The following is a 144,179-nucleotide window of genomic DNA, read 5'->3' as shown; positions in this document are numbered from 1 at the left end:
CTCTCTCTCTCTCTCTAAAGTTTGAACCAAAGCCATAAAGATTTTGAAATCTGAGAAATATATGGTGCCGTGACTTAATCATACAAAAAGATATCCCATCCATCAAACACCTAGGGAATGCCAAACCCATACAGATCATTGATCATTTTCTGGAGATTATCCATAAACTCAGAAGCCTTAGTCACTGCTTCATATGCTTTTTGGATTTCTTCATTGTGTTTAGCTCTCATCTTTGTAATCTCCTGCATCTTGCCTTGGTTCCTCATCTGCGATAGCTCTTCATCAGAACCTCAGTCACACTCGAAAGTTTGCGACAGTTTTTGTCTGATAGTACTCAGATGTGTTGGACGGTTTGTATATTTGCCTTTCCTCTCATGGTAATATAATTTTCTCTGCTTTGTTGGAAAAATATATCTATATATATATGTGGTGCCAAGGGGAGTTGGTGCAACTCCTTCTCTCTACTTGGAATAGAGAGAAGGCGATGAGTGTGGGCAAATTGTGCAACAAATAGAGAAAGGAGGTGCCTAATACACACTTATTTCTTCCCCATCAAGAGAGAGAAGAAGCTTCACAAAAAGAGACCAATCCTTTGTATCCATTCTCTCTAGCATGGGAATGCATGCAACACAGAGCATTGAACTGCACTCCCATAACGGCCGCTCATGGAGCACTCAAACAAAATGACGTCCGTTCTTTTTTACGTGTTCACAACAAGAATTTTTGTTTATTCCCCTTTTCTTTTTTCTTTCAAAAATCGTACCATCTACTCCCTCCTTCATTGACGCTTCTTTTAGAAAGTCGAAAAGTGTTCCATACCCTCACTCATTATGCATTGATTGTAACAATAGCTTCGTAATTGTAGATGACAAATTATTGTAGAAATTTTTAATAGAAAGAGGTGCAAGTTTATCGATGTTAGAGTAACGAGACAAAGTAAAAAGTATTGTGATCACAATCAATACTTGTTGTTTTGCCCAATTAAAGGAGCATCTATACTATTATAATGGGGGGAGGGATTCATCTGGCCAACCTCAAGCTGTGTAGCTTGCAACCCATAACACTCAGCTCGCTCAGAGAAGGAGAAACACGTTGCGTGAAGAGAGAGAGGTGACTAAAGGTCGTCGGCAATACTTGTAACCTTGAATTTTGGCGGTACTCTTGATACTCACTTTGTTGGTGAGTATTAGCTTTGCTTTTGTGAGACTAATGAATCAAAATTCAAATTACTTTGGATTCGAAAGGAGACCCCATTGAGAAAGTTAAGTAAACCTTTCTGAAGAGTCCAAATCATTCAACCAATGAATTCAAAAGTTCAAAACGTTAGCATGACACTACATCAATAAGTTTACACTTAAATTCACTAAAACCACTAATTCAATGTGAGAACCGGCTCTTAAGAGAAAAATTCAGAGAAAAGCCCATCAACTTTACTGATAATCTAACACATTTTTGTCGTTCGTTTGGCATCTCTTCTCATTTGGGAGAGAGAGAGATCAGGAAGAGGAAACTAGAATAATTTTTTTATCAACCAGTGTGGTGTATCGATTATCCCAATTCCCTACAGAGTACTAGGTCTTGAGTTCAAATCTCATTGGATAGATTTTTGAGGCCCGTTCTTCGTACTACATTAAAAGTTGTTCTCTCTCTCTCTCTCTCTCTCTCTCTCTCTCTCACACACACACACACACACACACACACACTCTTATAAGCCCAATTTCACCTCTTTACCTCAAACTTATATTTTTGGTCAAGTTTACAATTTCTACCTAAATCTATCGAGCAGCCCTCATGCTCCCAATGTTGAACCTATTATAAATTTCCCTTGTCAAATGTGTGTGTGTGTGTGTTTGTTCTAGATCGTGTGTTGAATAGACATCCACCCATAAAAGCATATACATACAAATTGATGATATACCGCAACGAGTATTTTGGGGCGGCACCTTAGCAATGTACGGTTAATTTGTAACAAAGCTAAGAGAGAGAGAGAGAGAGAGAGAGAGAGAGAGAGAGAGAGGTAAGTTACTTAGATCCCATAACCAACTTCACTCACAAAGCAATGGTAAGCCATGAAACTCTAGAGATTTTGGAACAAATCTCTAATTAAATTTATAGAAGCTGTAGCAATAAACATACAAAGAACAAAGATTTTGGAGCTCACGTTGACAGTGACATTCTAAAAGAGTCAAATGAAAGGAAAGTCAAGTCATCTACGGTTATGAAATGAAAAAGATCCATTGAAAATTTCAATTATTTCATTCTGTCTCTCCAATCTCACTAAAATAAAAAGTTACACGTTTTGTGTCCATATTCTCTTCTCCTTTATTTTCTTTATTTATTTTTCTTCTCTTTTAATTTTTCTTTAATGTTTTCTTTTTTTTAAAGTGTCCTCTCTCTCCCTCTCTCTCTCTCTCTTTCACTCACAATGTCGTATACATCCTTCTCAGCTAATACTATTACAAATTAGGTGCTTTGTCATTGTCTATTGCTACGTGTGCTATAAACTAGCGCATTGTTTTTGTTGTTGTTGAGAGAATCTTTGAATTAGGAATACCTTTTAATTTTTTTTGAAGCCATTAGGAATACCTTCTAATTTCATAATCTAAAGCCTTGAAATAAAAAGACTTATTGAGCTTCTATGCTGGACTCAGGAGGTTGAGGAGAAGTGATGGTCTAAGGGCTCGCGGTGATCTGAGAGGTTCGTGATGTTGTGAGTGTTATCTCACACCTACTGTGGAGGTCTCGCTTCCCCTATTGCGCTCAGCTCATTAAGGCGGGGGTTCTACAATGCTTTTTAGGTTTTTGTGGGGGCTCGTTTGGGGCATGTCCTCCTACACTCACAGCTCCGGATATTGTCGTGCTCTAGGTGCGTGACTGGATACGACACTCTCTGTTATCTTCTTTGTGTGGATTGTGTCTGGTGCCCTGCCCAAAGCAATCAATGCTTTCATGTTCAACGCGCATATTAAATATCTATAAAGCGTTTGTGGGTTTAGGCCTTTAGCCTTGGCATTTTCAGCGCGCATATTGTATCTATATTGATTGTCTTTGAGTTTAAGACTTTAGCCTTGGACCAAAGCTCAATCGCCTACATCAGACGTTCAGGGTGTCATCTTCGGAGTTGTCAGCATCTTCTTTGCGTTTTGCATCGTCAACATTTGTTGACATCTTCATCGCGTTTTTCATATTTAGCGCGCAGCTTTTATTCAGGGCTTTTTTAAGCGGCAGCCTCAAGCTTCGTTTCCATTGGCTTTTGGGTCCGCTTCCCAGAGGAGCTCCCCATGGTGACAAGCTTTGCTTGGAGCTAGTATGATGGCTGACGTGTCTAAGCCGTCGTATGTTGAGGCGGTGGCCGAAAATTGGGGTTCGACCAAAGATAGACAACTTGAGACCATGCAGTCCAGACCTAAGGAAGGTGCAATTGAAAGCGAAAAGGTTATACATGAGGGCCACCTCAAGAGACCTGCAGAAGGTGTGAGGGGTGGTGAAGCTCACCACATCCCAACAATTGGGGAGAAGGCCTCCCAAGCCTTAAAAAAATTCAGCAGCAAGTGGTGGAAGTGGATAATGCATGCACAGTGTCGGTCCAAAAGCAGTTGGCGGCAGTGGCCAGTTCGTCATTAGTATTTGGCTTTATGGGCACAATACCATCACAGATAGAGCTCATCAGATGGATCTCAAGGCCGATGCTTATTAACCACGATGGAACAATTGAGTACATCCAATATCTGACCAAAGGCTTCTTCACTATTAGGTTCAATGATCCCGAGGTGATTGACAAGATCCATGCCAAAAGCCCGTTGTACCTCAACCGCTCCACATTGTGTGTATTACCATGGAACTCGGCCTTTGAATCGCGTGAAGCCTTCAAGGATCTGTGCCAAGTGTGGGTGGATTTTGTCAACTTTCCAGTCTGGTTGTGGGACAACCCTCGGAGACCTTGCTAGCACCTTGGGTATCCCTTTGTTCGTACCTACGCACAGGAAGCTAGGGACATCGACAAAAAAAGTGTGCATTTGCTAGGATACTTGCAAACCTCCTCCTAAAAGCATGGTAATCAATGTAGTGGCAGGCCTGAAAGTGATATCGCTTAGGTTTGATACTCTTTTTGGAGAATGTTACAAGTGCAATGGGTTTGGTCACTTTGCCAGAGACTGCCACTTGGATGTCTCTAGGGAGGGCAAAGAGAAAGTTGCTCTCCGGGTAGAGTCATTTGACTGATAAAGATGTGCAGTTGCTATGGTAAAAATATGTTCTTGACTATAGGCCATAATATGTTTGATACACCCGGGAAGCAAACTAACTGGTGTTTCTTACTGTAGGAAAAGTTATTCTGGACTCCGTCTTTTGTAAAATAACACTTAACTTTTATAGACCCACATTAGAAAAAATAGTAGAGACTACCCGATATTGAGTAATCTCTCACCTGTAAAATCAGCACTTGAAAAACTTATCCTAGTGGATAGTTGTATGTCATGAGCCTACTGTAAGGTTTGTGAAATATATGTAAATTGCAGTGGATTTTCATCCAAGGCTAGATAATACAAAGTGGACCAGACACCGACTATGGGAAGAGACTTTTATTTTGTTACCATGGGATGTGGTGGATAAGTATGGCCTGTCCTTGCTTTTTTACATTAAAAATATCTTTACATTTTTTTGGCATTGTATCTCTCTATAAGGGTTATTTTTGGTACTCTCTGCATTAAAAGGTCGTGCCTCCTGCTGCACGTTACCGCATATACTGGGGGGTATCTGCATCCGAATAGGGGAGCAGATGTAGCACGATATGACCTGTAAGCTCCGGATCTTGAGCTATGGGTAATTCCTGAGGATTTTCCCTAACTGGCGACCTCGATTTGAGGTGACTTATACAACCTGGTGTCACGTCGTCTGCAGATAGGTGTCAACATGTATAAATGACTCATTAGGTGAGTTCTATAACTCACTTAGCAAACAAGAGCAATAAGGGTAATGGGGTGCTCGAGTCTGACAAGATGGCCATCCATAAAGATACCCTACTTAAGCATTCAACCGTTGAACCAAGTAGCAACAGCCAAGCCTCACCAAGCTTACATTTTGCTACATTCCCTAGTATCAAACCTCCCATAAAGTCGCATCAAAAAATTGTATTGCCCACGCCCCCTGGGCGATGGACAAAGGATGGCAGCAGGTATCAGTCATCAAGTGCATGTGAGTGAAAACATTGGCACAGAGCAACTTCCACCGCAAGGAGAATCCCCAGAATCATCAAGAAGCCTAAAGCCCCCATCAATCTAGCCAACGTCCTTGAGGTGCTTCAGGATGGGAACCTGAAGGGTTTTCTTACCTCAAAGATGTCCGCCTCTCAAGTAAATGGAGTAGAAAAAGACAATGTTGGGGAGGCGACAATGCATGGTTCTTCAAACGTGGAGGAGTTTATCCCACTATCCTCATGATGGAAGAATTACATATTCGGTTGTGGAATGTGAAATGCATAAAGTCTGTGAAGAAAAGCACTTTTTTCTGGGAGGAAGTTAGAAAATCAGTTACGAACTATTGGCTTTTTCATGAACACCACCTTGACGCTTCTTGCTCTAGGAAGCAGGTGGTAGGTAGGAAGTTGGTGTTCTATGGAGATGGCCCTTCGGGGTTTAGTGTATAGAGAATTGGAGTTGCAAGTTGTGCTCAATCACGCCACAGGTAGAGTCCTTGGGGTAAGGACAAAGTGGGCAGGCCAGTCCCTCGCCATCATCAACGTCTATGCTCCCTGTGATTCCAAGGGGAAATCCAAAATGTGGGTGGACCTCAGGGAACAAACTATTGAAAGTGAATGGTGCATCATGGGAGACTTCAACATGGTTGAAGCTCGCAAGGACAAGATGGGATCCGCTAGTATCTGGATGGCTCTGAAAAATCCAAATGGTACTATACGAGAAATGGGCGCTGCTCGATCTGTGGAATGCAGATCCATGGAGTAGCTCTCCTGCCATGACATACATGAGCCTTCAATATTCCAACACGGCATCCCGGTTGGACAGATGCTACAAATCCCATCATTTGACTTGCTTTCCTCATCTACGATACTAAGTGTTGATACCTCCAAAAGCATGCCCGACCACTTTCCTCTTAAGCTATACATAGCTAGGGCCAGTAAAGACGCATGTTCCCTGGAGGGGAAGAAGAAAAAGTTAGTATCAGGTAACCATCTCTTTAAGGACCCCCTCTTTAGGTCATTAGCAAAGATGGCCCTGTACAAATTAAGGCAAGATGTGAAGGCACCTGACCCTAGAGCCTAGCCCTCTCTGGTGTGTAGAATCCAATCTGCAATAAAACATGCAAGGCCCAAAGTAAAAAATGTTAGGAAATATGAGGTAGCTAAATAGATATTTGAGTAGATTACTTAATAGAGAGAGATAGATTTCACACACAAGAGATTATAGAGTAGAGAGAGAGAGAGAGAGATCACACATGATATACGTGGTTCACCCAATGTGGGCTACGTCCACGGGAAAGCAGCCACTCAATGGCTTTAGTACTTCAAAACAAGAAGTAGTTTACAAAGGGATTATACCCTTACTGGAGCTCCCGCCTTGCTTCACTCTCACCACCTCACACTCACCTTGTTGCATCAACTTCACACTATATAATGTGTGTAGAAATGTCCTCCTTTTATAGGCCAAAAGGGCTACCCTCTCTCATGAGAGGCAGCCATGTGTAGCCGCCCTTGTGTAGATAAGTTCAAATCGGACCCTCCAATCCGCCCATGTGTGGCCGCCCTTGAGAAGACAAGTCCGCTTTTGAATTCGGCCACCAGCCACCGGCCATTGACTTCCGACCACCGACCACCGGCCATTGACTTCCGACCACCGGCCACCGGCCATTGACTACCGGCCACCAGCCAACCAGCCAACTGACCGGTCGTTTTTCGACCACTTTTCGGCCATCCTCCGGCCATAATATTCCGGCGAAGGGAAAAAAAAGCGTGATTTTTGGCCGTGAAAATTTTGGTTTTCGACGAGTGATTTTTATTTCCTGCGAGTGATTTTCCTTCACGCACGATGGCTTCTCCTCATAATGGGGGCCTTACAAATGTGCACTTTTACCACATAAAATTACAAGGGGTAAATCAGGCTCCATACTTAACAAAAAAGGCTCAAGAGGACGCTAACAGAGAGCTGAAGGAAGAGGTGGAAGAACTAGCCAAAAAAAAGCAAGAAGGAAGAATTATTCAGGAAGAGCACAAAAGATGGCTAGAGGCCAAAGCAAGGCTCGCTAAGCTAAGGAGATTAACAAGAGTCGACTACTTGCCAAAGAGCTTGCCCTCAAACCTAAGCCCGCTAACTAGGAACATTTCTTCAAAGCTCTCAAAGTCACAAGAACGGACACTATCATTGCAATTACTAATGAGAGGGGGAATGTTGTAAGAGACCAGAATGCTATGGCCAAGCTCATGCTCGACCATCTTAGTCAAATTATTGGCCAACCAGATGACTGTGCTCAGGTAATCAGGGAGACTCGAGCCATGCTGCTTAGTACAGTCAATTGTGACCTACTACCTACTGAAGCAAAAGCATTGGAGAGGCCTATCGACGTCGATGCATGCTAGACTGCCTTATAGGCTATGGGGAAAGAAAAGTCCAATGGGTGGGATGGGATGACTGCCAAATTTATCTTAGAGTTCTGGAGGATATCAAAATCCCGATAGTGCAACTAGCCAATAGGGCATTGCTCAAGGGGCATTTGGATGCCAGCCTGAAAGGAGGGTTGATCAAACCTATTCCCAAGTTGGTTTGATGCTCTTTGTTGAATCATTGGCGGCCTATCTCTAGGATGACAATTGCGTACAAGATCATTGCTAAAGTGATTTCTCTGAGGTTGGCGCCGACCTTGAATAGAATCATCACACCCCACCAACATGGATTCATAAAAGGCAGGTCAATCTATGACAACATCTTGGCTGCCATGGTTGGTATTGAATACGCTCTTTCACCAAGCAAGAATGTATCCTCCTCCAGCTTGATCTGGATAAGGCTTATGATAAAATCTCATGGGCTTACATTGAGGCAGTCATGAAGGCTTTGGGCTTTGGACCTAGAATGTGTGTGATTTTTTGAACATTGGGGGAAGGAAGTTACTTTGAGCTCCTCTTCAACAACAAGATAGTGGGAGGGTTTGAGGTCAAGCGATCGATCACGCAAGGCTGCCCCCTAGCCCCGTTGCTTTTTGCTATTGGCTCTCATGCGCTTGTGGCTGCTCTTGAGGATAGTGTGGCAAAAGGGTAAATTCAAGGTCTATCACTGCTTGAAGGAAAGCAACTATTGGCAAAGCTATTTGCAAATGACTCTTTGCTTTTCCTCAAAGTTGATTCAAGGACGCTACACTAGACCCCTTCAGATTTTCCAACTTTTTTCCACAACCTCCGGATCTATGTGCAGTATTGAGAAATCAAGACTGATATCTCTCAAAAGGCGACACTTCGATGCCGTGGGATGGTCCAGAGAGGTCATAGGCAAGGGCATTTTATTCATGCACCTTGGTGCTCCACTTGGAGTGGGCATTATAGATAAGCAAAGATTTGACTCGATCTTGGCTAAAGTCAACAACAAAATGAGAAGATGGAAGTTTGTGCTCCTCCCCTTCCATAGTAGAACCACGGTGATCAATGCTTTCATGATGCCGTACATTTCATTTGTATCATTAGGAAAGAAATGGACTCATTTTTGGGCCTTTTAGCTCTAGTGAGAGAATGCTCCTTAGCCAATAGGAAGAATACTAATGTTAGAAAGAAAAAGCCTTTTTTCTCATTTTGAAAATTTCCATAAAAACCATTTTGATGAAATTGTCACTATCACCAAAAAAGTAAGGTGCTTGATAGTGACATCTTGCACAAGCCCCGAACGCCTTTTTATGACTCGTTGTTGCTATCCTATAAAGTGAAGTACTTGTATGTGTGTATCTCGCACAAGCATCAATCACCTTTTTATGAAGTACTCACAATTCAAATTCAAACGGATCGTATTTGATAATGATTGATAGGTACTAATTAAGACTACGAAGGGGTCAAAACCAAGAAAATAGAGGCCCTTGAGGAGTCTCTAGGGCCTCTATTTTCTTGGTTATGACCTAATGAGACCCTAGGCTTATGATATAGTTTTTTTAAGCCTTGAGATGCATCCGAAACGTCCAAAAACCCCCTCAAGAGCCTCTATTCGCTTGATTCTGACCTCATGAGGCCCTAAGCTTAAAAGTGCTATATCTTGAGCTAGAGACGTCAGATTTCAGTGTTTTGAAGTGCTATCTTGAGGCCTTTGGACATTTTGAATGTATCCGTGGTATTATTTTTGTATTTTGAAAACATCTCTTATGTGTGTTCTCTCATCGTACATCACATCACTCATTAAGATTCACAGACATGGATTTCTGTGTACACTTAAGTTGGGCTCTCAAAAAGCATTTTATACGAGCATGCATTTAACTGATCGAGCTAACTTTTACATATGTACTATGAGAAATAGAATTCCAAATAACTACTTCTATATTTTTCAGAATTACCTCACTATGTTGAGTTGGCGTTTCTTACAGGGCCAAAAATTGAGTCCAAGTTTCTCCTAATGCACCGTTGCTTAAAATGAGCAAATCCAATTGAAAAATTTTCTTGAATCCTATCAAGCGGTTTTTATGGAAAAGAAACATGAAGGCCATAACCCCTTACCAGTGGGGAAGATGGGAATGGGTTGCAAGACCTAAGAATAGTATCGGGATTACTGACCCTATGATACATGCAAAAGCTTTGTGTGCCAAACTTGTGGTTTCTCTGACAAACCAGAAACAAGAGTGGGCTATTATGGCATGGGAAATGATGGACAACGCAAAGCTTGGCTCAAGAGGGAGCATATGGAAGATGGCCACTATGCCAGACAAGATTCTGACACCTTGTTGGACATTCATCAAGCTTGGTAGCTACACATGGGAACTAGCACGGATGTGTAACAGAGTAGCCTTGACTCTACAATGGGGAGAGAAGTTCACGTACTTCAAGGATTCCTCCCGCAATTGGTCCCCATGGCTTTCCAAACTTGAAAGGGGCTCCTTAGACCCTTTTTGGAGGAATGTTGCACGGCAGGTGAGCAATAAAGGAATCCATAAGCTGTCGCATCTCTAGGATGACAGAAGTTGTTGGTGGAAGGATGGGGAGCTCATGGTGATGGAACATAAATTGGGGATCTACATAAGGCTTCTCGTTAGTAGACTCTTGGAAGTTTTGGCATCTACATGTCCTTCTGTATGTGGATCAGAAATAAATTGGAGAGCCGAAAGACAAAGTGTTCTCGCTTCCCAAGTCACAAAATACTTACAATGTGCTGGTGTAAAACCAATCTGATTGGTTTGCTCCACTCAACAAAATCTAGAAGAAAAACTAGGCAGAAGAACGCTGGCAAAAAAGAGTTGATATCATTTGGGAGAATAAAGGGTAGACTACATAAATGTATTCATTTGAAAGGTGCTTTGGGGAGCTTTGCCCACTGGGGTCTAGGTGCAAGCTAGAGGTCTGAGCTCAGGCACTTGATCAGGCTGCAAGTCAATCTTGGAAGACCCCCTCCATCTGTTTGGCAGGTCCCTACTTCACCGGGACTAGCCGCCAGAGTGTGCAAGTGGGTAAGAAGGACTTGGAAGATCACCTTTTTTACGAATGACCTGATCTTGGGAGGGCGTGGTATCCAAAGCCAGGCAGGTATGATAGGCACTCAAATGATCTAAGTTGCATTATATGTTATACGGGATATGTATAATACATCATATACGGGGCATTTTATATGACCTCCTATTATACGGGCGTATTATACGATGCCAGAGTCGGCAAAAATGGACAACCGTTTTTTTTCCTGGTTTTTTTATTGAAAGAGACATAAAAAAAAACTTTGTGCAAAGTTTTTTTGATCGAAGAATACACTGATAAAAAAAAGTATATATAGCGAGAGCACGCCTTTTTGACACTAGTATTCATCACAAAAGGTATTCTATGTCACTATCAGAGGGGAAAAAAATAGAATTCAAGTATCATTGAAATTTAGAATAGTTTTAAATTTTTTTTTAAAATCAATTTAAATTTGTAAAAAATTTTGATAGATTCTTTTTTAGGTTCAAAGTGTGTAAGCTTTGTTGTGTAGAGCTCAAACTCTCACTCATATAAGGTGTTTATTTTTTAGGAGTGACACTTACTATTACGTGCTCAGTTTACTGATATGTGGAAGTGAATTACTGATATAATTCTCAGAGGTTTACGTTGTGTGCAGAGTGTACTCTCACATTAGGTAATTAGTCCGCAACTTATAATAGAATAGATGTCAATTTTATTTAGGTAGGTTCAATTTTGACATGCAAATATTTTCTCACCTCAAAGTGAACATAGGTAGAAACTTTTTTGTCTTGTGTAGAGCCATCACACTATGCTCTTACTGGAATTAAAATTTAAGAATCTCATGTCCATTTACATTGATATTAAATTATCTTTATTTGGATTGTTATGTCTATCATACTGTGTGATCGTACACGTGCAACAATTGCAGATAGATAAGCTCTCAAAGATCTACCGTGGAGTGTGAAAATTATGTTCGCACTTCGATAGATATGACACTCGTCAAGGTTTGCAATTAATCCTCATGTTACAATGAGAATCAATTGCAAGATTTGATTAATATTATCGATTATTGTAATGTGTGAAAGCCGTAAGTTTGCACTTTAGATAAATTGATATAGTGCAACGTGATGATGTGAGATTTATTTATATTGTTTTAAATAAGAGATTAAGATTATCATAAAGTGTGAAAGTCAAAAGCTTGTACTTTAGATGAATCGAATGTAGTGCAATGTGAGCATTGTGATTGAAATGTTTTGTTTGAAGTGATGAAGTTATTTTGCGCTTGAAAGGATAATTTGATTGACATGAATTTATACATGAAGAACAATAAGACTATCATTCCTTTTGTTAATTGAAAATTGATGATGTACCGTGAGTCTAATTGAAAATGTGGATAGATTTTGATCACTATATTGATCGATAGAGCATTGCTTGTGTAGTTTGTTTTTGCTGTGAATTGTTTTTTACCTCAAAATTGATAGTTGGATTTGTTGATTCTAGCAGACTCAATGCATATGTTAGCATGGTGAAAGGATATGAGTGGAGTTACGTCCACGAGCTACATGCCAGAAAGAATACATCTCGATTGAAATGCAAGACTTGCGGCCACAAGTTCAGTGGTAATGCGACCAGAATCAAAGAGCATTTGTTTAAAGTCCTTGGTAATGTGTCGGGGTGTATGGCTCCGCCAAGAGATATTCATGCTAGATTACCAAAGTACGCTCGCATAGTAGAGAAAATTCTTGCAACTAAAAAGAAAAGTGCTACTGCCAAACAAGTTGCAACGGATGTTGAAATGGTTGTTCTCAATGAGAGGATGTTTCTACGAAAGTAAATGATCCCACTTCCCAGTCTACTCATCTTCATGGACATGATTCAATGTCAGCAACAGAAGATCCTAGCTCAACTAAAATTAGTAAAGCATCGTCCAATGGACAAACAATGTGTGACGCATTAGATAAGCAATGGTTGCTTGAGTTACACTTGAAATGGATGCAAGCTCTTGTGGCGTGCGGTATTCCATCAATGATATGCGCACTGTAATGGAATTGGCCTATTAACTTGAGAGTAGCGGTAATTAATGAGAATACTTTTGAGATATTACTTTGTGAGCATAGCAGGTGAACATAATTGAGGATAGGAACATAAACATATACCAATTAGTTAACTTGGCATGAACAATACTTTTTCAAGAGAGAGAATTTAGAGAACATGACAACAGTTGAGGACCGGATTTATGTGGAGCCGGTCCCCCCTCCAAGTGGCATTTGTATTATGATTTATCCCATTAAGAGAGACTTGTTACAATACAATCTTTGTGTTCCTTGTGACCTAGGTGATACAATGAATATGGAAATCTTCATGCATCACAAGCATAACATAAACTTTGAAGAAAGCTTTAACTATCCCAAGCCTCAATCCCAAGACCTCAAACACCTTTGAGGGTGCAGAGAGCTAGCAGGGAATGAGGGTAGGGAAGAGGAAGAAGAAACATTTCATAGGAGAAAGAATTATCTCCTCACTTATCATAACTCTTCTTGCTAACATACATAATAGCATAATAATGAAGAAGGAGAAGATGGCAAGCTTAAGCATTGAAGCATGGCTCCTCACTTATCATAAATCTTCTTGCTAACATACATAATAGCATAATAATGAAGAAGGAGAAGATGGAAAGCTTAAGCATTGAAGCATGGCTCTTGGTTCGATTTGCACTCCATAGCCAAGAGTGTTGGTGTAGGCTCTGAACCTCTACTTGCTTGGAGAAGGAGAGGGATCTCTTGCACTTTGCACAATGCACAATGAGATTGGGTGTGAGTGTGTATGAGACAGTATACCCCCTAAGGAACCCCCTATATTTCTTTGGTCGACCCCCCCTTGTAGCTCATGCTTGAAGCTCATTGGACCCCTTCGAGCCTAGCCAATCACAAGCAGGAGGCATTACAAGAAACAAGGGTGGCCTTGGGACAAGTGTCCCCCTTTCCCCTTTGAGAGAGAGGACTTGATAAATGTAAAGACAATTAAATAAATCTCCTAAATTATCATTGGACCCCTTGGGTGGCCAACCAATAGGCTTCAGGCACATCATGAGGGAAACGTGGAACTTGACAAGTGTCCCTTATGCTTTCTTTGTACCAAGAAGGCCTTGTGTAACTGTGTGGGTGTTCTCTCTCATCCCCCCTCATGTAGGGCTCGCCCCCTCCTTGTAGGGATTATATCTTTGACTTTTAACACCTAAAGCCTCTCAAGCTTAGGCCTAGTTCCCACCACAATCTTGGCCCTTAAGCACTTCAATCTTGGGATGGGTTCTCACCTCAAGTACATCCCTAACATCTCAAGCATGTCAAGCACCTCAAGCATCTCAATCATCAAGCACCTCAAGCATCTCAAGCACCTCAATCATCAACCACCTCAAGCACCTTAAGCATGGACCGGGTTCCCATCTCAAGCTCATCCCTAGCTTACCTAAGGTCAAAGAACTTTTACACTCATTATTGGAGGTCTTCAATGAAGCTAACCCTACGGTCTTATGCTCCATTGGTTAGCTTTGCTCTTTGATATACCATCTCTCATTTGGGCCCCTTTACCATTGGCTCCGTGTTGAGATAGATCTATAAGCACATTTCTTTAGGTTGAGAAAAACCTCATTCTCCCTCAATGCTTGAAAAATCAATTGGAGATGTTGCTTATGTTCCTCCAAAGACTTGGAGTAGATGATGATATAATCAAAGAACACTCCAGTGAGTTTACGATAAGGTCTAAAAATTTTCTCCATCAGACGATTGAGAGTAGCTGGTGCATTAGTCAAGCCAAAAGGAATGACTAGATATTCATAAAAACCAAACATTGTGTGAAACTCGGTCTTTAGGATATCTTTATCCTATCCTTATTTGATGATAGCCACTTTTAAGGTCAATCCTACTGAAGTAGGTAGAGCCTTGTAGCTTATCAAACAGATCTTCTACCCAAGGCACAGGAAATCTATTTTTTATAGTTATATGATTTAGTGCTCAATAGTCCACACACATACGGTATGTACCATCTTTCTTTTGCACCAAAAGGACTGGAAAAAAAAAGGGAGAGGAACTAGGCCTCACCATCCCTTTGTCTACCCATTGTTGTACTTGCCTCATGATCTCCTCTTGTTGAGCTTGAGAGACTCAATAAGGAGGCTTGTTAGGCGGTGAGCTTCCTGGAAGGAGCTCAATACGATGGTCATCATCCCCTCGTTTTGGAGGTAAGTCCATAGGGATATCATCGATGAACACATCTTGGAATCCTTTTAGAAAATTAGACAAGTCTAACTCTTCTTCATTCCTACCATTTACATTTGATGAAACATTAGGATCTTTTAGAGACTCTTTGACAAAAATCATGTACGTAGAAACTGAGCTCTTCATTGACTTATCAAAAGCAGGAGGATTTACAAGTGGACTAGTGCGACCACGCTCACTAGCATCTATATACATGTTCTTTCCCCTGTAGGTGAAGTAGATTCTCCTTTCATGGAACTTCATATTGGCAACCATGCAATCAAACCATGGTGCCCCTAGGATAGCATCCTCATGTTGGAGAGGAGAGATGAATAAGTCTTCTTTGTCGACATAGCTTTGGACATGAAGCCTCAACTTCCCAATCAAGGGAGTAACGGAGGCTTGTTGTCCCTTGAAAGATGTGTCAGTCATTACCATATCTCCCATCTCATAAGCTTGAGTACCCGACTTGGTGGCCAACTCCGTTTGATATGAAGTTGTGAGTAGAGCCAGGGTCAAACAAGATGAAGGCATCATGCTGTCTTACCTTTTCCCAAGCACAGGAAAGTGATGATCCTTTGCAATGAGCATCCTCTTTTGGAGCTTCGATGGTGGACGCCCTAGGAATCTCACTGCTAGCATTCTTTTTGGGGCAATAACGATATCCAGGTCCTTCATACCCACACTTGAAACACTTATGGTTCTTGCGAAAAGCTTCAAGCTCTTCAGGAGAGAGTTTGTTTTTGCCTTTGTAAACTCCCGCTCCTTGGACCGATTGTTGTTGTTGTTGTTGTTGGAAGTGCCTTGGGAAGAATTTTGGACCGATTGTTGTTGTTGTTGTTGTTGTTGTTGTTGTTGTTGTTGTTGTTGTTGTTGGAAGTGCCTTGGGAAGAATTTTGAACATTGGTTTTCCCCTTTGCATCATTTTTGTCTTTTTTTTCTATGGGCTTGACATTCTGTCTATCCCCTTGATGGAAATTGATGCGTGAAGCAACCATGGTGTGATGGATTACTTCGCTAATAGTACCAGGCCGTTGAGAGTTGATGTAAAAGGCCATCTCTTCAGGTAATCCCGCACAAAATTGTTGCCTTTGCTCCGTAAAGTCTATCTTTTGAAAGACAGTAGCCTTGAGATGTAAATCCCAAAACTTGTCTACATACTTGTGGATAGACTCATGAGAGAGAAGCTTCAAGCTGCACCATCTGGTAAGCACTTTGTCCTTTGCATCACTTGCAAGGAATTACTTCATGATGGAAACTCGTAGAGTTTTCCATGTCTTTGGGGCTTCACCTTTTCCCACCATTGACGAGCTGATGTTTGGAAGTGCATAGCTACATGGCGTAGTTTGGAGGACTCCGTGAAGCCCTTGTCTCCAAAGGCCGCATCAAATTGCTAGATGAAGGCCAACACTTTGTTGGTAACACCAGAGGTGCCATCATAGGTGAGAAAAGAGATAATCTTTCCTCCCTCCTTGAACTTCTTTAGCTTTTGTCTTTGGATGCAAGCACTCAAGAAACTTTAACAACTTCAGATACACGTTTCCTTTGACCCCAAATAGCAACCTCCAACTGCTTCTAGAAAAATTCAAAGTGCTCAAGAAAATTAGAAAAGTCTTTACTCACTACCTGGCATATCACCTTCAACTTAGCACCGGCTTCTTCAGAAGAGATCGGTTGCCAAAATTGCTTCAGAAACTGCATTTGTAGCTCTTGCCATGAGCTTCAATCACCATCACCTAGACCATTGAACCATGTCTTTGCTCGTCCTTGCAGCAATAATGGTACCATCTGTAAATTTTCCGCATGTGTCAATCTATGCATCGACACATCATCCACAATTCAAAATCTGATGCCCAATATTCAATACCTATGAAAAGAGGGCCAATGCTTGGCTTTTCCATCTCAATTATTTTGCAACTGCACTCTTTACTTTGACCATTTGCCAATCGTTTGGTGGCTTCAAACTCTGCTTTCAGCTTCTACCAAGGAGAATCAGTATACTCCTCAGTGGGGGCACCACTGATGGAAAGGGGGAAGGGGGAACACACCGCGGAACACACCCAGTACACACAATGTTTTCCTCTCTATAGCCTAGGGATTCTGATGCACCCCTATCCACACAAAATCATACATACACACACACACACACACACACACACACACACACACACACACACTTTTCTCAAACGAGCTCGCAACTATAGCCAAATCAATGGGCACACACTCGTGTGGATCACAATCTACCACACACCCATAAACACATCAAACTCTTATTTTTCTTGCACACAATCACCTCTCTCCCTCTCTCTCTCTCTCTCTCTCTCTCTCTCTCTCTCTCAATCTCTCTCTCTCTCTCTCTCTCTCTCTCTCTCTCTCTGCGCATCACACCCTTGGGGGGGACTTGCCTACACACACCCGAAAACACCGTGCAACAAAGTAGAAGAGAAGAAAGGGGAGGGGGAACAACACCAAAAGAAACACAATCAAAGCTTGCTTCTTCTTCAATTTATGGGCTATAGTGGAGCATACAATAACCAAATCTTTGTCGTTTTGTATTCTGTCTGCAACCCTCCAATAGATTAATATACCAACGAACAATCTCAATAGAATATGAAAGCACTTAGATTCCCTGATTACAAAAAATATTGACATCCAGTTAGAAGAAAACACAACATTCAACGACGTTGATGATGAAATCCAATATGCCATGAGAGAATTCCATGAAACTATACAAGATACACCCAAAATCCTTGTATCTGTTGTAAACAATTGTACTTCTCCAAACCAACTTAGCACAACTTGTGTATACGAAATACGAACAATTGAGCATGAAAACTCATCCATTTTTAACCATGATAATACGTTAAAAAACCAGCTTTGCAACAGCCATATATATTACTACAAAAAAAACAAGTTCTCAAAATTTACATCTCCTTCATTTATTCAAATGAACAAAACCATTCCATCAGTCAACATTCTTAATGAACTCGAAGAACGTTTATTTGCACCAAGAAACACATTCCCATAAATCCATCAATATTTACAATACGGTCAATTTTTATTGTGAGGAAGTATAATCAATCTCTTCCTTTTCAAAATGACGAGGAGAAGAACTGTGCGTTGATCTTTTCCTCTTCGAAGGAGTGGGCGATCGTCTAGACCGCCGTCTTTGTGGAGCCACATCTTCAGAGGAACTTAAACATTCATTGCTTTTTGGCTCTTTGGATTCCTCCCCTTGTATGGGAGAGAGTCTTCTTTTGGGGGTCTCTTCAAGAGGCCTCCTAAGCTCTCTCTCCTCTTGGAGACGAAGAAAAATTCCATAAGCACGAAGTTATTGAGTAACTTCGGCTTGCAAAGCAGGGTTGCCCATAGCTTGCCGCAACCTAGTAATGAGATAATTGACAAACATGGGGGCATCATCATTAGCACATTCATGTGCAAAATCAAAGCTATCAATGTTCATTCTAATCTCTTGATTATTGTCACCCATGTTAACAAAATTTATGTATGTACTTAGTGTATGCTTTGTCAATTCAAAACTTTAGTTGCCACTCCTCTTAACCTTTGAAAATTGTCTCTTAAGTATCTACACCCACGGCTCAAAGTGGTTAATTATAGAGAGTAGTGGAGTAGGTCTAACATAGCAGAGTTGCCGAGGGCTAGCTCCTTTTGAACTTCTTATGGCTCAATAATGGTAAAGCCATAGGCAAGTCTAAAAAGATTGCATTCTTAAGTCCAAAGCTCCCAAGGTGTGCACCATATCCCACATAGTGTCCTCAACAAAATCGATAATAGATCCCAGTTCCACTTACCCTAATATAATTAAAAACAAAAACCATTTATAGGCTAATCAAGGACCTCTCTTCTTAAACAAGAAAAGAGAAATCAAATGCTCTATTACCAATGTAATGGAATTGGCCTATTAACTTGAGAGTAGAGGAAATTAATGAGAATACTTTTGAGAAATTACTTTGTGAGCATAGCGGGTGAACATAATTGAAGATAGCAACATAGACATAGAAAATAGTTAACTTGGCATGAATAATAATTTTGCAAGAGAGAGAATTTAGAGAACATGACAACATTTGAGGACCTAATTTATGTGGAGCCGGTTACCCCTCCAATTAGGGATTTGTATTATGATTTCTCCCATTAAGAGATACTTGTTACAATAAAATCTTTGTGTTCCTTGTAACCTAGGTGATGCAATTAAGATGGAAAGCTTCATGCATCACAAGCATAACATAAACTTTGAAGAAAGCTTTAACTATCCCAAGCCTCAGTCCCAAGACCTCAAACACCTTTGAAGGTAGAGAGAGCTAGCAGGGAATCAGGGTAGGAAAGAGGATGAAGAAACATTTCATAGGAGAAAGAATTAGCTCCTCACTTATCATAATTATTCTTGCTAGGATACATAATAGCATAGTAATGAAGAAGGATAAGATGGCAAGCTTAAGCTTTGATGCATGGATCTTGGTTGGATTTGCACTCCATAGCCAAGTGTTGGTGTAGGCTCTGAACCTCTACTTGCTTGGAGAAGGAGAGGGAGCTCTTGCACTTTGCACAATGCACAATGAGAGTGTGTGTGAGTGTTTGTGGGAGAGTATACCCCCTAAGAAACCTCCTAGCTTGCTTTGGTCTACCCCGCCTTGTAGCTCATGCTTGAAGCTCATTGGACCCCTCCAGGCCTAGCCAATCACAAGCAGGAGGCATTACAAGCAACAAGGGTAGCCTTGGGACAAGTATCCCCCTTTCCCTTTTAAGAGAGAGGACTTGATAAAAGCAAAGATAATTAATTAAATATGCTAAATTATCATTGGACCCCTTGGGTGGCCAAGCAATAGGCTTCAGGCACACCATGAGGGCAACATGAAGAGGAACTTGACAAGTGTCCCTTTTTCTTTCTTTGTACCAAGTAGGCCTTGTGTGAGTGTTTGGGTGTTCTCTCTCATCCCCCCTCATGTAGGGCTCGCCCCCTCCTTGTAGGGATTAGATCTTTGACTTTCAACACCTCAAGACCCTCAAGTTTAGGACCAGTTCCCACCACAAGCTTGGCCCTTAAGCACTTCAAGCTTCGGCTGGGTTCTCACCTCAAGTACAACCCTAACATATCAAGCATGTCAAGCAATCAAGCATATCAATCATCAAGCACCTCAAGCACCTCAAGCATCTCAAGCACCTCAATCATCAATCACCTCAAGCACCTTAGTCATCAAGCACCTTAAGCATGGGTCGGGTTCCTACCTCGAGCTCAACCCTAGCTTACCTAAGGTCAAAGGAATTTTACACTCATTATTGGTTGTCTCCAATGAAGCTAACCCTAAGGTCTAATGCTCCATTGTTTAGTCTTTCTCTTTGATAGACCATCTCTCACTTGGGCCCATTTACCATTGGCCCCGTGCTGAGATAGATCTATAAGCGAATGTCTCTATCTTAACCGTTGTTCCCATTTAATTGCCCACATTAAGTGATCAGTTTAATATAAGAGTCATTTGGGTTGGTTAGATATTAAATTTTATGGCATTACCTCTCTCTTCGAATCATAGTCGTCCTCGATCATGGAGTATAAGAGATAAAGCCTTAGTCATTAGTCAATCTTACTTAGCGAGTAGAGGATCCCTTTTTACCCTACAACATCTTTCCAAGATGGATGACTAATCCATTTGGTGCTTTGGAGACATAGCTACCGCAAGCATGTCTTATCTTTATTCCATTTCATTCTCCCAAAGTAGAGTGACAAATTCTACTTGGTGTTTGAGAGACGTCGTCATCACAACCATGATTCTAAGCATGCATACTATTTAAATTTGTGCACAATTAAAAAGAGAACTAGTCTTATAAGACAAAAACATGGGTCACTAAAAAGAAATTTGTACATTTTCTTACTCTAATGTAGCATTGTAAGCATTGACAAGGTTCATACTATCCTTAAGCTATATTCCTTAAATCCATCTAGCATCTTCAAAAGGATAATTTTTGAACTTAATAAGATACCGTCAGATAATCTTACCATGTCATAATACCTTGTCTTCATGCCAAAGGATAGCTTATGGGTTGTAGCACCTCTTCTTGGTCTTCAACTTCGAGAGGGTCTTCAATAATTGGTTCACTTGGTGGCTCTCCTTTGTAGGGCTTGAGTAGGCTCACATGAAAAGCATTGTGTATGAGCTAATGGTTGGGCAACTTGAGTTGGTAAGTTGTCTCATTGATGGGCTTCAAGATTTGGAGAGGACCATATAATAAAATAAGCCAAGCGTGCGAAACTTTCTAAGGAAATAGAGCGGAAAAATTAGGGAAGAGGGATAAATGTACAATTTGACTGAAGAGATTGCATTTGACATGGCCAACGAGTTTCGACCATTACTGGTCTCATCAGGGCAAAAAATACAATCTCTTTTTGCTAGCTTAGCATAATACTTTTGATGGCCCATAGGATTTCTGCCCGTCATTTGCCTTAATCGAGCCTTAGGAAACTTGAGTAAGACCCAATTATTTTCTTTGAACGTTAAGGCCCTTCTGTGTTTGTCGGCAACAGCTTTTTGCCTTTGTTGAGAGATGGATATAGCCTCCTTAATCTTTTGAAAAGATTTTTGTAGGTCACGGCTATACTCATCGGCGCAGCGAAGATCTTCCCATGTACTTTGAGTAGCAAGGGACTTTTAGGTCTTTCCTCAATGATCTCAAAAGGTGCTTTTCCCGTAGAAGTATGTATAGTATTATTGTAGGCATACTCTACAAGAGGTAAGTAATTTTTCCATTGTGAGCGTTGATCTACTTTGGTAACATAAGTCTTGAGTAGCTTAAGTACCATAAGATTGGCTATCTCACTGTTTGTGGGTTATAGGCCGAAGAGAAATTCAATCTTGTTCCTAGATTTTCAAAGAGACCTTTCCAGAAAGTACTGGTCATTCTAGGATCTCTATCCGACACGATGGATGTTGGTAATCATGGTGTTTGAAAATCTATGATATGAACAAAGTTGCCATTTGGTGTGCCTTAATAGTCTTTTTGATAGGAATAAAGTGTGCTTGTTTGCTAAACATGTCCACTATTGTCCATATTTCTATATTCCCATGGATAGACTTGGGTAATTCAAGATGAAATCACTACAACACAACATGGAGATATCGACGCACGTATATCGACGAAATTAGCGGACGTCGCTATACGCGTCGATATACACGTCTCAATGTACGTCGATATACGCGTGGAAAGGCTTTACTTTCCACGCGTATATCGACGCCTATAGCGATGCGTATATCGACGCAAAAAAAAATTGGGGGAAAAAAACGAAACCCGCGAGCAGGAGGGGCCATTTTTGCCTGCGCTCTGCTCAAATCTTGGTCTCCACCTGCTGCGCAGGTATTATGCCCCCCCAACCTCTCTCTCTCTCTCTCTCTCTCTCTCTCTCTCTCTCTCTCTCTCTCTCTCTCTACATCGTGTGTGTGTGTGTAGGAAAGAGAGAGAGAGAGAGAGAGAGAGAGAGAGAGAGAGAGAGAGAGAGAGAGAGAGAGAGCGGTGTGTGTGTGTGCGTAGGAAAGAGAGAGAGAGAGAGAGAGAGAGTGGTGTGTGTGTCTGTGTGTATAGGAAAGAGAGAGAGAGAGAGAGAGGTGTTTGTGTGTGTAGGAAAGAGAGAGAGAGAGAGAGAGAGAGAGAGAGAGGTGTGTGTGTGTGTGTGTGAAAGAGAGAGAGAGAGAGAGAGAGGTGTGTGTGTGTGTGTGTGTGTAGGAAATAGAGCGAGAGAGAGAGAGAGAAGTGTGTGTGTGTGTGTGTGTGTAGGAAAGAGAGAGAGAGAGAGAGAGAGAGAGAGAGAGAGAATCAATGTATGCTTAGGAAATTAAAATTAAAGAAAAATAATTAAAGAGAGAAATGAAATGAAATGTTATATTAACGTCTTCGAAAGGCCAAAGTGACCTATGAGACATGAGACAAGAAAGTTACAATGTGATGGATCTGATACAAAGTCAGAGTAAGAAGATGACAAAATAAAATATTATGGAATCCTAAACTGTTGGGTATGGACTAAACGGTTAAACCAGCTAGTTGGGATAGGTAGATCATAGGAGATCCAGCAGCTGTCGCTGGCGGATCTCATCAATCTCCTCCATGGTCAGTAGTCTGACCGGGCGTTATGCATGTCGAGCCAAAGTGACCTAGCTAGATCCTCTGATGCAGCCTCTGTCGATGTTGTGTAGTCCTCTGCAGCCGTGGACCTCTAGATCTCCCTAGCTCAGTCGCTCGTTCGATCAGTAGAGAGATAGCGAAGTAGAGAGCGAGAGAGAGAGAGAGAGAGAGAGAGAGAGAGAGAGAGAGATAGAGAAAGAGAGTTATATATATATATATATAGATAGATAGATAGATAGATAGAGAGAGAGAGAGAGAGGTAGGGAAGTGAAGAGCGAGACAGAGAGAGAGATAGGAAAATAAGGAAATAGAGAGAGAAAGAGAGATAGCGAGAGCGAGAGCGAGAGAGAGAGAGAGAGAGAGAGAGAGAGAGAGAGAGAGAGAGAGAGAGAGAGAGAGAGAAAGAGAGATAGCGAGAGTGAGATCGAGAGAGAAAGAGAGATCGAGATCGCTTTTTTGAGCAAGAACCATGCAAGGCTTCTGAATCTTTCTCAAGTTGCTCATCCATCTCCACATTATCTTCTGGCTTGGACATGGAGGCCCCGTCCAATTTACAATAAGGTAGAAAACTTTCATTGGGCTGAGAACTTCCATGGCTTGTGCTATTATCAAGTGTGGCATTGGAAAGCTTTCTCTGACAGGCTACCTCGGAATGGAGGCAGGTGGGTTCGTAGACAGAGAAGAAACTATGGAACTAAAAGAGGCAAAGGGGTTTTGTCTGCTACATGCATTGCCATGTACACCTGGGAGTGCACGTATGTGTCTACCCATATAGGATTTGACCAATAAAGACGAGATTTTGACCCGGTGGTCCTGATCTCCGTACACCTCTGGACCGAGGTGTACGGAGATTGGGCAAGACTAGAGAATGCGAGGTAGTTTACATTGTGAGGAGTATATATATATATATATATATATATATATATATATATAACATTCATAATCATTGTAGATGGAAACGTCATCAACTAACATGGAGGAAAAGATTACATGCTCATGCACGCTTTGCAAGTATCAAATCCTACGCAAGAGTAGGATATGTAATGAGCATGTGCACAAGTACGGAGAGTTTGCTAGAGAAATCATACAGAATCTGCGATACGACTCCTACGGAACGGGCATTGATTTCCGCGACATAGCACCTACATCTGAGAGAGAGAGAGAGAGAGAGAGAGAGAGAGAGAGAGAGAGAGAGAGAGAGAGAGAGAGAGAGAGAGAGAGAGAGAGAGAGAGAGAGAGAGAAAAGATTATGCATGAAGGTCCGACCAATATAGAGCCACGGATGGAAGCAGAAAAGGGCTTACAGACAGAAGATGACGGCATGGAGGAGATGTTGGATTCCTTCTTCCAGACAAGCGAGGAGAACGCGAACGAAGCAGTACCAGAAGCCGTGCGCCTATCTCCTGAAGACATGTTGAGGAAGTTGGCACGTCAACCAATCTATGAAGGCGCCAAAATATCTGTGCTTTATACTTGTCTGGCGTTTTTGAATCTTCAGTCAGTGTACGGGTGGTCAGATGCAAGCGTCACTGCTTTGTTTAGGTACATAATTTACAAAAGAGATTTTCTGATTACAACGGTGATGTGCTCGGAGAGATTTTTAATTTAATGTGGCTTAAACAGGTTATTGCGGGAGCAACTTCTCCCGGATGGCAATGAAATGCCCCCCTCTAGGCCAGACGCAAAGCAACTTCTGACCTCAGTTCGCTTGGACTACAACAAGATTCATGCATGTCCAAATGATTGCATTCTTTTTCGCAATGAATTCACAGATTGTCTGTCGTGTCCTAAGTGCGAAGCAATGCGCTACAAACAAGATGCAGTTGGCGAGACAGTGCCAGCTAAAGTGTTGCGGCATTTCCCTATTATTCCTAGGATAAAAAGCATGTTTCTTTGTGGTTCCATTGCAAAGTTGATGCGGTGGCATTCTACGAATAGATCCACTGACGCAACATTTAGGGTGCCCGCTGATTCGAAGGCTTGGAGGCACATTGAAGATACCTAGCCACATTTTAAGAGTGAACCACGCAATTTGCGTTTGGGCATGGCAATGGATGGAGTCAATCCATTTGGCTTGAGAAGCTCGTCATGGAGCACTTGGCCTGTGTGCCTTATCAATTACAACCTGCCGCCGTGGCTTGCTATAAAGAAGGGTCATTTGATTTTAAGCTTGATTGTACCTGGTAAGTTCAAGGCAAAAAACATGGATGTTTATCTTGCAATTTATTCTTCCAATTGCGATCAAGGGGTGTTTAACGGAGGAAGTGCGGACCTGCATATACAAGATTTCAGAGCTAGTGCGGTGGATCTCTTCCAAGGAGATACGGGAGGAATCTATTGCAGTCGCAAGGGCTAACTCCATTGAGGCAGTTTGCATGATTGAGAAGTATCTACCCACGAGCTGCCTAACTATCCAAATGCACTTGCTCGTCCATGTAGTAGATGAGGTTGCAGTGGCAGGTACAGTCCACAGCCGTTGGATGTTCTTTCTAGAGCGGTTCATGAAAACACTTAAGGGTTTTGTTCGCCAAAAAGCGCATCCAGAGGAGAGCATGGCAGAAGGATGGCTGGTGCAAGAGTCTCTTGTATTGACGACCGAATTTCTATCCGTTTCTGACCCAGAAATGCCTCGAGTGTGGAGCGATGAGGAGGATGCAAGACTCATGGGAGAGGAACCGCAAGGGCAAGGGGTGCCGAAGAAAATGAACCTGACCATGCGAGAAAAGATCATGAAGTTCTGTATACTAAATTCAGCGCCGATGCAAAAATGTCTTGAAAGGTACGAAGAAGAGAAAGAGAGACGCAATCTAGAGCGACAGGATTTCAGGCGAAGTCGAACGACTAGAGGCTTACCCTTGCTAGACTATCTCGCTCCTCTACATGGCACTGTGGTCGCATGGAAAGCATTTCAGAACACAACAAATTGACAGCAGAAGAAACACGTTTGGCAGTGGGGTAATGGTTAGTTTCATGCAAAAGAGCAGGGCCAGTGCTAGAGACACGAATGAGAGCACTAGCAACCTGGATTACTGTGGTCTGGTGTCAGATATCCTGAAAGTAAGCTTCAGGCAGTTTGAGATGTTTTTGTTGGATGTGAAGTGGTTCAAGGTGATTACTTCTGGTCGCAATGCCACGGTACGGAGAGATGGAAACAAGCTTGTGCAAATAGATTCTACAAAGACTTAGACAGATGCGAGTGACACATTTGCTCTCCCCGAACATTGCGAGCAAGTGGTCTTTGTACCGGACCCTCGAGAGAGACAATGGTGGTTTGTGGTTCAGGTTGCTCCAAGAAATAAACAAGTATTTGAAGGGCAAGATCTCCTGGAGGAAAGTCAGTCAGACGACATCCATACTACTGTGACAGGGGCAAGATCTCCTGGAGGAAAGTCAGTCAGACGACATCCATACTACGTCTCCGATGGCAGAGGCTTCTCAGATGGCAGAGGCTACAGATCAGGGAGGATGAGCGAACAGCGGCCACGCAGTTCAGACAGTAGCGTGAGGCCACGCAGGTACGATAGATGACTAGGGGGACATCTCATCTTGGCAGCGGAGGCTTCGACACCTTTCGCTATGAGTTTGTGAGTTTCTAATCCAATCTTAACTATGGCGTTTTTTAAAACGCGATGAATCATGTATTCTTATTACTTTGATTTTTGTATAAACACAGAATCTTGCGATGCATCGAGCTCCATCACGCGAGGAGGAGTCAGATGGATATCGCAGAGGTATCTATGAAGTACTGCATGATCTTGAAGCTTCAGGAGAGCCTGTAGACTGGGAGGCCTTACAGTCTCGTTGATCGCTTGAGATGAGACGTTAATATGTGTGAGTTGATTTAATTAAGTCAGTATATGTGAAGTAATATCAATACTAATTTTGTGAGTTGTCCTATGTGCAGGTTGCGACGCCTAGTCATTAGTGGACCAGATTTCATCTATATGCTTTGTGAGACACAGACACGCTTCTGTGTCTCTTTTTTGTACAAACAGTTAGTGTTCAAACAGTTATTGTTTCCCTTATGGTTATGATTATTGTCATTGTCATTGTATAGACAGTTATTGTTTCTCTTTCTGGTTATGCTTATGGTTATTGTTAATTTTGTTTATGGTTATGGTAATCTGCATTATGGTTTTGATCAAAGTGGTTATAGCCGGTTATGGTTTTAAGTTATGGTTATGCTTTTAAGTTATGGTTATGGTTCGTTATGGTTATGCTTTTAAGTTATGGCTATGCTTTTCGGTTGGTACGGTTGTCTTTTATTGGCCTTAAATCTCATGTGAGATCCTACATGGATAGCATGTAGGAGGCGTATACATGATATGGTTTTTGTTGAAAAGTTTATGTAAAAACAAAGGGAACTCTGCCGAAATTTCTGCGCGCGGGAGCATGGTTGATATTTTGGTGCTGCTCGCTTTCTTGGGCAGAGGGCAGGAAGTCTGGCTGTGGCTGTGTCCATCTTTTAACTGGGCACGGGCCAGGCTACCTGCCCTCTGCCCAAGAAAAAAAATTTCTGCTATGGTCGTCGCTATGCCCGTCGCTATGAGCGTCGCTAATAGCGACTGGTTTCACCGCGACGCGTATAGCGACCGGCAGCGTCGATATATGCGTCGATAACACCTGTTTTTGTTGTAGTGAATCCATGCATATACTCTCTCATGGTGAATTTGGGATAGGCAATCGCTGGAGTAATCCAGGTTGCTTCCCTCTATATTACTTGGTCTTTTGGCATACTACACATTTTGAAACATACTCTTGTATGTTCACTTTCATGGTAGGCAAATAGAAATACATCTCTACTTCTCAAAGAGTAGGTTGAATACCTCTATGTCCCACATAGGGAGGAGCATGGGATTCATACATAACTTTCTCACAAAGGGAATGGGTAACACATAGCCTGTTTCCGTGGAGAAGATAACCATCCTGCAAGGTGAATGGTTCCTCTTTCCCCAAAGCAAGGGCTGACATTATGTCTCTAAAGTCAAGGTCAGTAGCATACTCATCTATCATAGAGGATCGATCATTGTGAGTAGCTATAGATACCGCATTAATTTTGGTCATCGTGAAAATGCATCGGCCACTTGATTGTGCTTACAAGCAATGTGAGCAATATGGAAATTAAATTGCGAAAGAAAATTTTCCCACCTCATTTGTTTGTCGGAAAGCTTTGTTTGCGTCATGAAATACTTGAGACTTTGGTGGTCGGTTCGAGGATAAATGGAGTCCCCAATAGGTAGTGCTTCCATGTGTCTTGGGCATGTAGAACAGCTAAAAGCCCTTTCTCATAAATTCCCAAGACTCGTTCATCCATATTGAGCTTTCGGCTCTCATATGCTATGGCATGCCCTTCTTGAAGCAAAACTGCTCCAAGTCAATCACCACAAGCATCACATTGGACCTCAAAGGGCTTTGAGAGATCCGAAAGCATGAGGACTGATTGGGAGGTAAGCTTCTCCTTCAGCTTATCAAAAGCATTTTTCTTCTTAGCAGTCCATACATACTTAACGTTCTTCTTAGTTAAGTCATGTAGCGGTCCTGCTATTTGAGAGAATTTTGCTATGAAGCGTCTATAGTATGCGCACATACCAATAAATCTTCTTAGCTCATGTAGATTCCTTGGATTAGGCCTGGGGATTCACCATGGAAAACATATCACACCACGTAGGCGCAGGGAGGGGGGTTTTTAACAAGTTACATAAGCGTATAAGTTAGGGCAAGACCCCCAATAATTTATCTCCCAATCTTAACAATAAGGGAAGGGGGTATCATATTTAGGGGGGGGGGGGGGGGGGGGGGGGGACTGATCAGGGTTGATTACTTGTATCGATTGGTCATCGGTGTGCATTAGAACTCGAATGAATTTTGGGGAAGTATCAGGTGTCGTGCATTAAATTTTGCATCAAGCCGATCATAGATAAGGATTGATTCGGAGCAGGTCAAGGGTTGATTTATACCAGCTTTGGATGGGTCAAAATTGGACAAGTAGAAAGAGTGCAGGTTCTGTCTATCCCCTTAATGGAAATTGATGTGTGAAGCAACCATGGTGTGATGGATTACTTCGCTAATAGTACCAGACCATTGAGAGTTGATGTATTCGGCCATCTCTTCAGGTAATCCCGCACAAAATTGCTACCTTTTCTCCGCAAAGTCTATCTTTTGAAAGACAGTGGCCTTGAGATGTAAATCCCAAAACTTGTCTACATACTTGTGGATAGACTCATGAGAGAGAAGCTTCAAGCTGCACCATCCGGTAAGCACTTTGTCCTTTGCATCACTTGCAAGGAATTGCTTCATGATGGAAACTCGTAGAGTTTTCCATGTCTTTGGGGCTTCACCTTTGCCCACCATTGACGAGTTGATTTTTGGAAGTGCATAGCGACATGCTGTAGTTTGGAGGATTCCGTGAAGCCCTCGTCTCCAAAGGCCGCATCAAATTGTTGGATGAAGGCCAACACTTTGTCGGTAACACCAAAGGTGCCATCATAGGTGAGAAAAGAGATAATCTTTCCTCCCTCCTTGAACTTCTTTAGCTTTTGTGACCTTCGCCATGCAAGGTATGATTTGTGATGTCCTCCCCTCCTGTATTCTCTAGGAGAATAGCCATAGCTTTCATCAGAAGAGGAGGAAGGTGAAGAAGAAGGAGAAGAGAGTGACCTCTTCCTACCCTTTTTCTTCCTTTTTTTCCTCTCTTCCTTTTTAGAATGACGAGGAGAAGAATTGTGTGTTGATCTTTTCCTCTTGGGAGGAGTGGGCGATCGTCTAGACCGCCATCTGGAACCACATCTTCAGAGGAACTTAAACTTTCATTGAAATCCATGGATATACTCTCCCATGAGGAATTTGGGATAAGCAATTGCTGGAGTAATCTGGTTGCTTCCTTCTATCATACTTGGTATTTTGGCATACTACACACTTTGAAACATACTCTTGTATGTCCACTTTCATGGTAGGCCAATAGAAATACATCTCTACTCCTCGAAGAGTAGATTGAATACCTCACGAAGGGGCATAGGTAACACATAGCGAGGAGCATGGGATTCATACATAACTTTCTCACGAAGGGAATAGGTAACACATAGCCTATTTTCGTGCAGAAGATAACCATCCTGCAAGGTGAATGGTTCCTCTTTCTTCCCCAACGCAAGGGCTGACATTATGTCTCTAAAGTCAGGGTCCGTAGCATACTCATCTATCATAGAGGATAGATCATTGTGAGTAGCTATAGATACCGCATAAACTTTTGGTCATCATGAAAGTGCATCGGCCACTTGATTGTGCTTACCAGCAACGTGAGAAATATGGAAATTAAATTGCAAAAGAAAATTTTCCCACCTCATTTGTTTCTCGGAAAGCTTGGTTTGCATCATGAAATACTTGAGACTTTTGTGGTCGGTTCGTAGGATAAATGGAGTCCCCAATAGGTAGTGCTTCCATGTGTCTAGGGCATGTAGAACATCTAAAAGCTCTTTCTCATAAATGCCCAAGACTTGTTCATCCGTATTGAGCCTTCGGCTCTCATATGCTATGCCATGCCCTTCTTGAAGCAAAACTGCTCCAAGGCAATCACCACAAGCATCACATTGGACCTTAAAGGTCTTTGAGAGATCCGGAAGCATGAGGACTGATTGGGAGGTAAAGCTTCTCCTTGAGCTTATCAAAAGAATTTTGCTCCTTAGCAGTCCATACATACTTAACGTTCTTCTTAGTTAATTCATGTAGTGGTCCTGCTATTTGAGAGAATTTTGCTATGAAGCGTCTATAGTATGCGCACATACCAATAAATCTTCTTAGCTCATGTAGATATCTTGCATTAGGCCATGCTTTTATCACCTCTAACTTTGATGGATCCATATGGATGCCATCTTGAGAGATAATATGACCTAACTATTAAATCTCTTGAAGGAAAAATTCATTTTTCTTTAGATTGAGAGAAAGCTTATTCTCCCTCAATGCTTGAAATCACTTCGAGATGTTGCTTATGTTCCTCCAAAGACGTGGAGTAGATGATGATATCATCAAAGAACACTCCAGTGAATTTACGATAAGGTCTAAAAATTTTCTTCATTAGACGATTGAACGTAGCTGGTGCATTAGTCAAGCCAAAGGAATGACTAGATATTTAAAAAAACCAAACCTTGTGCGAAATGGGATCTTTAGGATATCTTCATCCACTATCCTTATTTGATGATAGCCACTTTTAAGGTCAATCCTACTGAAGTAGGTAGAGCTTTGTATCTTATCAAAACAGACCTTCTACCTGAGGCAGGGAAAATCTATTTTTTATAATGATATGATTTAGTGCTTGATAGTCCACACACATACGGTATGTACCATCTTTCTTTTGCACCAAAAGGACTGGGGAACAAAGGGAGAGGAACTAGGCATCTCCATCCCTTTGTCTACCAATTGTTGTACTTGCCTCATGATCTCCTCTTTTTGAGCTTGAGAGACTCGATTAGGAGGCTTGTTAGGCGGTGAGCTTCCTAGAAGGAGCTCAATACGATGGTCATCAACCCCTCATTTTGGAGGTAAGTCCATAGGGATCTCATAGATGAACACATCTTGGAACCCTTTTAGAAAATTAAACAAGTCTAACTCTTCTTGATTCCTACCATTTACATTTGATGAAACATTAGGATCTTGTAGAGACTCTTTGAAAAAAATCATGTACACAGAAACTGAGCTCTTCATTAACTTATCAAAACCAGGAGGATTTACAAGTGGAATAGTGTGACCACGCTCACTAGCATCTATATACATGTTCTTTCCCCTGTAGGTGAAGTAGATTCTCCTTTCAAGGAACCTCATATTGGCAGCCATGCGATCCAACCATGGCGCCCCTAGGATAGCATCCTCATGTTGGAGAGGAGAGATGAAGAAGTATTCTTTGTCAACATAGCTTTGGACATGAAGCCTCAACTTCCCAATCAAGGGAGTAACGGAGGCTTGTTGTCCCTTGAAAGCTGTGTCAGCCATTACCATATCTCCCGTCTGGAAAGCTTGAATGTCCAGCTTGGTGGTCAATTCCATTTGATATGAATTTGTGAGTAGAGATAGGGGCAAACAAAATGAAGGCATCATGCTCTCTCACCTTTCCCCTAGCATAGGAAAGTGATGATCCTTTGCAATGAGCATCCTTTTTTGGAGCTTCGATGATGGAAGCCCTAGGAGTCTCATTGCGAGCATTCTTTTTGGGGCAACGATGGCCATGTCCTTGATCCCCACACTTGAAACACTTATGGTCCTTGCGAAAAGCTTCAAGCTCTTCAGGAGAGAGTTTGTTTTTGCCTTTGTAAACTCCCTTGTCCTTGGACCGATTGTTGTTGTTGTTGTTGGAAGTGCCTTGGGAAGAATTTTGAACATTAGTTTTCCCCTTTGCATCATTTTTGCCTTTGTTTTCTATGGGCTTGACATTCTGTCTAGCCCCTTGATGGAAATTGTTGCATGAAGCAACCATGGTGTGATGGATTACTTCGCTAATAGTACCAGGCCATTGAGAGTTGATATATTCGGCCATCTCTTCAGGTAATCCCGCACAAAATTGTTGCCTTTGCTCGGGAAAGTCTATCTTTTGAAAGACAATAGCCTTGAGATGTCAATCCCAAAACTTGTCTACATACTTGTGGATAGACTCATGAGAGAGAAGATTCAAGCTACGCCATTCAATAAGCACCTTGTCCTTTGCAACGCTTGCAAGGAATTGCTTCATGATGGAAACTTGTAGAGTTTTCCATGTCTTTGGTGCTTCACCGTTGCCACGAAGGCTAGCCCTCCATTGACGAACTGATTTTTGGAAGTGCATAGCTACATGGCGTAGTTGGAGGACTCCGTGAAGCCCTCGTTTCCAAAGGCCGCATCAAATTGTTGGATGAAGGCCAACACTTTGTCGGTAGCGCCAAAGGTGCCAACATAGGTGAGAAAAGAGATAATCTTTCCTCCCTCCTTGAACTTCTTTAGCTTTTGTGACCGTTGCCATGCAGGGTATGATTTGTGATGTCCTCCCCTCCTGTATTCTCTAGGAGAATAGCCATAGCTTTCATCGGAAGAGGAGGAAGGTGAAGAAGAAGGAGAAGTGGGTGACCTCTTCCTAGCCTTCATTTCCTCTCTTCCTTTTCGGGAATGACGAGGAGAAGGATTGTATGTAGATCTTTTCCTCTTGGGAGGAGTGGGAAATCGTCTAGACCTCCATCTTCGTGGAGCCACATCTTCAGAGGAAATTAAACTTTCATTGCTTTCTTGCTCTTTGGATTCCTCCTCTCGTATGGGAGAGAGTCTTCTTTTGGGGATCTCTTCAAGAGGCCTCCTAAGCTCTCTCTCCTCTTGAAGAGGAAGGGAAATTCCATAAGCACGAAGTTGTTGAGTAAATTTGGCTTGCAAAGCAGGGTTCACCATAGCTTGCTGCAACATAGTAACGAGATAATTGACAAACATGGCGGCATCATCATTAGCACCTTCATGTGCAAAATCAAAGCTATCAATGTTCATTCTACTCTCTTTATTATTGTCGGTCATGTTGACAGAATGTATGTATGTACTTAGTGTATGCTTTGGCAATTTAAACCTTTAGTTGCCACGCCTCTTAACCTTTGAAAATTGGCTCTTTAGTATCTACACCCACGGCTCGAAGTGGTTAATTACAGAGAGTAGTGGAGTGGGTCTAACATAACAGAGTTGCCGAGGGCTAGCTCCTTTTGGACTTCTTATGGCTCAATAATGATAAAGCCATGGGCAAGTCTAAAAAGACTCCATCATCAAGTCCAAAACTCCCGAGGTGTGCACCCTTGTTCTTGTCTATTCTCCCACACTAAGTAATCAGTTTAATATGAGAAAACCATTTGGGTTGGTTAGATATTAGATTTTATGACACGCAATCCCATATTTCAAGTTTTTTTATGAGCAGAGTCAGAAAAGGATTTGTACTTACTGATTATAATAAGATGCACACCGAGTATCTAGATAAAGTGAAAGACGATAATGAATCCATCCTCAAGCGCACGGTGGTAGACTTTGTTCCTGCATATGGTTGCATCACAGTGTTGGATGGATGGACCATCTATCAGAAGAAGCCACTCATCAATGTGATGCTTATCAACCCTAGAGGGTCCATGTTTGTAGAATACATTGACAGCTCTTCAAAAGAGAAGACCGGCGATTATCTAGCAAGGATATACGAGCGCGCCATAGCAAAGGCAGGTGGGCCAAAGAATGTGACTGCAATTGTCATAGTTAATGGATCCAATTACAAGGAGGGATATCCAAGTTAAGATTACTCGGGTGCCATGTGCCGCGCATACTCTTAATTTTCTATTAAAAGACATTGGTAAAATGGTCGTCATAAAACAAACGCTAATGGATACAAATCATGTGGTGAAACTTATTAGAGAGCATACAAAAATTGATGCTCTTTTTTGAACAAAATCACCCAATAGAAATTTACATATATTTTGTGCGACAAGGTTTGCAACCGCATACTATGTTCTTGCCACCTTGCAAGAAGTGAAGCCTACTTTGATTGAAACGGTAGCCGATAGACGATGGGATGCTTGGCTCAACAAGTATCCTAGCTACCAAGAGGCAGCTACAAGATGTGACCACCTTGTGAGCTCGCCAGTTTTTTGGAGCAATGTAGAGAGAATTGTCACCCTGGCCAAACCATTTTAGATATTTTTTGAATAGTTGACAAAGAACCTTTCATCTTTGGTCGAGTTTATGGTATATGTCAGAGGAATCACTCAAAGTAAGAGAGCGTGTTGGCCAAAGGACAAAGCTGCCATAATCACAGTTGCCAACAAGCGATGGATGCAATTGCATACGTCATTGCATATGGTGTTGCATTTATATTGGATCCCAAATTTCAAATGCATCAACAATGGGCCAATAAAGAAGTCATGACCGGCTTTAAAACAGTGTGCCCTCAACTATTGGGACATGAGGATGGGAAAATTGTTTTTCATCAGCGAGTTGATTATGCTAATAGAGCTGGCATGTTCCAGTATCCCATTGCACACACAAGTGCGCCTCTATGGTGGAAGGAGTATGGTGGGGAGAAAGTGGAGCTGCAACACATTGCAGTTAGGTTTCTATCTGTTGCACTACCAAGTGGAAGCTGTGAGAGAAATTGGTCAGCATTTGACTTTATGCATACCAAGAAACGAAATCGTCTTCACCCTAAACGGGATGCTGATTTGGTCTATGTTTTTTGCAACATGAGAATTATCCATAAGCCAATGAACATTGCAACAAGAGCAGCACAAAAGCACTATGGTGTCTTTCAAACCCATGAAGCTATAGCTACGGAAGGTGACGATGACGATGATATGGAATGGGAGATAGCTTCTGCTTTGATATGGATAATGTAGATGATATTATTGGTGTGTTTGATAGAGACAAAGATGTGTGACTAGAGGTCCATAAGTTTTGTCTGGTGTGATTACATGAAAATTATGAAAGATCGCCATGCTACACTACTTGATGTTCACCTCTCTCTCTCTCTCTCTCTCTCTCTCTCTCTCTCTCTCTCTCTCTCTCTCTCTCTCTCTCTCTCTCTCTCTCTCGTTACTTTTTCAATAAGAGTCATAATTATAATTAGATACAATACAATTTCAAATTGAGAATACAAAAATGGACAGGTGAGGGGATAAATGACGAGTTGTGATTACAAAAACTGTAGCACTTTGCATTCTCTTCAAATCAAAATAGATAGGGGTAAAGTGAGCAAAGTGCTCAAGTCAAAGATTGAGTCAACTCATTGAGTAGTTCATCTATGTTGAGCTTGGTACTTTCAGGCACGGGAGATGGGTCTGCAGGTTGCGAAGGACCAGCTTGTTCTAGAAATGGTCTGTAAAGTGATGCATATATTGCAGCTTGGCTTGGGCCTCTGATAATTCTATCTCAAGCTCAAGGATTCTACCATGCAAAATGTCAGATGTCTCTCCTTGGCTTGCAAGATCTTGCCCTTGGCTTGCTAATGCAACGAGCATCTCTAATTCTTCTGGAAGTAGAACTATGGGATGTTTGCGTGCAGGCATTGGATTATTGGCACTACTTGCTTCCACTTTCTCTGTAATCCGACCATGCCCAACACCAAAATTCTTGGGGCGGTCTGACCAATCTAGACGCCTCCCAAGGATTTCATAAACATAGCACTACTGTATAAAGTAGATTACCATTTCGTTATTTTTTGGCATAACTCTCTCTCATCGTATGAATCTTTGTAGCAATACTCGTGCGATCCCTTTGTGCTACAAATCTGATAGCTTTACGGGAGATGATTCCTTTGCGTTGTAGTTGATTTGAAATAGTTGTTGGTGCACAAAGCGGTTTGGACATAGCTTCCTGCACTCTTTAAGGCTGAGAGGCTCGCCTTGCAACCTGGACTTGTCCTCTTTGATTCTCCAATAGCTTCGAGGTCTTTCTCTTGGCCATAGCGCTCTCTCTCTTCTTTGTAGATGGTCTGTGCTTCAGCGTGGTTAAGTTCTTCTTCCATTTCTGCCTATCAATCAAATATGGCATTATTAGAAAAACTTTTTGTGAAGTTAACAATTCATCACATTTAAACCGCTTATTGAATATTACTTATAACCTTAAAAGAAAAAGACAGGATAACTTAATCATGCTACAAGAAAGAGACAGAATATTAATCACCATGTCATTGGAAAGAGACAAGATAACTTGATCAATTATATAATTTACATTTGCAACTAGAGAGATGAAAATAATCAAATCATTACAATGTCATAGCCCACTCTATGGGCACCGTTTAGAGCGAGAGAAAGATAAAAAGCATTAGGTCGGGTTGAGGGATTGTTTCGCTTGCCACTCTCAAGGTGGGTAAGTACATTTCTTAAAAAATTCCTTTTGTTTTTCTCTTGTGGCACTGACATGCACTTCAAGAGTCATTTACAAGAATGACACATGGAGAAGATGTCCATGGCTTTATTCCAAAGAGGGGGGTTAATAGAAATACATTCTGGGGTGGCCCATGGAAAATCTCTCTCGCTCTGCTTTTCTAGTTTCTATTTGCAAGTTGCAGAGAGGAGGAAAGCATGCCGTTGTTTTGGTCTTTGTACCTAACCCCCCAATCCACAATGCCTGCATAGACCCCCTTTTGTCCAAAATGAAGCATCATGTTGCGGGAGTGCAGGTCATTGTGGAGATAGTCGTGTGCATGTAGATACTTCAGGGTTGAAAGAAGAGCTTTCAGTATCCACAAAATTTTATTTTGAAATAGCTCTATTGTTCCTTCAGTGGTCACATAATTGGGAATGACAGGTTGACTGCCATGTGCATTGCATTCTTTTATCCACTGCTCTGCATGGCCGCCATTCCAAAAACGTGAAATGAGCATTGAACGCTCTATGTGGCGGACCATGACAAGTATAAATAATGCCGTGATGAGCGATCCAAAATTGTGGCTTTGTCTTTAACCTCCTGATCCATTGTGGGTCCATGCAAGTGGACTTTGAAGATCTTCACCATATACAATGGATCTTTAAATGCAGGATGGGTGACACCTACATGTTTCACGTGTGCCTATCCCCCTTCTCCCAGCTGTGGAGCCTGTATGTTGAAGATTGTAGTTTCTAATAAAAGATGCAATACAGGGAGGAGCTAATATTCATCCAGAGCGAGAGTGGCACTAGCAGTTGACTCTACTCTAGCGATAGCTCCTGGCTCTTTGATAACATCGAAAGAGCTAGCTTCCACTCTCATTTTCTTTGCTACTCTTTCTAGCTTCTCCTTGCTCTTGAACTCAGTTTACAACTGTTTCACAAGTTGTATGCGAGTAGCTATGCCTGGTAAAGTAATGATTCATGATGTTTTAGTTCCTGCAAAATCTTTGCAATCTGCCCAATAGATTGCTTGATCATGTTTAATAATGAACATGATGTCATTAGAGATATGTCAAAAGCAGCGGACGTAAATACGAGCTGGAGCTGCTCAAATACAGACTTCTCTAAGATCTCTGTAAACTGGTAATAATGCTCCAGAGCAGAGGGTTTTAGGCAACGATAAAGCTCAAGCTCTGACATGTGATGTAAGTGACGTACTATAACTTTGAAGGTGAATTTTTGTTGATGTTTTGTCAGCTTGGTGTCTGCCATATCTCCAAGATATAATTTTAAAACATAAACGTTAGCAGAGAAGAGAGTAAACTATCAAAATCCTGTCATGACCCTAAACCATAAACAACATTAATAGCAAACAACGATATATTATGATTGCAAACCACACATTGTACAATAGAGAGAAGAGAACAGACAAAGAGAGAGATAGAGAGAGGTGAATAGGCCAAGAGTGTGAGGGACGCTCACCACAAGAACTGGACCATGTTATGTGCATTACAAGATATATGTAAACGATTAGAACATACATGTGAACAACCCAGCTTATGTGAGGTACGCTCAACACAAGTCCTAGACGTTGTTGTAATGTTGATTAATAGTTTAATCAATCCAATCCCTTATGAAGTGTGTGGAACACACAACACAACCATCAACAAACAATTTAACAATTCCAAATTGTGGTCAAACTTCATAAATATTGGCATTCAAGACAACACCAAGTCATCTAGTGATGAGTGGCATATCTACATATTAGAAAGTACAAGGGCAAGGCGCGTCATGGTAAGATGAAGAGGACATAGGTATGCATCTCTCCACTCTTAGGTAGACGAACTTAACCCTCATATTTCTATGCAGTAAGAACAATTATGCGACTTACTCTAATACCTGATGAAGTGTGTGGAACTCACAACACAAACATCAGCGAAAAACTTAACAATCTCAGATGTAGGCCAAATATTGTATGTATCAAGACAGCACCAAGTCATCTAGTGATGAACAATGACGTGTCTTTGAAGTTTGAAGCACAAGAGTAAACAATGCGTCACACAAAGATGAAGAGGGCATGAACTATGCATCTCTCCGCTCTCTATTTGACGAGAAAAACTCTTGCATTTCTACGTGGTACAAACGATGACGTAACCTGATCTAAAATTGAGAAACCTATAGGTCACTCTGAAGTGAGAGGTGCAGCATCATGCCTACTGCACTCCACAAGTCGACCACTAAATGCTAACTCAGCTCTGTGGTGAAGATATACTATTGCACCACACGAGTGAGAATCTAAATATGTTCTAAAACCCTTTCCTATATTGAGCTAAGTGGTTGCACTGCATGAGAAAAGCGACTAGATTCTACTCACTTCTGGAGTGAGGAGGATGGCTACACACCACGAAGTGGCCTATAACCTGCAAGACAACTCTATGGTGAGAGAAACACTACTACACCACACGAGTCTAGTGTGACATTCATGCTAATGGCATGCTTGAAGAGGTTAGTGTAGAGCTTGAGAGAGAAACTATTGCACAATACAATATAGAGTAAAATTGCAAATGATAGACATACATTTATTCAGCACAATGTGCCTCTATACATGCTTATACAAAAGAAACAACCTTTTGACACATGAGCACAAGATGTGGTTGCCTATGCACAAATACGAGTGGCTTTCTTTGCACATGGATTGTAAAGGGTTCGTCACATGGGTTATTGACATAGGACACTTTTTTAGGTGGAAGAGATTGTTCACACAAGAGATGCAACAAAACCTCGTTTGTAATTATATTGTATATTGTATTGTACAATAGTTTCTCTCAATTGTACCTTACCCTCTATTTGTGCCAGGGATGGCTTGTGTGTGCCTACACCCTGATATTTTGTGTGTGTACACCCTTTGTGTCTAGGGGAGGCAGATTTGTCTTCAAGGGGAGGCTTGTATTTTATGTGCCTCACCCTAGTGTGTTTTGAGGGGAGGATTATGTGAGTGATATGCAACCAAAACCCACATAGGGGAGGATTGTTCGAATGTGAGGTTTTGTTGCATCTCTTGTGTGAACAATCTCTTCCACCTAGAAAAGTGTCATGTGTCAACAACCCATTTGAAGAACCCCTTACAACCCATGTGTCAAGAAAAGCCACTTGTATTTGTGCGTAGGCAGCCACATCTTGTGCTTATGTGTCAAAAGGCTGTCTCTTTTGTTTAAGCCTATATAGAGGAACATTTTGTTGAATAAATGTATGTCTATCATTTGCAATGATACTCTATATTGTATTCTGCAATAGTTTCTCTCTCAAGCTCTACACTAACCTCTTCAAGCCTGTCGTTAGCATGAATGGCACACTGATCTATGCACCTTAACCCAACAATCTGGCACAACATAGTGAAACAAGTTAGTATACATAAACAAGTTTAAAATTATACCTCAATAGTCTCTATTCGTCGATAAATGTAAATCAGCAAGCAGTCGTTGGTTTTGATCGAAACCGGCGACTACCTTTATGTAAACAATTTTTTCAATCGAAAGATACTTCGATCAAAATATCTTTCTAAAATACAGCTATTCGGTGATTATTTGGGATTTCATCGTATAATGACGTTTTATACGTATACTTTTTTGGTGCGGACGTATAAATGCAACCCAAGAATGATCAGATTCTGCTACCTGAACCAAGTGTGGAAGTCCAGGAACCTTTGGGTCTTTGAGGGCAAACTAGAGGTAGCTCTCTTGGATGATACTATGCGATCAAGCATTGAGCTCATTTGCATGGTAGGAGCAAGAAGAGGAGCAGCAGACAAATGGATGTATACTTTGAGCTGTTTAGAACACCCAAGAGGATAGGAGTTACTCAAAATAGCCAAATGCAACTGGAAGGAGTTTCTAAAACCAGTTGAAAGATTCTTATGGAGGAACAACACTAAAACCTCGACGTCGTTGCAATGGGCGAAGTGGAAAGGTATTGCTCGACTGGTGATCCAAGGTGGCCTTGGAATTCTCAACCCCGTTGTTCATGTTGAGGCCCTATGTGCCAAGTTCGTGGTCTCAATCGGAAATCAAGACCACGCTGGGGCTATCATGACAGAGGATATGATTGGCAAGGCCAAACTTTTCTGTGAAGGTGGTCAGTGGAAAGAGATCAAGGTGCAAGACAATCTTCTAGCCCCTAGGTGGGCTAGCTTAAGACTGAGTGGTATCACAGGAGAGATGGTGCGAAAATGCAATAGAGAAATAGGGCACTAAAATGGGATGAAGTTACTAGATACTTCCAAAACTCCATCTTGCACTGTTCCCCTTGGGTGTCTAAAGCTGTTGGGGTTTTCTTAAACCCTTATTGGAGTGAAATTGCAAGAAGGATGAACAATAAATGACTACAACGACTAAGCCACTTCTGGGATAGTAATAGCAAGTGCTAGAAATCCTCTGACCAGGTGGTTGCCCAGTTTCAATTCAATGGAACTGAGCAGATATTTGTCAGTAGGGTTGTAGAAGGCCTGGACCGTGTTCTCATGCTGATATGTGAATCTATTTTTGAGTGGAGATCTTGGAAATGGCCCATGACTAACCGATTCTCTAAACCTTATACCAAGGGAATTTACCAAATGTTAATCCATGAGGCTGATTGGTTCGTTGCTTTAAACAAGCAGTGGAAGAAGAAATGGTTAGAGGCTTGATGGCTAGAGGTCATGAAGAACATCTGGAATCCGCAGTGGCCTCAATTTATGAAGATATTTTTGTGGAAAGTACTCTGGGAGGGCCTTGCCAACAGGAATCAAGATCCAAGCGCGTGGTATCGAACCCGACAGATGTTCCGAGTGCAGATTAGCTAGCGAAGACCTCTACCACCTTTTCATGGAATGCTCGGCTATTAGAGCCCTTGCAGGAAAGATGTGCAAATGAATACAAAGGACGTGGAAGACTGGGTATTTCAACAAGGATTTGTGCCTTGGTGGCAGACAGTTTCAAAGTTTTGCACTACTTATTTGTACTCAAATTGTCAGATACTGCTTCTTCAGTAACATTTGGAAGGCCAGGAATTGTCGTGTCTTTGATAACAACCTCTCGGTGGCTACTTTCTCAGATATCTTACAAGAAATCAAGGAAACAATATATGTGGTAAGTAAAAGGTATAGCTCAGATGATTGGCTTAGGGCATCCCTCGCCATCCAGTAGTGCCATGTAGTTAGCTACTAGGTACTTGTAACTAAGCTCGGTTGTAACCCTCTGTCCCTTAAGGCTCGGCATGAGCTTGAGACTGATTTGTAATCTATCGGTGACTCTATAATACAATCACTCACAATTGTGAGTTTTGCAAAAAAAAAAAAACCATAGTAATACTCCAGCGAGCTTATTATTGTCTTTCTAAATAAAGAAGCCTTAGAAGTCACAGTTAATAGAACATCCCCACTCAAGGCTATTTTTTGAAACCTCCGACAAAGGCGGTTGTCCTGCTTTCCTGGAAAAAGGTTCGCCTTTTTTTTGTTGAGGTACCCACTCGGTGGTGGTCGAGGTGGCTCTGTTGAGATATTAGCATTCAATGGTGGCCAGGATGGCTTTGTTGGTTGTCAGTTCGTGGACTGGTTGGTCGGGGCTTGATGGTTGGTGCTGCTTTTTCGAGTTTTGCAGGTATACGGCTCACCTTTCTTAGTCTGGTGCTTGGTTTTGTTGTTATGCTGTGTTGTTGGGGTGGGCCGTTCGGTGGCACATGCCCTTCTCTCTGTGGCCCCGATGGGCAAGTGATGGGGGCTTCAGACCCCCCCCCCCCCCCCATTTTTCTCGACAGGCATCTCTCGCTGTGGGTTTTGCGAGGCATGGCTCGTAGCGATGTCTATTCTTCTGTTGCGGTATGTATGGTGATCTTCGAGTCATAGGTTTGTTTGTTGATCTGTCGATCGAGGTGGATCCCATGTTAGCCAGGTGTCTATGTTCTTGAGGAACATGCTTGTTGGGGGTGTTGTTCTTGGGTTTGTTTTGATGTGGGATATATTGTTGTTGGATGATATGGATTTTGGATATATCTATGTTGCTCCATGCTAATCACTCACACTTTGTGAGATTGACCCAAAAAAAAAAATCCTCACTCACAAAGGTTGGCTTAGAGCGGTGTGTGAAGATCCCCTTCACTTATTCAAGGAGTGCCCGACAATTAGAGGCCTTGCGGACAAAATTTACAAATGGATACAAAAGATTTGGAAGATTGATTTTTTCAAGGACAGTCTATTCTCGAGAGGGAAGATTATAAAGAACCGAGCTCTGTCTACACACAAATTATTCGTTTCTACTACTTTGAGTAACTCCGGAGGGCTAGGAACCAGCGGGTGGTCTTTGAAAACGACCCCTCAATAGGTAGTTTTACTAATTGAAAGAACTGTAACAAGTGGAGTCAAGCAATCCATGCTATCATGGTCACAACTAAGTAGCACCACGTAAAGAAAATTTCATAGCGGCTTTCCTAAGTCTGGGACTACATAGCTCCTTGTTCTTGTGGCCCCTCAAAGCTCGTGTCGAGCTTGACGGCTCATTCCTTTATGGTTAATTTAATACATCCACTCACAATTGTATGGCAATAATAATAGGTGTACCTTGTAGTTATGCGACCTCGACACTAAGTAACACCTAGCATTAAAGAGCGGGGGGTAAGGGGATCGACGGCCCGAAAGTGGACGCGGGAAGGCCGAGGTGGATTAAACCCAGACATGCGAGAATCGAGGCAAAATGGGGCCCGACTTTAGCGAAAAAATGAGCCTGTCACCGATCCGATTTGAACCCATGTCCTCGCTGCCAAATTGAGACGCATGAGCTAATCATCTCACCCACACGCACATGTTGTAATCTTGACCAGTTTTCACAAGGTTTTACTATTAAAACACAGGAGTTGCCGTGTTTAATTTGTGGCCGCGTTTAATTCGTGACCGGGTTTAGTTTTTAAATAATCTGGACGGCTGCGATCACCCCGGCTTTCGTGCGTGAACTTCCCGACTATGAATCCCCCCCCCCCCACCTGCCCCCTCTTTAATGCTCGGTGTTAGTTAGTCCCGAGGGTTATGCAATTTATGGATATCTTGATATCTCAACTAAAGACCTCAAAGCTTCTAACTAGAAATAAACTTGTCACGCAAGAAAAGTTAATAAGGAGGATAATTTTGATTTGGTTTGGGGTTTATTAGAGAGAATCTTGGTAGATGCATTTGGTTAGCGAGAGCGATGGGGACGCAATTGACAAGTCGTGCAATTGACACTAGTTGGCAGGTCATGTGATTGATGCGTAAGGGGTAGGTGGTAGGTGGCAAGGGGGAGCCTCAAATTTCTTGGATAGAGAATGTGAATCTTGTAAACCCACTTACGGTTCTGGTTTGGAGCTAATTAGAGAGAATCTTGGTAGATGCCTTTGATTTGAGAGAGGAAAAAGTGAGGGGAGGTAGCTAACCGGTAGGTCACGCAAGGGACGGGTGGCAGGGGACGTGCCGTCTAGAGGGGGCAAGTGATAGGGGACGTGCATCTCAAGTTTCTAGGATAGAGAATGGGAATCTTGTGGGTCCAGATTAATTAAAGAGAATCTTGGTAGATGCATTTGATTTGAAGAGGGAAAAGGGAAGGGGGAGGTGGCTAACAGATTGTGCAAAGGCAGGGGGACATGAGGCATGCTGAAGCAAAGAAAGAAAGACATTGTACGCTTTACTCTAGTAGGCTATTGTAATCTTTATTATAAGCACTCTCTAGGCCTACCTTTCTCTTTTTCAAAGCGCTCTTGGTACTCTATTTCCCAAAACAACAAAAGCAACCAAAAAAAAAGTGGGATGCATACAATTCTGTCAATTTAGCTATAGAATGTAAAAATTGCTACAAATTTTTAACCGAAAACCTGGAAAAGTTTTCTAGAGAGAACGGTTGGAAACTCATGGCACTATTGTTGCATGAGCTTATCATGTACAATTTTTGGTCTTCTTTAATATAAAATAGTGAGCATTGCCATTATTTTTAAAAAAACAAAATAAGTGTTTTTTGGTCTTCTTTAACATAAAATAGCTCACTCTACCAGTGGTTTGTGGCCTAGCAGTAGGGAAGATTTGTAAATGCGTGCAAAAGATCTAGAAGATAGGATTTTTCAAGAACGATCTCTTCCTGGGAGGGAAGGTTTGCAAGAGCCAAGCGCTGCTTATCGCAACACAAATTGTAAGATTTTACTACTTCAAATTAGGTATGAAAGACTAGGAACTATCAAGTCTTCGAGAACATCACGAAAACAACAATGTTCAGGGAGATAGTACAAGAAAGCAGGGGAGGCGATTATAGCCATTGGGAAACGATTGAACTCAAGTGAGTGAAACAAGGCCGTTGATGTTGCAATGATTGACAGACATAAGCGTGGGGTGGCTCCCTTGTCAGCCGGTGTATCTATGGTCTCTTGCGATGTCATGGCTCGTCACCAGCATGGCAGGAATCTATAATTTTTTGGTTATGATAATATAATCAACTCACCATTGTGAGTTTTGCCAAAATAAAATAACTCACTCTAGTGAGCATTGCTATATACATTTTAAACAAAAGTAATCAATGTTTTTGGCGAGCCTTGTAACTATGAACTTTGAATACTTAACACTAGTTTGGTACTGGACATTGAAATGTCATGTGGACATTATAATGTTCTAAAACTTGGAAAGAATCATAGGTCATTTCTATGCTCCAAACCATGTCAAACGGACTTTTTTGAGAAAGCTAACAATGGAGAAAATCTAAATATGCAAGATCAAGCCATTTTTTATAATGAAATTTTTTTAACAAATTAAATGGACACATCAGTGCTCTTGTTTTTGCTTGTTTTTGTCATGTCCACTCAAAATTGAATGATTTTTTTTCCTAGTCAAATGAATTTTGTTTGTCACAAAACTTTAAAGGGACATTGTAACGTCTGATTGTAGTACCAAACTAGTGTTAAGCATCAAACATCAGATATGAACACTAATAACCTTCTAATTGCAAGTTGTATTTGCTACAAAATAACTTGTTTTGCCCATAATGATAACTTTTCTTTGTATTTTTGACAAAAAGAAAAGTTAACTCAAATTGATAAGGATCATTAAGTGGATAAACACTTGATTTAAGTGGATAACAAGAGAAAATTTTGAAAAAGGAAAGGGAAGTCCTAGCACGGCTCACTGAAAAATAGTGAGATTAGACAACCCACCAGAGAGGACAAAGCTTTTCTAAACAAATTATCTAATTGAAGGGGGAAAAAACCCTATTGCATTAGAAGAGATCCAATTTTTTAAATAAAAAGCACTCAATCAGAGGCAATTCTTTGGACATAATTGACTTGCCTAAATTGCTCAATCAACCCTACCTATTTGTGCAATTGATGCTACATGGGATGTGTCCACCTTTCAAAGAACATAACGCACAAAGAAAGTGGAGCTCAAAAGAAAGTGGGGCACATACCTATATGCTTCTCATTGAAGCTGGTGACTTCAAAGTATCCAAAGAGATGGTACAAACATATCCAAACCAAAAATTTAATGGTACATATATACAGAAATTGGATTTTTGACTAAATCACTTTGTAATAGAGGATTTGATTACTATAGGAAGGTGAGATTTGTTTGTGTGTGTGTGTGTGTGTGTGTGTGTGTGTGTGTGTGTGTGTGTGTGTGTTTTCGGAGGAGAAGAAAATGCAATATGTTGGTCATGATGACGACTGATTGGAGCAATGCTCTGATGCGAGCACAAAGGAGCTCAAACCATGGCTTTTGTCGTCTCTATGTGACACGTGGATACACATGCCCTCTTCATGCATCGACAGATGTGCTCAACTCTCTATTTAAAAGGATATATTTGCAAAGATGAGATGAGATCATGTATTTTTAAGCCATAAATCGCCAAGGGATATTGTACGCCGGTGTCCTATGTTTCTACAAGCAATGTAGTGTCTACACTCAAAGTAAAGGGATGCAAGTGTGGTGGTGGTTGTTAGAGTGGAGGAAAGGATGATATTCTTGCATAAGAATCCAGTAGATTTGTAGTTGCACAAATAGTCACAAGTTAAATAAAGAAGTCCAAAAGTAATAGAGCTTATGGCGTTACTTACTCAACCTTAACTTTTAAGGATAGATTAAGGAAAGCAATGTGAGTATGTAACTTTAGTGTGTGAAAAGCTAGTGGATATCAAAGCATGCTCACTTTTGCAAGAGTACAGGGTCCTCTATTCACCCCTTTTACTTTGTAACATAAACACATCGTTCCAACATTCTTGTCAAAGTGCTTCCCACTATTGTAAGACACTAGAATCTAATATCACCTGATACCACCTCATCAAAATAAAGCACGTCCCTTTGAATCCTCTCACCTCTATATAGTGCACACCTTTTGACAGTTGGTGGTCATCAAGCTTCACATTGTTTTAATATCTTTGTGACTCTATTCCTTGCAATTCATGCGACAAAAAGTGATTTATTTTATACTATTGCAATGACGACAGACCTTCTCGCTCTTCTAGTGGGGATACTGGGTAAGAGCCTCTTCTTTTCACATGCCTTACACATAATCAGCATTGTGCATTTACTTGAATGAACTAGCTCAATTTGGTGGCACTCAATTATAGTTTGATTACCATCACCACATATGTTTGTTATGCTATTGATCATGTTCATGCAAGGCCTTAATACATTCTTGATCATGGTACTTAAGATTTTTCTAAATTTTATGTGCTTTGATACATTTCTTTGCAGGAAACATAACCTCAAGTTTGGTCTTTGCTTCACCCCTGTAAGTACATCAAGCAACTTTCGTACATGTCTCTTTTCTTTTGCAATGATTTTTTCTAGATTTAGACAGAACTCTTTGCATTGCACTAATATAGTCAAATTGCTTTTTGTTTTTGCAGTGTTACCTTCTATGGGATAATAAAAAAGAGAACCACTGAGAGTTTCTCTCCGGTACCTTACATCACTTGCATGCTTAGTCAAGCACTATGGACTTATTATGGAATTATTAAACCCAAGGGATTAATAATTGCATCAATTAGTGGAGTGGGATTTATATTTATGATGTGCTACCTTGGTATCTTTGTGATATTCGCATCGATGCCGAATAGAGTAAGTAACTTTGGGTACCAACTTGCATTTGCAACTCTAACAAGATAATTGTTTCATCTTACCACTTTTAACTTTTTTTATGGAACAGATGTATGCCTTGAAGCTATTAACATTGTCATTGACCTCATTTGTGGCCTTATTTTTGGGCACATTCTTTGGCTCACACGATCGAACAAGATTGACTATCGTGGGATTCCTATGCGCCATTAACTCTGTTTGCATGTTCGCATCACCACTTTGTGTGATGGTAATGGTTTTTTGTTGGATTCGTGCAAATATTTTCTTGATTACATCGAGCTTCAAGTTAATTCTAACGTGATATTGGCTTGATTACTGTAGAAGAAGGTCATCACAACAAAGAGTGTGGAGTTTATGCCTTTCTTCTTAACCCTTTCACTTTTTGCTAACGGTGGAACATGGGCAACATACTCTATCATTGTGAGAGATTTATTCATGGGGGTAAGAGAAATACAAAATTTGTGGTCAACAATGTGACTCATGAATGTAACTTGCATTTAGAACAAGCACTTAACAAACCCCTCCTCTAAATACCATTAATAGGTTCCTCTCTCTCTCTCTCTCTCTCTCTCTCTCTCTCTCTCTCTCTCTCTCTCTCTCTCTCTCCCTCTCCACAAAATCAACGGGAGAAACATTTTAAAATTTTATTTCATTGATTGGCCTCAAAAAATTGAAACAATAAATCTCTTTTGTTGAACTCTTGTAGTACACAACACATTTCTAAGCTCTACATTAGACCAAACAACTCATAGGAGCTCATTTATGAACCATGCTCTAGTTTTGGTTGAAAAAAATAAGTCTTGATATAGGCAATATACTTAAAGTGAGGTACTAAAAGGTTTTTCTACCTAAAAGATAAATCGAGTATATAAGGCATAATATGCATCTCTCTCTCTCTCTCTCTCTCTCTCTCTCTCTCTCTCTCTCTCTCTCTCCCCTTCCTTCTTTCTCTTGTATCTATTTTGTGGATAATATGTATCAACTAACTCTTTGATCCTGCTCATGTTATTTTTAGGTTCCTAGCGGCCTTGGTTTCCTTTTTGGAGTGGCCCAGCTTTTGTTATACTTTTGCTACTACAAGAAAATCCCTAAAGAAGTAAATGACACAAAACTATGTTTTGAACCAGTAAAGCCTCCCTCTAAAGGCCAACAACCATCAATGGAAAAACTAGAGGAATACCCTAGCCAAATTCAAATTCAATTCTAATCATGTAACATAAGTAGGGAAGGCACCTCATTGGTTCAACTTTGGCCCACGGAAGCATATGTCTGGCCAAAGCTTGTAATGCAAGTTTTCGTGTAAAAACAAGTCAAAATGGTTGTGCATATATATATATATATATATAGTGATGGCACTAGGACTCTATACATGTGCGTGCACAAAAATGTGATGCACATGAGAAAGAGTGGCCAAAGAAGTTGAAATACTTAACATCCTTTGTAAAAATATTGGAAATATAAAAGAACGATGTGAAAAGTAGCGGTGCCCCTGAAAACGGATGAGATTGTAACCCAATACTTAATTCCCCTCTTTTTAAAACAATGTCGTCTCTCTCTCAAAGTGACCTAAATATAACAAAAGCCAATGCTTAGATAATGCCCCTCTTATATGAAAAATGAAGAAAAGAAGTTTATGTTACAATTGCCATGCTGCACTAGGCAACAAGTTTTGGCAACTTACACGCACACCCCCCCCCCCCCCCCCCCAAAACACACACACACACACACACACACACGGTTAGTAGAGTATGCTTATGGTAGCACTATACATACCTCTATTGAGAAGTCTCCATTTGGGATTTTTTATGGAAGACCTAAGGTGCCTTTACCTTTATTACTTCTAATAAAAAATTTTCCATAGACAAGTGTGCCCAAGATCTTCAATTGCATCTCAAAGGTAAATGTTGTACAGCACGAGCGAAAATTAAAGCTAACAACCATAGATGACCCTTTACATTTCAGAGCAATGATGGGGTGTCGTTCAAGCTCCCGAAGGCTTGTTCTTGACAAGAACTAGCAAGGTGATCAAACTAGTTAAATTCAAAGATAGTATGGACCGTTTCAAGTTCAAAGGAAGATAATTGATGGCTTGTACGCTACTCATTGTCGTGCATATAATGTTGTCCATGTAAGCTCAATTAAACCTTTAGAGGGTATTCCTCCATTGGAACCTCCATAAGAAGACCACCAAAATTTGACTTGACGCACTCCAACCCAAGCATTTCCCTAAGCACAAGGACAATCTACTCCACAACTTTAAAAGTTCTTCAAGAGTATTTGTTTTGAAGAGCTTATAAAATCACAATGCGCACGCACTCCCCGTGATAGAGTAAAGATGTACACCTAGGTTGAAGATATAAAAAACATGATGTATAACTAAATTCAAGTAAGAAATATTACATTGAACACTCCTTTTGCGTCTTCATTGCCTTCTATATACGAGTCAAATTAAACTCTTCAACGATCATGACACAAACATGCAATTGTAAATACAATTACCTGATAGAAGAACTACCATCAAAGAGCTTCCCCCCCCCCCCCCCCCCCCCCACACACACACACACACACACAACATTTGAAGCCAAGGGCTTCATATTTTTGACACATACATGAAGAATCACTATTGCAAATAGCAAAAAACCCAGCACCATAATTTAAGCAAATCTATATCATAGATAAATAATGTGAATGCATTGCCAATAAGCCTCATGCAATGCCCGGCTATCATAATGCTATCCATAAGCTCAGTAGCACGTGAGGATATTGATGAACGAGAGCGTGTGTTTTCCAGGACAAATCATTTACATTGCTGGACATTGTGTCCAGATCAAATAAAAATGTTTACATGATGAATGCATTGCAAAAAAATTAGCTCGGATGCTGCCCTATGAGCGAGTAATGAATCATGCATGATACCCAGAGAAACTCAGGTTTATTAGCTGCTCAGGAATTTAGCTTCTCTCCCAAACTTGGTAATCGGAACCCTTGTCCAGACAGTGTTGCCAATTTCCCTCAAGATTATTTTGTTTTGAAGGATTCCAGTCTAGATAGCCCAATTTTATGACTAAATTGTCCCCAATTTGTGCAACATATCCTTGATTAGTTGCATGATGAATTTTGACAGGACTTCGGCAATGGACACCAGTCCGTGTTCTAACTGCGATCAGCTCTGCTATAGGGTCTCGCAAGCCAAAGTCGTAGAAATGGTCGTAAAAGATAACAGGCTGCACCATTAATGGGTTAAAAAACCAGAAAAGAAAATCAGTTGTTGTTCCATGAATCAAATGGTACAAAATGTCTTGATTCAAGCTAAAAGACTAACAAAATTTACCGTGCCAGGATGTGTTAGGATGTATGCATATCCTTGCATTAGCTTCTCACGGGGAAATGGCCAATGACCCTGTACATGTTTGGTTGCATAGTCAACACACATCAATATGTCTACAAATTACATTAATTATATTATCCATAGCCAAGTGTCTAATGTGAAGTCTCGACTGAGCCTAAGAGTAGAATAGTATACTTCTGGCTTGAAATGCCATTATATTCATTACAATGTCTACCTGTGATGATTGCACCTAATGTTAAAGCTCACAACCTTCCCATCACTGGAAGTCCAAGAAAAAGCCCGAAAACTTTTTCCATAAAGCAAATTTCTCCCTGCCCAAAGCAGAGAGGTGCATTGGTGACCCACTATCATGAAGCTAAGTCTGGTCTGGGCAGTCAAAATTACCACCAGCTGCACGGCCTATATGCTTCCGTTTTTGCACTTTAATCTACTAGGTTAAAGAGAAAAGACAAATCATAGACCCTTTTGCTACAAAAACGTATTAGAGCTCGGCTTTAACCTGAGTGGACCCAGTATCATGATTCTCCAAAAAAGTGACTGCTCGTGATGGCCACCATCCCAGTACACCGGGAGGCTTGCCTTGAGGATCAATCAACCGCCAGTACTCATTATGGAGAGCTGCATGTAATATACCCTGTGGAATACAAAAATTCAAACCAAGGGTACAAGCAACTTTTGTATATAATCTTCAAAAACACCAAACAACAAGTCGTCCACGGCAAATTACGTTAAGCCATGCGGGGAAAAAAAGTGTAGCGGCAGGCATACCTTAGTTGTCACATCAAAAGCTGATGACATCCCTCCTGTTGCATTTAACCAATTCACTATTCTCTGCCTGTGAGCATCTGTATTGCATTTGACGTAACAATTGTTAGCTCTAGGCAGTTTGCTACAAAATTTAAGTGACAGTGGCATAAAAAACATCACACAGGTGAAACCTTGGTTATAACAAACATTGCCACCCTCATATGACAAACTGTCCCAATATTCTCCAATTGCAAAGGCTGGAGCAGTCGCTTCAATATATTCCTTCACATAGCCACCCCAAAATCCTCTGAATTCAAAGCACAGAAGCTTAATGAAGAAAATTGCAGAACAGGTCGAAAGAAAATTTATAAAGATGGAAAGCCAAGGTCTGAAAGGGGCCACATTGAGTAGCGCATACATCAATGGATTCATGCTCACAGAACAAAACCACTAACCTTACAAAATCTAAACGCCATCCATCATATCCAATCTCTGTGCGGAGCCATTTCATCCATTCTATAATGTCTCGTCGAACAAAATCTTGGGAATGATCAATATTAGGTGCTGCATGGAAGAAGTCCCCTGCAAATACAGGACACTAGTACAAATGAAACCATTACACAAGAGAGTGGATGAGAACTGTCGGGAAAAACCTTTAACAAGTTGATTGCAGAATAGCACACAAAATGACTTTACACCATTAACTTAGCGGGATCCTAGAGGTATCTAAACTACTACAGCGACAAGGGAAATGCCCTACAACCTCAAATTTCTTCACCAGCAGCCAGCTCACACGAGAAGAGAGCCATCTGCCAGTTACAGCACGGGAGATTAGCAGATCACAGGTTTACAAGGTGAGCATCCTATTTATGCAGCTCATACACTCACCCCTTTCATTGCTTGTATCATTAATGGGAAGGGCCTATCATTCGAGTAGATTATGCACACACAAAGCAAGAGAACTTTAGGACCCCAGTAACCACAGGACTATCATAATTGTTCATACCGTCGCAAACTTTATGGTACGGTGCTCAAGACAGAGTTGGGTTCTTACAAAGAGATGGAGGGAGTAGTGAGATCACTCAGAAAACTCAGCAACCTGTATTCAACGAGCCTTCTTTACCACTGACCATATAATCACTACGAGATGTAGCGAAGGTTAAATTGCTGCTCTGTTGATTTCCACTAGGTATTTAAGTCAGTGCCACGAGAGAGACTTTTCCAATCATTGAGGATCCCATCAGGTATAGTTTCAGGTGAGTATGCTTTGTATGAGTAGGTGCTCAACCGTGCACTGCCCCGGGAGGCCATCCACAGTTATTACTGGCACCATAGGTATGATGCAAGGATGGAACTCTTTCTTACACTATTTGGGCTCTAGTATCTACATTGACGAGGTAGCTGACTTTAACATTCGCCGTGTTGCAGGAGGGATGGATGTCTCAGGTTACAACGTCCACATTACATTGTATGCTGATAACACTAATTTGTCTGAGTCGCAGGTGAGACTACATCATCATCTCCATGTACATACTAAAGAGACTTCCAATCAGCCTTGAGAAGACCCAAGACCATGACTTTCCACACCTTAGAGAAAGTCCGACGACCATATGGAGTAAGGCAGACTGTGTGATTCTGTCCAACCGTATAAGAGGTGCAATCTCTCATTTATGGCTATGCAAGGTTCCTTGAGGTGTCAAAGGAGGCCATTTGATGGCAACTTTATGAGGGCACCTAGCCCAACTCACCCTCAGGTCCTCTTGTGTTTGTAAGAGGACAATGGAGAGAGAAGGAGAGTGCCCCACCATGCGGCCAACAAGAGTTTGTGTCCAAGGTAATGTCGAGCGGCAGCCTAATACTGGCAATGTCCTCTGGCGTCAGAGCGCAAGTCGAGGTAAAGGGTTTAAGAGTAGGCGTAGTGGTGCTCGTACCTAGTGTAGCGGCCCCCATGGAGAATAATCCAAAAGACGGATGCCAACAGGGCCATGAACTCCAGCAAGAGCACGCTCTCTCTCTCTCTATATAGATGTGCACTCATACCCCCTAGAGATAAGACATCCACACACACAACCCCCCCCCCCCCCCCCCCCCCCCCCCCCCCCCCCCCCCAACATGACCACAATTTGGTAATTTGTACTTTTTTTAATCCTTTCCCAGTAGTTGGAGCTACACCTTCACACGGGAGATGGACTCTGTATATACAGATGGGATCTCCAGATGGCTGTGCACTAACGAGCCAGGGCGACCTCTGGAGGAGCTTACTACTATACTAACACAGACATTACATGATGCAGCAGCAGAGGCATACCCACATACTCAGCTGAGCAGAGACGCCGTTCTGGCAGCATGCCGCAGAACAGTTGGTATGATGTGGAATGCCGCAAGCTTAGAGCCAGACTTCAGAGGGAGGTGCTTTTGGGGGACATCACTCACAGACACAGATTGACTTCCGACGCCTAGTGCGGCGGAAGAAGAGGGCATTTTTGGCTCAACTAGAGCAGGATCTATACCAGCTATTCTTGACTCAGGACTCACGTGAGGCATGGTGGCTCTTTCATGAGCACTCTCCCCCCCCCCCCCCCCCTTTGCCATTACCTCTACAGAGGCCTAGGGCCAGTACGCATCATCTTTGTATACAGTTCCTGGACAAAGGCCCCTTCCAGACCCTCCCGATCCATGCCCACACGTATGTGCTTTTTTCACCGCTGAGATGGTGAAGAAGGCCATTGACAGGATGAGGACTGGGAGAGCATATGATCATGATGGCTTAGTGGCTGAGCATTTCATGCATGCCAGAGATCTACTAGTAGAGCTTCTAGCAGTTATGTTTAACCGTGCCATGTGTGAGGGCTTGCCTGACACTTGGAGCCTATCTACTATTGTACCTATCTTCAAGTCAGGCGACCCTATGGAGCCAAGGAATTATCGCACTATCATGATTGGACACACATTGGCACGGTTGTACGCATCCATTCTTGAGCAGCAGCTCAATAGATGGGCAGAGAGGAAGAGGAGAGGAAGAGGATACGCGCAGCCGGGCAGGCAGGGTTCAGGAGAGGCTTTTCTACTCTTGACCATATCTTGACACTCAGAACCATCATTGAGGAGGGCAGATCACATGGGAGACGGATCTATTGTAGCTTTGTGGACTTCCGCAAAGCATTGGACACAGTACCCAGAGCTAGATTGATGCGCATACTACAGGAGATGGGAGTACCTACAGAGCTCATTTGGGTGATCATGGCATTATACAGGTCAGTAGTGGGGCATGTACGCACCTCAGAGGGTCTATCTACACCGGTTCACTCCACTATTGGGGTGAAGCAGGGCTGTCCGCTCTCTCCTACTCTATTTGGTATGTATGTGGATGAGGTTTCTGACTACATTGAGAGTGATGGTGATAGAGGTGCATAGCTGGCAGGGACATGGATTCCACTCTTGTTATATGCTGATGATATTGTGTTGATCTCCGACTCTCTGGAGGGGATGCAATGTCACTTGGATGCTTTGCATAGGTTTGTCCACGAAAGTGGTTTGTCTGTCAACCTTGGTAAAACCAAGGCTATGGTGTTCAATACCACCCCACAGTGGATCAGGAGGTCAGCACCTACATTCACATACGGCCAGGAGACCATGGAGTATACGGATGCTTACACTTACCTTGGAGTGGTTTTTAGCGGACCAGCATTTTCATTGAGGAGAGCAGCAGAGACCAGATTGACTTGAGCCCATGCAGCATTGGGTAGATTGGAGAGAATGTGTTTGCAGGTTCAGTTTCAAGAGCCTCTGACGAAGCTCTGGCTCTATAACACTTTGGTGGCCTTTGCATTGCTCTATGGAGCTGAGATATGGGGACCTTCATTGGATCATCACGGGAGGTCAGGTCGCACGGATGGATGGGGGGACATGGAGAAACCTCTGATCTCTATGATCTCGTGGCTCATTAGAGCCAAGGCTTCAGTAACACGTGCAATTATCCGAGTAGAGCTAGCACCCCCCCCCCCCCCCCCCCCCCCCCTAGTGGTTGAGGTGCTCACCAGATCAGTCTCCTTCATACACCGCATGTGGGAACTTCCCAAAGACAGCCTTGCACTTGAGTCCTCTCAACAGTTAGCCATGCAGGGAGATACAACATGCTGGTATGGGGAGATGACATCACGGTTTCAGGTGCATGGGTTCAGCATAGATAGGTTGCCACCCTTCCAATACTCACTGGATGCACCATCTCTCACACTTACACGGTTCGAGATCACCAGGCTCATCCGCCAGGACTTGACTAAGCTAGACACCAAGAGGACATGGATACAGCCAGCACAGGAGTTGGGCACAAAGATGGCTTTCTACAGAGAGCATCTTCTCCAACTTACGGAGGACGGTTTTGTGACGAGACCCAGATACATGGACACCCACCTGTCTCATGGGATACGATGTGCTATTGGCCAAATACACACATCTTCACACCAATTGCGGATTGAGACTGGGAGATACAACGGAGTACCAACAGAGGCCAGGACATGCCCCTTGTGTGACATGGAGCGTGAGATAGAGTTACACTACACATGCCGCTGCCCCGTCTACTACGAGATACGAGGTCGCTTCCATTGCTTGTTTAGAGAAGGTTTTGGACCACTCTCCAGAGTCATAGGGTATGAGGATCAGAGATGCCTAGGGTTGTTCTTGCTCGAGCTACGCAGACACAGAGATAGCCTGATGAGAGGAGAGGCTAGCCAGTCTCAGAGACGAGACGGATTACATATTTCTTTAGAGCAAACACTGGGCAATCGGAGGAGCTACTCCCACAGCAGAGCTCACATTCGTGTCGCACCATAGGCACACTGATCGCCCACGACTGCGGAAGACTACACAGCATCAACGGAAGCTCCATCAGAAGATTCGGATCACTTTGGCCAGACATGCACGACGCTCGGTCAAACTACTGACCATGGAGGAGATTGATGAGATCCGCCAGCGACGACCGATGCTAGATCTCCTGTGATTTAGCTATTTAGCTATCCCACCCAACTGCGTACTTTGCTTTTGCTTAGTTCACATCAAGCATCTTAGGATTCCATAGTATTTTTGTTTTCTTATGTTGTTAGTTAGTTTATTTTGTTACTCTGACTTTGTATCAGATCCACCACATTGTAACTTTCTGGTCTCATAGGTCACTTTGGCCTTTTGAAGACGTTAATATAACATTTCATCTCATCTCTCTCTCTCTCTCTCTCTCTCTCTCTCTCTCTCTCTCTCTCTCTCTCTCTCTCTCTCTCTCTCTCTCTCTCTCTCTCTCTCTCTCTCTCTCTCTCTCTCTCTCTGTGTGTGTGTGTGTGTGTGTGTGTGTGTGTGTGTGTGTGTGTGTGTGTGTGTCGCACGCGCCCCCTTCCCCCCCCCCCCCCCCCCCCCCCTAGCTAGCAAGGACATGGATCCCATTGTTGTTATATGCTGATGATATTGTGTTGATCTCTGCCTCACCAGAGGGTATGCATCGACAGTTGGATGCATTACACAGTTTTGCAGAGGATAGTGGATTGTCTGTAAACCTTGGTAAAACCAAGGTTATGGTGTTTAACACTACACCACAGTGGATCGGGAGATCAGCACCGACTTTAACATATGGTCAAGAGATTGTAGAGTATACATATGCATACACTTACCTTGGGGTTGTCTTCACTAGGCCGAGATTTTCTTTGGGGAGAGCAACAGAGACTAGACTGACTAGAGCTTATGCGACCTTGGGAGGCTTGGAGAGGATGTGATCGCAGGCTCAGTTCCAGGAACCTCGGACAAAGATATGGCTCTTTGATACTTTAGTAGCCTCAGCTATGTTGTATGCGGTGCACATATGGGGACCTTCTGTAGGCCAAGACGGTTGGAGACGTATGGAGAGGCCCTTGGTATCTATGATCTCTCGACTGATCAGAGCCAAGGCCTCCGTACCCCACGCTATCATTCCAGCAGAGCTAGCTGCCCCTTCTATGGAGATTGAGGCGCTTACCATATCAATCTCCTTTGTGCACAGCTTGTGGGATACTACTAGAGACAGATATGCTAGACTGGCCCTTGAGTCTTCCAGACAGTTAGCTCTTTAGGGAGACACTTCATGCTGGTATGCACAGATGACGTCATGGTTTCAGATGCATGGCTTCACCATGGACAGGCTGCCCCCTTTCCAGTACTCTCTTCAGACACCCTCGATGTCTCTTACACGGGTGGAGATTACTAGACTCAATCGTCAAGACCGGATCCAGCTGGATACCAGGAGGACATGGATAGAGCCGCCACAGGAGTTGGGCACGAAGATGGATTTCTATAGAGAGCATCTTCTCCACCTCACAAGAGATGGGTTTGTGATTCGACCCAGCTACATGGATACACATATGTCTTGATGGTTTGCAGTGTGCCATTGGTCAGATACGCACATCCTCACATCAGCTGGAGATTGAGACTAGTAGATTCAGAGGATACCAGCAGACAACAGGATATGCCGCTTATGTCAGCTAGAGCCAGAAACAGAGCTACATTACATATGTCATTGCACAGTGTACTATGAGATTCGGGGCCGTTTCCACTGCTTATTCATAAAGGGTTTCGGTCCTTTCTCTAGGGTCATGAGTTATGAAGATCAGAGATGTCTTAGGCTATATCTACTTGAGTTACACAAATATAGACACTTTACTGGGGAGAGCTAGAGAGAAACAATCCCAGAGACAGATTACAAATTTCTTTTCACTCAATATGGGACGGCCAGAGAAGCAGACATCACTGCAGAGCTCGGCCCACACTCATTCGACCACTTCCGGCACACTTAGCGACCGAGCACTAGAGCTACGGAGATCCAGAAGACCAGGATTGAGGAGAGCAGCTACACAGCATCGACAAAGACTACAGCAGAGGATTCGAGCCATACTCTCTCGACATCCAAAGTGTAGATGAGGATGGATTCTAGCAGTAGTAGTAGTATTTTTGTTCTAGTCTTTTTGTACCTAGACATGGTATCAGATTCACAATTTTGTAACAATTTGGTCTCATAGGTCATTTTGGCCTTTTGAAGATGTTAATATAACATTTCATTTCTCTCTCTCTCTCTCTCTCTCTCTCTCTCTCTCTCTCTCTCTCTCTCTCTCTCTCTCTCTCTCTCTCTCTCTCTTCCGTCACAATACAGAGAAAACGGCAATTGCTTCTTGAAACCGACAGTGTTGAAGAGAACAGTTTCTGCTAATCACTCTTGTAGCTTAAGATGAAGAGTGTTAAGACTTTGAGCATTGAGATGAAAATCACAAGTGGTATTTTCACACAATGGTGATACACAGACAAAAGCGATACTCACAGAGAGAGAGAGAGAGAGAGAGAGAGAGAGAGAGAGAGAGTGTGTAAGTTATAAGATAACTTAATTCGCAGATGCAAAACACTAATTGATATGGCTATGATTATGGCTCTGATACCAAAACACACACACACAATAGATTGCAAGCGGAAGGAGTATAGTAGGATGTATTCAACATACAAAGTATGAATAAGGTGTGTAAGGGATCGCTATAGGAATTACAATATAAGGCTAGGCTTCACTTGAGATGGATGAGAGAAAACTAGAACTCAAACCCGAGATGCCTTTACAATGAGGCCTGGCCTCTTTTATATAGGAAAGGCATAGCTTGAGGCTCAAGGTAACGCCTTGGTGGGTATGGTAGTGGATGTCACTTTACATGAGTGGGCATCACTTTACACCAATGGGTGTCACTGTCCAAGGTGGTTTATTGCTTTACAAAGTGGACAGGTCAAAAGATAGAGAGAACTGGAGGATAAGGAGTGGTAAGTGGAGAATCTTATTACACACGCTTTTTTTAGACATTGAGTGCTAGCACAACCGTGTGGATTATGACATAAGTAATTATGTCATTGGTAACATTCTTTTTGCTTGGGTAAGCGAAGATGTCACTCATATATCTATATATCTATATGTCACTCGTATATATATATATATATATATATATAGAGAGAGAGAGAGAGAGAGAGAGAGAGAGAGAGAGAGAGAGCCACAATACACACAGACAATAGATTGCAAGCGGAAGGAGTATATTATGATGTATTCAACATACAAAGTATGAATAAGGTGTGCAAGGGATAGTTATAGGAATTACAATATAAGGCTAAGCTTCACTTGAGATGGATGAGGGAAAACTAGAACGCAAACCCAAGATGTCTTTACAATGAGGCGTGGCCTCCTTTATATATGAAAGGCATAGCTTGAGGCTCAAGGTAACGCCTTGGTGGGTAAGGTAGTGGATGTCACTTTACATGAGTGGGCATCACTTTACACTAGTGGGTGCCACTGTTTAAGGTGGTTTATTGCTTTACAAAGTGGACAGGTCAAAAGGTAGAGAGAGGTGGAGGATAAGGAGTGGTAAGTGGAGAATACGCTTTTTTTCTAAACACTAAGTGCTACCACAGCCGTGTGGATTATGACATAAGTGATTATGTCATTGGTAAGGTTCCCTTTGCTTAAGTAAGCGAAGATGTCACTCCACCCCGCCTTTGGAATGAGTCGACTTAGGTTAGGATATCAGCAAGGACATTGGTAGAACCTTTGACATATTCATACTGGTAGTCCCACTTGGTAAACTAGGAGGTTTGTCGGAATAGTCGTTTATCGTTGTCTGCAAGAATGTGCATCCTTTAGCCAGATAGGGATCTGCTTGTATTAGGGTTGCAACTTCAGTTTGGATGGTTGCTTGAGTTAGGTTAAACTCATTAAGATATACATTGGGCCATTCATGTGAAGGAATGGTATACTGAAGTTGTTGTAGGATAGTTGCATGATAACCTTTTTCCTTCCATCGAAATTTGAAATACTTGTGGTTAAAGGTGATAGGCAGCAATCTGTACAGAATATCATTGCCAATGATCATATCATAACTTGGCTGAGAACAGAGATAGGCAAAGATAGGTATTTTGGCCTTTCCAAGCACAGTAACCATAATTTGACCCGATGATTTATCGACTCTTCAGATTTGTTAGCACATTTAATCAAAAATGGTTCATCTAGTTTTTCCCAGTAGTTTTCAGGAATAAACCTTTCGTTCAGGAGAGTCAAGCTGGCTCCTGTATCTAACATAGCATTGAGAGAATTCTGAAATTTTGTATTCATAATTATAGTAATGGAGACTCCTTTTAGTGGTGAGAGATTGTTATCTCCATTTAGTGGTTCTTGAATTTCTTCTAATTGTGAAGATATGAACTCCTTTACCTGTTTGGCGATCTTTGTAAGGTTGTGATGATTATTCAGAATCAACCTTGTGTTGTGACACATGATGGTTCGGATGTCATCAATGTCTTCTAGAAGTTTGTCAAGTTTAGAGAGAACTAGACTTGAGTGGCCAAAGGTTTCTGATTGGGCGTTTGTTGGATAGAACCATTCTTCTAATAGTTGCTTGTCTTTTCTAATGCTCGGTATAGATGATTCTTCTGATATTTGCTCAAGGGTATGCTTATCATCTATTATTGGAGCAAAGACTTCAAGCTCTGCAGGATCATCAATCCATTGATGCACATGTCTGTCGATTGGATTAATCCATGCTTTCTTTATGGCTTCAAAGTTAATTGGCTTGATTTGCTCAGCATCCAATTGTTTTGGAGGGTCAGCTTCTTCAGAGATTTCGACTTGGAAATCAAAGTCTGCATAATTAATATAAAACTTTCTCCAGTCTTAATAACATGATGATCTAAGTATGGCCACCTTGGTATTGATCTATTTGGCCTTATCTTTATCAGTCTGAGGTCCGAGAGGGTATTTTGGATCTCGAATAGTTTCTTCTTTCTTATGGGAATGATAGATAGAGGAGTCTCTCTTTTCTCCATGATTTAGAAATGGTAGATCTTCTACCGGAATACCATCATTACTGATTGCTGGAGATTCCAAGATATCTTGTCTTTGTTCTTCACTAATTTCCTAAATTGTAATAGAGACATTATCTTTAGTTATAGACTCTTTACCTTTAGTTGATGAAGAGCTTGATCCTGTCTCTCTAAATGAGGAAGCTGGAGGTAATTTTCTTTTGAAAGGGGCTTTGCCAATTACCATGATATCCGCTTTTAGAGGTAGGATATCTTTATTGCCAATTTTTGTTTTATCAGCCATATTTATTTATGTAGATTCCTCTAAATGTGGCTGAATCTTTTGTTGCTTCAATGAGGTGATCATCTCCTTAAGATTTTGTATGTCTGTTTTATCAGCCATATTTATTTATGTAGATTCCTCTAAATGTGGCTGAATCTTTTGTTGCTTCAATGAGGTGATCATCTCCTTAAGATTTTGTATGTCTTCTTTGGAGAGTAGATTACCTGCTAATGTTGGTTCTTCAGCTGGAGAGGTTGTTGCTGGAATTGGTGAGGTATGTGGATATGATGGATATTTCTCACCCCGCCCTCAGAGAGAAGAGCTTTCTCCCTTTTTTGTAGAACGGTTTCCCATCGAAGTAGAGCTTGTTGCTTTTCAAGCAACTCTTCCCTTTGTCGTAACGCTGTTTCTTTTTGGAGAAACTTTTGGAGGATAGACCAAGGAGGTTATGTGATATCGAGGAAAAATCCCAGGGATATTCTATGGGTTCATCATCAGAACTGAAAGAAGATGAGGGTTCTCTTCCTGGTGGTAGCTGATAGATTGGTTTGGCTTTAATTTTGCCAGAGACAAGATTGATGATAAAGTGATGATCAAAGAGAGGCTTATTCTCCTAAATTTGTTTCATTTTCATTTTCTTTGCTAGAGCTAGAATAAGAATTCTTTCTATAGCTGGTGGCTTAGCTTTATCAGCTTCTTTCAGAGCAACTTTCAGTTTCTTTTAAAATGTAGTTACTTCCTTGTAACTTTTCTTTGGAATGGTCTTCTTACCTGATTTTTCAGAGTCGATGGAGAATTCGGAATTGTTAGACTCTGAGTCTTCAGACCTGTATGGTTGTTTTCCTTTAGAGGACTTTGTCTACCATTGAGGATTAAAAGGAATAGGCATGAAGTCTTCCATGCTCATGACATTAAGAGCTATGGGACAGTCCTTAAAACTTGAGTCTGAATTGTAGTTTCTGTTTGCTAATGAAGAACTTTTGCTTGCAAACTGAGCAATACTAAATTCGAACTCTGTGAGAGATCTGAAGAGGATAGCTCTGAGTAGCTATACCCATCTTCAAAGATTATACTTTTGAATGCCACTGATGTTTTCTTTTTGGGACATTCAGAAGTCCAATGACTTGTTTTGCCACAAATAAAACATTTATTATCATTCTTTGAAGATGTGGACTTAAGCTTTCGAAAGAATCGATGCTTGGGTCTTCGTTTGATCTTCTTCTCCTTGTTGCCCTTCCTAGGATGCTTGCATGAGCATTCCTTCTTTTTATTGGCGCATCCAAAATCTCTAGAGTAGTAATTTTGCTTGCAGAACTTGTTTGAAAATTTTGAGTCCTTCAATTCTTTTTGTGTCTGCTTTTGAATGTATAGTTCCTGTATTACTACCTGTAAGGCTTGGATTATATCTCCAAGTGTTGTAGATTGGAGATCCAGACTTTGGTTGTCCAATTTTTTAATAAGCAGCTTGGTAATGGCTTTTGGCAGTTTGCGCACAAACTCTGCTTTGATTTCTCCAAAATGATATATATTAAATTTCTGCAATAAATACAAAAATCTCAAATGGAGGAGAAATTACGGATTTGAGCTTCATGAAAAGCCTGTAATGCCAAAGATGCTTGATCTTCTCGATGCCCAATAAATTATTTGTAGATACTTTCAATTAAGAGCAGGAGAGGAGAGGCATTTCCTTCAGGTCGCATAATATAATTTTTTACTTCAAGTGGAAGGATTTCCCACCATCTCTTGAGGATGCCTGTAAAACCATTTACTGCAGCAATTATCCATCATTCGGTTGAAAGTCGTTGGAGCATTGGTAAGGCCAAAAGGCATCACCAAAAATTCATATAAACCGAAGCTCGTCCGAAAGGCCGTCTTGTACACATCTCCCAACACGATTCTGATCTGATGATATCCGCTTTTTAAATCAATCCTACTGAAACAAGAGGATCCTTGTAGTCGATCAAGAATATCATCGATCCTTGGAATCGGGAATCTGTTCTTGATGGTGATTTTATTGAGAGCTTTGTGATCAATGCACATTCTCCAAGATCCGTCTTTCTTTAAAACCAACAACACCGGAGAGCAGTAAGGTGAAGTGCTCGGCTGGATAAGACCCTTTTCCAAAAGGTCTTTCACTTGGTTCATAATCTCTTCATTCTGGGCTCGGCTCACATGGTAAGGTGGCCGGTTCGGTGGTCTGCTTCCAGGTATCAGATCAACAGTATGATCCTCATGATGAGATGGTGGCAACTCGCCTGGCAGGCCCTCAGAAAAGCAATCGGCATGAGAGTGGAGAAAATCTTGGCGTTCTTTATCAAGTTTAGACATATTCGTCCTACGTTCATCATTTAACTCGCCTGGCAGGCCCTCAGAAAAGCAATCGACATGAGAGTGGAGAAAATCTTGGCGTTCTTTATCAAGTTTAGACATATTCGTCCTGTGTTCATCATTTAACTCTTTCAAATAGATCAAAAAAAAAAACAAACTGGGTTTCATTAATTTAGAAACAGTCAAAGCTGATACAATAGGGACAAGCTCGCCCTTCAATTTCACATCAAGTACAATTTTTCGGCCCTTTTCATGTGTCAAACTGTTGAATGAAGGCCAAAGCCCTCGGAGCATCTCGGAACCCAGAAAAGGAGTCAAACTTAATCGACTATCCACCTTCTTTGAATTCTTTTACTTTCTTGATTTTATTTTTGAGAAAGTCATATTGGTTGGCTCTTGTAATTCTTGCTCTATAAACATCCTCGAAGAAGGAGGTTTCTTGATTGCCGGTTCGATGGGTGGTTGTGTGGCTTTTTGCCACTGGGTGTGCACTTCTGCGATGGATTGCTGAGACAAAAAATTTACAAATTTTGGATCCTTCACAATTTTAATCATCTGCTTTGTTGCCTCGTCAACCAGCTGTCGACGTTCCATCTCTTCAATCTCAAACTGAGTAGGCCGAGGTGGGCCATACTCTTCCCCTGTTTGATCATGAGAATCTTCTTCGTGATCTCCTCCCGCATTCGCAAATGCAGAAGAAGTCGACTAATTCTTGTTGGAATCCATAAGTGTCACGAGAAAAGGATCAGATTTCCCGGTAGAAGAGAAATCGGCCGCGCTCTGCTACCACTGCGACAAACTTGGACACCCCAAGTCAAGATTCTACCGCGACACGACAAAGATTCACTTCAAAACAATTCACAAAGATGACACGGCCCGGTGAAGTTCCGTTCCTAGAGGTATTGGCCCCAAAGACTGGCGCCCCTTTCGGTATTTCTTTTTATATTAAGAAAAAATTACCAAAATACCCCTCTAGTTTGTGGAAATTCCCAAAATATCCTTCAAATTTCAAAAATTCCCAATATACCCCTCATATTTTGTCCTACATTTCCAAAATGCCCTTCAAATTTTCCAAAATTCCCAAAATACCCTGGTTGTGAGAGTAAATTTATCCAAAGATAAAAAAAATTGTAGCCTTTCATAAGAAGACTAATTGTCTATCAATACAAGATACTAAAACTAGAATTTGAGCCGGTTATGTAGGCTTTGGAGATGAATTGCTTCATTATTTTTAGACATAATTGTCTTTTTTTGGGAAGTAATTTGTTGAGTACTAAAAAACGGATCTCCATTGTCAAAAAAGAACAAAAATTAGGAAATCATGAACAATCCAACTAAAATAGATACAAGGGTATTTTGGGAATTTCCACAAATTAGAGGGGTATTTTGGTAATTTTCCCTTATGTTAATCTGTGTTCAAAGTACAAGAGAGTAGACAGGCGCTCACTCTCAGACTTTGTGTCCAAATGCTCTGAGTAATAAGTGCCCAACCCACTTATTTATTGGTACAAGGGATAAGGAGGGCCCCAATTTTAGCATTAGAGAGGTCGGTTGCGTCAAGAGCTTTAGCGTTGCCTTGTGGGAGGTGAGATTGATATTCTTATGCTACAGGAGCATCATCTGTGTGAGAGCCGCATTAGACGTTGTGGTCAGATTTTACGTGGTCGCTATGAAACGTTTTGGTCAGCTACATTTGCACCTAGAGGTATCCAGGGAGGGGTATCATGTATGTATGACTATTGCGGATTCTTGGCAGCAGGCCATTGTGGGCAGAGGTATTATTGTGCCAGGCAGAGCTCAGTGGATTACTATGCAGGTTCAGGGATGCCTCATGGGTTTCCTGAACATATATGCGCCCAATGTGGCAAGTGCACGAGCAGAGTTTTGGTCTCATGTTGTTAAGTCTTTACTGCATGCTGAGCAGTGGTGCGTTGGGGGGGGGATGTGTCACCTCGAAGCTGCAAAAGCCATGCAGCTGCCTCGCATGTCACGAACCCATCATGGATGCCCACTCGAATAAACAAACAACAAATGCCATCCACACTGACTGCGCAAAAGGACAAACCGAAAAATAGTGCCTCAAACACTCGGACTCTAAAGTACATCTCTGACAAGTCGGGTCATGACCAATGACTGCCAACCAAGTACCAACAGGCAATCCTGCATGTGCTAGCATCCACATGAAAAAACATATGCTGCGACTGATCTAGAGGGTCCAAACGCATCACCAAAACTGTCTTTGGAAGGCAAGGAGGATGCGCTGATCCTACCAAACCTCTGACTGGCGTGGACGGTGAGGAGAGTGCCAGATCTGCAAAGAAAGTCTCCTCCCAAGGGAAACAGGATACTCAACAAAGAATAGAGGGGCTCCATCATGGCTCAACAAAGGCCACTGCCACTCACCAAGATCCCACTCTAACTGAACAAGTGGCTTTCCTTGCCAAATCCACAATCTCCAAAGTGGTGCCTCCTCAATAGTGAAAATAGGGTCAACATAGGACCTCCTCTGGAAATAGCCTACCACTCTAACAGGCTGCCAATGGGTAGTCAACTGCTGATCAGGCAAGACCTCAACCTGAAACTGCAATCTGATGTGACGTCCATGACTGCATGTCAACAATCGGGTCTCTCGAGTGAGGATCGAAATACACCCACCATCCGTTTGGCTTCGATTTTGTGGCTGATGCCTACACTTTCTACAGCTATCAAGTACACCTGTGGTGCTTCAGCTTGTTCCACACTCACGGGCCCAGCACGATGGCTTCAGGAAGCAGGATGATCGTGATACAGGAGGGCCAGCCTACACTCCAGCCCGGCATAGAGCTTTGTTGGGAGCTCATCTACAGCCTTAGACTGTGGTGCATCTGAAGAGCCCATTGCTTCGGCATCTTCGAGGCTCAACTCGTCCCACCAGCAGAGACTATATGTGACATCTAGTTGGAGCTAATCCATAGACTCAGGGCCAGTTTGAGAGACTTGAGGGCAGCTCCAGCCACATGCAGGAGCACCGCGAGGCCTTTTTGCAACTTTGGCGACCAGGGCCCTTCTTTACATGGTTCATGGCGCGCCTAGATGGCAGTACTGTCTTTCCTCCTCCCATATCCTACTTCAGCCATCATTGTACATATCTTACCTTTTCATTGGGAGAGTCTCCCCACATTTTGATGTAGCCCTCTCTAGTATGGGCAGGTTGTAGCCCATTGGGCGTTTTCTTAACTAATGGATCTTTTTCTTGCAAAAAAAAAATTGCATCCAAGTAGGCCGCTCGCTCTGCTCCCTGACTACAGCAATACGCCCAATCCTAACAATATACTCAAAAAAAGACAAGGGAGCCTGACCATGCTCCGTCGAAGGCCACTACCACTCCCCTGAGTCCCAATAAAGCTAAGATATCGGTCTTCCCTCCCATATCCATAACCGCCAAGATGAAGCCTCCTCGGAAATAAGAGTCTACACAGTGTCTCTTCCCCTTGGCACTCGCTACTCTGACCAGCTGCAAAGGACAATGTGGTAATATGGGGCCCTGGAGCTCCTCACTTAGAAGGATGTGGAAACAACTAGACTGTCCTATCGAGGAGCCACAATAATGGGTAAGCTGAAAAACTTCAATGTTCATGAGTCTTGCAATGGGAAAATTGAAGGACAACTAGTCGAAAGAGTTCACCGTTAGAAGGATTTCCACGGCCTTGAAAATTTGGGTCGTCTCTAACAATAGCCTCCGGACCCCAAGCAAGTTTTCCTCCATAAACATTCCAAACACCATTAGGACCCTGCATTGAGAGAATAAGAAGTTCATCATGCTTTTTGTTAAGACTAGCAAAAGGAAAGTTTCTGACGAATCACTCCACCTTGTGCTGGGCACAACGATGGTTGAGAACAGCATCCCCAAGCACCTAGGGAGACAAACCAGAATGAGTAAAGCCGACAAGATGTGTGACATTGACTGAGCAGAAGACACTATGTACCAGCATGTACCAGCAGATCATGATTGTGCATCTCTTCTATACAGTTCTTGAGCTCCTCTTCAGTGCCATAAGCAGAATTCAAATTGTACAAATCACCCGGCATGTAACCTGCCAGCACCTTGATGTAAAAATTTAACCAAACATATTTATCAGGAAGACATTATTTGAAGAACATGGACTACAAGAGCTTTAGAAAGTCACCCTGCCTTGTTTCAAGTACGTATGAAAAGCAGCTACAAGCAAAAGCAACATATTTTTGTGAAGCAGGTAAGACCTTGTGGTGAGACAGATTGTGTTGGAGGAGGGAACCATATTGTTGTTATCCCACAACTTGACAAATCAGCTGCCTTTGGCCCTAGTTCAAGATACCATTTTTTCCTCCAGCTTTCCCAATTGAAACCTTGAAACTTTATAGGGCCACAGAAAGCCAAGAGTCAGTCACTCCCAAAAAACCCTAATGCCATAGCAAGCCACTTCACATCAGTATTAACCCCATAGCTGTCTCCACATTAAACCTGAATTACACTAAGATGCGCAACCAGAACACACCAAAAAAAAAAAAAACTTTCTAAGAAAAGAATTCAAACACCTGTCCAGATTGCTCCCCCACACTCTCTTGGGAACAAGCCATACCTTGTAATGACAAGAAACAAGCATTTTCCAAACGAGACCTAGCAGCTTTGTCCCTACTTCACCTTGAACATAGATTCTACCTCTACTAGGGTACGTTTTTCCTATTTTTCTCTATATGGTCCACCTCCAAGTACCTGGGCCGCAATGCTTTACACGCTACAAACACTTTATGGACTCGTTGCCTGATCTCAAAATGAAATGTAGATCTACAACGTAATAACCTCTAAGAGAGAGAGAGAGAGAGAGAGAGAGAGAGAGAGAGAGAGATTTTATTATCGTCCTCAGATGTCAAATATGACCTATGGGACCAAAGTTACATGTGAAGTAGTATGTGTATGGCTGATGAGTGACTCTCAATGCTCCAAAATTGTGGTGATGAGAGTCGCAATGGAGAGCCCACACTGTGGCTCGGAGAGGAAAGTGTGTAGGTCTAGGTCATGGCTAAAAATGTGAGGGAAGCAAGTTCGAATGTGACCAAAAGCTGAGCACTCTAGTAGTCTATGGTACTCAAACTCTCGAACTTGCAATGAGCATAATATGCACAATCGATTTGACTCTTCTCCATTGCATCAAAGGGAGTCAGAGCTAAGCCGAATGGCTGTGATAGTGCGTATCGCTGACAAGGGGATAGGCTCAAGAATGTAACGGGGAGTACGGTTTCCTCTTTCAGCAAATAACATGGTTTTGTAGTTGGGGGCAATATGGGCGGTGTAATGAATGAAGCGTGACCCACCGGATTTTTCCCAAGCCATAATATATTGGCGTTGTAGAAAAGCTTCATTCACTTGGGAGTCAATTGAGGCATCATGTAGCAAGTGTAATGCATCCCATCTCCCAAACCACTTCTTAATGTCTTGCATCCATCTTGTGCTCAAGATCTTGCTTTTATACGTCGTTTGAACTTTTTTGCTTGCTTCCCATGCAATTGTAGGAAGTCAATATGAGGGGTTTTGACGCATCTTTATCATATACTCCACAACCCTTTCCATGCCCATAACCTCAATTAAAAGAGATTCCGACTCCAGAAGTAGAGCATATATAGTGTTTATATCTTAACTTGGAGAAAGTTTGTAAGAAAATGCTTTTGGACATTCTCAAACTCTTTCCAAGCAGACGTTGAGATGCTCCCGTCCCACACGTCAACTCCATAGAGAAGAATCGGAGTCACCCTTCTTGAGAACCCAACCATTGATGTTTCTCGCATTACACATGTTCTCAACTGCATAGTACGCTCTCTTTCCCGCTTCCAAACGACACATAGCACATTCATGCAACTCGTGACTGGCCGGAACCTCAAGGCCAAGGTACGTAAAGCTCTCAACTTCAAGTGTTTCATTGTTGTACACAATGCATGGCTTCTTCTTATGGGTGGTTTTCACAAGCATAACCTTTGGTTTGGATTCATTCACGATCAGCCCACTATATAAGCAAAAGTTCTCAAGGACAACCATAAGCTTTTGTGCATCCTTTAAAGTGTCTGCTAGAAGCACTACATCATTCGCATACAACAAAAGCATGAATACCGCATTGCAAATAGAGACCTCTTCAATGCCACCTTGCATAAAGTCAAGTACTATTCGTTCCAATTGATTGATGCATAGACCAAAGAGAGTTGGTGACAATGGACATCTTTGTTTAACCTCAATAGTACTTGCAAAAAATTTTAAAATTCCTCCTCATGCACAATTGACACATCACCTTCTCATAGATTTAAGAAACCGTAAGCATAAACTCACTTGGCACTTGGAGTTCTTTCATCCTTCTCCACAAATTGTTACGTGGAGTCATATCAAAGGCTTTCTTAAAGTCCACAAAGAAACAATACAATCGCTTGCCTTTCAATCGACTTTCCTCCATGAGAACACGAATAGTGACAAGATGATCAACGGTGCTATGGCGTCAACAAAAACCCGTTTGTCCTTTGCACGATGCCATTCTCTTCAACCCAATCACTCAATTTTATCTCCATTATGCACCCAAACTAATTTGCCATAAGAGACCCAATCATTAGTCATTTACATTCTTTACATTCCCTCCTTTATGCAAAGTTTGACCCAATTAGTACTCCAATCGTAAGGCATACCATGTTGAAGTGCAAAGTTGAACATAACACACATCCACTTATGTGTAAAATCTCTCGTCCATTTAATCACTTCCGGCATAATACCTTGAAGATCTTCCACTTTACGAGTGGCCAACTTTCGAGCCCACCACATACATCCTCAATAGTAAAAAAACAGTGCATACATGGGAGTGAACCATAAAATGGAATTTTTTCAGCATTTGGTTGCTCATATAGTTGCCTACAATGTGTGTGCGTATCCACAAGAGTCAAGTTACCAAAACTCTCAACCCGCTTGCCCCTCAAGTTTCTCATAAATCTTCCACATGCATGTGCCTTTTTTTGAACTTGAAACAATTGTCGCTTTACTTCCCATCTTCTTCTCTTTTTTGAATCAATGCCTTGTATGTATACAAATGAATTTGATAGTTTTCTTTGTCCAAAGTTGCATCAAACTTTATCAAGGACTTTTAAGCATCTTGGCATTCTTTATCAAACCACCTTTTGCGTAATCTATCTTTGTTGATACCATGGACATGCTTTATAGCAAAGCATTCTTCGACACAAGAACAAATAACTTTCTTGAAAGCTTTCCTTTTAATTTTCAATGGTGCATCATATTGAAACTTTGCCATCCATAACTTTTGCTCAACCATTTCAATGTACATGGATGCCCGTTTGAAATCCATAGATAGTGATAACTTATTGAAATCTACTTTTCTTTTTGCGTCAAATTTTAGATGAGCCAAGCTTTGGGGTATTTTGTCCGACTAGAATGTCAATTGACGTCCGTCTCTCTCTCTCTCTCTCTCTCTCTCTCTCTCAGATGACCTTGGGAGCCCTGCAGAGATGAGAGATACGTGGACGTTGTACCTTTGCGATCAATCAAAAAGGAAATACCAAAAGAGACGCCACTGCATCTGGAAAGGGAACTCTGTTGCTACTCATACAAAGGCATGGAGGGTAGAGAAGAAGACGCAAGGAAATAGGGAGACTTCCAAGGAGAGAGCTTTAATCATGCGTTTCCTATCCATGGAGGCAAAGAAGGACTTCTTGAAGAGGCGTCCTACACTTGAGAAAACGGGTATATTCCTTGGAGATGACCTCACTCTCACACAACTTGCGCATATGAGAGAGGTAATGCCAGAGATTCAAGCGGCCAGAGAGAAGGGAAAGACGGCCTTCTACAGAGATGGTCGGGTGGTGATTGTAGAGCGGCGCTCCACATGACGGTGCGAGACCTATGGGACCACACTCAAAGTTGCCACTTGGAATTGTAATGGATCTATGCGCCTTGATGTGGGTGCTTTTGAAGATAGTTTTATGGGAAGAGACATCGTCTTCTACTCTGAGACACATCAGGCCCCGGGGCAATCTATGCCTCACATAAGTGGATATAGATGGGAGACAGCCTGTAGACAAGAGACACGATCAGAGCATAGAGGGCGGGGCTCAAGAGGAGTAGCAGTGTTAATCACGGAGCAGTTGCAACCATTGATACATATAGCTCGCAGGGATGAGCAAGCTAGGTACATGTGGGTGAGATTGAGAGCAGAGACAGGCAGATATCTTTACATTGCTATTTGCTACTTTCCCTCGAACACGTCAGTTTATGCACCACCCAGAGGACAGTCCCCCTTCTCTATTTTGGATGATGACATTTGGGAGTTCTCTAGAGATGGTGACATCATCATTCTAGGGGACTTCAATGCTAGGACTGCCGATCATCAGACAGTATTTTATGATACTTCAGAGGAGATGCTGAGAGAGCTAGATGTTGTAGAGACGGGCCTATCCAGGCTATCACAAGATGGGGAGCACACTGAGTATGGACAACACTTGATAAACATCGGGACTGCACACGGATTGGCCATCTTGAATGGCCTACAGAGATTTCCCGCTGCGAGGGGTTTTACATGCTTTCCACACAGACATGGAGCCAGCACAGTGGATTATATCATGGCTCAGCCGAGCCTCATCTCTCATATCCAGGATCTCACGGTTGGACCCCGACCTGTGGGTGTGGCAGTAGATGATGCTTTTGTGTCGTTTACCATCTCTTTTCAGTTTAGTATAGCACAAAGGCCACGGGCAGTAGCCCCTACTCGCTACACCTTCACGCGGGAGACGGACTCTATATACATAGATGGGATCTACAGACGCCTGTGCGCAGAGGAGCCAAGGCGACCTCTGGAGGAGCTTACTACTATACTGACACAGACACTACATGGTGCAGCAACAGAGGCATACCTACATTCCCAGCCTGAGCAGAGACACCGATCGGGGAGCATGCCCCAGAACAGCTGGTATGATGAGGAATGCCGGGACACTAGAGCCAGACTTTAGAGGGAGGTACTTTTGGGGGACATCACTCACAGACAGTCACAGATTGACTTCTGACGCCTAGTGCGGCGGAAGAAGAGGGCATTTTTGGCTCGCCTAGAGCAGGATCTATACCAGCTATTCTTGAGTCAGGACTCGCGTGAGGCATGGCGGCTCTTTCATGAGCACTCCCCCCCCCCTGCCATTACTTCCACAGAGACCTGGGGCCAATACGCATCATCTCTATACACAGTTCCTGAGCAGCCCTCCCTTCCCGACCCCCCCAATCCATGCCCACACACATGTGCTTTTTTCACCGCTGAGATGGTAAGGAAGCCCATTGACAGGATGAGGACTGGGAGAGCTTATGATCATGATGGCTTAGTGGCTCAGCATTTCACGCATGCCAGAGATCTACTAGCACAGCTTCTAGCAGTTATGTTTAACCGTGCCATGTGTGAGGGCTTGCCTGATACTTGGAGCCTATCTACTATTGTACCTATCTTCAAGTCGGGAGACCCTATGGAGCATGGGAATTATCGCACTATCATGATTGGACACACATTGGCACGGTTGTACGCATCTATTCTTGAGCAGCAGTTGAGTAGATGGGCAGAGAGGGAGGGGATACGCACAATCGGGCACGCAGGGTTCAGGACGGGTTTTTCTACTCCTGACCATATGTTGACACTCAGAGCCATCATTGAGGAGGGCAGATCACATGGGAAACGGATCTATTGTAGCTTTGTGGATTTCCGCAAAGCATTTGACACAGTACCCAGAGCTAGATTGATGTGCAGATTACAACAGATGGGAGTACCCACAGAGCTCGTTTGGGGGGTCATGGCATTATACAGGTCAGTAGTGGGGCATGTACGCACCTCAGAGGGTCTATCCACACCGGTTCACTCCACTATTGGGGTGAAGCAAGGTTGCCCGCTCTCTCCTACTCTATTTGGTATGTATGTGGATGAGGTTTCTGACTACATTGAGAGAGATGATGATAGAGGTGCACAACTGGCAGGGACATTGTGTTGATCCCCAACTCTCCGGAGGGGATGCAGCGTCACTTGGATGCTTTGCATAGGTTTTCCCAGGAAAGTGGTTTGTCCGTCAACCTTGGTAAAACCAAGGTCATGGTATTTAATACCACCCCACAGTGGATCAGGAGGTCAGCGCCCGCATTCACATACGGCCAGGAGACAGTGGAGTATACAGATGGTTATACTTACCTTGGAGTGGTTTTTAGTGGGCCAGCATTTTCACTGAGGAGGGCAGCAGAGACTAGATTGACCAGAGCCCAGGCAGCACTGGGTAGATTGGAAAGGATGTGTTCACAGGTTCAGTTTCAGGAGCCTTTGACACTTTGGTGGCTTCTGCATTGCTTTATGGAGCTCAGATTTGGGGACCTTCATTGGATCATCACGGGAGGATAGGCCGCACTGGTCTCTATGATCTCGTGGCTCATTAGAGCCAAGGCTTCAGTACCACGTGCCATTGTCCGAGCAGAGCTAGCTGCCCCCCCACTAGTGGTTGAGGCGCTCACCAGATCTGTCTCCTTCATACACCACGTGTGGGAACTTCCTAGAGACAGATATGCCCGCCTTGCACTTGAGTCCTCTCGACAGTTAGCCATGCAAGGAGATATAGCATGCTGGTATGGGGAGATGACATCATGGTTTCAGGCACATGGGTTCAGCATAGACAGATTGCCTCCTTTCCAGTACTCACTGGATGCACCCTCTCTGACTCTTACACAGTCCGATATCACCAGGCTCATCCGCCAGGACCTGACTAAGCTAGACACGAGGAGGACATGGATACAGCCAGCACAGGAGCTGGGCACGAAGATGGCTTTCTACAAAGAGCATCTTCTCCAGCTTACGGAGGACGGTTTTGTGACGAGGCCCAAGTACATGGACACCCACTTGTCTCATGGGGTACGATGTGCTATTGGCCAGATACGCACATCTTCACACCAGCTGCGGATCGAGACTGGGAGATACAGCGGAGTACCAGCAGAGGCCAGGACATGCCCCCTATGTGACATAGAGCCTGAGACAGAGTTGCACTACACATGCCACTGCCCCGTCTATTACGAGATACGAGGCCGCTTCCACTGCTTGTTTAGAGCATAGTTACCCAGAACGCGGAACGGGAACGGCAACGGGATCTCCGCGGAACGGGGGAACGGCTAGGGGTCCGGAACGGGAACGTCGCGGAACGGGAGGTATAAAAAACACCCAAATAGTGCAATTTTTAGCTCCTTGTGTTTAAATACAAGGAGTATTAGAGTGCTTTGACTCTAATACTCACAAAAAACTCCTTTTGAAGACCATTCAACCTTGCTATGACTAGATGATGAGAGAGAGAGAGAGAGAGAGAGAGAGAGAGAGATGGAGAGGGAGAGATTTGAGAGAGTGGGAGGGAGAGGAAGAGAGCTTGAAGGCTTGAAGCCTTGTGCCTTGAGAGAGTGAGTCTTGAGAGGGAGAGATCTTGAGAGTGAGAGGGAGAGAGCTTGAGCCTTGAGGATTAGCTTGTGAAGAGAAAGGGGGAGGGGGGTGCATTTTATGAGTCCTTGAGGCCTTGCACACTTTCAAAAGAAGCCCAAACATTTACTTCAATTTTTTCAATGTTTGCCAAATTTGTTTGTAGCCGTTGGCCGTTCTAGGGGCATTCCGGAACAGTCCGGGGGCGTTTCGGAACGTTCCGGAACGGCCGTTCCGGTTTGCATTGGCCACCCGGAACGTCAGACATTCCGGGACGTTCCGGAACGTTCGGGAAGGGAACTGCCCCCCGGAACGCCGGACGGGGGCTAGGGGGCGTTCCCCGGTAACTATGGTTCAGAGAGGGCTTTGGACCACTCTCCAGAGTCATGCGGTACGAGGATCAGAGATGCTTGGGTTTGTTTTTGCTCGAGCTGCGCAGACACAAAGAGAGCCTGATGAGAGGAGAGGCTAGCCAGCATCAGAGACAGATCACAGACTTCTTTAGAGTAGACACTGGACACTCGGAGGAGTTACTACCACAGCAGAGCTCGCCGCCTCACGCCAGAGGCACACTGATCGACCGGGCGACCGAGCTGGGGAGATCCAGACGCCCGCGACTACGGAGGACTACACAGCACCGACAGAGGCTGCATCAGAGGATTCGGATCACTTTGGCCCGACATGCACGACGCCCGGTCAGACTACTGACCATGGAGGAGATTGATGAGATCCGCCAGCGACCGATGCTGGATCTCTTGTGATTTTAGCTATCCCAACTAGTTGATTAGTTCACACCTTGGAGTTTAGGATTCCATAGTAGTCATTTAGTCATTTTGTCATATTGTCATTGTCATTTTCATTTCATTTTGTTACTTTTGTTACTCGGACTTTGTATCAGATCCACCACATTGTAACTTTTAGGTCTCATAGGTCACTTTGGCCTTTTGAAGACGTTAGTATAACATTTCATTTCTTTCTCTCTCTGGCATGCAGCGTCATTTAGATGCTTTGTACACATTTGCCCACGATAGTGGGTTGTCTGTTAACCTGGGGAAAACCAAGGTTATGGTGTTTAACACCACACCACAGTGGGTCAGGAGGTCAGCACCCACAATTACATATGGCCAGGAGACAGTGCCGCTTCATGTCGATTCTCCGTCAATTCTCTCTCTCTCTCTCTCTCTCTCTCTCTCTCTCTCTCTCTCTGGCATGCAACGTCATTTAGATGCTTGTACACATTTGCCCACGATAGTGGATTGTCTGTTAACCTAGGGAAAACCAAGGTTATGGTGTTTAACACCACACCACAATGGGTCAGGAGGTCAGCACGCACATTTACGTATGGCCAGGAAAGTAATATTCTCTTTTTCATTATAAAAAAGGGAAGTCATCTCTAAGACCTCACCACTTTGGGGCAAGCCAAAAAAAACATCCAGTGCATTGTGTCAAGCACACAAGCCTAAAAGACCAAAATAATGTGGAAAAGCTCTAAATAAGAAGCTATTAACAAATAAACATCCATCTGTCCCGGCTTTTGCTGCAATTAGAGCTTGTGCTTACTTTTAGGAGTTAAGTTTTGTCAAACTTTATGAAACTTGATATGAAGCTTCACATAGACCATATAAACACATTCATGATGAAAATTGATGTGAAAAAGTTCAATATGCCATGGGTCGGCTAGGAGACAGTGGAGTATACAAAAGCATACACCTATCTTGGGGTGGTCTTCAGTGGGCAGGTGTTTTCATCAAGGAAAGCAGCAAAGAGACTAGATTGACGAGAGCTTATTCAGCCTTGGGAGAATTGGAGAAGATGTGTTCACAGGTTGAGTTTCAGGAACCTCGAACAAAGTTGTGGCTTTTAGACGCTCTAGTGGCTTCAACTATGCTTTATAGGGTTCAGATTTGGGGACCCTCAATGGACCACCATGGAAGATTTGGCAGTACTGATGGATGGAGATGCATGGAGAGGCCTCTAGTCTCTATAATTTCTCGAATGATTCGGGCTAAGGCCTCACCCTCCCTCTCATGGTTGAGGCCCTTACTAGATTAGTAGCCTTCATGCATAATTTATGGGACCTCCCGAGAGATTAATATGCTTGGCTAGCCCTTGAGTCATCCAGAGAGCCAGCACTACAGGGGGACACAGCATGCTAGTATGGGCAAATGACAACATGGTTCAGTCACATGGCTTCAACATGGATAGACTGCCTCCGTTCCAATACTTCCTTAGATGCACCCTCCCTATCTCTCACACGGACAGAGATCACTAGACTTAAACGTCAGGATTTGATTCAGCTAGATACCAAGAGCACATGGATACAACCGATACAGGAGTTGGACACGAAGATGGCTTTCTATAGGGAGCATCTTCTCCAACTAACAGAGGATGGATATACGATCAGACCGGCTTATATGCACACTCATTTACCCTATGGGATACCATGTGCTATTGGTCAGATGCGCACATCATTGCATCAGCTAGAGATTGAGACTGGCAGATTTAGGAGAGTACCTGTCACGTGACACATCCCAACCCTATGTGTCCATGGACAAGCTACACCACAGTAGGGTTCAGTCAGTTCAGTCAAGTTTAGATTAGCAGTGATCTGGCACTTTTGTGAGTCTATTCGTAGACCGTGCATGCCCAATCACTTAGCATAGATGCATATCCTCCAGTTGCACACAGCATGATCATCGGAATTCCCATCAGAATCCATTAGCATCAGTTAGGGGAATTTTCCAGTGCATTTAGCCTATTTTCCTATTTTTGGTTAGTTTCATTTATTATTTTTAAGTGACTTTCCAACAAAAGTAGGTAGGGCAATTTTGCTAAGTTAATATATAAGCAAACCCAAGTTAGCAGTAATTGGCAGAAGAGGCACCACGAGCACACGCTCAACAGGCATCTTCTCAGCAGGATCCCCCAGCAAGGCCTAGCGTTTTTGCATCAAAGCAGAGACCTTGGCGTTTTTGCACCAACAGACCACCCCTGGCGTTTTGCACCTGCAGACTCCCGGCGGCAGTAGAGCCATAGATCAGCCTAGCGTTTTGCATTTGCAAGGCAACCGGCGACAGCAGAACCCGCAAAAGCCCTAGCGTTTTTGCAAGGAGACAGAATTCAGCCCTAGCGTTTTTGGTTGCAGATCAGCCCCGGCGTTTTGTACCTTCACCGCGACGGAAAGTCAAGGAAGACCAGCGTTTTCAGTTTTCAGTCCTTAGTACCCGCAGATCAAGTCCTAAACCTCGCAGATCTCACCTTCCCGCAACAATTCCTCGCCGCACGGTCAGTTTCCGCAAGGTTTACAGTTTAAGCCCGGAAAACGCAGATTTCAGCATCTGCGTTTTCAGCGCGTCGTCATCGACATCGTCACCGACATAGAGTCAGAATTCAGCAGATAGAAGATTTGCAGATTTCACCCCAAGTTGGTTGCAGATGTTCCCCCATTTTCAGCCATAAAAACGCAGCCAAAACAATCATTTTCAGCCACCGAAACAGTCCCCGAATTCAGCGATTAGAAGATCCCAGATTTCAGCCATCAAGTCATCGTCGTCGTCATCGGCATAGTCCCATTGCAACAGTCCATTGCATTCGCATTGTACACCTTTGTGCAATCAAAGCAGACCACTCTCGCCGACGAGAGTGGGGCCTTCGGAGGAGGGTTTTACAACTTCTCGGTGTCGTATCTCTTCTTTCTCCTTCTCTCAGTCTCATTCACTTGCACGCACAATATCCACTCACTTTGTTCGCGATCAAAGCATTCTCCATAAGACGGAAAGCTCTCTCTTTCCCTAAGAACTAAAAGGAACCTTGAGCAATAAAGATCACTAATCTTGAGAAAATACAACAATCATTCCGTTGCACCTAACATGGGTATCAGAGCTTTGGAAGTGTTCTGCATTACTCAAGGAAAGAACCACAAGAACCTTATTTTTTCTTGTTGCGATCGCACGAACCCAAGTTTACTTGGGCGTGGAGATTCCTAATCGTGTTTTGTTGAAGAGTGACAGGAATCCCAAGAAAGAAGGGCTTGTCCAACCTCCCCTTGTGTCTCTTTTCACTCATTGAGAGCGGACCGTGCACTTAGCGGCCGGCCAATCGACGTGAGGTGGGAAAAAGCAACCTTGGTGTGAGCGCAAGGCCACCAAGGGGTGCACCCGCAGAAAAGGGTAGAACTCGGGTGAAGAGAAGATCCTTCTCCAACGCGATTTGCAAGCGAAAGAACACCTCAAGAACCCAAGACCCTCAAGACTCAAGAACCTCAAGCACCCTAGATTCTCGCGAATCAAGGACCTCAAGAACCTCAAGACCCGCAAGAACCCAAGTTCCTTGTGAACTTAAGAACCCACAAGAACCCACGATTGCAGAATGGTCATCACTCGAAGCGGAATGGATACTTCGCTTGGAGGTGATAAGCATGAGAGAGGCGAAGAAGAATTTTCCCCACCAGGAGGTTTTTCTGACCCTTCCCCAACTACGACAAAGTTTGCACTAACTCCTATGGAGGCTTTAGACCATATGTTTCTGGAAAGGAAGTTAGAACGCGAAGCAAGAAATGCCGAAAGAATGGCAGAATTTGATCGTGAATGCAAAGAAAGAAAAGCAGAAATGGAACGCAGACACGCAGAAAGAAAAGCAGAAATGGATCGTAGACACGCAGAAGACAAAGCAGAAAAAAAAGCAATACAAGAACATAGCGACCGACAAAACAAAGAGTTCTAGCGACTCTATTCTCAAGTTCAGGCACAAATACAAGAGATTTGGGGAAAGGAGACTCTCTAAGTCTCTTCGTCTCCAACGCATGATACACAGGATTTGCATGATTGTGTGAAGCATGATGATGATTTGATTGACAATGACTTGCATGATGATTTGGATGACAAAGATAAGCATGATGATTTGAATGATATTGCTAAGCATGATGATTTGGATGCCAATGACAAGCATGATGTTTTGCATGATCAAGATATGACTTCTCACAAGCATGATGAGTTGCATGAAGATGATGTGATTGTTCACAAGGATGATGTGTTAGTGGATGCTTTTCCTAGCGACGCTAACCTCGTTGTAGATTCGATCAATCACGAAGATCCGATCTTGGCTTTCGAGTCAAGGTCCAAAGACCCTCCACACAACGATTCGATCATTCAAGAAGAACCGATCTTGGCTCTCGAGCCTTGGTCCAAAGAGCCATCACAGGAAGTATTATGTGTTCGCATGATTGATACGCACGCATTGTTCGAGTGTTTCATTCGTGATCATTTCTTGTATTTTAGTCAGCGTCTTTATGTGATCCCTTTTCCTAGGCATGACATATTGTATGTTGAGCATGTTTCTCTCATGGATGAGCACGAATGTATGCGGATTTTTCGTGAAAAGTTGAAAAGTTTGTATGTAAGGAAGTCACATTCCATGTCTCTTCCTTGGCAGGACACAGTTTCCGAAAGTGCACATGACAGTATGAGCACCAAGCATGGGCAATTCCATTGTAAATTGCCACAGTTGATTGATTTCGATCAAACAGAAAAGATTCGATCTCATTGTTTGCATGTGTTTGATGAACGGGTTGTCACTCCGTCTATTTGTTCATCTACATTGCATACACAGTCTTTAGAGAAGACAAGATTTTTTTCCTTCACTTTACAAGGAATAGGTATGTTCATGGTTTTGTGTTGGAGATGGGTTCGGGAATTTTCAGCCATGGAGATTCTTGAAGACGAAAGAAGCAAGACTCTAGACGAAGTTGAACCAAGAAAGGAGATTCTGAAGACTTTGTCGCTTTCGGCGCGGCCCAAAGAAGCAAGCGTTGTAGACCTTTATGAAGTTCAAGAACCGCACGACCCGCACATCAGAGTGGGCCGGCGAAGAGTCCCTTCCAGGATTCCGGATGCTATTGACGATCTCCCTCGAACGTGACACATCCCAACCCTATGTGTCCGCGGACTAGCTACACCACAGCAAGGTTCAATTAGTTCAGTCAAGTTTAGATTAGCAGTGATCTGGCACTTTTGTGAGTCTATTCGTAGACCGTGCATGCCCAATCACTTAGCATAGATGTATATCCTCCGGTTGCACACAGCATGATCATCGGAATTCCCATCGGAATCCATTAGCATCAGTTAGGGGAATTTTCCAGTGCATTTAGCCTATTTCCCTATTTTTGGTTATTTTCACTTATTATTTTTAAGTGACTTTCCAACAAAAGTAGGTAGGGCAATTTTGCTAAGTTAATATATAAGCAAACCCAAGTTAGCAGTAATTGGCAGAAGAGGCAGCAGGAGCACACGCTCAACAGGCATCTTCTCAGTAGGATCCCCCCAGAGACCCTGGCGTTTTTGCATCACAGCAGAGACCCTGGCGTTTTTGCACCAACAGACCACCCCTGGCGTTTTGCACTTGCAGACTCCCGGCGGCAGTAGAGCCATAGATCAACCTAGCGTTTTGCATTTGCAAGGCAACCAGCGACAGCAGAACCCGCAAAAGCCCTAGCGTTTTTGCAAGGAGACAGAATTCAGCCCTAGCGTTTTTGGTTGCAAATCAGCCCCGGCGGTTTGTACCTTCACCGCGACGGAAAGTCAAGGAAGACCAGCGTTTTCAGTTTTCAGTCCTTAGTACCCGTCGATCAAGTCTCGAACCTCGCAGATCTCACCTTCCCGCAACAGTTCCTCGCCGCACGGTCAGTTTCCGCAGGGTTTACAGTTTCAGCCCGGAAAACGCAGATTTCAGCATCTGCGTTTTCAGCACGTCGTCATCGACATCGTCACCGACATAGAGTCAAAATTCAGCAGATAGAAGATTTGCAGATTTCACCCCAAGTTGGTTGCAGATGTTCCCCCATTTTTAGCCATAAAAATGCAGCCAAAACAGTCATTTTCAGCCACCGAAACAGTCCCCGAATTCAGCGATTAGAAGATCCCAGATTTCAGCCATCAAGTCGTCGTCGTCATCGGAATAGTACCATTGCCTCAGTCCATTGCATTCGCATTGTACACCTTTGTGCAATCAAAGCAGACCACTCTCGCCGACGAGAGTGGGGCCTTCGGAGGAGGGTTTTACAACTTCTCGGTGTTTTTCAGGATATCTCTTCTCTCAGGTCTTTGGGCCCGAAGGTCTTTTTCAGGATATCTCTTCTCTCTCCTTCTCTCAGTCTCATTCACTTGGACGCACAATATCCACTCTTTGTTCATGATCATAGCATTCTCTATAAGACGGAAAGCTCTCTCTTTCCCTAAGAACTAAAAGGAACCTTAGGCAATAAAGATCACTAATCTTGAGAAAATACAACATTCATTCTGCTCCACCTAACAGTACCAGCAGAGGACAGGATATGCCGGTTGTGTCATATAGAGCCGGAGACAAAGTTACCTCCGCGACTGATTTGATGCACCTTTGGATCCATCTTGATGTGGAATTGCAGACAGCCCCCAAGGGGTAGATCTAAAGCTGACTTGCGCTCCCAATATGAGAGAAATGAAGGGCTTGAAGGTCTTTTTCAGGATATCTCTATGGATTTTGTGACTAATCTTCCACCTAGTTTGCATGCAAGGAACACACAATGCTTAACAATCGTTGATCATTTCAGCAAATTTTGCATGTTAATCCCTTGTAAGGCCAAAGTTAACACACAAGATGTAGCACGGTTGTTCATTAAGCATTGGTACCCCCTTTGTGGTTCGTCAAAGTCAATCGTATCAGATAGGGATGTTAAGTTCACATCAAATTTTTGACGAGCTCTCTTTGAAAATTTTGGCACAAAGTTGAATTTTTCTTTTGCTTTTCATCCACAGTCAAATGGTCAAACAAAAATCTACAATCATTTGGCTTTTGATGTTCTAAAGTCTTATGCATGATCAATAGTCTCATTGAGAGCTCTATCCCCTGCAATTTTAAACGACTCTTATTCCTCTGCCATTGGTAGAACTCCGTATGAGGCAGCATTTGGCCGTCCGTTCCAATCTCTTTTGACTCGTTCGATCGGTCAATTGCCTGCTGTCAATGCTGAGAGTCAATCATTAGTCTTCTTCATAGTTACCCGGAACGCGGAACGGGAACGGTAACGGGATCCCCCGCGGAACAGGGGAACAGTGAGGGGTCTGGAACAAAAACGGCACGGAACGGGAGGCATAAAAACACCCAATTAATGCAATTTGAAGCTCTGTGTGATTGAATAATAGTAGTGTCAAAGTCTTTTGACTCTAATACTCACAAAAAACTTGATTTGAAGACCATTCAACCTTACTATGGCCAACGTGTGTCGTATAGACTTGAGAGCTTCAGGGGGGAGGGACGTAGAGAGAGAGAGAGAGAGAGAGAGAGAGAGAGAGAGAGAGCTTAAAAGTGGGAGACTCGACTCTCGAGAGAGCTTGAGAGAGAGGGGGAGAGGGAGAGAGACTTGTCGACTCTAGAGTCTAGAGTCTAGACTAACGAGGCTAGAGCTTGAGAGTCAAGACTCGAGACTCGAGAGGGTAGAGCTTGAGCTTTGACCCTTGAAAGCTTGTGTGCACTGTGAAGGTAAGGGGTGGGGGGAAGGGCATTTAAGAAGGGGCAGCCTCACAAGATAAAGCTCAAAAACCTGAAAATCTGCCATTCCCAGCCGTTCCGGACCGTTCCGGGCTGGCCGTTCCGGTACCAAATCCCCCTGTGGAACGTCTGGCCGTTCCGGGCCATGAAAACCCTCCGGAACGCCGTTCCGGCGTTCCTAGCCCACAGGGGGCGTTCCCTAGTAACTCTGGTCTTCTTGCCCATTCTCTATGCCCTTGGATGTGAAGGCTTGTTCACCCCCATCATGCATGTGAGGCTTGTGACCTCTTTTTCCACATTGTTATGTCCTTGAGGCCGATTACCCTCGCATGTAGAGCCCGCATCCTCCTCCTTTGTTCCTCTTCGAGAGTCATGTTAATAAGAGTGGGTGTACAAGGAGCTTCCTTACCTTTCCCTTTCTTGGCAACCTCAATCTATTTTTCGGCCTCCTATACTTTCTTTTGTTGCGGAGATGACCGCGGCCCATGACTTCTTCTCCTCACCTTCCTCGATAACCCGTATTTCTTCTCTCATGGTATTCAATTTTTCCATCATGGATGGTTCAATTTCGCCTTCTTCGAGCCGCCCACTTTTTGCTTGTAGATTTCACATGATGGAATCTTGGATGACCACTTTCTCCTCAAGCGAAGCGATCCTCCTGAGCATGCCATCTCTTTCTTCGGTCCATCTTTGAAGAATAGTGCTCCTCTCCTTCCACCACTCTTCCACTTCGTTTCTCCATTCTCTCATTTCCTTCTCTATTGCCAACATCCTCTTCCCTGTCCGCATGAAAGAGGCTTTGTGGGCGGCTGGCGAGGGATACGTCTTCTTACACGTGGGAGAAGCCGTTGGTACTTCGCCGATGCTTTCCATGAGAGAGAGAGAGAGAGAGAGAGAGAGAGAGAGAGAGAGAGAAGAATACAAGAAACCCTAAAGAATTGCAGAAACGCTTGTGAAACCTTTAAAAAACAGAAGAATATATATTTGAAACCCTAAAAAACAGCAAGAAAAGGTGACAAAACCCTAAAAAACAGCAAAAACAGTTTTGAAACCCTAAAAACAAAAAAAAAACAGTGACAAAACCCTAAAAACAGCAAAGAAGAAGTAACGGAATCCTAAAAACAGTGAGAGACCCATGTGAATTGGATATATATATATATATATATATATATATATATATATATATATATATAGAGAGAGAGAGAGAGAGAGAGAGAGAGAGATGAAATGAAATGAAATGTTATATTAACGTCTTCAAAAGGCCAAAGTGACCTATGAGACCAGAAAGTTACAATGTGGTGGATCTGATACAAAGTCTGAGTAACAAACTAACAACATAACAAAACAAAACAAAAAATACTATGGGATCCTAGACTGGTCGATGTGAACTAAGCAAAGGGGGCAGCTTGCCGGGTTAGCTAAATCACAGGAGATCTAGCATCGCGCGCTGACGGATCTCATCAATCTCCTCCATGGTCAGTAGTCTGACCGGGCGTCATGCATGCCTGGCCAGAGTGCTGCGAATCTTGTGATGAAGCCTCCGTCAATGCTGTGTAGTCCTCCGCAGTCGTGGGCGCCTCGATTTCCCCAGCTCACTCGCTCAGTCGATCAGTGTGCCTCTGCTGTGAGAAGAAAGTGAGCTCTGCTGTGGTAGTAGCTCCTGCGGCTGTCCAGTGTCTACTCTAAAGAAATCTGTGATCCGTCTCTAAGACTGGCTAGCCTCTCCACTCATCAGGCTATCTCTGTGGCTGCGCAGCTCGAGCAAGAACAAACCCAAGCATCTCTGATCCTCATATCCCATGACTCTAGAGAGTGGTCCAAAACCCTCTCTGAACAGGCAATGGAAGCGGCCTCGTATCTCGTAGTAGACGGGACAGCGGCATGTGTAGTGCAACTTTGTCTCAGGCTCCATGTCACACAAGGGGCAAGTCCTGGCCTCTGTTGGTACTCCGTTGTATCTCCCACATAGTTACCCAGAACGCGGAACGGGAACGGCAACGGGATCTCCGCGGAACGGGGGAACGGCTAGGGGTCCGGAACGGGAATGTCGCGGAACGGGAGGTATAAAAAACACCCAAATAGTGCAATTTTTAGCTCCTTGTGTTTAAATACAAGGAGTATTAGAGTGCTTTGACTCTAATACTCACAAAAAACTCCTTTTGAAGACCATTCAACCTTGCTATGACTAGATGATGAGAGAGAGAGAGAGAGAGAGAGAGTGAGATGGAGAGGGAGAGATTTGAGAGAGTGGGAGGGAGAGGAAGAGAGCTTGAAGGCTTGAAGCCTTGAGCCTTGAGAGAGTGAGTCTTGAGAGGGAGAGATCTTGAGAGTGAGAGGGAGAGAGCTTGAGCCTTGAGGATTAGCTTGTGAAGAGAAAGGGAGAGGGGGGTGCATTTTATGAGTCCTTGAGGCCTTGCACACTTTCAAAAGAAGCCCAAACATTTACTTCAATTTTTTCAATTTTTGCCAAATTTGTTTGTAGCCGTTGGCCGTTCAAGGGGCATTCCGGAACGGTCCGGGGGCGTTTCGGAACGTTCCGGAACGGCCGTTCCGATTTGCATTGGCCACCCGGAACGTCAGACATTCCGGGACGTTCCGGAACGTTCGGGAAGGGAACTGCCCCCCGGAACGCCGGAACGGGGGCTAGGGGGCGTTCCCCGGTAACTATGATCTCCCAGTCTCAATCGTCTCATGGGTGTCTATGTATCTGGGTCTCGTCACAAAACCATCCTCCATAAGCTGGAGAAGATGCTCTCTGTAGAAAGCTATCTTCGTGCCCAGCTCCTGCGCCGGCTGTATCCATGTCCTCCTGGTGTGTAGCTGGGTCAGGTCTTGACAGATGAGCCTCGTGATCTCGGATTGTGTAAGAATGAGAGATGGTGCATCCAATGAGTACTGGAAGGGTGGCAACCTGTCTATGCTGAACCCATGCGCCTGAAACCATGATGTCATCTCCCCATACCAACATGTTGCATCTCCTTGCATGGCTAAATAAAGAGAGGACTCAAGTGCAATGCGAGCATATCTGTCTCTAGGAAGTTCTCACATGCGGTGTATGAAGGAGACTGATCTGGTGAGCGCCTCAACCACTAAAGGGGGGGCCACTAGCTCTGCTCGAATAATGGCATGTGGTACTGATGCCTTGGCTCTAATGAGCCGCAAGATCATAGAGATCAAAGGTTTCTCCATGCTCCCCCATCCATCAGTGTGACCCAACCCCCCGTGATGATCCAATGAAGGTCCCCATATCTCAGCTCCATAGAGCAATGCAGAAGCCACCAAGGTGTCAAAGAGCCAGAGCTTCGTCCTAGGCTCCTAAAACTGAACCTGTGAACACATCCTCTCCAATCTACCCAAGGCTGCACGGGCTCTAGTCAATCTGGTCTCTGCTGCTCTCCTGAGTGAGAATGCCGGTCCGCTAAAAACCACTCCAAGGTAAGTGTAAGCATCTGTGTACTCCACAGTCTCCTGGCCATATGTGAATGTAGGTGCTGACCTCCTGATCCACTGTGGGGTGGTATTAAACACCATAACCTTGGTTTTACCAAGGTTGACATACAAACCACTTTCATGGGCAAACCTATGCAAAGCATCCAAGTGACGTTGCATCCCCTCCAGAGATTCGGAGATCAACACAATATCATCAGCATATAACAAAAGTGGGATCCATGTCCCTGTCAGCTGTGCACCTCTATCACCATCACTCTCAATGTAGTCAGAAACCTCATCTATATACATACCGAATAGAGTAGGAGAGAGCGGGCAACCCTGCTTCACCCCAATAGTGGAGTGAACCAGTGTAGGTAGTCCCTCAGGGGTGCGTACATGCCCAACTACTGATCTGTACAATGCCATGATCCCCCAAATGAGCTCTATGAGTACTCTCATCTCCTATAGTCTGCGCATCAATCTAGCTCTGGGTACTGTGTCAAAGGCTTTGCGGAAGTCCACAAAGCTACAATAGATCCGTCTCCCATGAGATCTGTGTTGGATTAAAGGCCTAAATAACCCCTTTTTTGTACATTTTTATACTTTGTCCCGGTTCATATTGAACCTGGACACATTTTTTAAAGGTCACTTATAATAAAAGTGGAAAAACCCAAAACTCACTTATTGAGTTTTCCCCAAAAACGTGAGCTCTCTCTCTTCTGCTAACGCTTCCTCTCCTGCTGGCCTTCGCCTCCCCTCTCTGCACACACACTGCACTTCCTGGCGTGCTCTTTCACTTGCACACACCGCCGCACGCTCATCAACTGGTATCAGAGCCCAATTAGGGTTTGCCCCCAAACCTGCAAACGCTGAATTTCAGCCAAGAAGGTCAACTTTCACGCGAGATTTTGCAATTTCATCGCCAAAGGACTCGTCCTCGGACACTAGAGAGCTCTCGAAAACCAAAGTTGATCTAAAACAGGCTGAAATTAGGTCAAAAATAGGAAATTACAGGTTATGACAGCAAAATACAGGTTTTGCAAATGATGCATTAAGGTGTGGGAATACTTTTGCTAAGTCCCCGCTACCCGAAAACCCTGAAATTGCCGAAAAATGAGCCCTAAAAAAGGTGTTTTAAGCAAATTTCAAATTTACGCAAGTTTTTGCAAGTGTTGTTATGGTGCGATTACATAAGGGAAAGTGCAAATAGATGCAATCCACGCACATTTGACAAATTTTGTCGATGTATGACCATATGTGGCTCAATTTTATGCAATTTTGATACTACAAATTGGGGCTTTTGCGCTTACATGCTTTCAAAGGCTGTGTATTAGCCTTATGTATGTCTTCTGAGGTTAAAAACAACTAAATTTGTTGTTTTCGAACACAAATTCGCTCGCTGAAATTTCTTGCGCATAAATTTCAGAAATTGAATTTTGTACCCAAATCGTCCTATTTTGCCCCAAATTGCTCCTGTGACCATTTGCAGATGTAGTACACATCTCTGTGAGGCTATACTCCGATTTTTGCGCATTTTGCCCAAAAATTCAGCGTATTATCCCTCTTATTTCGTGCAACTATGGCCTCATCTTCTTCGGATGTAAAGAACCTCTTCGAGATTAGGAGGTTCGATGGAACAGGTTTTGATCTTTGGAAAGACAGGATTCAAGGAATCCTATTTCTTAAGGATTGCGAAGAGGCACTTGAACAGGTGAAGCCACAGAATATGACAGATGAAGCATGGGTTAGCATGAACAAGAAAGCCGTTACATACATTAAAATGGCCATGATAGATGAGACCGTCATTGATGTAAAAGGTCTCACGACTGCTTTTGATGTGTGGGAGAAGTTAAAGGGAATGTATGAAAATACAACACCTGTCAACCAAGTGCACTTGATGTGAAAACTTGTTGGCATGCAACTAGATGAGTCCGAGAGCGCAACAAAACACTTGTCATTGTTCGCAGGTACTTTGTCGCAGTTACAAGATTCTGGCTTGCCCCCTTTTGATGATAAGCTAAAAGCTATCTTCTCACTTATGACCTTACCTGAGTCATGGGAAACTTTGGTGGTTTCGTTGTCCAATAACCCCAATTCGACCTTTGATGGTGTTAGGGGTTCTATCTTGAATGAAGAAATCAGGAGGAAAGCAAGTGGAGAGGGAGACAGCTCTGCCAACATGGTTAGAGGCAGGATAGAAAAGAAGAATGCTTATGCACAAAGAAGTAAGAGTAAGAGTAAAGAAAGGGGAAAGGCAAGCAAAGGCAAGGGTGATGTGACTTGCTATCAATGTGGCAGGAAAGGTCACAAGAAACCCGATTGCAGGTACTATAAAGCTGAGTTAGAAAGGAAAAAGAATGGTGGAGACAAAAAGAAAGAGAAGAAGGAAGTCAAGGCAGATGCACAGGATAGCTCAAAGGACAAAGAGAAGAAGGAAGTCAAGGCAGATGCACAGGATAGCTCAAAGGACAAAGAGAAGGCCAATGTGGCTGCTAGTGTCATGATTGAGGAGCTGTCAAATGTAGAGGACATCTTGTGTGCCACTTTGTCAGATGATGATGCTTATGACTTTGATGCCTCTCTAAATGTTCATTCACAGGACATGCAAATCACCAAGAGTGATCTTATTGATGCTTTATTGAATGTCAATGATGCATTGTCCCAGACTTGGATTGTTGATTCCGGTACTTCATTTCATGTGACTCCTATCAAGGAGTGTTTCTCTACTTTTGATGCGGGCAAGCGTGGCCATGTATACCTTGGAAACAATCATGCATGTTCCATTGAGGGTATTGGCACTGTGCATCTCTCCATAGATGGCACAAATGAGCTTGTCTTGCATGATGTTCGATATGTGCCGGGAATCAAGAAGAGTCTGCTTTCTGTTGGTCAACTGGATATGCATGGTTACAGCATCTTGTTTGAGAGAGGGTCATGGAAAATGACTAAAGGCTTAAGGCTGATTGTAAAGGGCACAAAGAAAGGGACACTTTACTGCATGCATGGAAAGGCCGTGTTAGGCAAGTTTATCGCATTGGCTGAAATTAACTCTCACATGGAGCTATGGCACAAGAGGCTTGGCCATATGAGCCAAAAGGGCCTTTCTAAGCTTTGTACTTTGAACAAGCTTCATGCTAAAGGTACAAAGCTTGACTTTTGTAATGAATGTCAATATGGCAAGCAAGTAAAGCGTTCTTAATACTCTGGTGTCTCTTGTAAATCTTGTGTGCTTGATCTTGTACATTCCAATGTATGTAGCATGCCTACTAAGTCTGTTAGGTGCAGCGGAATGAATGTTGTATTTTCTCAAGATTAGTGATCTTTTTGCTCAAGGTTCCTTTTAGTTCTTAGGGAAAGAGAGTTTTCCGTCTTATGGAGAGTGCTATGATCACGAACAAAGTGAGTGGATATTGTGCGTGCAAGTGAATGAGACTGAGAGAAGGAGAGAGAAGAGATACGACACCGAGAGGTTTGGGATGACGACGTCTCTCAAACACCATGTAGAATTTGTCACTCTACTTGGGAGGATGAAATGGACTAAAGAGCAGACATGCTTGCGGCAGCTATGTCTCCCAAGCACCAAATGGATTAGTCATCCATCTTGGAATGATGTCGTAGGTAAAAAGGGATCCTCTACCCGCTACAACAAATTGACTAATGACTATGACTTTATCTCTTTTACCTCATAGTCGAGGATGACTATGATTTCAAGAGAGGTAATGTCATTAAATATCTAATATCTAACCAACCCAAATGATTCTCATATTAAACTAATAATTTAATATGGGATAATAAACGGGAAAAAGGGTTAGAATATAGACATGTGCTTACGGATCTATCTCAACACGGGGCCAATGGTAAAGGGGCCCAAATGAGGGATGGTCTGTCAAAGAGAAAGGTTAACTAATGAAGCTTAAAATACCTTAGGGTTAGCTTCATTAAAGACCTCCAATGGTTCGTCTTAAAAGTCCTTTGACCTTAAGCAAGCTATGGTTGAACTTGAGGTGGGAACCCGACCTAAACTTAAGCAAGCTAGGACTGTGCTTGTGTAAAACCCTCCTCTGAAGGCCCCACTCTCGTCGGCGAGAGTGGTCTACTTTGATTGCACAAAGGTGTACAATGCGTATGCAATGGACTGATGCAATGGGACTATGGCGATGACGACGACGACATGATGGCTGAAATCTGAGATCTTCTAATCGCTGAATTCTGGGACTGTTTAGGTGGCTGAAAATGACTGTTTTGGCTGCGTTTTTTTGGCTGAAAATGGGGGGAACATCTGCAACCGTCTAGGGGTTGATATGCTACTATGTCATAGGCTGAAAACTGCGAGAATCCAACTTTTGAATTCTGCGTTTTTGCTACTACTGAGCTGGCGTTTTTGACAAGGCTGAAAAAACGCTGAATCTGCAAGTGATGCTGGCGTTTTTGTCAAGGCTGAAAAACGCTGGCTGGGATGTATCTGCTGAGGTTGGAAAACGCCAGGCAAGAGGACTTGTAGGCGATGGCTTGCTGGGAGGAAACGCTAAAGGGAAGGAGTGGATGGCGAGGGTCTACTGCTGAGGGGGGGTACTACTGAGAAGTTGCCTGTTGAGCGAGAAGCTCCTACTGCCTCTTCTACCAGAAAGTGCTAACTTGGGTTTGCTTATATATTAACTTAGCAAAATTGCCCTACCTACTTTTGTTAGAAAGTCACTTAAAAATAATAAGTGAAAATACCAATAAATAGGAAAATAGGCTAAATGCACTGGAAAATTCCCTTAACTGATGCTAATGGATTCTTATGGGAATTCCGATGATCATGCTGTGTGCAACCGGAGGATATGCATCTATGCTAAGTGACGGGCACGCACGGTCTACGAATAGACTCACAAAAGTGCCAGATCACTGCTAATCTAGACTGACTGGACTGATTGGACCCTGCTGTGGTGTAGCTTGTCCACGAACACATAGGGTTGGGATGTGTCACGTGACATCCCCTCCTTTTCAAAGTGAGGTACTGGTACCGAACTGTATGGCGTCGAGGGAGATCTCCAACAGCATACGGAATCCTGGAAGGGACTCTTTGTCGGCCCACTCTGATGTGTGGGTCGTGTGGTACTTGAACTTCATAAAGGTCTGCAACGCTTGCTTCTTTGGGCCGCGGCGAAAGTGACACAAAGTCGTTTGAATATCCTTTGATGCTTCAACTTCGTCTAGAGTCCTACTCCTTTCGTCTTCAAGAATCTCCATGGCTGAAAATTCCTGAAACCATCTCCAACACAAAACCATGAACATACCCATTCCATGTAAAGTGAAGGAAAAAAATCTTGTCTTCGCTAAAAGACTGTGTATGCAATGTAGATGAACATAGAGACGTAGTGACAATCCGTTCATCAAACACATGCAAACAATGCGTTCGAATCTTTTCTGTTTGATCGAAATCAATCAACTGTGGCAAATCACAATGGAAATGCCCATGCTTGGTGCTCATACTATCATGTGCTCTTTCAGAAACTATGTCTTGCCAAGAAAGAGACATGGAATGTGACTTCCTTACATACAAACTTTTCAGCTTTTCATGAACAATCCGCATACATTCGTGCTCATCCATGAGAGAAACGTGCTCAATATGCAATATGTCATGCCTAGGAAAAGGGATCACATAACGATGCTAACTAAAATACAGGAAACCTTCACGAATGAAACACTCGAACAATGCATGCGTATCAATCATGCGAGCACATAATACTTCCTATGATGGTTCTTTGGACCAAGGCTCGAGAGCCAAGATCGGTTCGTCCTGAATGATCGAATCGTCCTGTGGGGGTTCTTTGGACCTCGACTCAAAAGCCAAGATCGGATCTTCGTGATTAATCAAATCTACAACGAGGTTAGCTTCGCTAGGAGAAGCATCCACTAACACATCATCCTTGTGAACAATCACATCATCTTCATGCAATTCAATGTTTGTGAGAAATCACATCTTCATCATGCAAATCATCATGCTTGTCATTGTCATCCAAACCATCATGAAAATCAATATCATTCAATTCCTCATTATGCTTCATACAATCATGCAAATCCTGTGTATCATGCTTTGGAGAAGAAGAGACTGAGAGAGTCTCCTTCTCCTGAATCCTTGCAATCTTGTCCTGCATATTAGCAATGAGAGATGGAGAAGGAGCAATGTCCACTCCATGAAAGACAATAGGAGAATCACTTTTGGCATTGAGAGTTAAAGTGTTAGCCTCAAAATCAATGAGAGCGTTAGTCTCACGAAACCATCGAATGCCCAAAATCATATCACATCCTGAGAGAGGAGAAACAACAAATCTTCTAGTGAAGGCGGTCTGTTGAATTGCAAACAACACATCAAGGCACTCCTCCGTGATGAGAGCGTCTATACCGGGACGAAAGCCAGAGACCTCGATAGGAGATCTCGGACTAACCTCAAGGCGGGCTCTCTCAACAAGAGAGGAACTGATCACATCATGCATACTACCTGGGTCAAACAATATGACAAAACGGTGCCCCGACGTACGACCATAACATTTAATGAGAGAATCATCAATGGGAGGGTCCTCAGAAACTTGGGGCACACTCGTGTTATTATTCATTGCATTGACAGATGTAGTGGGTGTTGTGGGTTCTTTAGATTCATTCGATTCAAGCTTAGGACATGTTCTTTTTATGTGACCCTTAATGTGACAATGAAAACAACGACCTTCCTTAGAATAAGTGCTTTGTTCTTCTGACGTGATATATCCTCCTACAATTCCTTGTGCTACCTTTTCATAAGGAGTAAGCTTAGGTTTAGCAATTGTGTTAGCCTTACCCTTAGATTCATTGGAAGAATTCTTTGATGAGAGACTGTTGGAAGATTGGTTAGAAGAGTTATCGTTCTTACCATTCTTACCGTTCTTACCGTTCTGCGGGTTCTGAGAAGTCTGCGAGGTACTTGTGGAAGTCTTGTTCTCCTTAGGCTTTCCCTTGTTGTGCTTCATATCCTGTGCGAGAGCAATCGCTACCGCCTTGTTGAGATCGATTGGATCGAAGACTTCTACATCGAACTTGATACAGTCGTCTAATCCAAAAAAGAATGTCTCTTTGCGTTCATCATCCGACATGCGTAATTGGGTACCTAGCTGCAAAACACCATTAGAAAAGGACATAACCGGCATACCATTTTGCTTGAGAGTGCACCAATCGTCCTTCAATCGTGCGAGGTACTGAGGTGGCATAAACCGCGCCTTGAGCTTGTCTTGGAAATCAGCCCAATCGAAGGAAAGGGGCGTGAAATCGTCGGCTGCCTCTAGGTGCGCGGCTAGCTGTGCCTCTTGCCATGCCTGGTACCAATTGATGGCATCACCGGCAAGGTACATAGCTGCCGTCAAAACTTTGCTATTTCCTGTCTTCTTAGTTGTCGCAAAATAAGCATTAAATTGATGCAACCAAGAATGAATAACCGTAGCATCCATCTTACCGTCATACTTATTGAAAGTCAACTTCTCTGTGACTAGATGGTTGGAATCCGCATCGTGGCTTGCGCCACTTAATGAACTTCCACGATCTTTGGGTGGTTCGGTCTTCGAGGCTAGGACTTGGGCAAGCAATTCTTGAGTGTGTAGCTCCCTTCCAGCTTCACGCTCGGCCTCCAAGGCCGCGGCTCGTGCTGCCGCTTCCTCCTTTCGTAGTTCTTTTCTTGCGTCGCGTTCGCGTTCTAAAGCAATGCGATTTTCTTCTTGTTGTGCGGCAAATCTTGCATTTCTTTCGTCGCGCTCGCGGTCCTTTGCTTCTTGTTCACGGTCCTTTGCTTCTTGTTGTTCTACTTTGCTTGCGAGTTGTGCCAAGGCAACTCGATTCGTTTCTTGTTGTTGTGCCATCATGTCCAACATCGACTTGACCATCATCTCCATAGGAGTGAGTGCAACTCGTGGCGTAGATGGCGAAGGGGAAGGGTCGAAAAAGTCTCCTGGTGGGAAAAAATCTTCGCCGCCTCTCTCATGCTTATCACCTGTATGCGAAGTATCCATTCCACTTCGGGTGACGACCATGCACTATGATCTTTGGTTCTTAAGTTCACGAGGAACTTGGTTCTTGAGGGTCTTGGTTCTTGGGTTCTTGGGTTCTTGAGGTTCTTGGGGTTTTCTTTCGCTTGCAAATCGCGTTGAGAAGGATCTTCTCTTCACCCGAGTTCTACTCTTTTCTGCGGGCGCACCCCTTGGCGGCCTTGCGCTCACACCAAGGTTGCTTTTTCCCACCTCACGTCAATTGGCCGGCTGCTAAGTGCACAGTGCGCTCACACCAAGGTTGCTTTTTCCCACCGCCTTGTTGAGATCGATTGGATCGAAGACTTCTACATCGAACTTGATATAGTCGTCTAATCCAAAAAGGAATGCCTCTTTGTGTTCATCATCCGACATGCGTAATTGGGTACCTAGTTGCAAAACACGATTAGAAAAGGACATAACCGGCATACCATTTTGCTTGAAAGCGCACCAATCGTTCTTCAATCGTGCGAGGTACTTAGGTGGCATAAACCGCCCCTTGAGCTTGTCTTGGAAATCAGCCAAATCGAAGGAAAGGGGCGTGAAATCGTCGGCTGCCTCTAGGTGCGTGGCTAGCTGTGCCTCTTGCCATGCCTGGTACCAATTGATGGCATCACCGGCAAGGTACATAGCTGCCGTCAAAACTTTGCTATTTCCTGTCTTCTTAGTTGTCGCAAAATAAGCATTAAATTGATGCAACCAAGAATGAATAACCGTAGCATCCATCTTACCGTCATACTTACTGAAAGTCAACTTCTCTGTGACTGGATGGTTGGAATCCGCATCGTGGCTTGCGCCACTTGATGAACTTCCACGATCTTTGGGTGGTTCGGTCTTCGAGGCTAGGACTTGGGCAAGCAATTCTTGAGTGCGTAGCTCCCTTCCAGCTTCACGCTCGGCCTCCAAGGCTGCGGCTCGTGCTGCCGCTTTCTCCTTTCGTAGTTCTTTTCTTGCGTCGCGTTCGCGTTCTAAAGCAATGTGATTTTCTTCTTGTTGTGCGGCAAATCTTGCGTTTCTTTCGTCGCGCTCGCGGTCCTTTGCTTCTTTTTGTTCTACTTTGCTTGCGAGTTGTGCCAAGGCAACTCGATTCGTTTCTTGTTGTTGTGCCATCATGTCCAACATCGACTTGACCATCATCTCCATAGGAGTGAGTGCAACTCGTGGCGTAGATGGCGAAGGGGAAGGGTCGAAAAAGTTTCCTGGTGGGAAAAAATCTTCGCCGCCTCTCTCATGCTCATCACCTGTATACGAAGTATCCATTCCGCTTCGGGTGACGACCATGCACTATGATCTTTGGTTCTTGAGTTCATGAGGAACTTGGTTCTTGAGGGTCTTGGTTCTTGAGGGTCTTGGTTCTTGGGTTCTTGGGTTCTTGAAGATCTTGAGGTTCTTGGGGTTTTCTTTCGCTTGCAAATCACGTTGAGAAGGATCTTCTCTTCACCCGAGTTCTACTCTTTTCTGCGGGCGCACCCCTTGGCGGCCTTGCGCTCACACCAAGGTTGCTTTTTCCCACCTCACGTCGATTGGCCGGCTGCTAAGTGCGCGGTCCGCTCTCAATGAGTGAAAAGAGACACAAGGGGAGGCTGGACAAGCCCTTCTTTCTTGGGCTTCCTGTCACTCTTCAACAAAACACGATTAGGAATCGCCACGCCCAAGTAAACTTGGGTTCGTGCGACCGCAACAAGCAAAAAAAATTCTTGTGGTTCTTGTGGTTCTTTCCTTGAGTAATGCAGAACACTTCCAAAGCTCTAATACCAATGTTAGGTGCAGCGGAATGAATGTTGTATTTTCTCAAGATTAGTGATCTTTATTGCTCAAGGTTCCTTTTAGTTCTTAGGGAAAGAGAGCTTTCCGTCTTATGGAGAGCGCTATGATCACGAACAAAGTGAGTGGATATTGTGCGTGCAAGTGAATGAGACTGAGAGAAGGAGAGAGAAGAGATACGACACCCGAGAGGTTGTAAAACCCTCCTCCGAAGGCCCCACTCTCGTCGGCGAGAGTGGTCTACTTTGATTGCACAAAGGTGTACAATGCGTATGCAATGGATTGATGCAATGGGACTATGCCGATGACGACGACGGAGATGACGACGACGACATGATGGCTGAAATCTGAGATCTTCTAATCGCTGAATTCTGGGACTGTTTAGGTGGCTGAAAATGACTGTTTTGGCTGCGTTTTTATGGCTGAAATGGGGGGAACATCTGCAACCGTCTAGGGGCTGATCTGCTACTGTGTCATAGACTGAAAACTGCGAGAATCCAACTGCTGAATTCTGCGTTTTTGCTACTGCTGAGCTGGCGTTTTTGACACGGCTGAAAAAACATTGAATCTGCAAGTGATGCTGGCGTTTTTGTCAAGGCTGAAAAACGCTGGCGGGGATGTATCTGCTGAGGTTGGAAAACACCAGGCAAGAGGACTTGTAGGCGATGGCTTGCTGGGAGGAAACGCTAAAGGGAAGGAGTGGATGGCGAGGGTCTACTGCTGAGGGGGGTATTGCTAAGAAGTTGTCTGTTGAGCGGGAAGCTCCTGCTGCCTCTTCTGCCAGAAAGTGCTAACTTGGGTTTGCTTATATATTAAATTGGCAGAATTGCCCTCCCTACTTTTGTTGGAAAGTCACTTGAAGATAATAAGTGAAAATACAAATAAATAGGAAAATAGGCTAAATGCACTGGAAAATTCCCTTAACTGATGCTAATGGATTCTGATGGGAATTCCGATGATCATGTTGTGTGCAACCGGAGGATATGCATCTATGCTAAGTGACTGGGCATGCACGGTCTACGAATAGACTCACAAAAGTGCCAGATCACTGCTAATCTAGACTGACTGGACTGACTGAACCCTGTTGTGGTGTAGCTTGTCCACGGACACATAGGGTTGGGATGTGTCACGTGACAAAGTCTATGGGTGGTGCATGTTATTTTGTCTCCTTTGGTGATGATCATTCTAGGAAAATTTGGGTTTATTTGCTTAAGTCTAAGGATGAAGCCTCTGCTGCGTTTAAGAGATTTCATGCATTTGTGACCACCCAAACAGGTAGAAAGCTAAAATGCTTGTGTACAGACAATGGGGGGGAGTACACAAGTGCTGAATTTAACAAGTTTTGTGAAAATTTGGGCATTAAGAGAGAGCTTACTGTACCATACAGCCCCTCTTCTAATGGTGTGGCTGAAAGATTCAATAGGACACTTTGTGAGAGGGTGAGATGCAGGCTGTCCACAGCTAATCTCTCTCATAGATTTTGGGGAGAAGCTTTGAAAATTGCAGTGCATATATGCAATCGATCCCTTCACATGTCTTTGAAAGGTGACATCCCTGAAGAGGTTTGGTTTGGCAAGCCTGCTTCATATGATCACTTGCGCATTTTTGGTTGCGAAGCTTTTGTGCATGTTAGACCTGAGTTGAGGAGTAAACTAGATGCGAAGTCCATTAAAGGCCTCTTCATGGGATATGGTGAAGAAGGCGAAATGGGTTACAGGATTTGGTTACCTCATCTCAAAAGGGTTGTACGCAGCCGGGATGTTGTTTTTAATGAGGCAAGGCTGCTTCAAAACAATTGTGCCTCAAAGCATGACCATAAAAGGGTGAAATTTCAGCATGACCAGCAACCTGTTAGGCCTATTTTTGACCCTCATGATGCACCACAAATGGCTGAAAATGTAGATGATCCAGTGGTGTTTGAGCCAAATGATATACCTAGATGAATCCAGGATAAGCCCAGATTCACCCATAAAGGAAAGTGCAAGGTATAGACCCATGGTAGTCACCCACAAGACAATATAACCATCAGCTCCATCATGCATAGTATTGACTAAATACCACGACATCCCCACTACTGTCGTCAGTGCCCAATAGTGGGTGTAGAAATAGGTACTAACATATGCTCCCAAACACAACACCACACACACACACATGAGCATACATCAACACAAAGTTCAACGTACTGAGTTTCTGTCATGACTCCAGAGATCAAGGGCAGACTCAACCATAATGAAGCCTAGCACTAAAAGAAGCATTAAATCGGAAAAATTAGCACAAAAATGAGGTAGTTGATAGGGCATACGCACCACAAAAGAAAGAAAGAATTAGCACAATATCAACTGGTCGTAACTCGAACGAAAACTTCACAATGTGAAGTCTGCATGTCCGCTATACGACTAAAAAATATACCTAGATGAATCCAGGATAAGCCCAGATTCACCCATAAAGGAAAGTACAAGGTATAGACCCATGGTAGTCACCCACAAGACAGATGATGTTGGACAGCAAATTGAGGCTCCTGAAGGGCATTTGCAGCCAAGAAACAATGCTGAAAATGGTGTTGAAAATGATGTACAGCAGCCCATTGTTGATGATTTTGTAGTGCCACCTGATGTAAACCCATTGCCGGATAATGTGGATCATTGGGTGAGGCGGTCTACTCGTCAAAGACGGCCTGTGAGTCGATATGACCCCTCTTTGCATTACATTATGTTGACAGATGAGGGAGAGCCTCTTACGTATAAAGAGGCAAAGACATGTGAGCACAGCGACAAGTGGGAGCTTGCTATGCAGGAAGAGATTAAAGCTTTGCATGCTAATCATACTTGGGATTTGGTTGAATTGCCCAAAGGAAGGAAGGCTATTCCTAACAAATGGGTGTATAAAATCAAAACTGTTGATGCAAAACCCAAGTATAAGGCAAGGCTTGTGGCAAAGGGATATGTTCAAACCAAGGGCATAGACTTTCAGGAAGTGTTCTCTCCTGTTGTGAAGATGACCACTTTGCGTGTATTGTTTGCCATTGTGGCTGCTCTTGATTTGGAAATGGACCAAATGGATGTACATACCGCTTTCTTGCATGGTGATGTGGAAGAAGAGCTTTACATGAAGCAACCCGAGGGTTTTGTCATCCCTAGCAAGGAACATTTGGTATGTATGCTCAATAGAAGCTTGTATGGGCTGAAACAATCATGTAGACAGTGGTACAAGAAGTTTGATCGCTTCATGCTTAAACATGGTTACAAAAGAAGCCATGCAGACCATTGTTTGTATACGAAACGTGATGAGGATGGCACCCCGATCATTCTTGTGCTCTATGTAGACGATATGTTGATAGCTGCAAAGAAAAGAAGCACTGTAGATGCTCTTAAAGGGTAGCTGAAATCTGCGTTTTCAATGAAAGACCTTGGGGCAGCGGAACATATACTTGGAGTGCGTGTTACACGGCAAAGAGGCAAGCGCCTATTGTATTTGTCGCAAGAAAAGTACATTGAAAAGGCGCTGGACAGATTTAACATGGCTGAAGCAAAGCCTCTTGATGTGCCATTACAGCCATATGTTAAAATCTCCAAGGATGATTGTCCCAAGTCAAAGGAAGAAGTCAATGACATGCAAAGTGTGCCTTATGCTTCAACTTGTGGTTCACTTATGTATGCTATGGTTGCTACTAGGCCTGACATAGCCCATGCAGTGGGAGAGCTGAGCCGGTTTATGGCTAATCCAGGCAGGTTGCATTGGGATGCAGTGAAGTCCATTATGAGGTACTTGAAAGGGACTAAAAACAAATGCCTCTGCTATGGTAAAGGACCAATGGAGTTGAAGGGATTTTGCGACTCTGACATGGCTAGTGATGTGGATACACGGAAATCCACAAGTGGCTATGTATTTACTCTTGCGGGAGGTGCTGTTTCATGGTGTTTTAGATTGCAAAAGATTGTTGCATTGTCTACTACATAGGCTGAATATATTTCAGCCACCACTGAGGCTTCCAAAGAAGCTATTTGGTTAGCACGCCTATGCAGTGAGTTTGGTTTGCTTGCCAAGGCGCCTATGCTTGGTTGTGACAGCCAGAGTGCCATATGTCTGGCAAAGAATGCCATGTTTCATGCACGCACAAAGCATATTGATGTGCGGTATCACTTCATATGAGAAGTGCTTGAGGATGGCCTTATTACATTGGTTAAGGTCCATACATCACAAAATCCAGCCGATGCTCTCACTAAGTGCTTACCCAAAGCACATCATCTATGCATAGAGATGGTGGGAGTCACGTAGCTTAAAGGCGCCATTTATGCCTTTAAGTGGGAGGTTGTTGGGTTAAAGGCCTAAATAACCCCTTTTTTGTACATTTTTATACTTTGTCCAGGTTCATATTTATGAACCTGGACACATTTTTTAAAGGTCACTTATAATAAAAGTGGGAAAACCCAAAAGTCACTTATTGAGTTTTCCCCAAAGACGTGAGCTCTCTCTCTTCTGCTAGCGCTTCCTCGCCTGCTGGCCTTCACCTCCCCTCTCTGCACACACACTGCACTTCCTCGCGTGCTCTTTCACTTGCGCACACCGCCGCGCGCTCATCAATCTGCCCTCCTCAATGATGGACCGGAGTGTCAAGATATGGTCAAGAGTAGAGAAGCCTCTCCTGAACCCTGCCTGCCCATCTGCACGTATTCCTTCCCTCTCTACCCATCTACTCAATTGTTGCTCAAGAATGGACGCATACAACCGTGCCAGTGTGTGTCCAATCATGATAGTGCGATAATTCCCAGGCTCCATAGGGTCTCTTGACTTGAAGATAGGTACAATCGTAGATAGGCTCCAAGTATCAGGCAAGCCCTCACACATGGCGCGGTTAAACATAAGTGCTAAAGCTCTGCTAGTAGATCTTTGGCGTGTATGAAATGCTCAGCCACTAGGCCATCATGATCATATGCTCTCCCAGTCCTCATCCTGTCAATGGCTTTCTTCACCATCTCAGCGGTGAAAAAAGCACATGTGTGTGGGCATGGATCGGGGGGGTCGGGAAGGGGCGACTGTCCAGGTATTGTGTACAAAGATGATGCGTATTGACCCCAGGTCTCTGTAGAGGTAACGACGGGGGGGGGGGGGGGGGGGGGGGGACTGCTCATGAAAGAGCCGCCACGCCTCACGCGAGTCCTAACTCAAGAATAATTGGTACAGATCCTGCTCTAGTCGAGCCAAAAATGCCCTCTTCTTCCACCGCACCAGGCGCCGGAAGTCAATCTATGACTGTCTGTGAGTGATGTCCCCCAAAAGTACCTCCCTCTGAAGTCTAGCTCCAGTCTGGCGGCACTCCTCATCATACCAGCTGTTCTGAGGCATGCTCCCTGAACGGCGTCTTTGCTCAGGCTGGGTGTGTGGGTATGCCTCTGCTGCTACATCATGTAATGTCTGTGTCAGAATAGTAGTAAGCTCCTCCAGTGGTCGCCTTGGTTCCTCAGTGCATAATCGTCTGTAGATCCCGTCTATGTATATAGAGTCCATCTCCCGCGTGAAGATGTAGCGAGTAGGGGTGCTACCCGTGGCCTGTGTTCTACACTAAACCGGAAGGAGATGGTCATCGACACAAGAGCATCCATTGCCACCCCAACCGGTCTGGGCCCAACTGTGAGATCCTGGATACTAGAGATGAGATTCGGCTGTGCCATGACATAATCCACTGTGCTGGCTCCATGTCTCTGTGGGAAGCATGTGAAACCTCCCGTAGCAGGAAACCTCTGTAGGCCATTCAAGATGGCCAGTCCATGTGCAGTGCCTATATCTATTAGGTGCCGTCCATACTCAGTATATTCCACATCCTGCGATAGTCTGGAATAGCCTGTCTCAACAACATCTAGCTCCCTCAGCATCTCCTCTGAAGTATCATAGAACACTGTCTGGGGATGAGCTGGCTAGGTACATGTGGGTGAGATTGAAAGCAGAGACAGGCAGATATCTTTACATTGCTATTTGCTACTTTCCCCCGAGTACGTCAGTCTACACATCACCCAAAGGATAGTCCCCCTTTTCTATTTTGGGAGTTCTCTAGAGATGGTGACATTATCATTCTAGGGGACTTAAATGCTAACAAGTCCATCCCACACACAACATAAACCATATAGCACAAGCATAAAGAACAAACATCAAGCACCTCTCAATAATAGAGCCAGTATGGGCTCACTCACCAGCCTTCGAGCTAATAAAACACAGACCAAGACCCAAGCCTCTGTAGCAAGATCCGGAGTCTTCCATACCACCAGGTCATACAATTCCTGTATGCCAATGAAGTTACCGAGGGACCACAGCTCATGTGTAGTGATCACGCGAAGAATGTTCATAGATCAGCCATCATACCTAGTAGCCAATCCTAAAAGCGCTCATCCTGATGTCTGGAGACATGGCATTGGGCCAGTGCAATGCTAAAGACTAATTGTCAAGAAAGCTAGGTAAAGATTTCTTTGTTCGCTGCAAAAAACTCTCTGAAGACTGCTCTAGTTCTTTGACACACACCCCTAGGGCTCCACAAAATCCTCTTCATTCATGTGATCCTTACTGACCCCCAATGGCACATATGCTTTGCAGGACCAAAAACAGACAAGAGGTCAAAAAATCCGTTTTGAACACCTAGCACCACTCAAAAACAAAACGAAAAGAACTATATCTACGTACCACAATCTCCCGACCAGACCCTGTCCCCGACTCTGTAAGGGAAAAAAAGAGCAAGCGGTCAGCATGTGTTTCCCTAAAAACTTTAGATAAGAAGTTCAAACTGAGACCCAACCAAAAGGCCCTTCTTGAGTCTTGCAGCCTCACCTGAAACCTTCGGTGGCCTTCGAACAGCTTTTTTTTTCAAAGTCTTTTCTAATACACGTCGTTGCTCATCAATGGCCTCTTTCTCTGCAGCTTGCTGTGTGTACACGTCCTCTTTCACCTTTGCAGTAGCTATACACCACACTTCTTTAATTGCAGGCAAGTCCAACCTTTTACCAACTTCTTCATCATCTTGGCCAAGTTTTCTGGGGGGTAAGCCCTGCAAAGCCACTTCAATTCTTCTTACCATCCACTCTGGAGTATCCCGCCTAGGTCCATTTGCGAGTAGGTCCCATTTCCTCGAGTCATTTCCCAGCAGAGCTCCCATCCGGCCACCAGTTAGGACACCCTCGATGCCTCCACCCACTTCAATGGCATCAGCACCAGCACTCCTGAATCGCCGCAACAACTCTTCCACAGCCACAGCACGTTCTTTCCATGCATGTGTTAAGGCTTCAGCAGCAGCCAGTGCACGCTCGAGAGCCTGATACCGCCTTGCATAGGCTTGTTCTTGAGACTTTTCAGCTTTCTGAACTGTATTTAGAGCGGCCTGCAGGGCTTCAATGTCAGACTTAAAAGCAGATCTGGCTGCCTCGAGACGAGCTGCTCCAGCAACTTTAAGGGCCTCTAGTGCTCGTTTGGCACTTTCCTCATGTTCTTGAGAATTTTGATTTGCCATCTCTTGAAACTGCTTCAAAGCCTCATCAGCTGCAATAGCTCGAGATTCAGCTGCTTCGGCCCGAGCTAGAACAGCCTTGACTTCGGCTTGTAGCCTCTGTATCTCACTGTCAGCTGATTGTAGCTGCCGCTGCAAAGTTGAGGCTGATTGATGTAAACCCAATGCTGAAGCCTCCTTAAGAACCATGTCATCCAGAATCTGCATCCTTTGAAAAAGAGCATTTTCAGACTTCTGTGCCTTCTCTTTTGCTGCCTCCAATGCTGCAAATGACTTCTCAATAGCATCCCTTGTCTCCTTGATCATTGCATTAGCAACCTCTAAGGTAGCACTCTTTATTTTTTCTTCCACTGTAAAAGCAGCTTCTGCAGCAGAAGTTTTTGCAGCACCTATTTTCAGCATAGCATCTTCTGCAATATTTGCAGTTGTCTCTTTAATGATAGAATCAGCAACTTTGTCGACCCTCACAGCAAGTTCTAAGGCATCTTGCTTTGCAAGCACTAGCTCTGACTCTACTGCCAGCTTTTGCTCGAGAATGTTTTGAAGCTCCGTACTGAATGACTCTTTTGCAGCCTGCATTTCCCGCAAGGCTGATTCTGTGCCTTGAACAACTGTGGCAGCGTATTCTTGAAGTTTTGCTTCTGCTTGTGCTAAAGCTTTAAGTGATTCCGTCTTCTCACTCTCTGCACAAGCTATTTTAGCCTGCGCTGCAGCTAATGCTGTTCTAAGCACCTCTACGTCTTTAAGGTCTGTCTTAGGTGCCTGGTCATTTAAAGCCTGCTCTTCATTTCGATCACCTTCCTGATTAAAAAAACATAATTACAAAACCCCGACAACCACTTCAGATATGCATCAAGAACACAAACAAAAACAGCAACGTACCTCTACTCTAGCCGTTTTCGAAGGACGTATACCCTCACATCGGCTGCCTTTGAATAAACTCCGATGCAAATACCTTAAAACAACCAAAACTAAAATCATTGGGACCAGAACTAAGACTAAGCAACCAGTGTGTAGAGCTTCCCTCATTGATTCTATGCAGCTAACCTTTCTGTGACGGCTAATGACCCCAATGAAGCACCACTATAAGCTTTGGTGCTTGACAAAGGAATATAAGATGAGCCGCAAAAATGTGGTAAAGCATCAATTTTGGTCCTTGAAACCGTAACGAAGTAACCTGAAGTATCCACATAATGCCTCGCAACCATAAATCCCTGCAGAAAGATACAATCACAACAGTCTTCATAATGTATTACAACTGCTTCATTCCAGCAAGCACGTAGAAATTTGTAACTTTCGATACTCTCAATTGTACGACAAGATTGTTGGGAAAATTGACAGGCCCTACAAACACTGTGAAATAAACCATGTGCCCTAACTGTCATGGGCTTAAGCTAAGAATCGTGATGCCTTTATATTGCATAGTAAGAAGCCTATCACAGCTACTTGGCAGCAAACCTAGAACAAGCCTTTACTAGTCCATCCTAATTGATCCCAGATAGCCAACGGAAACTATGAGTAGTTACTACATGTGACTCAGCATGGAAAATTATTTTACTGAACACATGAATGCTTTGTATTGATCAAAGATTAATGAAGAAAATTTGGCGAATGCCCAGCATTATTGCTTTCCTCATGTTTACTGATAAAAGACTATCCTACAAGCTTCGAACACACCACAGCTATCAAAGAAAGTAGAGAATGCCGAGGTTACCATAGTTTCCAGCTCTTAGTAGGTTGCAGTCGTGTGGAAGTTGATCGCACCGTATGAGAGCCCCTCAGCTTAGCGACTACAAAATGGAGATGCGTATCTGATTCAGTAGGACTAGTTAAATCTCGGTTCCAAGAATCAGAGCGCTAGGAAGCCTCTAACTGTAGCGAAAAGATAGGAAATTCATGTGAAGCGAGAGCGCAAGTGCATGCAGGTGCCTCGCAGATGGTTGTGCGACGGCGAGTGCCCGCCATAGCCATTCGCAAACATTGCAGGATGTATGTAATACAAAAAATTAGTTTTTTTCGAAATTCGGTGACTCGCTCACCTTGCAATCTGCACGTACATGATGGCCGGCGGCCGCTAAGGTTGCCACGAGGGTTGCCACCCCTACCCCTGAATGCCGATCGCTCGGGCCTCCAGCAGCACGATGTACACAATTTTGTTTTGGCCTGTCTTAAGAGTATGAAAGGTCATTTCTTTAGCGTTGGACATGTGTTTGAGTCAGTTCACATGGGCACTGGGTTCACAACTGGTTGCCAACCGCTTGCGTACCTTTTTAGTTCTCATGAGTGGTTGCCAGAAGAAAACTCGCAACCGGTTGGCAACAAGTTGCATTCCTGCTCGAGGTTGAAGGGATGGAGCGAGCCTGCAATCGCAGAAAATGACAAGATCGTGCAGGAATAAGACGTCGCCTTTCACGCTCTGAATGCTATTTTCAACCTTTTTCTGAATTTTTGAGGTCATTGTGCGACTTCGCTTTGCCTCATGGGAACTTGCTAGCTACTGGTTTCGAGTTGCGCATTTGTGCGCAACCACTGCACCATGTGAACTGCACCTTTGTTCTCTCTATTTTATTCATTTGATTTGATTCCTCCCTCTCCAGAGTTACCTCCCCTTAGATTCCTATCCTTTTAAATTAAAAGAGAGAGTAGGGGTTCGATCGCGGCGCAATGGATTGGAAAGTAAACAAATGCTCTCGTAACCACTCTAGCATTCAGCGAAGTTGAAGCAATCTGCAATCCATTTAATGAAAAAAAACATAAACATTCACTGCTTGTTTGCACAGAGCAGGGCAGGCGACCGTCACGAACCAAGGTCTCCCCTCGCTCCTCCCTGCAACTCTTGGATTATATGCCTGCTCTCTCAAACTCCTTGCGCTAGCTTCTCTCTGCTCCTTCGACAACTCTACTTTGCTACTCGAGCGGCCTTGCTACTTGCTCATGGCTTTACTCCTCCGTCGACTCAATCGTTTCCTCCACCCTATGCGATCGGACCTTGCGACTCATGGCTCTGCTCCTCCATGGAGCATATTCAATGGATGCCTCCTTCCTTCACTCAAAGCTTTGAATTTCTTTCGCGGGCCCTCCCCACCTCACTCTATGCACCCTCTCCTCGTCTGACCGCCTCCTTGCTGACACTTGGCACCCTCATGACCTTGTCCTTCGAAGGGCTAACCAATCCTTCTCTTTTGTGCATCTTCTCTGATTCACCCTAATAATCCTTTTTCAAAATGTGTACGACATACTCTTTTGATCTATCTATCTATATCTATATTCTATATACTCCTTTAAGGCTGGTAGAGTTAAGACACGTGTCTCCTGCTCCACCCCTCCCCCTAAAAGCGCTCTAATATCTTTCAAAGCGCTCTAATATCTTTCAATTCCACACAAAATTTGTCCCAGAATATCGCCTTGCCGCCAATATTAGCTTGAGGCATGGGCTGCATGTTGGGGCTATAATTGGTGGACAGAAAATCCATCTAAGACAAAGCTCAATGCCTTGGCTCCATGCAAATGTGGGCTATTCTCTCTCTCTTCTCTCTCTCTCTCTCTCTCTCTCTCTCTCTCTCTCTCTCTCTCTCTCTCTCTCTCTCTCTCTCTCTCTCTCCCCCCCCCCCCCCCCAAACCCATGGAGCTATTGGCATGTAAGGAGGCTAGAGATTTCGAGAATTTTGTAGAGTTCATGGGTAATGGAGTGGCAGCAACAAAATATTCGGCACCCAAAATGGTGGCAACATCCACCACCAAGCATGTGGATTCCCTTCGTTTCACATGTGGTCAACCTACTAGGCTCGTGTGCCAATATTGTTTGTCCCCCCGCTCTCCACCTCATGCGTGCTACCACATTACCAGTCTCTCCTCTTGACGGCCGTTTTTTCGGGACCTATCTGCAAGCTTTGCTCAATTCGACTGCTCTAATTGTATCAATCTCTCTAACTCTCGCTGCTCGAGCTTGTGCGTCATCGAGGAGTTTTGCAAGGTACCACAACTCTTTGCACCATTAGTCTTTTCAAATTGGCATCTGGCATTTCTTTCAAATAGTACTGTGTTGTAGAATGCATGGGTTATTTTAAAGTGTTCTCTATTTTGTAGGCATGCAGGGGTTTATTAGCTTTATTTGGTTTGCTCCTCATTGCCGCTATGAGCAGATTGTGATCAACAACCCGACTGATTTTAGGTCGTGAGAGGTTGCGTGTCTTTGTCAATGAGCGGCGTGCGAGCCTTAGTATTGACCTGCATAGGCCTTCCTATCTTTCTTGCATGGTGCACATTGCACACACACACACACATAGTACATGTAATATTCTGCATGCATGTGCCTTCTATGTCTAATGTAAGTGTGTGTGTGTGTGTGTGTGTGTGTGTGTGTTTGTATGAGAGAGAAGCTGTTGGTGTGAGTCATCGTTCACAATGGGGAGTTGACTACCTACCTGCGCTCCTGCATGCACTTTGTCATTGCCCTACTTAGTGCTTGCTTGTAAAGCCTGCGTTTAGGCTCATGCATAGCCAACTCACTACATTTCAAGGTACCTCTCTCTCTCTCTCTCTCTCTCTCTCTCTCTCTCTCTCTCTCTCTGTGTGCTACATAGTGCACGGCCCCTAGATGTCTACAGTGCCTCTCAAGTCTCCTATCTCATTCTCCCAGTACGTTGACACTAGCCTATTGTTCCCTCTTCTTTCACCCACCATGAGTCAAAGGCATTGGCAGATTCTACAGGGCAATGGAGTGACGATGGTAGTTGGATTGAAGATGACTAGAGGTGCACATGGGAGACGGCAAGTCCAAGGAGTGGTGGTGTAATGGAAATGGCCCATGAACTTTGAGAATAGTGGAATTAGGAGAATTAAAGAGAGAATTTTGTGAGACTACTTTGAGAACATAGAGGGTGAACTTAACTAGTAGTAGCAACATAGCCATTATACTTAATTAACTTGGCATGAACAATACTTTTGCAAGAGAGAGAGTTTAGAGAACTTGACAACATTTGAGGACCGGATTTATGTGGACCCGGTCCCCCTTCCAACAGGCTTTTGTATTATAGATTCTCCCATCAAGAGAGACTTGGTATAGTACAATCTTTGTGTTCCTTGTGATCTTGGTGATGCTATGAAGATGGAAAGCTTCATGCATCACGAGCATAACATAGACTTTGTAAAAAGCATTAACCATCCTCAGCCTCAGTCCCAAGGCCTCAAACACCTTCAAAGGTGGAGAGAGCTAGCGGGGAATGAGGATAGGAAAGGGGAAGAAGAAACATTCCATAGGAGAAAGAAGTAGTTCCTCACTTATCATCGCTCTTCTTGCTAGCATACATAATAGCATAGTAATGAAGATGGAGAAGATGGCAAGCTTAAGCATTGAAGTATGGCTCTTGGTTGGGTTTGCATGCCATAGCCAAGAGTGTTGGTGTAGGCTCTCACTTCTCAACAAGATTGGAGAAGGAGATGGAGTTCCTCCACTTTCACCAAGTGAGAATTCTTGAAAAATGAGTGTGTGAGAGGGTGTATACCCCCAAGTACACCCCTTGCTTGCTTTGGTCGACCCCTCCTTTTTGCTCAAGCTTAAAGCTCATTGGACTCCTCTCCTCCTAGCCAATGACATGCATAATTCATTTCAAGCAACATGGGTAGCATTAGGACAAGTGTCCTCCTTACCTCTTTGAGAGAGAGAACTTGAGAATTTATAGATATTTGTTGAATTAAACTAGAAGCTCATTGGTCCCCTCTTTAGCCAAGCCAATAGGATTCAAGCACCCCATGTGGCTAAGCATAGGGAGAGCCTGACATGTGTCCATGTGCCCCTTGAAAAGGGAGTGCCCTTTGGGTGAGTGGAAGGTTAAGTCAAAGATTCCCCTAACTTTGTGGCTTTCCCCCTCCTTTTTAGGGTCTCTTTTTTACTCAAGCACCTTACCCCCCATGCATGGGAAGCTTCTCAAGCACCTTCCTCATCAAGCATGACAAGCACCTCAAGCACCTCAAGCACCTTAGTCAGGAAGCACGACAAGCACCTCAAGCACCTTACTCATCAAGCATAACAAGCACCTCAAGCACCTTAGTCACCACGCATGACAAGCACCTAAAGCTTGGGCCGGGTTCCCACCTCAAGCACAACCCTAGCTTTGCCTAAGGTCTAAGGACTTTTAACACTAACCTTTGGAGGTCTTTAATGAAGCTAACCCTAAGGTTTTTTAAGGTCCATTAGATGCATGTTGTTGTTTGATAGACTGTCATTTTGGACCCCTATTGAGATGTAACCATCTCTCCTCTTGGTCCCCTGCTGAGATAAGTCTAGAAGCACTTATTACACATTGCTCTTTGGTAGACAATCTCCTTTTGGACCCCTATTGAGATGTAACAATCTCTCCTTTTGGTCCCCTGTTGAGATAGGTCTAGAAGCACATGTCTCTAATCTAACTCTTGTTCCCGTTTATTCTCCCACATTAAATGATCAGTTTAATATGAGAAAATCATTTGGTAAAGTTAGATATTATATTTTATGACATGTGGTTGTAAAAGGAGGCCATAAGTGGTGGAAATGTTGGCCAATCAAAGAGCTACAAAGGTAGCTATTCTATCGTTTAGAATGGGATGGACGCAAACAAGCTTGCAAGTACTTACCAATCCACGAATCCATGTGCCAAGAAGGCTTATGATTTGTTGTTGCTCTTCCCCAACGCTCATCAGTGACAATGCTTTGCATACTTGGCACCTGTTTTGGAAGAAAAAAATGATGTTGACAGATTTATAAAGGACTCTCTCTCTCTCTCTCTCTCTCTCTCTCTCTCTCTCTCTCTCTCTCTCTCTCTCTCTCTCTCTCTCTCTCTCATTGTTTGTGTGGCCCAACATAGCAATGGTCGGCGCCCCATACAACCACAAAAAATGCCTCAACTTGTTGCTCTAGCCATCGTGCAACACAAAGTAGTGCACGATGGTAGCATGTTATAATGGGACACCTCTAATATGGGGGGTGGTAGATGCACCCCCAAGCTTAAAAGCAGTGTTTTCTTGCGACAACTTGTGGGTATTTATTATCTATGGGGCAATCGTTCCTTGCACAAAGGGCCACTTACTTGTATTTTTAAGGGGTGTATGGGGAGCCCTCTAAGCAGTTTCTTGCTATCTATTACAAAAACATAATGCTCTCTCTCTCTCTCTCTCTCTCTCTCTCTCTCTCTCTCTCTCTCTCTCTCTCTCTCTCTATCTATCTATCTATTCTTGTTGGGGTAAAGCCCCATGTGGCCGGTTAGGCCAGGTGCCCGCCCACTATACTTATTCATTATGTACATAATAGAATAAGGGGGCTCACATGTAGAGAGTGAGTTTCAGCCCCTGCAAACACAAGGTCTCTCCTCTTCTCCTCTCTTCTCCATCGCTGCACACACACACACACGCGCTCTCGCACGCACTCTTCAACTGGTATCACAGCTCAGGGATTGGGAGCACCATTGGAGCTCAGCGGGGAAGCAGGCAAAGAAGCAGCAAAAACTGCAACACGTTTTTGCAGATCTGTTTTGGACTACCAAAATGTCTTCATTCAAGCTGATTCGCACTATTTTTGACCGGTTTTTCATCCTCTTCAACTTTGCAGAAGAACGTTTTCTCAAAATCTTCACCAATTTTGAGATACGTCACTCAGACTGCCTGCACGATTAGGGTACACAGGTGCAGATTTTTACAGATCTGTTTTGACCTGTATAAACAGCACATTTTTAGGTCCATTACCAACCGTTTTCGCGTGGTCTACAACTTTGCAGAAGGAAGTTTCTGCAAATTCTGAGCGGTTTGGAAGATATGAGCTGACAGGCTGCAGGGTATTCGAAAAGTTGAAGATTATGTATGCGTATTGTGGTGATTTGCTACATTCAGAGAGCTCGGATTGAGCTTTTGTCATTCTCTTGTTTTGCGCATTGATGTTTTTCTCTCAGTGAAGAGAGTGTGGGTTGATATTTTCAACACATTTATGCGCACACATTGAGAACACTTCGTGGATGTATGCATTCTTGTGGACTCCCAGGTTCGAGAGTGGTTTCATCACAGGTTATGTGCATTGACTTATGCGATTGAGCAGATTTCGGAAAGTGTGGTGCATAGATTTGCAGAGAGTTTTGCAAGCATTTTTGGCATGATTGTGAGTTGAATTTTCAGCTCATTTGGATGATCTTTGATACACATTTGGTACATGCTTGATGCTCGTTTATATTGCCATGTGGATGCACATGATGTGAGCTTTTCGGCGGATGGTATTCTTCGCCTTGCAATGGCATATGTGGATTGATTTTTAGCTGTTTTGAGCATCAATTTGTGTCACATTTTAGTTGGTTTGCATCCAAGTTTATGCTAGTATAAGCTTCGCTTGTAGAGTGCGGTTGATGCACTTTGTGTTTCGGATTACATGATTGTTTTCCAAGTTTAAGGAGTTGAGACTTTGGGGCATCTCATGTATACTTGAGTGCAGATTTTGCGCATGATTTGCTCATGGTTTTGAGCATATTTATGGCATGTATGGTTATTATGGTTAGATAGCCAAATACTGCCGAAACTCTGCCGGATTTTCTTGTGAGTTTATTTGTTTATGCGCATGGTTTGCAATTGTGTTTTGATTGCATTTGGCACTCAGTGGTTGCTTTGCCATAGTGTTTTGGCATCGTATTGTGAGAGTGTTTGCTCACCGGATTATGTCATTTGACATACATGTGGTAATCTCTTCAGGAGGGAGATTGTTGATGATAGTTTCATCGATTACCACATAGTGCTCTTGGATTAGAGTGGGTGTTTTGGCATCATTTGAGCGGTTTTGCTCACTTTGTTTCGTTACATTGATCGCCATATTTACTGATACTTCTCTTAGACAGCTTATGCTAGCTTATGTTGTATTTTGACAGTACTTGGTGTATGAGTTAGCCACGCTTTGGCTATTGTCAGTTGATTGATTTGTGCTTGGTCTTGTCACATGTTATCGTCATGGATTTGGCATGTACATCATTGTCAGGGTTTATGATTTTCCATACAAAGTTTGATGGTTCAAACTTTGAGCATTGGAAAGTGGTATGCATGATGCATTGACTCAGTTGGGCCAAGTGTTGCCACTACAGGGCATGGATGCTAGGCCAGAGTCAATGATTGACGATGAGTGGGAGGACTTGGATGAGCTTGCACGTTCGACAATCATGTTACACCTTGGTGAGTCTATCTATCGCATTGGGTTGGATGCATGTACAACTAGAGAGTTATGGCAAAGATTGTGCAATGCTTTTGGCACAAATGAGTCTAGAGAGATGCCTACAGTCAAAGGACGATCTTGTAGACATAGAGATGTTGTGTGTTGGCATTGTGGTCATACAGGGCATGTACGTAGGCGTTGTTTTCGACGGATGAGACAGCGTAGGAGACAGCACAGGAGGGATGCTATCACTTTGGATGATGTGGGAGCAGATGTAGCGTATGTGGCTACGCATGACGAAGATGTCGACTTTGCTTCCATGTTTACTCTTGACTTTCTTATGTCGGTTTTTGACGACACATTACCTTTGCATTGGATACTAGATGTGAGTGCTAGGTTTCACGTCACGTCGAGTCATGAGTGGTTTAGCACATATGCTAGTGGTATGCTTGGACATGTGTGTCTAGCTGATGGTTCAGTGCATGACATAGTTGGTGCAGGAGATGTCAGACTATCATTGCCGAGTGGTGCATCATATGTGTTGCGAGATGTACGCCATGTGCCAGGTTTGACACAGAGCTTGATCTCTGTGAGTCACTTACGAGACAGCGGATGCCAGGTAGTGCTGGATGAGCACAGTTTCATATTGCATCGTGGACAGCTAGTCATAGCTAGAGGTGCTAGTGTTGGCACGATTCATGTGATGCGAGTACGTCATGTGCGAGACGGCACAATTTTTGTTAGTACGCAGCCATGCAGAGAGATGAGGCAAGTCTCCTTTGCGGATAGGTTGCATGATGCTCCAGTTTGTGAGCATGTTGAGCCAGTTGTGCAGATAGTTGTGCAACAGGGCATGTCATTTGTGGATACAATGACAGATATGGATGGCTTGAGTGCTGAGGATTCAGCCGTGATTCAGTCATTCATGGATATGCTTAGGCTAGAGGCTGATGTATGTGAGTTAGAGCTAGGCATTGCTCTTACCACACAAGGTTCAGGACAGACAGATGCTCTTTGTGCGCATGTGACATGCGATGGACACAAGGATGGATTCTAGGGATTGGAGTTTGGGTGTCAGGGTGATTTCCATGAGTGGTGTTCTGAGCCAGATTTGACTGAGATGGTCAAATTGGCAAATATTGCTAGGATTGCATCAGCATTCGGGACTCTCATGTACGAGATACTCATCTCGAGACCCGAGATTGCATTTGCAGTAGGTGCATTTGCAGCGAGAGCAGTTAGTCGTGCAGTGACTGACGTTGGCCTTGAGCATAGGGGCACTTTGCAGCGTATGGTGAGATACCTGCAGGGTGTGTGCGGCTTTGGTGAGGAGTATGGTGTCGATCGCTCTATACTTCCTCTACAATTAGAGCTGGATGCACACAGATTCAGTGAGCCAGTGGGCGTTGGCTGAGGTCATACTTGTGATGGCCTTGTACAGGTTTTGTACGGTTTTCTTTTCTCTCTCACGACCACATTGGCCTTTACGTGGGAGGTTGTTGGGGTAAAGCCCCATGTGGCCGGTTAGGCCAGGTGCCCGCACACTATACTTATTCATTATGTACATAATAGAATAAGGGGTCTCACATGTAGAGTGTGAGTTTCAGCCCCTGCAAACACAAGGTTTCTCCTCTTCTCCTCTCTTCTCCATTGCTGCACACACACACACACACATACACACACACACACGCTCGTGCTCTCGCACACACTCTTCAATTCTATCTATCTATCTCTACACTATGGCATTGTGATTGCTCATAGGCATCAAAGCGCATGAGTGGTTACATCATGGTGACCCTTTGTCCATGCCTATGACAAGATGTCCTATCCTTTTTTCCCTCTTCTGTGTAGAATTACCATTAAGATGGTTCTATGATAATAGGATCTGGCACAATAGGAATGGATAGATAGAACCTTTTATTAATGACACAAGTAATCTTTGGGCCGGTTCACATAAGCCTCCTGGCAACGTTTGCAAATTTTTCTACCTTTGCCTTGTTCATTCACATTGGACGGCAGCACAAAATTGCAATGTGAAGTCGCAATAGATGTGTAGCCAATGAAGGTCACCACAATGGAGAAGCACAAGGCTCTGAGCACTGTTGGCATAGTTTGAATCTGGCTCCGCAATGATGCTACAAAAATGTATGGCAGCGCCACTCTTTGGGAGGGGGGGGGGGGGGGGGGGGGGGGGGCTCGTTGAATGGAATATGGGTCCAAAAATGAAACGAGTTCTCTTTGCTCAATCAGCGTGTGCCAACGAGATCCCTCGCAACGGCTTGTTTCTCTGCCACAGCCCTGTCTGAACCTATATGGGTCCAAAAATGAAATGAGTTCTTTTTGCTCAATCAGCGTGTGCCAACGAGATCCCTCGCAACTGCTCGTTTCTTTGCCACCGTCCTGTCTGAACCTAGTCTTTGTCCTAGGATTTAAGCTAGACCAGCCAATGTAATGCTCTCCCCTTGCATTTCATAGGCCCTTTGTGTGTGTGTGTGTGCGCGCGCCCGTGCGTGCGTGCGTGTGTGTGTGTGTGTGTGTGTGAGAGAGAGAGAGAGAGAGAGAGAGAGAGAGAGAGAGAGAGAGAGAGAGAGAGAGAGAGAGAAAGAGAGAGATTATCTAAAAAAAGTAAAGGAAATTATGTGCTAATGATTGTCAAAGCTGCTAATGCAATATACATTTTGTTGCATAGTTAAAAAAGTTTGAGTGAATAGAAGTGATTTTTTTGTGAAACCATGAGGAGAGTAGAAAATAAATGACGTAGGCAACCAACCCAATTAGAACCCTAATTTCTTTAATGTTGGGGTTATTCAAGAGTGCACAAATTTAGTGTGTGTGCAAAGGGGGGGGGGGGGGGGGGGGGGGGGAGAGAGAGAGAGAGAGAGAGAGAGAGAGATATTATAGGATGTGGGTGGAGTAGCTCACCACAATGTGTGTGAAAGAGAGACCCTTATTCTTCTATCTAATAAAGAATAAGGTGTGTACAAGTGATGGGCGATCTCTTGCACGTCCGATCGGGGTAAGAGGCACATCGCCTTTGCCCCAACAATCTCCCGCTTAAAGGTGAATGTGTCAATAAGTGGTACTACTTTAGGACCTAGCAATATGTACAAGAGGTATAGGGAGGAATCTCATCTCAACCTATGCCCATGGCTCTCTCAAAGTCAATGCATGTTGCTGTATAAGCTCTAGCAATGTGTAGAAGCATACATCCCTGCTGGAATCAACATGCATACCCTACAGGTATCCTATAATGATTGATGCATCATGCTAGTGTCATTCATCACTCAACTGACAACCCTACAGGTAAATGCTTCCATTGTAACTTCTATGTCACGTACATGAGAGTCCTGAAGGTTGATGACAAATGTGTAATCTCTATCACCATATCCATGGCAAATGCATCAATGCCATGTGCAGCCTCTAGCATGAGCATGTCAAAGAATTCCATATCGCTCATCTCCATGGTAGGAGACATCTCTGTCCTAAGAGGATCAATCTACTGTGTTTTGCTAAATCATGGCCTCTCTAACTCTGCATCTATAGACATGTGGTGCACAGCACTCTGGAGCTCATCCACAAAAGATAATGCCATCTTTCACCTTAGACCAAGCCCATCATGGCTCCTCTCGCAAGCATAGGTAGACCAAGCCAATCATGGCTCCTCTCCCAATGACTAGCAAACCTCAATGCATCTAGAAGAACTGCTCTCTAAGTAGTACCTCACATCCACCTTCTCTCAAGCATCTCAATGGAATCATGCTCTGTGCAATCTCAAGAACATAACGCCCATGTTGTAGCATATAAGATGCAACCCTGGGTAATGACGAGCATACATCTCGTGCACCCTCGTATGTCATATGTTGATCCGTCAGCTAGATCCACACGACCAAGGCTCCCACTAAACCACTCACTACATGATGTGATGTGGAATGCTGCATACTAGCCATCGAGAGCAAGTGGCATCTCTACAGACATAAGATCAAGAGAGGAGGTAAACGTGACACCACCATCACTAGCATACGAAGCCACCTTTCTAGTGTGTATCAAAATTGTATCTACATTTGCATTGCTACCTCATGTGTTTTAATCAATGACGTCTAATGTGCCCTGTATGACCACAATACCAACATCTCAAGTGTCAACATGAACGAAACCGATGTCTCGCATGAGTCGTCGTCGTGGACTCAGAACTATCACACATGTCAACTTATATAAGTGAAGCTATGGCTCTACAACATGTACAAGGGCAATGTGCATAAACCAATTCCAAAGAGAAGTGCACCAAACTTGGAAAAAAGGAACTCCTTACGGCGAGAAAATACTCTCAAAAAAGCTCACTAGCACTCATAGTACTCAAGCGCATCAATGCACCGCTGTAGTGTAGCAACATTGTGCTCTACAATTGTCATACTGATACAAGTCTCAACTACCAAAAGTAAATGGAATCTATAAACCGTGTACTTGTAAATAGTATACAATAGACTCACGATCGGAAATAAGAGCACCTGTAGCGAGAAAAAGGTGTCGTGCTCTCTAGAGTGGGTGCTCCTCAGTGCAGTATGCATGAAACCTCGCTCCAACAGAAGAAACATCACACAAGAACATAACTCAAACATAAAAGTGGAATATGACTCAAGACACGACACCACTCAAAACACAATTGCAGACTTAACTCAATGGAACTCGCCAAGCTCAAAGAACCATACAACTCTGGTTGGCAGCACCCACAACCCCAAGCTCGTGACTCAAGGTACAATGGGGGTGTTGAGGCTCCAATGTGTAGGGAGAGTACGAGTGGTGTGCAAAACTCTAGACTCGGGAGTAGAGACTAATACTAGACCATACAATGTCATAAAAACTAATATCTAACCAACCCAAATGATTTTCTCATATCAAGCTGATCACTTAATGTGAGAGAATAAACGAGAACAAGGGTTAAGATATAGACATGTGCTTTTAGATCTATCTCAACACGGGGCCATTGGTAAAGGGGCCCAAATGAGAGATGGTCTATCAAAGAGCAAGGCTAACCAATGGAGCATAAGACCTTAGGGTTAGCTTCATTGAAGACCTCCAATAATATGTGTAAAAGTCCTTTGACCTTAGGTAAGCTAGGGCTGAGCTTGAGGTGCGGGAACCCGGCCCAGCTCGAGGTGCTTGTCCTGCTTGTCATGCTTGATGACTAAGGTCCTTGAGGTGCTTGATGATTGAGGTGCTTGAGATGCTTGAGGTGCTTAATTATTGAGATGCTTGAGGTGCTTGAAATGATTGAGATGTTAGGGTTGCACTTGAGGTGAGAACCCAACCCAAGCTTAAAGTGCTTAAGGGCCAAGCTTGTGGTGGGAACTGGGCCTATGCATGAGGGGTTGAGGCGTCAAAAAGTCAAAGATTCAATCCCTACAAGGAGGTGGCGAGCCCTACATGAGGGGAGATGAGAGAGAACACCCACACACTCACACAAGGCATGCATGGTACAAAGAAAGCAAAAGGGACACTTGTCAAGTTCCTCCTCATGTTGCCCTCATTGTGTGCCTGAAGCCTATTGGTTGGCCACCCAAGGGGTCCAATGATAATTTAGGAGATTTAATTAATTGATTTTGCATTTATCTAGCCCTCTCTCTCAAAGGGGAAAGGGGGGACACTTGTCTCAAGGCTACCCTTGCTGCTTGTAATGCCTCCTGCTTATGATTGGCTAGGCCTGGAGGGGTCCAATGAGCTTCAAGAATGAGCTACAAGGGGGGGTCGACCCAAGCAAGCTAGGGGGTTGCTTAGGGGGTATACTCACCCACACACACTCACAAACACTCTCAGTGTGTGCTATGCAAGGTGCAAGAGCTCCATCTCCTTCTCCAAGCTCCTTGAGAAGTTGAGAGCCTACACCAACAATCTTGGCTATGGAATGCAAATCCAACCAAGAGCTATGCTTCAATGCTTAAGCTTTCCATCTTCTCCATCTTCATTACTATGCTATTATGTATGCTAAGCAAGAAGAGTGATGATAAGTGAGGAATTATTTCTTTCTCCTATGGAATACTTCTTCTTCCTCTTCCCTACCCTCATTCCCTGCTAGCTCTCTCCACCTTCGAAGGTGTTTGAGGTCGTGCATGTTATGCTTATTGCAAGAAGTCTAATGGTTTATTGCAAGTAGATTAGTTACTTAATGCAAGTAGATTAATTGAATTGCAAGGTAGATTAATTATTGCTTTAGGCACAAGTTGATGCATAAAAGTATACATCCTCATGCACTCAAATGATTTAGGGAACACAAAGACTAACGATGTTCACGAGTTCTTGATTGTTTTCAAGCTAAGATTGATTGTTGATATTATGCAAAAGCTTGGTGTATGAATCTTCCATCTCCATACTGCCAAAGAGGTCTCAAGGAACACAAAGATTGTATTGTATCAAGTCTCTCTTAATGGAGGGGGAACTGGCTCTACATAAATCCGGTCCTCAACCTTTGTCATATTCTCTAAAATCTCTCTCTCTCTCTCTCTCTCTCTCTCTCTCTCTCTCTCTCTCTCTCTCTCTCTCAGGTATTGCTCATGCCTAGTTAATTAAGTGTTATGATTAAGTTGCTACTACCAATTAAGTTCGCCATCTATGCTCTCAAAGTTGCTCACTCTAATTCTCTTAATTCCGCTATTCTCTAAGTTCATAGGCCATTTCCATTACATACAAAGTGGATGATCCATAAACCCAAATAGCTACGGATATATACAACAATAAAGAGCCACCAACGGCTCACAAATATCTAATCCAGCTAAGACTATCTCAAAAATGTGGTCGTGGTGGTCTGGCCCCACATCCGCTAGACCTCCACCAGTATGCTAGCCACGTGTCACAATCCATGCAAAAGTCCGTTTAGTGTGGACTCAGCTCAACTACAACTAACTGTCTGTCCAGTGCTTGCGGCACTGTAGCCCTGCTACAGTAAACCTTGACCACTATAGTCTTTGAAAGAGGACTCAAAACCATAAAACTACTCAATGCCAATGAGTACAAATGCCAAAATGCTTCCACAATGTGACATACAATGGTAATCCGCACTCAACATACATTGACAAAGTGTCAATATCATAGGGTAGGGAGCGAGCGAACTTGGGCTAACGGGCGGGCGAGGAGAGAGCAAGGTTGAGAGGGAGAGTGGGTAAAAGGGCAAGGGTACGGCGGTGCCAAAAGAGGTGCAATTCGGAAAATTGATCAATGCAAAAACAATGCTTTCATGAGAGCTCACTGGCACTCAAAAGAGCTCACAAAAATGCATGTACAATTGACATCAACCATGCACCATAACCATATGCAAATCCGTCCGCGAAGACCATAGCTTGAAGAAAAAAATCGTTGCCAAAGTGTCTGTGAAAATCTGTCAAAGAAGATTCACCTGTGTGCTCAAAAAATCGTGACTCTTAAGAGACTGCTTCGATGGTGTGTAAAGGCCTCCATGATTCTTTACCAAAATACCAAAAAACCTCAAACCTCAAGCTTTGCAAGAGCTGAAATTTCATCTTCAACTTTAGAATTTATGCATGTCATAATAATCAAAATCTAGTTCTCCTAAATGACTTTCTCATATTAAACTGATCATTTAATGTGGGGAAGGCCAGGGGAGAAAAAGCTAGAATATTGGTTAAGCTAGCAGACCGGCCACAGTAGGGATCCAAAGGAGGGAAAATAGGGATCCAAAGGGGGGGCCATCTGCAAAAGAGCCATGTGCAACAATGGGCTAAAAAGACCCTAAGGTTCAGCCCATTAAGACTTCCAAAATGCTAAGGTTCCAAAATTCAAAGGTTGTGTCCAAAGGTCAACCCTAGGGAAAATTGGATGCTTTGTGTGTGCCCTAAAAGTCTTTGCACATCCCTACATGGGAGGGGGCGAGCCCTAAAGGTAGGGGATGAGAGAGAAAGCCACACACACACACAGAGGCTCCCTTTACACAAAGGGAATGAGGGACACATGTCAGCTCCCTAGGCCAGATGCCCACAAGGTGTGCCCAATTTCTATTGGATGACCCTTGAAGTGGACCAATGAGAATTAAGCTAGAGTAAATCTAGTTTAATTAATTTAAAAACATTTAATAAAAGAAACCAATGAGAATTAAGTCTCCTAGAAGACTATTGGGCAGTCTCCCAAGGGGTCCAATGAGCATTCAAGAGCCCCATGGCTTGCCTGATTCCTGTTGGCCAGGAGGCAAAGGAGTCCAATGAGAGTTTAGTTTAATTATTTAATTACCTAAAGCTCTCACAAAAGGGGAAAGGGGCACACATGTCAGAAGGCTATCACTTATGATGCTTAATTGTAATTGGCTTGACTTGGGGAGGGCCAATGAGGCTTCAGCAAGAGCAATTAGCAAGAGGGCTCGCCCAAGAGAGAGAGGGGGCTGATTTTTGGAAGGCATTATCACACACACACACTCACACAAGCTCATGTGTGAAGAAAGAGAAGACTATCTCTTCCCAAGCTTTAATGGAGAACTCATCACCTACTCCAAGCTTGTGAGATAGAAGCCTACATCAACACTCTCTTGGAATGTGGATGCAAATCCAACCAAGAGCCAAGCTTCAATGCATGCTCATCTCCTCTACCAAGCTAATTACTAAGCTAAGCTATGCTACATATGACTGATTATGTGAGGAGATGTACATCTTTCTCGTAAGATACTCCTTCTTCCTCTCAATCTACTCTCATACCCTGCTAGCTCTCACCATCTTCGAAGGTGTGTGAGGTCTTGGGTTTGAGAACGGGGATAATTCAAGTTGTGTTTGTTAAGTGTTTTGCTTAGTGCATGATGTTTCCATCTTCATTGCACTAGCTAGTCTTGAAGGAACACAAAGAATTGTATTGTACAATGTCTCTCTTGAAGGGAGAAACCATAATACAAAGCCTTTTGGAGGGGGGACCGGCTCCATGAAAATCCGGTCCTCAACTGTTGTCAATAGCTTAATTTCTCTCTCTTTTGAAAGTATTGTCGATGCTATCTAACTAGGTGTTATGCTTTTTGTTGCTCTCTCCACCCAAGCACTCTTGTAATTCTCATTAGGAATCTATTCTAATGAAATGCCCACTATGTTCATGCTAATTTCCGCTACACATAAGTTATTAGACCATTAAATGTTACATTGGTATCAGAGCTCAAGGTTTCTCTTTTCTTGCTCAAGAAGGGAGGTCCTCAAGCTAGCTACAAATGGTTGGTATTATTAATTGCCTGTGAGTAAGTAGAATAGGGATTTTTCAGCCTTGCAGTGCGCCTGCCTTCGTGCAGTTAACGGGGCATCACCGTCGAGAGCTATGGTCTTAATAGTGGAGTCCTACGGGGCTTGCCTACGGCTTAACCACTATTGAGCTATTAGAAGCTTGATAGGAGCCGGTGCTGTTTTGGTGTCGAAAGACCCTCTCTTCTATTCCTTGCAATTAATGGTATTCGAGCCGCGGGTACAGTAGCTTGAGTGCTTTTTCTAAAGGGGTAAAGAGGAGTAGCAACTAGGGCTTGAAGTGCCAAAGTACACCTAAAAAGTTTACACCTAAAAGTTGTTAGAATGGTTGACAATAGTAAAGAGAGTGAAATTAATGTTGATAACTTTGATTTTGCTCATGAGCAAGCTACTAATGATGCTTCAATGCTTGTTAACTATCTTGTTTCTAGGCTTCAACAAGCCATGGGCAATCCATCTCTCCAAAGTGAAGTGCAACGGCAGCTCCGTGCTCACGGGATTCTCCAATCTCATCACCATGACGAGAGAACACCTAGGAAGCCTCCTTGTGAGACTACCAAAAGAGGTCTCTCTCCGATTCGGGAAGAAGAAGAGAATCCATATGAAGGTCTCAAGAATTTACTTCTTGATGATGCATCTCCTTCCCAAAGGAGAACTCAAGAGCCTCCACCGAAGGAACGAGAAAGAAGCGAGTCTCCCGCCACCTCGGCGGAGATGGCTCCACGAAGACGGCGGGCTAAACGCTCTCCATCACCACCAAAGCGGAGAAGACCATCACACTCTTCTCCACGCCATAATTCAAAGAGGGATGATAAAAAGCAAGAGAAGAAAAAGGCGAGAAAGAGGACACCCTCTTCTCCATCTTCTTCGTCCTCTTCCTCTTATGAAAGCTATGGTGAAGACGACAAAGATCAAGACAAGAAAAAGGCAAGAAAGAGGTCACTCTCTTCTCCACCTTCTTCAAATTCTTCACCTTCTGAAGAAAGTGATGGTGCAACCTTTGAACCATCAAAAAGAAGAGGCCATAGGAAATCCTATGCCGCATGGAAGAGGTCGTCCAAGTTGAAGAAATTCAAAGATGGAGGGAAGAGCATCTCTTTCCTTACCTATGATGGTACCTTTGGTGCTACGGACAAAGTCTTGGCCTTTATCCAACAATTCGATGCGGCATTTGGAGATGAGGGCTTCACGGAGTCCTCTAAGCTACGCCATGTAGCTATGCACTTTCAAAACTCCGCCAGACAATGGTGGTCTAGCCTACGAGCCAACGGTGAAGCTCCACGAACATGGAAAGCTTTAAGAGCTTCCATTATGAAGCAGTTTTTGGCCACCGATGCCAAAGACAAAGTACTCACCGAATGGCGAAGCTTAAAGCTCTCTCCCAATGAATCTATCCACAAATATGTAGACAAGTTTTGGGACCTACAACTCAAAGCCACTGTCTTCAAAAAGTTGGATTTTGGAGAGCAAAAGCAACAATTTTGTGCGGGCTTAACCGAAGAAATGGCGGAGTATGTCAACTCCCAAAGACCACGTACCATATCAGCGGTAATACACCACACTATGGTCGCCTCTCGAATCAATTTCCAAACGGGGGCAAAAAGAAATAATAAGCCCCCGGAAAACAAGGGTTCCAATGAGCCTAAGGGGAAGGACAATGTCCAAAAGTCTCCTAAGGGCAACTCCAACAAAGCTAAAGAGAAGGGAGTTTACAAAGGTAAGAATAAACTCCCTCCTGAAGAGCTTGAGCGTTATCGTAAGGATAACCGGTGTTTCAAGTGCGGCGAACAAGGGCATGCGTACCGCGCTTGTCCCCAAAAGAACAACCGCCAAGATCCTCCTAGAGCTTCCTTGGTTGAAATCCAAGAGGAGGAGACTCACCAAACTCACCACAAAGGATCTCCTCTATGCCATGCTTGGGGAAAGGTAAGAGAACATGATGCTTTTATTCTCTTTGACCCTGGTTCTACTCACAATTTTATATCTATAGAGTTGGCCACCAAGCTAGGAATACAATCCTACGAGATGGGAGATGTCCTACCCGCAGACAGTGCCTTCAAGCTGCAAGAAGCTTCAGTCACTCCCTTAATCGGGAAATTGAGGCTTCATGTCCAAGGCTATGTGGACAAAGAGGACTTCTTTATCTCTCCTCTCAAGCATGAGGATGTAATCCTAGGGGCACCATGGTTTGACCGCCTGGTTGCCGATGTTAAATTTCCTGAAAGGAGAATCTCCTTTAAGTTCAGGGAAAAAGACATGTATATAGATGCTAAGGAAATGGGTAACACCATCCCCATTGTACATACACAAGCTTTCAACAAGTCAATAAAGAGCTCTATTTCCGTGTACATGATTTTTGTTAAAGACTCTCAAAATGAACCTAATGCTTTAGCAAAAGAAAATAAAAGCAACCAAAAGGAATTAGAGTTATCCAATTTTCTCAAGGGGTTTCAAGATGTTTTTATTGACGACATCCCTTGTGAGATACCTCCTAAACGAGGTAATGATGACCATGCAATTGAACTTCTTCCAGGAAGTTCACCGCCTAATAAACCTCCTTATAGAGTTTCTCAAGCTCAATAAGAGGAGATTATGCGGCAAGTGCATGAGTTAGTTGAGAAGGGTATGGTTAGGCCAAGCTCATCTCCATTTTGCTCACCTGTGCTATTAGTGCAAAAGAAAGACGGCACATATCGTATGTGTGTCGACTATAGAGCACTAAATAGGATCACTATCAAAAATAGGTTTCCCGTTCCACGGGTAGAAGACCTATTTGATAAGCTACAAGGATCGACCTACTTCAGTAGGGTTGACCTAAAAAGTGGCTATCATCAAATAAGGATAGTTGATCAAGACATTGTAAAGACCGCATTTCGTACTACATTTGGTGTTTACGAATACATTGTCATGCCTTTTGGCTTGACCAATGCACCAGCCACATTCAACCGCTTGATGGAGAAGCTGTTCAGGCCTCATCGAACCTTCACTGGAGTGTTCTTTGATGATATTATCATCTACTCTAATTCATTGGAGGAACACAAGCAACACCTCCAGGTAATATTTCAAGTTTTAAGAGAGAATAAACTTTATGTTAATCGAAAGAAAAGTGAATTTTTATTGCAAGAGATTCAGTATTTAGGTCACATTATCTCTCAAGATGGCATCCAAATGGATCCATCCAAGTTAGAGGTAATAAAAGGATGGCCTAAACCAAGGAATCTTCATGAACTATGAAGCTTCATAGGTATGTGTGCATACTATAGACGCTTCATAGAAAAGTTCTCACAAATTGCGGGACCATTACATGACCTAACAAAGAAAAGCGTTAGGTATACATGGTCTGCTAAGGAGAACAATGATTTCGAAAAGCTTAAAGAAAAAAATATCTCTCAACCTGTGCTTACACTACCGGATCTCTCAAAACCATTTGAGGTCCAATGCGATGCTTGTGGTGATTGCCTTGGAGCTGTTTTGCTCCAAGAAGGGCACGCCATAGGCTATGAGAGTCGAAGGCTCGACCCTGTTGAGCAAGCTCTAGGCATATACGAAAAGGAACTCCTTGCAGTTCTACATGCCTTAGACTCATGGAAGCACTATTTATTGGGGACTCCTTTCATTCTGCGAACGGATCACCAAAGTCTTAAGTACTTCATGACGCAGACCAAGCTCTCCGACAAACAAATGAGGTGGGCAAATTTCCTTTCGCAATTTCATTTTCATATTGCTCACATTGCTGGCAAGCATAATCAAGTAGCTGATGCACTCTCAAGATGGCCGAGAGTGAATGTGGTTTCCATAGCAACTCACAATGATCTATCTTCAATGATAGATGAGTATGCTATTGATCCCGATTTTAGAGATGTGATTTCAGCCCTTGCATTAGGGAAGAAAGAAGAACCATTTACTTTACAAGATGGTTATCTTCTCTATGGCAATAGACTATGCGTTACTAACTCACTACGTGAGAAAGTAATGTATGAATCTCATGCTCCACCTTATGCGGGGCATAGAGGGGTTCAGTCTACCTTAAAGGGAATTGAAACATATTTCTATTGGCCTACCATGAAAGTGAACATACAAGAGTATGTTTCCAAATGTGTGGTATGCCAAAAGACAAAATTTGATAGAGGGAAGCAACTTGGATTGCTTCAAACCTTGCCAATCCCTAATTCACAATGGGAGAGCATATCCATGGATTTTATCTTTGGATTGCCTAAGTCTATCCATGGGAATACGGGAATATGGACGATAGTAGACAGGTTTAGTAAACAAGCTCATTTTATACCTGTCAAAAAGACTATCAAAGCCCATCAAATGGCAACCCTCTTTATTTCACAAATTTTCAAGTACCATGGCTTGCCCATGTCCATAGTGTCGGATAGAGATCCTAGAATGACCAGTAATTTCTGGAAGGGTCTGTTTGAGAATTTAGGAACAAGGCTAAACTTCTCTTCGGCCTATCATCCACAAACTGATGGCCAAAGTGAAATAGCTAACCTAACCATTCTCAATATACTAAAAGCCTATGTAACGGAAGTAGATCAAAGATCCCAATGGGAGAAGTACTTACCCTTAGTGGAGTATGCTTACAATAACACTGTACATACTTCCACGAGAAAAGCACCTTTCGAGGTAATTGAGGGAAGATCAAAAAGTCCCTTGTTACTTAAGGTACATGGGAAGATCTTCGCTGTAGATGAGTATAGCCAAGACCTACAAGAATCTTTCCAAAAGATTAAGGATGCTATCTCTATCTCACAACAAAGGCAAAAGGCTGCTGCTGACAAGCACAGAAGAGCCCAAGCCTTTAAAGAAAACGATTGGGTCTTGTTAAAGTTTCCCAAGGCTCGATTAAGGCACACAACGGGCAAGAATCCTACGGGTCACCAAAAGTACTATGCTAAACTAGCAAAAAGGTACTATGGTCCCTTTCAGATTCTTAGGCCAATCAATGAGATGGCCTATCAACTCAAGTTGCCCAACATTGGCTCATACACAATACTTTTCATGTGAGCCTATTAAAGCCTTACAAAGGAGAGCCACCTCAAGAACCAACTATTGAAGACCCACCGGAGATCGAGGACCAAGAAGAGGTGCTGCAACCCGAGTCCATTCTCCGACATGAAGACAAGGTACTAAGAGGCGGTAAGACTATCCGACGATATCTTATTAAGTTTAAGAATTATCCTTTTGAAGATGCTAGATGGATGCAAGGCATACAATTAAAGGATAACCTAAACCTTGTCAATGCTTACAATGCTTCCCAAGAGTAAGCAAATGTACAAAATGTTAAAAATGAACAAAATTTTTGTCTTATAAGACTCTCTTTTTCTTTATTTGTGCACAAAAATGAAGTAGTATGCATGCTTAGATCAAGTTTGCGGAGACGACGTCTCCCAAACACCAAGTAGAGCTTGTCACTCTACTATGGAAGACTGATAGGACTAATGTGCAGACATGCTTGCGGCAGCCTCAGGCACTCAAGCGCCAAATGGACTAGTCATCCATTGATGTCGTAGGGTAACATAGGGATCCTCTACCCGCTAAGAAAAGGACTCATGAACATGCTTTATCTTCTCTACACCATAGTCGACGACGACTATGATTTCAAGAGAGAGGTAATGTCATAATAATCAATATCTAATTCTCCTAAATGATTTTCTCATATTAAACTGATCATTTAATGTGGGGAAGGCCAGGGGAGAAAAAGCTAGAATATTGGTTAAGCTAGCAGACCGGCCACAGTAGGGATCCAAAGGAGGGAAAATAGGGATCCAAAGGGGGGGCCATCTGCAAAAGAGCCATGTGCAACAATGGGCTAAAAAGACCCTAAGGTTCAGCCCATTAAGACTTCCAAAATGCTAAGGTTCCAAAATTCAAAGGTTGTGTCCAAAGGTCAACCCTAGGGAAAATTGGATGCTTTGTGTGTGCCCTAAAAGTCTTTGCACATCCCTACATGGGAGGGGGCGAGCCCTAAAGGTAGGGGATGAGAGAGAAAGCCACACACACACACACAGAGGCTCCCTTTACACAAAGGGAATGAGGGACACATGTCAGCTCCCTAGGCCAGATGCCCACAAGGTGTGCCCAATTTCTATTGGATGACCCTTGAAGTGGACCAATGAGAATTAAGCTAGAGTAAATCTAGTTTAATTAATTTAAAAACATTTAATAAAAGAAACCAATGAGAATTAAGTCTCCTAGAAGACTATTGGGCAGTCTCCCAAGGGGTCCAATGAGCATTCAAGAGCCCCATGGCTTGCCTGATTCCTGTTGGCCAGGAGACAAAGGGGTCCAATGAGAGTTTAGTTTAATTATTTAATTACCTAAAGCTCTCACAAAAGGGGAAAGGGGCACACATGTCAGAAGGCTATCACTTATGCTGCTTAATTGTAATTGGCTTGACTTGGGGAGGGCCAATGAGGCTTCAGCAAGAGCAATTAGCAAGAGGGCTCGCCCAAGAGGGAGAGGGGGCTGATTTTTGGAAGGCATTATCACACACACACACTCACACAAGCTCATGTGTGAAGAAAGAGAAGACTATCTCTTCCCAAGCTTTAATGGAGAACTCATCACCTACTCCAAGCTTGTGAGATAGAAGCCTACATCAACACTCTCTTGGAATGTGGATGCAAATCCAACCAAGAGCCAAGCTTCAATGCATGCTCATCTCCTCTACCAAGCTAATTACTAAGCTAAGCTATGCTACATATGACTGATTATGTGAGGAGATGTACATCTTTCTCGTAAGATACTCCTTCTTCCTCTCAATCTACTCTCATACTCTGCTAGCTCTCACCATCTTCGAAGGTGTGTGAGGTCTTGGGTTTGAGAACGGGGATAATTCAAGTTGTGTTTGTTAAGTGTTTTGCTTAGTGCATGATGTTTCCATCTTCATTGCACTAGCTAGTCTTGAAGGAACACAAAGAATTGTATTGTACAATGTCTCTCTTGAAGGGAGAAACCATAATACAAAGCCTTTTGGAGGGGGGACCGGCTCCATGAAAATCCGGTCCTCAACTGTTGTCAATAGCTTAATTTCTCTCTCTTTTGAAAGTATTGTCGATGCTATCTAACTAGGTGTTATGCTTTTTGTTGCTCTCTCCACCCAAGCACTCTTGTAATTCTCATTAGGAATCTATTCTAATGAAATGCCCACTATGTTCATGCTAATTTCCGCTACACATAAGTTATTAGACCATTAAATGTTACATTGGTATCAGAGCTCAAGGTTTCTCTTTTCTTGCTCAAGAAGGGAGGTCCTCAAGCTAGCTACAAATGGTTGGTATTATTAATTGCCTGTGAGTAAGTAGAATAGGGATTTTTCAGCCTTGCAGTGCGCCTGCCTTCGTGCAGTTAACGGGGCATCACCGTCGAGAGCTATGGTCTTAATAGTGGAGTCCTACGGGGCTTGCCTACGGCTTGAGGCAAGGTCGACGCATGCAAGGATGGCACCCCAACGAGGTCATGAGAGGGGAGGAGGTGGCAGCTTGTGTGTGTGTGTGTGTGTGTGTGTGTGTGTGTGTGTGTGAGTGAGAGAGAGAGAGAGAGAGAGAGAGAGAGAGAGAGAGAGAGAGAGAGAGAGAGAGAGAGAGAGAGAGAGAGAGTCCCTTGTTATTCTCTAGCTTGACAACACTACTCCAGCTTTGCTACACTACATTGGTATCAAAACCTGCCGGTTCTCCTTATCGCGTGCTTTCTTTTTGTCGCACCTGGCTGCTGTTGAATGCCCTTGTTTTCTTACATTCACTTGCTGTAGCAACTCACCAAGCTTTGTTTTACACTTTCATTGCCGTACGTCAGCCCAAAGCTTGTCAAGCTTGCTATCAAGCTCACAATACTATGGGCCTTTGATTGTATCAACTCATCATAGCTGCAACACATTCTAGATGCGACATTAAAGAGGGTTTCCATAGTTGCAACACTAGCCAAATCCATTGTCCAAGCTCACAACCAATGACATACATTTCCTTATCATCATGTGCACCTAGGGTAGCCTCTACTTGTTGGGATATTTAGAGTATTTATAAGGATTTGTTCCGTCTTGCGAGGAGACGAAAATAACAAAGGCCAATCACCATGGCAAAACTTGGATTTAGAGCGTTCGTTAGGAGATTGCGCACGCCATCAATCATACTTCAAGAAGTATTTTGTATATTTGTGCATTACACACTTTAATTGTCTTTTTCAAAGTCTTTAAATGAGTTTTTGCTTTGAAAAACTTACAAAATGGAAAAAGACCAAAATAAAAAACCACTTGAGACTGACACCAATCAAGACCAAAATATGTATGGGAGGAGGACATGGGGGAAGAGTGGGATGTGCCACGCTGTGGGTAGCATGAGATAATTGTGCATAGGGTAGAGAACATAGAATTACAATTACATACTTTTTTGGCTTCTCTAGATAGTCTCAAGGATTAGATCACAAAATTAATTGAGTATATGCAAAAGGGTAAGCGACGGTTGACACGATCTTTTGTGCCATTTGATCCAAACATGCCCTCCACCTCTAGGGATGGTATAACCATGTATAAAGACACTACTATACTTTCTCTTGATATCCAATCAAGACCTAGGGAAAAACCCTATCCTCAAAGATATGAAACCTCCTCAATTTAGTGGTGAAGAAAAGGATAGAAACAAAAATGTTATCTATACCTTCTTGCAGAAATGGCAATATCTACATAGGTTAAAAAACTACCCCACTTGAGTACCACCTCCTTGAGGCTAGTCTATCATTGGGGCCAAAATCCTACAAATGTTGGATGAGTCTCAAGGCATCAAGAAAGATTTCAGGGGATTGAGCTCAATTTGAGAGCATTTTTGTTAAAAATATTTTACCTAAAAATGAACCATAATGAATTTGGGAGGACCGGGATAAAGCTATGTAACGAGATAGGCCTTTGCTTACTTACATTGCAAAGTATAGAAAAATAATCCTCAAGCTTCATGGGATAGATGACTTTGACAACACAAGAGGGCTTATATGGGGATTAGATAGACATTTCAAGTGAGAGGTAAAAAGAAGTGCACCAAAAACTCTAAAGGAAGCAATTAAATTTGCACAAATTTATGAAGCTAATACTCACTTGACAACTTCTAATCCCACTCAGACTGAGCCCAAGTTCACAAATACGGGGGTATCACAACCTTTTCGAAAAGGAAAAAGGAAATTTCCATTTAATAAGGAGGTTAAACCATTGTTTAAAAAGAGGGTTGCACTAGGACCTAGATTGAACCAAGAGACTTTGCAAAAGGTTAAAAGGAAAACTTGTGCTTTGCTTGTTTGTCACTTGACCATTCTCAATGGAATTTTTTAAAGAACAAACAAAATAAAGATGATGAAAAAGATAAAGGTCTTGACAAGAGTCATAAAGATAAGCAAATCCATGTTGTCCAAACACTTTCCATAAATGGTAAAGAAAAGTATATATCCGTAGAAGTGTTGCATGATGACAAAGAGCATTATTGTTGTTCATCAACCAGCATGTGGAAATCAAGTTTTGGTCCACACATGATCTAGTAAAAAACGCATGGGTTTGTAAATGGGAAAAAGGTCAAGGTCATGATAGATGACTCTACAACACACAAATTTGTGAACCGTGTTCTTATCAAGAAACTAAAACTTTCTCAAAAACAATGTGTTTACCAATATGTCGTCTCCATGATGCATGGCAAAGACAAGAAGATATGGGATACTCTAGTATCCAATTAGGAAGTTGAGATACAAGGTATAAAGATACACTTGACTTCCAAATTATGAACATGGATCATGCCAACTTGGTTTTGGGAAGGGAATGGTTGCGGAAGCTAGGACCTTCTTTGAAACAAAGTTACTAGTAAAACACACTAGAACTTGAAAAAGAAGGTAAAAAGTTTGCTATACAAGGTGAGCATGATGTACATAATAGTCCTTTGATATGTTCTCTTGAATTGCAAAAGCTTGTAAATAAAAGGTTTTGTGATGTATATATGCTTTGGTGTCGTTCTGTTGTAAATAAGTACTCTAATGTAGAAATGAAGGATTAGGTTTCTTACTCGTTTTTGTCTTCTCATAATGGTTATGAAAATGATTTAAAAGTCTTGTCAGAGGAATTTAAAGATGTTTTTCTTAATGATTTGCTAAAGGGTTTGCCTCTTAAAAGAGGTGAAGTAGATCATGCTATTGATTTAATTAAAGATGCAACACGTATCTGTAAACCACCTTAAAATTAGGCCAAGCACAACACATAGAAGTAGAAAAACAATTGCAAGACTATATAGATGAAGGTGTTATTAAACCTAGTAATTCTTCATGGGCTTCGCCAATTCTATTGGTGAAGAAAAAACATGGCTCTATGTGACTTTATGTCGACTATAGAGCATTGAATAATCTCACAATTAAGAACACGGTCCCTGTTGGAATTACGGTTGTAGGAAAACACACACAACTTGGAGAAGATGAAGGAAGCTCAAGGCACACAATAGAGAGTGTATTACTTAGTGTGCAATGGAAAGATAGATACCCCTAGAATGAATGGGCATATATACAATGCACGGGGGAAAAAACCTCCTAGTGAGGGAAAAATTGCCCCGACAGTCCTAAGTGTGTTCACACACATCACTACCACATGTATATGGTAACAATGCATGGGGGAAAAAAACCTCCTAGTGAGGGAAAAAATGCCCCGGCGGTCCTAAGTGTGTTCACACACATCACTACCACATGTATATGGTAACAAATCCCCCCCTGGAGTGATGCGATGAACGAGAGCTGGCACCTGAGTAGAGGGAAGTGTCATGCCCTGAGGACATGATCAGTCCACAACGGGGAGTAAGACCAAAGCTTTGTGGAAAGATTCAAACTTCTCATGAGACAATGCCTTTGTGAAAAGATCTGCAAGGTTGTCCTGTGTTGGCACATAAGCCAAGCTAATCTCTTTTGTTGAGAGCCTCTCCCTGACATAGTGGTAATGCACCTCAATGTGCTTTGTGCAAGCATGAAAAACTGGGTTCCTCGCAACTGCCAATGTGCTCTGACTACTATTAGTGTAGATAGTGTTGGTAGTGTCCTATCCAACACCCAAATAAACCATAAGGCATCTGAGCCATACACACTCAACCGTAGTTGTGAAGACTGCCATGTACTTAGCCTCACAACTATAAGTGGCACAATAGGTTGCTTCTTGCTCAACCATGATATACATGAATTAGAAAGCATGAAAAAAAAACCACTTGTGGACAATCGCATGTCAAAACAACCAGCCTAATCTAAGTTTGAAAAAGCATGTAAGTCTGGCAGCAATGATCCCCCCTTGGGATAAAACAAGCCAACATGTAAAGTGCTACTCAAGTAGAGGAAAATCCTCTTGACAGCCTGCCAATGCTTAGACCCTGGGCTATGCATAAATCTACTAACTTGTGAGACTGCAAACTAAATATCCGGCCTCGTGTTGCATACATAAATGAGGCATCCAACAGCAGTTTGGTAAAGAGTGGCATCTGCAAGATCACCAGCATCATGAAGGCTCAATTTCAAACCTGTTTCCAAAAGAGTGGCAATAGGTTTGCAATCCTCAAGTCCAAACTTACATAGCAATGTCTCTATGTAACTTTTCTAACATAAGGCAATACCACCATCACACTGCTTAAATTGTATACCCAAGTAATGATGCAACAGTCCCAAATCTTTCATCTTGAAATTTGCATTCAAATCAGCCTTAAATTCATCAATATGTCTCTCATTTGGTCCACTGATCAGCAAATCATCTACATAAAGAACCACAATGAGAAGTACATCACCCTCACGCTTTACATACAATGTGCTTTCTGCTGGACTGTTACGAAAGCCTCGTTTGACCAAATGAGTGTCAGCCTTGTCATACCAAGCACAAGGAGATTGCTTCAACCCATACAAAGCTTTGTTACATTTGCACACCTTTTCCTCTTGTCCTTTCTTGAAAAAACCGCGAGGCTGCGTTACATAAACTTCCTCAAATATGTTACCATTCAAGAAAGCAGTAACAATGTCTGATTGATGTACATCCCAACCAAAATGCGTTGCCAATGCACATAGTAAATGCACAGTAGTCATATGACAAGTAGGAGCAAAAGTTTCTTCATAATCTATACCTTTTTGCTATGCATAACCCTTTGCAATAAGTTGAGCCTTATAGCGATCAATCTCACCATCTCGCTCGCGTTTCAACTTGCCAGGAGGCAAATCACATAAAGTCCACGTGTTATTTTCTATAAGTGCATCATATTTTGATTGCATGGTAGCCATCCAATTTTTTGAATCCTGTGCTTCAAAAGACAGAGGTTCCTCAACATCATGTAAGCTAGACACAACCAAAGCATAACAATCTGATGCATAAGATGCATGGCGAGAACTTGAACGAGTACGACTAGACAAAGGTGCATCCAATTTATTGTCATGCAAAGTATGCACCAACCATTTAGGCATACCTCTAGCCTGCTCATTCTCATCCCTTTCCTCATCAAGTACATCATGTATATTTGCATTAGTAATAGGCTGATTTGCAACATTTTCAAAAACCCCCATAGGCTGTACATTTGCCTCATTGGAATTTACATCAATACTTCCACCACTGAAAATAGGCAACAAAGTGTTGTAAATGTCCCATGAGCTTACATTATTGTCTCTGTACATGAAAGTAAGGGATGAACAGAATCTTCCAATAACACAACATCCCGAGAAACTAGAATACACTTTGTTTGTGGATGATATAACCTGTAACCTTTTCTTTCAGCACTATAGCCAAAAAAAAAAAAACATTTGATAGCCTTATTATCCAATTTTTTGCATTGTGTTTGTGGCACCAAAGCATATGCCAAACAACCAAAAACATGCATGTGCTCAATAGAAGGCTTTCTATCATGCCATGATTCATATGGAGTAATAGATTGCAAATCTTTCATAGGACACATGTTTAGTACATAAGTGGAAGACATGATGGCCTCGAGCCAAAAAGAATGCGGCAAAGCTTGACTTTTGACCAAACATCGTGCCATTTCTGTAAGTGACCTATTTTTCCTCTCAACAACACCATTTTGCTGAGGTGTATAATGCACTGTACATTGGTGTATTATCCCACGACTAGCCAGAAATGCATTAAAAATTCATGAGACATATACTCCCCCCCTCGATCGGAACGGAGGGTGCCCATAATACATTTTGAGACAATTTTAGCCATAGCCAGGAATTGTTTGAAGCACATAAATACTTGAGACTTTACTTTAAGCGAAAATACCCATGCATGCCTAGAGTAACTCATCCATGAAGTCACGAAGTAAAGGTAATTGCACAAGGATGGAGTTTGCATGGGCCCACAAACATCACTATATGCACAAGCCGTAACCTGCATGGGGCCCTAACTGAACCATCCTTTGGAAACTTCAAACGCTGCATCTTACCCAAAATACAGCCTTCACAAACATGTTTGAGAGGTGCTTCAAGAGGTGGCAAAGAAGCAACCATATCAAATTCTTACAAACAAACGCAGCAAACTGACAAAATTCAGATGACCAAAACATGCATGCCAAAGTTTTGCATTTGAAATAGCCTTTGAATCCACAACTACATTTGAAAAATTCTACCCACACTTGTCATACAAAGTGAGCTTATACATCCCACATCATAAAATGCCAGATGCAACAATTTCATCACCAAAACTGAGATCATGTACTATACATTTGTCATCCACAAATTTGACTACAAGACCAAGTCTAACAAGTGCAGATACAGACAAAAAATTCTTCTTGATCCCAGGTAGATAAAGTGCATCAACAAGTGTGAAAGAATTGCCATTTGTAGCAGTACGCACAATTTTTTCAACTCCCTAAATTGGATAAGAGGCATTGTTGCCACAAGTAACTGAATTCCCGTGAGGGACAGACTCAAGAGAGGTGAACAAATCACGATGGGACGTAATGTGCTTTGTAGCACCACTGTCAAAATACCACATGTGTGAATCTACAGCAACTGACATGCATGCATCATGAACAACAAGATTATAGGTACACTCTGCACTAAAAGCCCATTCTGCATCAACATCAACATCACGGTCCTCTTTCACAAAAGACTCAACAATAGTTGCATTTGTAGTGGATCCAACATTTGGAGTGGAACCACCCGCTTTCTTCTTAGCCTCTTTGGCCTTCAACTTAGGACACTGCTTGATCAAGTGATCATTAGCTTTATAATAATGGCAATGCATCTTCTTTTTTCCCTTATCACCAGAATTTCTAGAAAAATTGCTGCCAATCGAAGCATAGAAACCGATGATATTCAACTCGCAGAAGAACCATAAGAAGTGGCTGCTTTTGCTGTTACCACCCTTTCTTTGAGCAACAATAAAAGCTTGTTCAACTGCACGTTGTCTAGTCCTATTTTTTCTAGAAAGTCTCTTGCAACGGTAATATACACAATGCATCAAACTTGACAACTTTAGGATTTCCTTGGGTCATAAGTCTCCAAGTACTAGCAAAAGTCTGGTAAGAATCTATTAAGGCATCAAGAATAGTCTGCACAAGGGAACTGTCTGAAATGACTTCACCTGCAAAAATAAGTTGCTCATTGATATTCTTGACACTAGCAAGGAAAGTGTCCATATCATCTTCCTCACGCATAATCTTCGACTCCAGCTCTTTACGCAGCAATGGATTTTTTGCCTCATTGCGGCTTGCATAAAGACCAGCCAGAATATCCCAAGCCTATTTTGCAGTTTTTGCTGAACAAATGTGAGGAGTGATGGTGTGCTTCACAGAAAACACAATCAATGCATGAGCCTATGCATCCTTTACATCCCAACAAGCTTGTTCTACCGTAGGCAAAACAAGTCTAACAGCAACAATTCTTGCAACAATACCTGCAACATCCTCAACATCGTCTTCCTCAGAACCAGGAGGTACATCAATGCCCTGCACAATTTTCCAAACACCCTTTGACTCAAGAACATGTTGCATCATATAAGCCCACATAGGGTAATTGTCCCCATCCAATCTGTCCTCAACAACAAACATCTTGAACACATTTGTGTTGTTGTAAGCCATTGTAAATGCTGCACCGGATATGAAAATTTCCCAAAAAGAGGAGAAGGAAAGTGGGAACAACACGTGCTATATAGCAAAAACCATAGAAGACCGTAAGGGCCTGTTATGCAGAAAACGGTACTGACAAGTTTTTTGCACAAAATGACAAAATAACATGTGGAGTACTGAAAGCGCGAAGCAGAAGGTACCGGTAGGTGCGCGTCGTGATGTAGTGCAGGATTGGGGCAAGAAGCAGGAGGTGGAGTGCAGCAGAGAGGAAGCGCTAGGGATTGAAGCAGGGAGAGAGAGAGAGAGAGAGCTCACGTTTTTGGGGAAAACTCAATAAGTGAGTTTTGGGTTTTCCCACTTTTATTAAAAGAGACTTTAAAAAAATGTGTCCAGGTTCAGTATGAACCTGGACAAAAAATAAAAATGTACAAAAAGGGGTTATTTAGGCCTTTAACCCAACAACTACCTCCTACTTAAAGGCATAAATGAAGCCTTTAAGTTAACCATCTCCTACCAGTTGTATGCAATGCTCATGTTGAGCCTTAGCAAGACTCTTGGTGAGAACATCTGCAGGGTTATCCTGTGTATGGATCTTAGTCAAGGTGTGACGCCCCAGAATCTGGGCGCGTCCGCGCCAGGACCCCTTGAAGCAACACCTCGACCCGAGCCGGTCCCGTCCGAGCCGGGCCCTCCTGAGCCGGTGCCGTCCGCGCCAGGACCCCTTGACACAACACCTCGATCCGAGCCGGTCCCGTCCGAGCCGGGCCCTCCTGAGCCGGTGCCGTCCGCGCCAGGACCCCTTGAAGAAACACCCCGACCCGAGCCGGTCCCGTCCGAGCCGGGCCCAAAACATCCCCTCCCCGACGCGCCCAGATTCTGGGGCGTCACACAAGGTGACTAGACCATCCTCCAATACCTGTCGTATGAAGTGGTACCACACATCTATGTGTTTAGTACGCGCATGAAACACGGCATTTTTGGCTAAATAGACAGCACTCTGGCTATCACAACCCAACACGGGTCTGTGAGCAGGCATGCCAAGTTCTTTTGCAAGTCTACCCAACCAAATGGCCTCTTTTGAAGCCTTTGTGGCTGAATATAGTAGTACTCAATGCCACAATTTTCTGTAACCTAGAACACCAAGAGACTGCACCACCAACAATGGCAAATACATATCCACATGTAGATTTCTTGGTATCCATGTCACCTGCCATGTCTGCATCACAATTTTCCTGCAACTTTAAGTCACTTTTTCCATAACACATACACTTTGATTGTGTACCTTTCAAATATCTCAGAATGCATTTGATAGCTTCCCAATGCGCTTTGCCAGGATTTGACATGTATTGACTAACAACTCCCACTGCATAAGTAATGTTGGGACGAGTGGCAACCATAGCGTACATAAGAGAACCACAAGCTGACGCATAAGGGATTCCCTTCATTGCTTTCAATGCCAACTCATCCTTTGGGCAATCTGCTTTGCTAAGCGTAGTGTATGGAGGTAAAGGTACCCCAAGAGACTTAGCATCAGCCATATTAAATCTGTCAAGTACTTTTGCAATGTACCTTTCTTGAGATAAAAATAGCAATTTCAACTTTCTATCTCTTTTAATACACATGCCCAATTTATGCTCTGCATCACCCAAATCCTTCATAGCAAATGCTGAATTTAGCTTACGTTTCAGAACATCAAGACTAGTCTTATGTTTCCCGGCACGCAACATGTCATCAACATAGAGAACAAGTACGATGGGACCACCATCTTCATCCCTTTTCATATACAAACAATGATCTGCATGGCTGCGTTTAAAGCCTTGAGACAGCATAAAAGTGTCAAACTTCTTATACCACTTTCATGATGATTGTCTCAAACCATACATAGCCCTTTTTAGTTTGCATACAAGTTCCTCGCGTGTAGGAACTACAAAACCTTCAGGCTGTTTCATGTATATGCCCTCTTCAATGTCACCATGCAAAAACGTTGTCTTAACATCCATTTGATTCAATTCTAAATCAAGCACCGCAACGAGAGCAAAAAGGACACGTAAAGTTGCAAGCTTTACAACAAGAGAAAAAATTTCTTGAAATTCAATTCCTTCTTTCTAGGCATATCCTTTTGCAACCAATCTTGCCTTGTACTTGGCTTTTTCATCCACTATCTTAATTTGTATACCCATTTGTTAGGAAGAGCCTTTCTCCCTTTAGGCAATGGCACAAGATCCCAAGTATCATTTGCATACAAGGATTTCATTTCCTCTTCCATCGCAAGCTCCCACTTACTACTTGACTCGCATGATTTGGCCTCTTTATATGTAAGAGGTTCACCCTCATCTGTCAACATTACATGATCCAAAGAGGGGTTAAATCTCTGTGGTTGCCTTCTCAAATGAGTTGACTTGCGTACCCAATGATCTACATTCTCAAGCAATAGTTCTACATCATAAGGCAACTCATTTTCAGCTCTATCATGCTGCTGAAAATCATTTTCAGCCAATTCAGGTGGTTGTCCATCCTCATTAGGAGCATCAAAATCATGTCCTACCTCTTCTGGCTCAAGGTTAACCGGCTGATTATCAATTTTAGCTTGCGGTAATGCATCATGAGGCTCTTTTTCAACATCAATGGGTGGCATGGAAGGTTGAAATCTGACTGTTTTCTTATCAGCTTCAGATTTTGTAGCATTCTTAAGCAATTTTGCCTCATTGAACACTACATCTCGACTGCGTATTACCTTTCTAAACTGTGGTAACCACACTCTATAGCCCATTTCACCTTCTTCCCCATAACCTAGGAAGACTCCTTTAATGGACTTCATATCAAGCTTTGTTCTCAAGTCATTGCGTACATGAACAAAATCTTCGTAGCCAAATACTCTCAAATGATCATAAGAGGCAGGTTTGCCAGACCAGCCCTCCTCTGGAATGTCATTTTTCAGCGTACTATTAGGAGAGCGATTGTAAATATGAATTGCAGTTTTCAATGCCTCCCCCCAAAACTCTTGGGAAAGATTAGCGGTGGACAACATGCAACACACTCTCTCGCATAAAGTACGATTATACCTCTTAGCCACACCTTAGAAGACGGATTATAAGGGGCTGTCAACTCCCTTTTAATCCCATTTTAATCACAAAAACACTGAATTTCAGCAGATACATACTCTCCTCCATTATCGGATCAGAGACATTTAAGCTTAGTACTCTTTTGCGTAGTGACAAAAGCATGAAACTTCTTAAAAGCATTAAAAGTCTCACTCTTACTTTTCAACAAATGTACCCATCCTTTCCTAATACAATCATCAATGAATGTAACAAAATACAATGCACCACAAAAAGACTTAACAGGCATAGTGTATACATCGGAGTGAATAAGATCAAGAGGATTAGCTTTGCGAGAGACACCACAGTAATAAGAAGATTTCTTTTGCTTCCATAAAGACAATCGTTACAAAAATCCAAGTTTTTGCCTTTTACATCAACCCTCTTCAGAGAGGAAAGCACACCAATACCCTTTTGGCTCATATGGCCATGTCTCTTATGCCACAATTTCGTGTGTGAAGCAACTTCAGCAACAACAAGAAACTTGCCAGGCAAAGCTTTGTATCGAAGATAGTACAAAGTACCTCTTTTAGACCCTTTTGCAACAATCATAGAGCCCTTAAGCAACTTCCATGAACCCCCAGCAAAGATGGTAGTATAACCATGTGCATCTAGCTGGCCAACAGATAGCAAACTTTTCTTAATGCTTGGTACAAACTTGACATCATTCAACACAAGCTCTTGACCATTGTTAAGAGCTAAACGCATAGTATCCATTCCCTCAATATTGCAAGAAAAATTATCACCAAGGTACACCTTGCCATAATTGCCTACAACATATGTAGCAAAACACTCCAAAGGTGGAGTCACATGGAATGAAGCATCAGAATCCACTATCCATGATTGGGATAGGCCATCATTAGCACTGAGCAATGCATCAATGACATCTTTCTTCAAGATAAGCATATCGCCAAATCTGAGGGGCATGAAGTCGCAACCAAGATTTCCTCAACGTCTGACAACTCCTCAATGACCACACTAGACGATACATTTGCATTCTCAGCATCCTTGGAGGAATCACCTGCTAATTTTCCCCCTTTCTTCTCATCTTTCTTCTTCTTATCTTGCATTTCCTTCTTCCTTTCCTGCTCTTTCTTGAAATACCTGTAATCGGGTTTCTTGTGACCCTTTCTGCCACATTGATAACAAGTGACGTCCTTATCCTTTGTCTTGCTCTTACTTCTATTTTGAGTCCTGTTGTCCGCATCACACTTTTGATTTCTACCTCTTGCATTGTAGGCAGAACTGCCACCTTCCCCACTAGACTTGCATCTAATCTCTTCATTGAGAATAGACCCTCTCACACCGTCATACGTGAGGGTGGGACTATTGCTCAAGGAGACAACCAAGGTTTCCCAAGTATCTGGCAATGTCATAAGCAAGAAAATAGCTTTCAGATTATCATCGAATTGCTGAAGCCCACTGTCCTACAACTGACTCAACACACCTGTAAAAGCACTCAAATGCTCAGAAGCTGACTTCGAGTCAAGCTGCATATTCACCAACTTTCACATCAAATTCATCTGGTTCACAGGCGTGGTGTTTTCATAATTGGACTTTAGCTTTTGCCATATTGCATAAGCAGAGTTCAAACGCTTGATGTCCGTCAAAATGTCATCATTTATAGCCATTTTGATGTAGGCCATAGCCTTCGTATTTAACTTGGTCCACTCTTCGTCAGACAAACCTGGCGGCTTATTCTCTTACAATGCATCTTCACAATCCTTTAAGAAAAGGATACCTTGCATGCGTTCTTGCCAAAGGTCGAATCCTTGACCATCAAACCGTTTGATTTCCATCAAACTTTTAGTATCACATGTGGAAAAGGAAGAAGCCATTTTAATTCAACCACAAGTGTGTATACAAGAGAGATGCAATAAGCTAAAAATTTCAGCAAATAGGAGCAACCACAAGACTTTGCATACGGTAGACCACAATTTCTTTACATGAAACTGTCCAAATCTGAAATTTCAGATGAAAAGTGAAATTTCAAGCACATGTACTCAGCTTTTCACTCAATTTGTCGCGACAAACATCAATACATGTGATCCCACAACTTTGGTACACCTGCGTATTGCTGTTTTGACCTGTTATAACCTGTAAATCACTTGTTTTTGGCAGTTTTGGTGACCTTTTCGACTCCAAAAGCAAGGGGCTTCGTGATGGAAGCGGAATTGATCGCGAGAGAGAAATTTTAACTCGCTGTCCAGCGGACTGCGCAGGGCTGTTTTGAAACCCTAGGGCTTTGATTCCAGTTGAAAGCGCGAAGCAGAAGGTACCGGTAGGTGCGCGTCGCAATGTAGTGCAGGATTGGGGCATGAAGTAGGAGGCGGAGTGCAGCAAAGAGGAAGCGCTAGGGATTGAAGCAGGGAGAGGGGGGGGGGAGAGAGAGAGAGAGAGAGAGAGAGAGAGAGAGAGAGAGAGAGAGAGAGAGAGAGAGAGAGCTCACGTTTTTGGGAAAAACTCAATAAGTGAGTTTTGGGTTTT

General features: G+C 43.2%; 2 protein-coding genes and 1 pseudogene across 3 annotated transcripts; 2 read left to right on the top strand and 1 right to left on the bottom strand.

The window, feature by feature from the left end:
• Positions 1 to 47,039: 47,039 nt before the first annotated feature.
• On the top strand, positions 47,040 to 49,274 carry LOC147457533 (bidirectional sugar transporter SWEET5-like). Its single transcript, XM_086513608.1, has 6 exons — positions 47,040 to 47,342; positions 47,563 to 47,599; positions 47,718 to 47,928; positions 48,017 to 48,175; positions 48,268 to 48,387; positions 48,962 to 49,274. Exons 1-6 carry the CDS (start codon positions 47,303 to 47,305, stop codon positions 49,151 to 49,153), a joined length of 759 nt encoding a protein of 252 aa, XP_086369734.1. The 5' UTR covers positions 47,040 to 47,302; the 3' UTR covers positions 49,154 to 49,274.
• Positions 49,275 to 50,596: 1,322 nt separating this feature from the next.
• LOC147457531 (uncharacterized) lies at positions 50,597 to 107,357 on the bottom strand. 2 transcript variants are annotated; one of them, XM_086512400.1, is made up of 16 exons: positions 107,224 to 107,357; positions 106,899 to 106,995; positions 106,232 to 106,398; positions 106,067 to 106,139; positions 104,512 to 105,985; positions 104,368 to 104,399; positions 68,724 to 68,856; positions 68,460 to 68,557; positions 68,333 to 68,377; positions 68,149 to 68,254; positions 52,498 to 52,624; positions 52,234 to 52,349; positions 52,064 to 52,140; positions 51,795 to 51,929; positions 51,278 to 51,346; positions 50,597 to 51,170 (listed from the first exon to the last, which is right to left on the bottom strand). In XM_086512400.1, exons 2-16 carry the CDS (start codon positions 106,899 to 106,901, stop codon positions 50,898 to 50,900), a joined length of 2,928 nt encoding a protein of 975 aa, XP_086368526.1. In that variant the 5' UTR covers positions 106,902 to 106,995; positions 107,224 to 107,357; the 3' UTR covers positions 50,597 to 50,897. The 2 variants fall into 2 exon arrangements, with proteins under 2 accessions (XP_086368526.1, XP_086368525.1); XM_086512399.1 differs by lacking the exon at positions 107,224 to 107,357 and having other exon boundaries at positions 106,899 to 107,207.
• On the top strand, positions 72,353 to 74,504 carry LOC147457532 (uncharacterized; annotated as a pseudogene).
• Positions 107,358 to 144,179: the final 36,822 nt, after the last annotated feature.

Source organism: Adiantum capillus-veneris, chromosome 5 (genome assembly GCF_014529385.1).
Source record: "Adiantum capillus-veneris isolate H3 chromosome 5, ASM1452938v2, whole genome shotgun sequence".
NCBI classification, from domain to species: Eukaryota; Viridiplantae; Streptophyta; class Polypodiopsida; order Polypodiales; family Pteridaceae; genus Adiantum; species Adiantum capillus-veneris.
The sequence above is the reverse complement of the archived record's forward strand: the minus strand, read 5'-3'. Positions and strand labels throughout refer to the sequence as shown.

Coding starts and splice junctions, on each gene's coding strand:
- LOC147457531 (XM_086512400.1), bottom strand. Junction 104,400..104,511: donor AAGGCCACCGAAGGTTTCAG/GTGAGGCTGCAA, acceptor TTTCCCTTACAG/AGTCGGGGACAGGGTCTGGT. Junction 52,141..52,233: donor CAATGTTTGTTATAACCAAG/GTTTCACCTGTG, acceptor AATGCAATACAG/ATGCTCACAGGCAGAGAATA.
- LOC147457533 (XM_086513608.1), top strand. CDS start 47,303: ATGACGACAGACCTTCTCGCTCTTCTAGTGGGGATACTGG. Junction 47,929..48,016: donor TCGCATCGATGCCGAATAGA/GTAAGTAACTTT, acceptor TTTATGGAACAG/ATGTATGCCTTGAAGCTATT. Junction 48,388..48,961: donor TGAGAGATTTATTCATGGGG/GTAAGAGAAATA, acceptor TGTTATTTTTAG/GTTCCTAGCGGCCTTGGTTT.